Raw genomic sequence first — 143,416 nt, 5'->3', positions numbered from 1 at the left:
CACACACACACACACACACACGCTGCCTCATCCAGGACTGTGTGATGGAAAAAAAAGTGCCTGCAGTCCACCTTCAAAGTCATCTTCCACTGTCACTGAAGAAAGGAAGCCAGAGAGAAACACAGTGTGGGTCCCTGGAAGGAGCTCTGGGCCTCTTGATGGACAGTGCCTTCTGGGTAGGACACTTGGCATATGTACACCAGTGCGAGTGACTAGATGATATGGAGGTTGTTGTCTGGTTTCTTGTTTCCACCCCACTGTGGTAAGCCAAGAGCAAGCTGCTGGCTGCAGCATTGTTTAGTTAGCTATTGCATCTAATTTCTCACCCACCTAAGGTGTGAACTGCCACAGTGGCTGCGATCCACAGGTCCAAAGTTATCTTCCCTTTGTTCTGAGTGTAAGTTCTTCTGAGTGAGCTGAGGAAATTGGTGCCGGTGGATGCTGGCTGCAGACTGGGAGGCCAGTGTGAAACAGAGCAGACATGAGCTAGAGGCAGGGGCTCCAGCGATAAACCGGTCGCTCTGAAGGCATCTAGAAACAAGGACTATGGCTTCCTGCCTGCAGTCCTCTATTGTTCAGGAACAATAGATGCAGGGTCTTTCTCTGGCATCTAAAGACTGTGTGCAGGCCTGACCTGTGATTCCCACAGACACCTTAGAGCGGGGTCCAGCCCATGGTTGCTCTACCCAGGCAGAGCAATGTCCACAAGTAAGGAAGGCCCTGACCACCCAGTGCTAACCAAAGTGGAGGACAGAAAGGCTCTGCTGACTGGAGCACTCTGGTGAATTCTGGTCCCTCATTCTTGTGACTATACCGACCAGGACCATCTACTGGGCCATGGGTGGCCTCTTCCTGGTACAAATAGGCATCTGCCCTTCTGTGTTCTATTTGCTGAGGACTTGTAGCATTGTCAAGCTTCTTAGTGTGTCTATCTTGCCATTCGACCCTGAAGAACATAGCAGTCCATGTGCCCTCTGGACTCAGGACAGTCACAGGACAGCCAAACTCCTGGTGGCTTTTCCATCTATCTGAACTCCTCTTAGAGTTGGGGCTCCCTAGTCCTCTCCAAGTGGGCTTTCAGAGTAGCACACAGTGGGAGCAAAAGCAGTTTTACTGCTCCCTCTTGGAGATTCCTCCAAGGCTCAGATATATGGGAGTGTTTGGGTTTTGTAACTGAACTTGTGGGGGGAAATGGAAAAATAAGTAGTCAGGAGCAGACAGCAGCACCAGAGTCCCCTGAATGGGACTCTGCAAAGCACAATGCCAAGACTGCTTTCATCCTGCTCCATGGCCTCTGCCCTGATGACCTGGGAGTCTCTATGAGCAGAGCTCATCTACTTAGGGAACAAGTGCCTACCTGCATACACTGTAGGGCTCAGAACGTAGGCCAGGCCCAGTCCTTAGGGATCAGTGGTCACTCTCTCTTCTGGGACAAGGCTTTGTCTGAAAGTGCGGCAGGTAGAGAATGAATCCCAAGAGAAGCTTTCAGGAACAAGAGAAATGAAAAAGCCACCACAAGTGAGCAGCCAGGAACCAAAGACTAGAGCAAAAGGCCAGAAGGAACCAAAATGTGTTGACTTGCTTCCATGACATCTCTGTAGGATGCTCACCTCTTCTCTAGGATGCTCACCTCTTCTCCCTGAGAGGAGGAAGTAAGCCAAGCAGCCAGTGGGAAAGCCCAGAGCACTGAGGAACCATGATTGTAGGGAGGGGCTGGGATCCTGGTTCCTCTTTCCTTCAAGGCTCCCAGGGAAGGACCTGGTTTCCAGCAGACAAGGGGTGTGGTTTCCTTGAAGGGGTGTGGTTTCCTTGGAGGCAGCTGAGGTGGCGCACAGGAACCTCATGAGGTTGATGCTAAGTCCTGTGCGTGTTCCCTGCCAGGATTTCACAAGGCCTGTATGTCAGGGAGGATGCTGAGCAATCTGCAGGTCGCTGTGGTGTCCTAGTGAGGGGACATGCTCTGCTGAGGGAGGGGCTGTATACAGCCTGAAGCATGAAGAAGCATGGAAGTTGGCTCTGCCTACAAGGTGAAAAGGTGATGTGATTCAGAACAGATAAAGAGACCAAGCAGAATGCTCTGGCAACCAGTGTACCCAGAGGACAGAAAGACCTGGTTGAGGACACTCTCTAACCATGTGTATGGACCAAGCAGAATGCTCTGGCAACCAGTGTACCCAGAGGACAGAAAGACCTGGTTGAGGACACTCTCTAACCATGTGCATGGACCTCCCTGCTGCATGGGAGTTCTGGGCATGGGATGGACGGGATCAAGTTTTCGGCTAGACCTGACTGCCTTCACAGGAGGGTCTGGAAAGATCTCCCCTATCCCACCCTTTGCCAGAAGAGGCCACATAGCCTTACCCAGAGGGGCCTCAACTATAGCTCACAGTCTCTTCAACCCACAGCAGAGCAACAAGACCCATCATCCTCTGTGCACCCTGGTCTCATCACAACCCTGAGAAGATAGGTCAGTCAGATGACATCTGCTATGGCGTGGAGCCGGAAACTGTCCAAGGGAGCAAAGAGTGATCCTTACATCTGACCTAGCGCAGGACAGATGGGAAAGGAGCTATACATGAAAGTCTGATTTCTGGAGGTCTGACCAGAACATCAAATACCATGATGCTCACCCCAGAAGCACATCTATATGGCTCCTCCCGACTCGGGTGACCCTGGAGGGCCCACAGTAGTATCCTTGTCCTCACATTGACATAGGGAGGAGGAGCCATGCTCTGTATCCTCTCCAGGAGCATCTGATGTCTGAGGAGGTCCCAGAAATGGCCATTTCCTGACAGAAACCCTAAGCAAGGCCCAGAGAGTATGACAGCTCATCGCCCCAATGTTGCTTCTTTCTGCAGAGCTTCGGGGAAGGAGTTCCCTAGTCCATCTCTGCAGTGGTGTCCTGGGCCTGCAGCCCTCTCTTATTCTCCATCAGATTCCCAGGAACAGAACCTCCAGCCTGGTGACCCTGGGACAAGTGCTCTCCCACTCCGGTAGGGACCTCAGGAGCTACAGTCACTTTACAGAAGCTGCTGGACTTCTGTGTGTCTCCCTGGCCTACTCAAGGACCCTGCATGCCCAAGGGATGTGTAGTGCCCCCAATTAGCATTAGAGAAAATAGGCGTCCGTGAGTACAGCTGGCACATGGCCCAGCAACGCGCCTCCTGCTGTCTGGGAAGCTGCTTCTGCAGTAACGGGTGAGTTCCCAGGGTCTGAAAGACAAAGGCAAATTCTTCTTCAGGAGATGGGACTGCTGTAGAGATAAGGGGCCATGGCCTCCTCTTTACCTCTCTGCAGGAAGCCCTAGGCTGATGGCATGGAGGGCAAGAAGAGGCTCTGCCTCCTCGGGACTGAACGAGACAATCTCTCCCAACAGTTCACATGCAGTGTCTCCCTCACAGCTGCGGTCCCCAGCCCCTCATGTGGCCTTTGCAGCTTTTCCTTTCATCCCCACTGTACACATCTTCCAGGAGTGTTTGCTCTCTCTCTGTCTCTCTGTCTCTCTGTCTCTGTCTCTGTCTCTCTCTCTCTCTGTCTCTCTCTCTCTCTCTCTCTCACACACACACACACACACACACACACACACACACGTAAAGGTCACAGCAAGCCCCAGGGCCCTCCTGTCTCCATGTCAACGCTGGCCTTACGAGAGTGTGCTACCTCAGTCAGCTTTTTTATGGATTCTGGGGATCCAACTCAAGTCCTTGTGCTTGTGAGACTTACCTACTGAGCTCTCTCACCAGTCCCCGGGATGTACTCTCTGCACACAGCAAACAAAGGTTGGCCATTTCCTTTTTCTGCTGACATGTCAAATGTAGTACAGAAAAAACCCTAAACTTAATGTCATAGGAACACCTATGACAGTGAGAGCTGGGGTGAGTGTGAAGGTCAAGAAGGATGCTCAGAAAGGGAACTCTTATATGGGGTTCTGAAGGATGATGAGGAGTTTCCAGGAAGGAAGGAAGGGCATTCCAGGGCAGGAGACACAAAAGCACAAAGGGGTATGGGAGGGTATGATTAAAAGCACGTGGTGGCATGTGAGGCACCAACTGGAGTGACATCTCCTGAGTCCACTGGATGGAAGTTGGGGTCAGTGGGAGGTGAGGAGAGAGGAAGAAAGGGAGAGAGGAGGGAAGAGAAGGGAGGAGAGATGGGGAGGGAGGCATGGAAAGAAGAAGTTAAAGGCTGAGATCGGAATAATGTGTCCATAATCCAAAGAACACTGAGGACTGCCACAATTGCCAGGGTCTGGGACAGGGCCTGGGACTGGTTCCACTCAAACCTTAGAGGCTTTGGCTACTGACAGAGAGACCAGGGGCTGCTGGTGTTTTAAGCTCCTTAGCTATGGTTCATGGCTGCTGCAGCCCCCAGACACTCATGAGGGTAGGAAGGTACAGTGCAGGACCAATGAGCCCCAGTGGAGCCCGGCTTCCAGACCCTGAAAACACCACCTAGTGGGGGCTGCTGACCCTGGACAACCCTCAGCCTGGGTGTGCTCTAAACCACCCCGACTCATGAATCCTACTGCAGTACTGGGCCACAGAGGCATAGGACCATTAGGATGGTGATCCAGGGCCCGGCTGAGGAGGCCACTTCTCATGAAGCCATGAGGACTCGAAGTCTTGGATCTTTACAGTTGGTCTCCTTAGACAGCATGAGAGACCAGGAAGGAACTTGGTGGACTGCGTGGGAGGCAGCCTGGTAGACCCCCTTTAACAGGTCCACCTCTACACAGATGGGACATCCCAGGCCCAGAATAAGCCAAGACATCTGAAACGGATGAAGACACAAGCCTGAGAACTCTGGATATGGGGTCTAAACTCACAACACTATGGGAATTTTATTTTATAGATTCATTTCTTGAACAGTGTATATTTAAGGGATTGGTTCCCTCAACTGTGTTTCTTCCTGGTGTTTCAACCTTCACGAAGGGGATTGCATGCGTTCCGGATGCATTTTTACACTGTTGAGTATGTTTATTTATTATTTTTATTGTATTTTATTTTCAGTTCTGGGGAAGCACTCTACCACTGAGTTACAAGCCTGGTGTCAAGGGCATACATTTCTTTGGGACCATCTCCATGTTGGTCAATATCATCTCAGGACACCAAAAAGCTCATCTGAGATGGGAAACAAGATAAGGGGGTGCATTTTCTGCCTCTACATGGTGTTGACTGACTTCCTTCCTATGTTGTTCAGTTCTTCTCAGTGCTGCCAGAGGTGAAAGTCTCCTACCTACTGGGCTACCAGGGATGTGTGTGGGTATCTATGAGTTGGTGTGTGCATTCTAGGTTTATAGTGGTATATATGCATGTGTATGTATGCTTTTGAGTTTCCGGTTGAAATGAGTGTGCATATGTACACAGCATGTGGATGTGACTATGCATGAACCACTATCCATAAGAGAAGGAAGAAATTTTAAAACCAGCCATGTCTTTTTTGGCACAGCCACTGCTCTGAGAAGCTGGACTTCAGCTAAAAGGCCTCAGGCTTGCCTTGAAGCCACAGAACAGTTAGGGGTTGCTACTGACCATGCAGCTCATCCTCTGTCCATTCAACCTATAGGTCCCAACGATGATGGCCAGGCACAGGAGACAGATGCACATACTGGGTTGGGTCAGCCTAGGTTAAACCACAGAGAGCTGACCCTGATCCACAGGCCCACACCCACAAGGAAGGCCGGCTTCTTGGGAGCATACAATCATCCACACAATATAGAAATACCAGTTCAGAAATGTACAGAGATCTCGTGACGACTCAGAGGATCCATGTGTCTCCAGGGCTGGTAAGTTCTGGGTTAGTGCTGCCCAGCGACAGGCTTTCCAGAAACATTAGAGCTCAGAGCCAAGCAGGCTCCCAGAATGTCACGATTTAGAGTTGAACCAGATTTTCAACAAAAAGGAACTCTTTTAGCTTATGAAGTGCACACTAACTATAGCAGATTGGAAGAGGAGAAACGGAGTTTTTCTACTCTTCTCTCCAGGTGTCCCACATGTTCAGAGTTGAGGCTGCGTAATTTCTCTTGCAAGTTCCAAACAGTATATGCTGAAGATTTGTCCATCACAAAAGTTCTACAAAAGCACAAATTTTTAATAGTATTTTTATTTTATAATTAACTTAATTTCACATATCAGCCATGGATTCCCCCATCCTCCCTCCTCCCACCAACCAGCCCTCCCCCCCCCAATCCACCCCCTATTCCCACCTCCTCCAAGGCAAGGTCTCCCCTGGTAGACTCAGCTGAGGCAGGTCCAGTCCCCTCTTCCCTACACCAAGGCTGAGCAAAGTGTCCCAGCATAGGCCCCAGGCTCCAAAAAGCCAGCCCACACACCAAGGAAGGACAGGTCCTGACTCCACTGCCTGGGGGCCTCCCAAACAGTTCAAGCTAATCAACCATCACACTTATCCAGAGGGCCTGGTCCAGTTCCATGGGGGTTCCTCTGGCATTGGTTCACAGTTCATGTGTTTCCACTAGTTTGGCTATTTGTCCCTGTGCTTTTTCCAATCATAGTCTCAATATCTCTTGCTCATTCAATCCCTCCTCTCACTAATTGGACTCCCAGAGCTCCACCTGAGGTCAGCCATGGCTCTCTGCATTTGCTTCCATCAGACACTGGGTGAGAGTTCTATCATGACAGCCAGGGTGTTCGGCCATCCAATCACCAGAGCAGGTCAGCTCAGGCACTCTCTTGACCATTGCCAGTAGTCTACAGTGGAGGTATCTTTGTGGATTTCTGGGGACCTCTCTAGCTCTCTGCTTCTTCCTATTCCCATGGTGTCTTCATTCATCATGGTATCTCTTTCCTTGTCCTCCCTCTCTGTTCCTGATCCAGCTGGGACCTCCCACTCCCCTAAGCTCTCTTTTCCCTGACCCTTGCCCTTCATTACCCCACCCCACCCCCAGTTTGCTCATGTAGATCTCATCCATTTCTCTGTCATTGGGCGATTCCTGTGTCTTTCTTAGGGTCCTCTTTACTAGGTAGCCTCCCTGGGGTTGTGAGTTGCAGTCTGGTTATCCTTTGCAAAAGCACAAATTTAATGACATTCTGTCATATTGGGCTTTTTTTCTCCACTTCACACCCCACTTTGCTCACCCTCAGTATAGGGTTCTGCTGCTCAGTCTGTCCCTGTTCTTTCCTCATTATCCTTCAGCCTCAGCACCAGCCTATCCTAAGGAAGCCTCTACCAGAAGGACTAGAGCCCAGGCGGCTTCTTGAAAAGAGAATGCTGGGGAAACTCAAGGGATGAGGGCAGGAGAAGGAGCAGAGCATCAGACTGTCTCCTGGTGGTGGGGACAGTGTTCGAGTGTGAACTGCACCAACTGTAGCCAGCTGATCTACCCAGCAGCAGCAATTCCTGGCTTGGGGGGTTGGGACTCCTATTCTGCCCACAGGGATCTCTTAGGAAAACTTCTTTGCAAGCAGTCAGCATCAGAGATATGGGTCTGGGCCTGGTGGTCATCAACTTCCTCCAGAAGCCCTCAGTACAGACAGGAACCCACCCAGGATTTCCTGGCCACAGATGTCCATGAATGGGTGATTGTCTGGCTTACCAGGTATGGGATACATTGAGGGGCTGTGACAGGAATGTTCTTAGATCCTCAGAGTTAATGTGGACAATGGCAGAGGACAAATGTTCCTGTGTGTCTCAGACTTAGCCTGTCCCATCCCATGGCAGCCAGTTATGGCAGCAAGTGGACACATCCTGCTGGGGATTTTTGGCCAGGAACACTGTTCTCTTCCCAAAGCTTGTTCTGGAAATGCATAACTCCAAGGCCTGGTAAGGGCAGGAAGTTGAGGCTGGGGCAGGAAGCGGGCCATAGAGGTCAGGGACTTTTGTCAACTTCTAGCTCCTTCCAACTTGAGGCTCTTCTCTATAGAAGGGAGAGGATGGTCCTATGCAGCCTGGAGAACATGGGTCCTTAAGGCCATGAGAAGCAGACTGCACTTTCTGCCCTGGGCTCTGATGTGATGTAGACCCACCCAACTACACACACACATACATACACACACACACACACACACACACACACACACACACACACACACACACACAACTGAAAAGCTTTCAACAGTCCCTTTGAACAAGCAAGTCCTGAATTGGGCAACTGTGAGGAAATGAGTAAGAACTGAAGAAGTGTACTTAGCATGATAAGATCTTAGGAAAGCCTAAAGTGTTTCTGGAAGCTTCTGATGTTTACAAAGGATAAACAGGAGAGGGTCACCTTTTGTCCACAATACTCAAGAGGTTTCCAGAAGAAATCTGAATCTCGATGGCTTCCCAGATCTCAGTCTTTGAGCACCCAGTGTAGACACATGCTCTAAGAGATGTGGTACTTGGACAGACACCAAATCAAAGGCAGTTCCCAGGCAACCATCCCCCATGGGCACAGCCTGCCTTGCTCCCAGAACAACACCAACCTCACATCCTCTGGAGACAGGCTTGACCATCCACTGGACAGCTCAGAGCTTCCCCTTGGGCTACCCATGATGTACTGAGCATTATAATGGAATCGTCCTCTGATATGGGGAGCCCAGGATGTTTCTCCCCTGCCCTCACCAGAGAAAATTCAGAAGGCAGACCAGGTTCCATACAGCCTCCCCGAACACAACAGGGAAGGCAGCTGTACCTAGCATGATTAAATTCTTTTTTTTTTTTTTTTTTTTTTTTGGTTTTTTGAGACAGGGTTTCTCTGTGTAGCTTTGCACCTTTCCTGGAACTCACTTGGTAGTCCAGGCTGGCCTTGAACTCACAGAGATCCGCCTGGCTCTGCCTCCCGAGTGCTGGGATTAAAGGCGTGTGCCACCACCGCCCGGCTGCATGATTAAATTCTTAAGGGCGCATGCAGCTAAAAAAAAAAAAAAAAAAAAAAAGTGATTGGGTTGTGGCTCAATTCTAACCTTGTGTATTCAAGGTTCTGGGTTCCCAAAATAAGAAAACAAAAACAGCAGAACTTTAAAATTAAAGCATTATCAGTGTAAGAATAAATAATCTTCATTTCAATAAAGATGTCCATTTTCATATTATATTCTGAGTGGGCCATCTTTATACATAGAAGCATTTTAGAATGACGACACCTCATAACCACTACCCTGTGGTGGGGGGAGCTAACAGACACCAGCTTTGCTGATCCTCCTCTTCCTATCCTCACAGCCCTTCTGGCTATATTTCTGACTTGTAGCCTTATGAACAGTAGCTGAAACTCACCTACATTGAGTCAGGAGACCAAATCACTCTAGATACAGAGACATAACTGAGATGCTGGGAACCTGAGATTTTTACCAAGGACCTGACATGATGACCCGGACCAAAACAGGTACCTGTGCATCTGTGTATACAGTATGCATAGATGAACCTACTTATATGACTTTACTCAGACATGCCCCTCCAGAAGACCAACAATGTCTACTTAAAAATCTATCCATATTGGCTGGAGAAATGGCTGTCATTGAAGTACCTTTTGTGCAGTCACGAGGACCTGAGTTTGGATTCCCAGCACCCACACAAAAGCTGAGTGTGACCCTTTTCCTCCTAGTGGGTTGCCTCATCCAGCCTTAATATGAGGGGAGGTGCCTACTTTTATTGCAATTTGATATGCCTTGTTGGTTGATAACCCTGGGAAGCCTGCCCTTTTCTGAAGGGAAAAGAGGAGGAGTGGATTGGACATGGAGAGGTGGGGGAAATGGATTGGGAGGGGAGAGGGAGGGAAAATTGTGGTCAGGATAAATTAAAAAAAAGAAAAGCTGAGTGTGATAGTGACCCCAGCTTGAGGCAAAAGGCGTGAAGGCAGGCCTGTCCCAGGCTTGCTGGCCAGCCAGTCTAGATCAACCAGTGAGCTCCAGGATCAGTGAAAGACCAGGTTTCAAAATGCAAGCAGCTGAAGAAGATGCCTAAGGTCAATGTGCACACGCCTGCATGAACACATTTGTACACACCCAGCATATATTTTAGTTAGGGTTTTATTGCTGTGAAGAGACACCATGATCACAGCAACTCTCATAAAGGAAAACATTTAACTGGGGATGGCTTACAGTTCAGAGGTTTAGTCCACTATCATAATGGTGGGAAGCATGGTTGTACACAGGCAGACATGGTGCTAGAGAGGTAGCTGAGATTTTCTACATCTGAATCTGCAGGCAGCAGGAGGAGACAGTGAGCCATTAAGCCTGGCCTGAGCTCCTGAGACCTCAAAGCCCACCCGCAGTGACACACTTCCTCCAACAAGGGCATATCTGCTCCAACAATGTCACACCTCCTAATAGTGCCACTACCTATGGGCCTGTGGGGGGCATTTTTATTCAAACCACAATACACATATATACAACACATACAAATCTGTCTACCCATAAGACATCTGAAACCATAAGGGATTCCACAGCACCAGGCAAATGGCCTTGGATATGCACACATGTCCCGCAATCTCCCTAGGCCCCAGGGTTGTCTTTCAAAAGCCCAGAGCTGTATTAGTTCCCTCTCTTCAGAATCAGTCAGTCACCAGATCATCTACATTGGTCCTGGCCTTCAGTCCTTTCTCCTCTGCCTAAAAAAGAATCACTATTGAGAAAACAATCATCCTTGATCCAGAGATGAGAGCAGGGGTCAATATGAGAAAAGGTGTGAGGGACCTGGACCACCACACTGTACCTTGCATCTCCTGGGTCAGATACTACAGGCCTCTCTAGTGCACATTGCAGACCACAGGGTTGAAAATCTGAACTGCCCTCAAAGCTGTGGTTTGAGACAAAGGCTCAGGGCCAGCAGGGGGAAGGATCCCCAAATGACCTACCAGCTTTACCTGCATCCTGGTCTCTATTCTGTAGCCTGAGCCAAGATCACTTGATGATGATGTCCCAGAAGGAAGTGAAGGAAATGTCCGCCACCTCCTTTCCCATAACTAACTTCCAAATGTGAAGCCAGGGTGAAGTCTACCATGTTGACATGAAGGCTTAGTATCACCTGAAGTATGCTCAAGTGTAGCAGTCCAACAATAAGACACACGAGGAAGGTCACTCCAGCCCAGAAGACCCTGCACTCTATCAGGTCACTGAACCTCACTGGATGGGGAAGACTCCTGCTCACTACCCACAGCTAGCTAGGAGACTTGGCTCATCCCTAACCAGGAGCTTCCTGTTCTATATAGGTCAAAGGCCCCAGAGGAAAAAAGAGTTCCACCCTGTGTTGTCCTGTCAGGGGACCAGCAGATATCGCCACCTAGTCTCCAATACCCCGAAGCCCACAGAATTATCTAAACAGGCCTATTCCAAGACCAAGGCTCACCCACTGCACGCATCTGAAGCCTCCAACCCTACTCCACTCCAGGTGAAGATCTGTGTGGCTCTGCATGAAGATGTACCTGTGTCACCTGTCCCGAATTGCACGCTCAGCTGTCTTGCGACGTAAGGGCAACACTGAGGTAAAGAGGTGGCCAACAAGCAGCCTGTCGGGTCCAGTAGACCCAGCCTTCAGGTCAGCCAGAGCCTTGCTGCACCCCTCCCCCACACCACTGCCCTGGGCTTCAGGGAACCTCCTTGCATTCTCACTGGTTTTCCTGCCAGGGAACTGTCCAAACAGCTCAGGTTCGTAGCCAAGTAAAACACGGTCTGGAACCGCAAAGGACAACCCCACAGATGGAGCATTCATGTCAAACTTAGGAGTGGTGGGGGGCCCCTCTAGCCTCAATGGCAGAGGGGTGTGACTTGAGCCAATATTTGCTTGAGAAAAAGAACTGGCTGGGCACACACACTTCAGGAGACAAAGGAGAGAGGTTTCCCAAAGAGGCAGGGAGGACTATCAGGGTCCAGCAAATTTCAGGTCCTCAGATTCAGGGGTGTCCTCCTGACCTGCTGAGCTAAAAGTAGGGTACATACTGCCCAGCAGACTGACCTAATTAAGGCACTTTCTCCCCAGGCACCCGTCTGTGAGTCCAATCACCCACAGGCCATGGAGGGGGGCAGGAATCTCCCTGTCCGAAGCTGGTCAGGCCAGGGACAGAGGGCTTTTTGTTATGCTGAGATTTCCAGAGGAAAGCTGGCTCTGAGTCTGAGTGATTTTGCTCCATAGGCGAGAGGTTTGGCCAGTGCCCAGCTGGGGATAGAAGGATCTGTGTGTTCTGCTGGGGCCACATCATTGCCCAGCCGTGGTGGGAAAGCAGGCCGGCTGTTCATGAAGCTCTGACTTGTTGAATGAAGTCTGATTTTCCAGAATCACTCTGACATCAGGCTGTGCTGACTGAGATGTCTGCCCAGAGATTATATTCAGATTATAAATGAAAATACGAGAACCTAAGGCTTGCCCCCACCCCCCACACTCACACACACAAAGCTGAATGGAGTAATTAAGATAAAATCCCACTCTTCAAAAAAGAAAAAAAAAAAAAAAAAGCTTTTAGCTAGGAAACTCAGTGCCAAGCCTTAGTCAGAAATCAGCCTTTGCTGACATTATCAGCCCCACAAAAATCCGCCTGTCACGGAGGTGCTGACACCACCAGACACCCAGGCCACACGGAGATGCCAAATCCCGTCCTCTTTGTTCTGAAAGGAGAAAGCTTGGCCATGAGCTGCAGTCCCAACAGAACGAACGTGAAAATGCTGTTGCCTAGAGGGTTTTATTAGGACAGCAGACTGACAGCCAAGTGTAGAGTAGAATTGAAAAGGTTGATATTAAAATATGAAACCATTGCTTATTAAACACTTGTAAACCACTCCCTTTTTATTTATTTTTTGAGGATTTCATTCATACACACAGATATCTCATATCTGTCCAACCATGTGAACCCTGGCCCTCAGAATAAGTCTGACACTCCACCAACTGGGCTATTCAATCTCTTAAATACTTGCGCATTTTCGTGGTCTCACAGCTGCCACATACCCCAATCCAGCCCCCAGGTCCCATTGTTCTTGGCCAGGCATTTTCCCATCAATAAGAACCAGTTCAAGTCCCCTGTCTGGAAAGGAAAAAGCAAGCTATGGCTGAGGAGAGGAAGGAGGGAGAGAAACAGAGTGAGACCATGGGGATGGGAGAGATTGGAAACAGCACATGGTTCTGACTGCAACACAGGTTTGGACTTTGTAATTATGCAGAATGAGGAAACAACCAGCCTCATGAGGCAGAAAGAGGCCCCACCACCCCCACCACCCCCACCACCACCACCATCACCACCATCATCACACTGCTGCTCTGATCTCAAGTGGTTATGCTGGATGGCACCAGTGTCCCTGCCTGGGCTGACCCATAGGGTCCCCACACCTGGGATGGAAGAAGTCCAGGACACAGCTTGTCTCCACAGGCTCACACAATGAGGGTTTGTTGGTGTTGGTAGCTTAGGGAAGGGCCTAGAGCAACACTACTCACATCGTCTAGGGAATGTGTTGCCCTGGAGGTTGGCACCTGACATGACCTCTAATGCCCCTGTCTCAGCCTCTGAGTCCTACAAAGCAGGTCCTAGGTTCCCACTGACAGCAGCAGATAGTTCAATATGGACTGTTCTCCTTGGGGTGTGCAGGGCCCGTGAGGCAGGTGAGCACAGGCCCTCTAGAGCTGTCTGAAGGGGAGAAAGGCACCAACAGGCTGGAGTAGCACCAGATTTCCTGTGTCCTGAGTGAAGGGAAGCCTGCTTTATGAAGGCCACAAGCCTCAGACTCCTGGGGTCTTGGGTGAGGAACATCTTTCCAACAAAATCAATAGAGAGCTTTCCAAATAGGAAGCCCCCTCCAGAGCCTTTGATAAGTCAAGTCAGTGGTTAAAGTCTCTCTGGAAGGTGAAGTGAGGACCCCTTTGCTGGCTGCAGATTGTAGTAAAAAGCCAAGAGCACTTCAAAATACCCCCTCTAACAAGGAGAGTCTCTTGGGAGACCTCAGCCAGAGGAAGGACAGACCCTCTCCCAGCTAACCCAAGTTAACTATCCAAGAGGCAGAATGAGGATTTGAGTCTCAGGAATCAATTCTGACTGTCATTTGTAATATTCTCATGGCATAAATAGTTCAGGAACATGGACTTCTGGGACCTCATTCCTGGTGCTGGTGACCTCTGACCTCAGGCTGCTGGGGTCTCTGCCTATTCACTACTCTGCTTTGTGAGGCTTCTGGGGCTTATTCAGTGTGTGGCCTCAGCAGGCCCACAGGGCCACAAGCTCTGAGTGTGTCCATACCTTCTGAGTATTCCCTTGAAAGTGGCTCCCCAAGAGGATGGCTACTTGGACCTGCTAGCACCCTGTTGTGGGTCCTTGACACCTCATTTCCAGCCTTCTTTCTCCCCTTTCTCTCTGGGTTACCTCAGCCTTGTTTCACCCACACTCCAGGGCAGAGCCAGCACCTCGGCATTTCTCTTGCGTGTTTCTTCCTTGTGCATGTGAGGATCTGATAGGACACTCTGGAGAAACAAGATGGTTTGTTCTCTGGAAATAATAAGACGTTATTTCAGAGTAAGTGAAAATCCAAATACACAGGAAAGTGGATCCCAAGACATATATGATATTGATGGTCAGTTTATGTTGCCCATCAAATTACAACAGGCTCCCAGAGGTTATTTTCTGCAAAACAATTTACTACTAAGAACTGTGTTACTTGGGTTAGAGAGATGGTTCAGTGGTCAAGAGCACTGGCTGCTCTTCAGAGGACCCCGGTTTTGTTTCTAGCACCCACATAGTGGCTTGAAACCATCTGTAGAATTCCAGGAGATCCAACACCCTTTTCTGGTCTTTGCGAGCACTACACATGCCATGTGGTGAACATACAAACACACAGGCAAACACACACATAAAAATAATCTTTAGGGGGGGCTCCCCCCCCTTCCCCGCGGCAAGCCTGGTGGATCTCTGTGAGTTCGAGGCCAGCCTGGGCTACCAAGTGAGTTCCAGGAAAGGCGCAAAGCTATGCAGAGAAATCCTGTCTCGAAAAAACAAAAAAACAAAACAAAACAAAAAAAAATCTTTAAAACCTTTATAACTGGGCCAGGCGGTGGTGGCACACGCCTTTAATCCCAGCACTCAGGAGGCAGATCCAGGCAGATCTCTATGAGTTCAAGGCCAACCTGGGCTACAGAGTGAGTTCCAGGAAAGGCGCAAAGCTACACAGAGAAACCCTGTCTCAAAAAAACAAACGAAACCAAAACAAAACAAAACCTTTATAACTGAATTTAAGAAAAACAAAAGGGAAGAGAAATCAAAGAAGACAATTAAGTCAGCACCTGAGAAACAGCTTGAATGACAAAGCAAAAAGTTTGCAAGGATGTTACAATGTAAACATGCTAGCTGGCTTTGCTTGTGGCTATTGCTCGAGTTCAATAGTCTGAAAGCTGATGAATTCATTCCTAGGCGTAGCTCTCAGGAAATTTTTTTATGTTTCAGCTTCCTCAGCTTCCACAGTGTATCTTTACCTGCAGGTCCCTGCTGTTTAACAAACCTGCAACAGCTTTCTCTGACTCAGCAAAACACCGGAGATACGCCTATAAAGAGAAATGAATTATTTTGTATCCACTTTGGCCCAGGTTTGGCTGGCCTGTTGCTTTGGGGTAATGTTGAGGAGGCACACCACAGTGGGAGCCCAGAGCACAAGTTAGAGGAAGAGTGTTGAGATCTGACTCTGCTCTGTTCTTAGCCACTCCATGTTGCATAAAACCATGAATTTTTCAGGCTGTGCTTTCCTTGAGAGACTCCATTTCACAAGGAGCCTTCACGTTTTGAGGATGGGGGATAATTGCTCTCCCATGTCAACAAGGAAACAATACCATCTTTACAGCACCACCCATGCAGCGCAGTCTCATAAAGGACTTATTCCTGGCTGTGAAGAGGGTGCCATCCTATGAATTTATGAAGGGGAATTGAGACAATAGGATCACATGGGCATCTCAAAATCCTATCAGGGAAACCAAACCTTATCAGATTTATGAGACACACCAGACCAAGGAAAGGGTATAACTTCCTCACACCTGGGCCTCATAAAGTGATATACATTTAACACTGCGGTTGCCACCCACCAACCTAGCATCTGATATCTCATGTGTGCGTGAAGGACCCACAGGACTGTCCCTGGGGCTTCAGCTCAACTCTGTCCCCCAATGTTAATGCGTCCTACTCAATGGCAGCCTGCCTGTCTCCCTGCTCTTCTTGCACATTTGGACACGAACCCACAATTTCATGCTCCAACATGGTTCTGCACTCTCATCTCTTCAGCTGACCACATCTTTGATCTCAACCCTGACTCCCCTTCAGACTGATTTCTAACAGCAATAGCTTCTTAGCAATAGACTCTACCTCTTACATTCTTCTATAGATTCTTTAACTAGTAATCATTCTACAAGCCACATATGTACATTTAGCTATATAGATATATTTACTTTGTGCTATGTGATATCAGAGTTAATATCAGTAATTAAAAAATTGAAATAAAAGAATCTGAGGAAGATGAATGCTCACACTTTTAATCCCAGCTCCTAGGAGGCAGAGGTAAGTGAGTCTCCTTAAGTCTGAGACCAACCTGGTCTACACAATGACTTCCAAACCAGCCAGGCAACCAAAGCTACAAAGGAAGACACTGTCTCAAAAGGAAGAATAAAAACCTACATTTGCTCCTTTAGATTTTTATGGTAGGTGGGATTATTTGGAAAATTGCTGCCCTTAAAACTGTTGCACCCTGTGAATTTGTTGTTATTCAATAAATTCTGGCATGCTGACAAGCCACAGACATGTTTGTCTCTGTTTCTGTCAATAATGCACTCACCATGAAAATCATTCACTTTGAGGTCAGGAAACAAAACAAGGAAGAGGAAGCAGCTGAGGCCCTACTGTCCCCTCAAGGGGACAGCCCAACAACTTAGAGTCCCAGTGGGCCCTTAATGAGTTCACTGCCTCCCACAGCACTGCCCCCAGGACCTTTGGAGGGTACTTAGCCCAGGCCTGAGGCCTCACTCCAACAGGTGTAGTACTCAGGATTTCAAGAACACTGATCCAGTCAGCCAAGAAGCCCCCTCCTGGTTCCCAATGCCCTCTGTGCTGAGCCTGACCCCCAACGCCGTTACCTGAGACAGGCTAATGTGTATTTGTTGCTGGAATTCTTTCCCAGGGGGAGATGAAATCAATGTCCACCCCTCCCCCTTAGGGCCTAATGACAAGCTGAAGCAAAGTTCTTTCTGGGGAACCAATGAGTTTATCAGGCTTCCTTACAGAGTAGAGGTGGGACTTTACTTACAGGGGTGTGGGTGCTCCCCCTTCAACAGAACACACCTGAAAAGCCTTTACCCAGCGGGGATGAGGGCTTCCCCGGTGCCTGCATAGACAAAGCCCCCCCACCCCCAGTCTGGCCTTCCTCGGCCACATGCAATTAAGGCAGAGTTGTATTAGAAAAAGTCAAACCTAGAGTCTGATGAAGGCACACTAAATGTACAGAGCTTGCTTCTTGGGGGGAATTTATGGGACAGCTGGTGAGGCCCAGCTTTTCCATGTAACACTGAAGAAAGCATGGCTGGTTCCATAGCCTCATAATCCCTGCCCAAGCACAAGTGTTGTAGACTATGATTTTAAGGTGTGTTACTTTTGTTTATGTTGCATCTGTTTAACTCTGTGAAGCTGTGTTGCTGTGTCTGTGTAAAACACCTGATGGTCTAATAAAGAACTGAAAGGCCAATAACGAGGCACGAGAAAGGATAGGCAGACAGAGAGAATATATAGAAGGAGAAATCTGGGAGGAGAAAAAGAAGTAGCCAGAGAAAAAGGAAGACTCTAGGAGCCAGCCACTCAGCTACACAGCAAGCCACAGAGTAAGAGTAAGATTTACAGAAGTAAAAGGAAAAGCCCAGAGATAAAAGACAGATGGGATCACTTAAGTTAAGAAAAGCTGGCAAGAAACAAGCCAAGCCAAGGTTGGGAATTTGTAAATAATGTTAAGTCTCTGTGTGTGATTTATTTGGGAGCTGGGTGGCAGGGCCCCCAAAAGAGTAAAAACAAATAACAACCCACAAGTCCCACGCATGAAGAACTCAGAGATTGCTCTTGCCACCCCTAAACTTTCCTTGAGAAGATTAACGACTCTGGTAGGCAGACAAGAAGCATAGAGTATGATGGCCAGTTCTGTTCTGGACACCAGCACTCACTCTCACTTTAAGAAAGCCCTTGGAGGAAGTTCCAGCTGCCCTATAACAGCAAAGGGCAGGGAGGCAGAGAAGGATGACCACTGAAAGATCCAGGGGCTGCCAGAGGGCAATGGTTACGCTGTGGCCTGACCCTAGTGTAGGCGGCACTCAGGTGATGAGGTGAGCTGTGGCTGTACCCAGCACCCCAGCTTGGGAAACAAGAGTGGGTTCCCAATGGGTGTCTGAGCCAATCCATTCATTCTAAATACAGCAAAGGAAAGTGACCGGGAACAACATGTAGCCTTGGGGAATGTTTGTCTAAAGCATAACTGAGCACTACAGTGTGCTCAAAGATGCTTGAGCTCAGAGTGTGCAAGCAAACACTCATTTCAACTGGAAAAGCATCTGCCAAAACACACATCTATTCTGGGTCACCAATGCATGTTTAATAGAGATATTAATAAGAAAATTCACCAGAGAAGTGAAACATTTGCCCTTCAGCTCTGATTGCATAAGAGGTCTAAGAAGGGAGGGCACATCCCATGTGTCACAGAATGGGGCTCAAGCATCCTTCCCCAAACCCCCAGATGCCTTGCTCAGTGTCTGATGGCTATGCCCCCATGATGTCTTTTTAAAGCCGAGTGGCATGAGAAGACTGTGATCTTCAGAGACTCTGGGCCTGGTCCACTCAGCCTGAAACTATGTACAAGGGTTCTATTTAGACAAATACCACCACGGTGAAGAGCCACACAGGCGCCCTCAGTGCGTTATCAGACCACGTGCATCTGCTCAAGACCTCTGCTTGCAAGAGCTCAAGTGTGTAGTACAAACAAACCTGTGGGCCACCAGACACGCACATCAGCATGTATGCAGGATGCAAATGTGTACAGGTGTGAGCGGATATAGGTGTGCCTAGTTGGCTCAGGAGTGATTACAGCCTCCTGATCATCTTCATATGGTCCCTAGGGGTCACAGGGAGCTCACACACACACACACACACACACACCATCAGGTCCTACTTAGGACAGAGGGAGGGGCGGGAGGGAGAGGGGGTGAATCCCATACATTCCACACACTTCCTAGTGATATGACAGCGTGGTACAGATCTGGCAGGCCTGCCCTGGAATGTCACAGGGCCAGCTGCTCCAGCTTTGATGATCCATCACCCTGAGGCCCCCTGGACCCTCTCCCAGCCCTTCCCAAAATGCCCTGTGGGGACCCTCCTTGACTGCTAGGAATAAATCCTTCTCTCTCCCCAAGGCTCTGGGTTCATGTGGATGATGGGGCATTAGTTTTCAGAGGGGGCCATTCTGAGCCTCAAGACTCTGCTCTGTGTGAGCTGATGCAAAAACAGTTAAGTATTAATGAAAGTGAAGACATGTGTAGGTAAATCCTTCTAAAGTTTTTTTTCCCTCTCCAAATGAATTTTTTTTCTCAGACAGTGACTACTACATGACCTAATGTCCTGATGGTTTAGAACCAAAAGGCACATCATGGAGAATCATCTGCTAATCCCTAGAGCATGTCAGGCAAGTCTAACCTGCACCCTGCAGGCTACATGTGACTAAAGAGAGCCAGGAATGCAACCCAAAGCTTACAAAATTGAAAATTTAACTTAAAACATTATGAGATTTATTTTGTAATTTTTTTGTAACCTGATTCCACCCCTGTTAACAAGCTTTGTTCCAGGTACTTTAGATCATGGACAGCTGAGCAGCTGGAGCTTCCAAGGTGGTGGACCACCAAGGTGACAGGGGCTGATGAAGGGGGGCAGGAGGGCTGAGGCATGGAGCAACTTTGAGGGCCAGAAAAAGCAGAGCACAAGGGAAAGGCAAAGGGACAGACATACAGGTGTCAGACCTGGGAGACTGGACCACCAGAGCCTCCAGGCACCCCTGCGGGTGGGGGCAGTGCATGGAAAGGGATCAGGAGGCCAGGCAGAAAGGTCTTTACAGTGGGGCTGGGATGTGCTACAAACCAGAGTTTCCGGAGGAGTTGAATGATTGTCTGAATCTGTTTGGCCTGTAAAGACAAGTTCCATGGCCATAGGCTTTGATTTCTTTTTTTTTTTTTTGGTTTTTCGAGACAGGGTTTCTCTGTGTAGCTTTGCGCCTTTCCTGGAACTCACTTGGTAGCCCAGGCTGGCCTTGAACTCACAGAGATCCGCCTGCCTCTGCCTCCCCAGTGCTGGGATTAAAGGCGTGCGCCACCACCGCCCGGCAGGCTTTGATTTCTTATCCCCAGCATTCCCAATGACCTCAAGATTCTTTAGCAAGTAGCAAAAAAAACCCGAAACAATAGCAATCCTAGTTAAATTGTTACTTCTTCCTCATGTTTATAAAGGGTAGAGGCATCCAGCCTAGGGCTCGCAGGCCCTCCCTCAGGCCCAACCCTTTGTTGTTGCTCTACTGGCAAAGAGAGCTTGCGTAAGTAAATCACTATAGTCCACCTTCAGTGTGAGGTGCGTTTAGAGATCATCGGTAAATCACAGATAAGCAGGAGGCACCGGATCCCGGTCTTCCCTAGTCAGTGCCCGGCACCTGCTTACTGAAACACTTTATCTTATAGTTAAAAAATTACAGACAGTCTGCTATGTGACTGAATGCACATATCAGAAACAGAAGGGATCTTGAGCCCCAGGAAGATGGGGAATTTGGGGTGCAAGATCAGCTGTAAATCTGTACTTCCCTGAAGACTTCCACCAGTGAGGAATTCAGGAGCAGGGAAATGCAGTAAGGAATATGAATACCATTGTTCTGTGCCAAACTGGTGTGCCAGCCCTTCCTGCCTTTTCTCATTACACGATTGAAAAGTAAACTGCCCAGCTTTTGCTACTGAGTCTTCAGTACCCTTATAATGAAGGGAGGATCATTGTTTCTCACAGGTTGTCTTTCCCATGATTGTGCCATAGCCAGGCACAAATGCTGTACCTTCAGCCACATCTTCTACCTTCCAGCCTGCATGGAGATATTCTCCTTTTAAAGGCACTTTCCAAAACTCGATGAGTCTTGGGCTTAAGTCTCACTTGCTACCAGAACCTAGTCACATGACCACACCCCCAAGGCAGGTAGGCTAAAAAATGTAGTCTACCCTGAGTGTGCCAAATAGTTTTATGTCAACTTGGCACAAACTAAAGCCATCTGAGAGGAGGTACTCTCAATTAAGAAAGTGCCACCATAAGATTGTAGGCAGGTTGCAGGCAGGCCTGTGAGGTATTTTTTCTTAGTGATTGGGGGCAGGGGGAGCAGTCTATTCTGGGTGGTACCACCCCTGGGCTGGTGGTCCTAGATTCTATAAGAAATCAGGCTGAGCAAGCCATGGGGAGCAAACCAGTAAGCAGCCCCCTCCATGACCTCTGCATCAGCTCCTGCCTGCAGGTTCCTGCCCTGCTAGAGTTCCTGTCTTGACTTTCTTCAATGATAAACAGTGATATGGCAGTGTAAGTCAAATAAACCCTTTCTTCCTCCTTGCCTGCCCTGGTGTGGACCCATGCACTGGTGATGGGTTCAAAGAGGACTCAGGGGTTCAGAAGTGAATGGTAGTGGTAGGCGTGCGATGCAGATTGGGCCTTGCTGCAGACAGAGTTGTTTCCCCAAATGCATGGGCTAAAACTGTACCACTGGGAAACAGGAACAGACTGAGGAACTAGAGAGTGGGGGAGGTACTCAGAGAATGGAAACTAAAGACAGGTCCAGAGAGCTGCCTTACTCCTTCTACCACACTAGAGAGGACACTGGAGAAGGTGTCATCTCTAAACCGGAAACCAGGCCTTCACCAGACACTATAACCCACTGGCACCTTTACCTCAACTTCCAGGAGAGTGAGAAGCAAATGCCTGGGCTTTCGGCTGCATGATCTGTGGTGTTCTGTGACTAAGACAGACCACAAGCCAGTAGGTGAGATCATCACTGGGTATGTGGTTCTGATCTTGGCTCCAGAAGGAGGTCATACCCCGGACAGTATTTGATGATTGATGAGAAGGCAATCTAGCCAGAACAGTGGGGCAGAAGAGTCTGGGCGTGGGGGCTCAGAGGGTACCCCAAGAACACTATGTTTACAGGATGAGGCAAGAGGGCACAGAAGGAGGCAGGCTTTCAGGACAGCTAGCTGTGAGGTCCTATGACATCCAGATAACAGTAAGCAAGGGCCTGGGGTTCAGCAGTGGCTATGGAGATTAGAGCCAGATTCTGGGGGCAAGAAGGGCATCTACAGTTTCCAGATTGACACGAACACAGGGCTGTTGCCTGGCTCTCACCACAGCAGCTCCTCTTACGGTCTTTACTTGCCATCTGCTATGGTGGATATAACCAAGGCCAGCAAACAAGCATGAGACCAAGCAGATGCCTGTAGCCGAGACACTGTGACCTCAATATTCTTCCCTCTGCAGAACTGAGAACTCCATGAACCAGCTCTGTGGTATCGTCCTACTGACCAAGCCACACCAGCTCCTCAGACAAAAAGTATCTGGCACAGTCTGTTTACATACACTGACACACTCAGGGACATGGAAATGTGGGTTCTGCCCAGGGCCATGAGGAAGTGCTGAGACATCAGATTACATTGACTTTAAGGAATGGTATTTTCTTTGGATTTCTTTATTTGGTTATGTACCTACTAAAGGGAGTAGACAGAAATGGCTAGAATGCACTAGAGAAAATCTGCTAAATGCCATTTTTGCATCTTATAACTTCCACCTGGTTAACATTTATTGACCTCAAGCTCTGACAGGTTGAAGTCATCCAGCGGTTGTTACTTTATTTTTCCCTGGAATTCCCCTGTAATTCCACGACGGCCTTGAACTTAACTATGCAATGCAGACTGGCTTTGAATTCACAGTGTAGACCAGTCTGTCCTAGAACTCAAAACAGTCCCCCTGAATCAGCCTACCAACTGTAGGGATTACAGATGTGAGCCACTATGCCCAGTTTGGGCATAAGTCTCAGGTGGAAGAGAACACAAAATGGAGTGTGCTGCATGCTACTGTGTTGCTTTTCCCTTAGAAACACAACCTTTCGAAGTGGACCAGGAAGGGCAGTCTAGGTCCACATGGCTAGAACCTCCGTATCTGAGTCACCCCATTGCCCCTACAGTCCCAACTCTGCTTGCCAGGGCTCTGCTGTTGTGGTGTGACTGACTGAATACACAGAGAGACAGCCCAGAGCATCATCACCTCAAAGTCTCCTGAGCCTTCAGTGTAGAAAGGAGCCAGAAACCCAAAGAATCCACAGAAAGCTGAGGTCTTGGGCACTGAAAGGCCAGATTTAAACTAATTATCTTCATAGAGGGGATTTTATATGGTAAGGACAGTGGAGGGCTCACATGAATAAGCTGCCTTGAAGGGAAGGTGCTGTTTTGAAGGTCATGTGAGAATGCAGTTATTCTCCAAACCATCAGCCACAGAGCTAGAGGTCAGCCAACCTGCTTTCTTAACATGGCATTTGTCTCAGCCTCATCAGAGAACCACACAACCATTTCTCCTGTGGGGAAAGCACCACTAGGTTCAAGGCCATCGTAAACCCAGCATGGTCTCATCCTAAGGTCTCACACTGCTGGAGGGCATCCCAGGCCACAACCTCAATGTGCTGAAGTGTAGGCAGCAAAGGGCCACACAGAGATGCAGGGACTATACTTTATCCTCAGGATCTGTCCATGGCTTTAACTTGGACCTTGATTTGGAATGTGCTCCTCCCAAAGATGCCCAAACCCGGACTCTGTGAATGAGGCCACTAGGAAAGGATCTTCGCAGGTGTGATGAAGAAGGGTCTCAGGATGAGACCTTGCTGAGTTTATGCTGACCTTATGTTTAGTGCCTAATGCCCTCCAGGAGAAAGGAAGTGTGATGGGGAAGCACAGATGCAGTAAAGAAGGCCACAGGGCAGGGAGGCAGAGGGTGGTGTGATGCATCTGCAAGCTGAGGATCATGGTGGACAGAGGCAGAAGCCCAGCTTAGACAAACTCCCTCAGCGTCTCTGTTGGAACCTCTGGAGTATTAACCGCACATAAGCCTAGTGGGCACGTCCCGCTCAACCTCCTGAAGGACATTCTCAAACACAGAACATGTGCTGGTTCACCTTCATTATCAACTTGATTGGATTTAGATCAGCTGGCAGACACATACCCCTCTGAGTGTGTCTGTGAGGGTGTTTGCAGAGATTCCTGAGGAGGAAACACCATCCTGCATGTGGTTGATCACTGAGATGTCATCCTGGACTGAATAAAAGGGAAGAAAGGAGAAAGCAAGCTGAGCGACAATCCCATTTTCCCAGTGACCAGCCACATCACACCTTCCCCGCCAAGATGGACTGGTTCCCCTCAGCCCATTACCCAAAATAAACCCTGCTTTCTTTAAGTTTTTCCTGCTAAGTATTTTGTCACAGTGAGAAGAGTAATTAATACAAATGTCCATAAACTTGAAGATTTAGGTCACACTAAATACATACATTCTCTGACTACTATGGAATTAGCAGTCAGTAACAGATCTGGAATATTCCTGAATATTTAGAAAGCAAAGCTCACTCTTTTGTGTTTGGGAAGTTTTATATGAGCATGTGTGCACACGTCAGTGTGGGTACACTTGCCCATGAATGTGCCTGTGGCAGCCAGAGGTCAATGCTGAGGGTCTTTCTCAACCACTCCCAACCTTATTTTTTGAGACAGTTTCTCGGTGACCTGGGGCTTCCCTCTAGGCAAGTGGTTCTCAACCTGTGGATCAAGACCCCTTTGTGGCATTGAATGACCCTTTCACAGGGGTCATACATCAGATATCCTGCATGACAGATATTTATATTATGATTCGTAACAGTCACAAAATTACAATTATGAATTAGCAACAAAATAATTTTATAGTTGGGGTCACCACAACTTGGGGAACTGTATGAAAGGGATGAAGCATTAGGATGGTTAAGAACCACTGCGTTAGGCTAAGTGGCGGGCCAGTGAGCCCGTATCCACCTCCCCAGCAGTGGGAGTCCAGATGTATTATACTATGACCAGCTTTTACGTGGGTACTAGGGATCTGAACTAGTCCTCGTACTTACAAGACAAGCATTTAACCCACTAAAACATCTCCTCAGTCCCCCAAAATCCTGTCTTCTAAACAATTTATGGGCCAAACAACATGCCAACGCAGAATCTAGAAAGTATATTAAACTCAATAAAGCAGTGGTACAGGACCCAACACTCCACTGCCTGGGCTTCAGCTGAATCCCCAGAGAACATTTACATTGTTGCTTATCTGTATCACAAAATGAAGAATGTCAAATGCCTTGGCTTTCACTTTAAGGAACCAGAGGAGGAAGAAGAACAAATTAAAATAGAGAAACTCCCAGAGCCCAGATTAAAGGCTGGTGACAAATAAGAGAGAGGAAGTTGGCTCAGTTGGTAAAAATGCTCGGCCTGCAAGCTCGGGAACCTGAGTTAGATTCCCAGAACCCACGTAAAAATCTGAGCATAGTGGGCCAGGTGTGGTGGTGAACACCTTTAATCCCAGCACTCGGGAGGTAAAGGCAGGTGATCTCTTTGAGTCTGAGGCCAACTTGATTTACAAAGAGAGTTCCAGGACAGCCAGGGCTGTTACACAGAGAAACCCTGTCTCGAAAAAACAAAGAAGAAAGAAAAAGAAAGGAGGAAGGAAAGAAGGAAAGAAGGAAAGAAGGAAGGAAGGAAGGAAGGAAGGAAGGAAGGAAGGAAGGAAGGAAGGAAGGAAGGAAGGAAGGGAAGGAAAAATGGACAAAGTGATGTGCATTTGTAACCTCAGAACTAGGAAAACAGAGACAGGCAGAACCCTAGAACTTGATGACCAGCCTGCCCAGCCTAGTTGGTAAGCTTCAGGTTCCAGTGAGAGATCCTTCCTTAAAAAAAAGACAAGGGGGAGTTCGAGGCCAGCCTGGACTACCAAGTGAGTCCCAGGAAAGGCGCAAAGCTACACAGAGAAACCCTGTCTCGAAAAACCAAAAAAAAAAAAAAAAAAAAAAAAAAAAAAAAAAAAAAAAGACAAGGGGTTGGGGAGATGGCTGGTTGGTTAAATACGTGCTATGCAAGTATGAAGACTGGAGTTCAGGTCCTCAGCACCTGTGTAAATAGCAGGTGAGTGTAGTGGCCTGTATGTAGTCCCAGCACTTGAGAAGCAGAGATAGGGGAGTCCAGCAGCAAGATAGCTAGCTAAACAAGTGGGATCAGCAAGTTCTTGAGTCAAGTGGGAAACCCTGCTTCAATATATAAAGTGGAGAGCAACAAGGAAGACATCTTGATCAACCTCTTGCTTCCTTATGCACCTGCATACACATATACACACACACACACACACACACACACACACACACCCCAAAATCAAACAACAAAAACAAGGTAGATAGTTTCTGTTGACCTCAGGCCTCTACACATGCACAAATACCTATGCACGAGCACTCCCACACATGTGCACCCATACAAACATGCACACACACACACACACACACACACACACACACACACACACACACACACATCAAAGGAAATAACACAAGATCTCAGAGAAACCAGAGACTTCTCTAAGATCAACAAAGTCAGGGAACATCTGACCTGACCAGTCGGGGACCAAAGAATGTAAGAACTATCAGGAGTAACTAACCATAGTGAAAGGACATGGGACTATCACAGGTGAGCACTGTAAGAACACAGGAGTCACCATGAAGGGTAAGCATGGTGAGAGAACATGGAAACCACAGGCAGGAATGGGCACAGCAACATCACCGTGTCCTGTAGATATTCTGTAAGTTAATATTATAAGAGTGTGTCAGCCAGGCAGTAGAGGCACATGCCTTTTTTTGTTTTGTTTTGTTTTGTTTTTTCGAGACAGGGTTTCTCTGTGTAGCTTTGCGCCTTTCCTGGAACTTACTTTGTAGATCAGGCTGGCCTCGAACTCTCAGAGATCCGCCTGCCTCTGCCTCCCAAGTACTGGGATTAAAGGCGTGCGCCACCACTGCCCGGCTGGCACATGCCTTTAATCCCAGCACTCAGGAAGCAGAGGCAGGGGAAATCTCTGTAAGTTTAAGGCCAGCCTGGTCTACAGAGCGAGTTTGAAGACAGTCAGGGCTACACAAAGAAACCCTGTCTCAATAAATAAATGAATACATACATACATACATACATACATAAATAGTAAAAAACAACAAAACAAGAATATGTCAATATGATAGTGCATCTCTCAACTTAGATGAGATGGACAGATTCCTAGAAAGATAATACACATCAAAGCTTACACATCTGTTTACAAGCAGAATGGCCCTATTTCTATGGAGTTATTTGGATCTTAGATCAACGATAACCTCACTGAGAACTTCTACCAACATTTATAGAAAAATTAATAGCATTCTGCACAAGTTGTTTGAGAAATCCAGAGGGGACAGAACAGGAGTAAACTTGTCCACGTGGCCAACATTGTTCGGATAACAAACAAGGCATAGACAATATGAGAAAAGCCTTCACTGGGCAGTCTTCATGGACATAGATGCAAATATCCTTGAGCTTGTTTGCAACCCACACTGAAAGGAAAGGCAAGGGTGAGCACTCCTCATGTCCATCAATTTGACCAGGTGTTCTAACCAGTAAAACCCAGCAAGAAAAAGAAAGCTAGATGAGAAAAGAGGGAGCATATTGATACAAATTGAAGGTTATTTTTGTTATACTGTATACATATTTCTACTTCTGTTTAAGATATTTTTGTATATTGACACAAATTTAAGTTTATTTTTGTTATATTGTATATACGTTTATAATTCTGTTTAAAATATTTTTATATATTGATACAAATGTAAAATTATATTTGTCATACTGTATGTACATTCTACTTCTGTTTAGGATATTTTGTATATTGATACAAATTAAGCATTTTTTTGTCATATTGCACTATACATTTCTACCTCTGATTAAGATATTTTTGTATATTGTCACACATTTGAGGTCATTATCCTTATACTGCATAATCTGTTTACAGACTGTTTATTTTTATAATGTTGAAGCATTAGTCTTTAAGCTATATAGGTTGATAAGAATTGCAGGTTAATAGTCACCCATGTTTGTCAAACTTATAGTCATGTTAGTTAGGTTTTCTAGATATACAGAGATATTTTAGATAGATAGGTCATCTTCAAACATTTCAAAGACCTAGAGAATATGGCATTTAAATGTTTTAATAACTTAGAATTTCATTGATGTGAGACACAATTGCTCCTGGCAGCACCCATCTACTCCTGAGAGGATAATGGGCATCAAAGACACTCCATATGGAATTTGTCTTCTTGGCAAAACTGGCCTATTGGGCAAAGAACTACCCTTGCCTTGACTGCTGACAGTAAGCACACTGTCCAATCCAGACAAGCAAGACATAAGGAAAAGCGACTGCTGAACCTTGCCAAGCCAGGGTAGGGACAGTCTTTCAAAATTTCCTGCTTCTGAAAATGGTCTGTCAGATATTCTAGGCCTGTAGCCTAGAATAAGTGGATGCCCAACACTGCAGAGACAATGGGTGAGTGTCCAGGCAGCCAGCTGTCTCTGTCATCTCTTGCATTTTCAGAAGTTGCTTGCTTGCACTTCCTGCTTACTCAGGTATACTTTCCTTCTCCTGTCTTTGATGGGGTCGAAGACTAGATAGTTACAGTTACAATCCTGGGTAGAAGACTAGATAGTTACAGTTACAATCCTCTCATGTCTTAGCTAAGAGCATAGCAGGTACAAGACTTAGATTCTTCAGGATAGGACAGCTATTGGAGTAATGTCTGTAATTTGCCAATTACCTATGGTTTGGACATTAAGTATGTGTTTCTTGCTTGATGTTGTTCTTGTTGGTTGTAGTTTCACTTTTGTTTATGTTAGTATCTTTTCTTTCTTCTGGACAATATTTGATAATTGTTATTATATAATCTTTGTGTTCTTTCTTTTTAACAATTTAAACAAAGAAAGAGGAAGTGTTATGGGAATTATTTCCATTCAACCAATGGCTTTGGGGTAGAAAGCTCTAGAGTGTGGCCCTGCTTGCATACAGGACTGCTTAAGAGCAGAGGAATAGGGGTCCGTGTGCTCTCTAGGGTGGTTGGAGCAGAAGCAAGACTTGCTGTTGGTCCCCATTGCCCTTGGGCAGAACAACAGGACAGCGGCAGCTGGAGCCACAGGATCAGCAGCGGCATCTCCCTTGTTCTGTATTAGTGAGTCTGCATTTCCACTGCACCCCTTAATAAATTATTAAATAGACTTGTATGGGTTCATACTTCAGGAGAAGATTGTCTTTGTATGGATTCACACTTCAGGAGCACACAGAAAACATGATTCTGTGCCTAGTAAATCCAGAAACAATGAAAAAGCTACCAGAACTCACAAGAAACTCTGATGAGACTCAAAGATACTAGTTTTTGTATGCTGGCAATAAACAGTCAAACATTAAAAGTATCATTTATGGTAGTTCAAAACTACCACACATGGCAGAGGTGAACTGTGCACACACGTCAAGCCACAAAACTTTGTTGAGTGAGATGATCAAAACTATACAAATTGTGTTTTGTCTACTGGGCAAATGAGTCAAAGGCCCAACACTGTTAAGAGCCTATTTCTCTCAAGATTCCCATGTGACTGCTAGGTGTGGTGGCTCAGGCCCACAGTGCCAGTTGCTCTGGAGGCTGAGACTAAAGAATCACTGAATTCTGTGAATTCGGGGTCAGCATGGACAACACAGTGAGATGCTGATGTTATTTAAAAAAAAGTCCTGTTCAAAGAGTGTGAAGACTCCAAGCTAGAGGATGTTAGAATGTATTTCCAAGTCACAGAAGCTATAAGGAAATGAATTCAGAATATATCAAACCTCACAGGGTGTCTGTTGTAATCCTAGCACACAGTAGGCTAAGATATAAGAATAATTGGGTTTCAGGCCACCCTGAGCTATATAGCCAGACTCAGAAATAACCAGTCTCAACAGATCCACTACAAAAAATGCAAACTATCTGGACAGATAGTCCACTGAAGGTGAGTCACAGATGTCAAGCACATGTACAGATGTTCTTCCACTGAAGATCCCGCCCAGTCAGGAACCACAGCATGGATGCTGGTCTAGGTACTGAGTACTGGTACATGGAAGTACTCAGGCATAAAACACAGACTAGCTGCAGCAGAATTTTACAGTCATCAGAACAAATGTAGAAAACTATGAGTGAACAGCTCTACACTTCAAAATATTTATTAGAATTTCCTCCGGAGGGAGCAAAACAACACAAGAAGAAAAATTCAGATCTGTACAGGGCAATGAATGAGCTTAAAGGCAGCCATTGGCACAGAACAAAAGTCTTTTCGAAAGTCTCTATAATCTCTTGAAAAGATAATTGACTGTTCAAAGCAAAAATAATAATAGTGTGCTGGGGAGGTTCAGCATATATAAAATTAAAATACACAAGAGCAGTGTCAGGAAGGGGCGGGATATTGTGAAGTCTCCCATGTAAAGCGGCATCATCCTATTTGAAATGCCATCAGAGAATACATGTTAAGCCCTAAAACAGATAACAAAACGTTAAAGTAAAGATGTTTAGCGGATGAGCCAATGGTAGAGATAAGATGGAAACCCCGCTAAATTGGTCCGGAAGAGAAAAGAACAAAGCAAGGCCAGAGAAGATAATCAGAAAGCAAACAGCAGGACTGAATGTTTCAACCTGAGTCTGCTGTATCAGCCTCAGATACAGGAGATCTAAACTCTGCTGTCTTGGTTTGTTTTTGAGGGTGTGTTGTTTTGGTTTTGAAACAAGAGTCTTAGCCTGGCTTTGAACTCACAGAGATCCTCCTGTCTCAGCCTCTCAAGTGCTAGAACTATTGGATAAATCACCAAGCCCATTTTTCTAAACACTGCTGCAAAAAGACTAGATTTAGAGGTTGGTTAAAAAGTGAAATGCATAGCAAGATGGAGAAACATGCCAATAAGCAGTAGACAACAATAAGGATGGGTCAGAGACTCCATCATCATAAAGAGGTTGATTAGTTGAGGAACAATCCCTCTGAGTATGTACATACCTAAAGACATTGCAACAAAATACAGAAGACAGGAGCTAAAAATATTGAAAAGTAAAATAGAAAAGTGCCCAATAAAGTTGGCCTCGGTAATTAACAGAACAAGTCACACAAGTGTAGGAAGATGTGGGACCCGCACATGCACAAAACTAGGCATCGATGTAACCCACCAGCATTCACAGAACACTCCACCCCAAATGCATAATTACAGGCCATAAATGCCATGAGCTCACAGGGCCTGGCTTGTGACCACAAAGGAGTTATTAAAATTAATGACAGAAATGTGTCTGGCACCTTTCCAAACATTTGGACATTACTATGCAGCTAACTAAACAATACATGAGTCAAAAAGACCACCAGGGAAAATAGAAAGTAAATTAAAAATCAAAGGAAAGTGGGGAACCAGCAGGCCAGTGGCTGTGGGATGCAGACAAAGCTGTGCTTATAAGAAAATGGACAGTGTTAAATAAGAAAGGCCTGCAACTAGCAATCCGCACTCCTACCTTACAAAGGCAGTGAAAGAATAGCAGATTTAATGTGAAAGAGAGGAAAGGAAATCTCTGCCACTACAGCTATAAAAGAGCTTGCAGTTTCCACTCTGCCTCTCTCCTGCTACATGAGGACTTGGAGTCCCCTCTGGGGGACACCGTGCTCAAGTGGCATCTTGGATGCAGAGATTGTTTCATCATCAGATTTCAATTCTGCTGGCTCCTGTTTCGGGCTTGGAGGTGTAAGAAAGCATTTTTCCTGTGTCTATAAACCACCGGTGCTTGGGTGTTTTGTTACAGCGGTACAAAGAGATAAGACAGAGGACTTCCCACCTAGCCCTCTGATGTTTGTTGATCTCTGAGCAGGACTGTCTTCCTTTGACACTCACTTTCTTGCCTTTATGTCTCCTCAAAACCTGATCTAAACAAATCCTTTCCTTCCCCCAGACTCCTCTAAACATGTTTCATTGGCTCAAGGATCCACTGTGGGTTTCCACAAGGCCATGATTCTCACAGGGCTTCCACAAAGGCAGAGAGGGCAGGTAGCTAAGGCAAGCCCTCTCCTGGGACTCGAACACTGATCCTGCCTGGCCTAGTCACTCTGCTCAGACTGTGGGGCTGGGACAGGGTGCCCCTCTCACCCCAATCCTTTCAGGGATTTACACTGAACTGTGAACTTCCTGGGGGTGTGAACAAATGACTACAAACTGGGAAGAAGAAACAGCTGTGTCTTCTCACAGCCCAGAAAGACAGAAGTTCAAGGTCCAGGTCGAGACAGCTCTCCCTGATGACCCTCCCAGCTCTCTCCAGCTTTGGGTGGTTGAGTAGGTTGAGTAGCCTGTAACAGCACAACTCTGGTCTTACCTGCATATCCCCCACCCCCACCCCCGCACTTGTCTCCTTGCTCAAAACTTCCATTTATAAGGACATCAGTACTTATATACTGGATGATTCATCTTGCTCATATGCAAAAGCATTTCTTTCCACATATGGTCACCTCCACAGGTACTGCAGTAGGACTTAGGGGAATATGACTCAGTCCACAACATACTCTAACAGGTCCCCAAGCCAAAAGCTTTAACTGGACTTCTGCTCATCTCAGTAGGCATTTCTCACTTACATATTGCCAAGCACAAATATAGTGTGTGTGTGTGTGTGTGTGTGTTGGTATTTTACTTTATGAGACAGGGTCTTCTTATTTAATCCAGGCTGGTCTGGAATTTGTAACCCTCGGCTCAGCCTCCTCACTTTGCAATTATAATGATGTACCAGCACACCAGGCTTATGGATATCAAGTGTATGTGACTCCATCCTGTCCCCTGTGACTGGAGGACCTGGGCTAACACACCTACACAAGATGTCTACAACTCTCTGAGACCTGGCTTTGAGGCTACAGAAACCCTGGCCCAGGATACCCCCAGGTCTCTGCCTGTAGAATTCAGGTGGCACCTGGGCAAGCTGTCTTCCTTGGGGTAAAGGTCTGTATGCAAACAGGCCTTTGTGTCCTAGGGTTTTCTTGACAAGGAGCTGCAGATCCTTGGATGCTGCACTCTTGTGTCTAAGACTAGAGTAAGTGGGAATTAAAAGCTAGAATCAGTGGAATGCTCATGGCTAGGCCACAGGGCAACACAACAGAGCATTAAGGCTGTTCATAGTCCTTAAGGACCTCCACAGCCTTCTTAGCCCAGAGGAAAAGCTGTGTGTGTTGGTTGCTGCTGCGAGGCTCATCTTACAGAGGGAACAAAGATGGTCTCAAGGTGAAGTCAGGTGTGGAATACAAGATGAAGCTTTGAAGTGACAGGACCTGCAAGTGTATTTTCCTTCTAGCCAACTTCTCAAAACACAGAACAGGGCTCAAAATGGTCACAACTGTCGGCAGTTATCAGAGGCTCTGGTCACCCCACGAATAGGAAAGGATGTAGTGGGGTGTCTCAGAGCTCTGGTGTCCACGGGAACACAGGGCTTTGGGGAAGGCGAGACAGGAAGCCAAGGGGGTCCGGAATTCTGCAGAACTTGGTTCCTTCTTCCAGTCTGGTGACTGAGGCTGGACACTCAGCCTCCCACCACCTGCCTGTTGAGGGTTCTATGATATACAAATAAATACACCCGGCGTTGCAACAAAAGACATTTGTGAGTGTTTCAAAGGTGTATATTTTGACCGGAAAGCTACTTTGTGTCCTAGTTAAAAAAGTGATACAAACTACAGAAGGCATTCAGTGAGTCAAATGTATACATTTTAACAGGAAGGCTATTTTGAGCACTCGTTAATAGCATAACACAAATTAAGGTCCGCTAACGCACCCCCTTCACCCACGATGGCGACTGATGGATTACAATGGTTAGGGGAAGGAAGCTGCCTGCGAGGACAGTGCTGTGCGGGGAAGCGGGCCTGGCACAGTCCCAGGTCACTCCAAGAACCTCTTCCCAGGGTCACAGGTGCGGGCGCAGGCCGGCTCTGCTGCGTCAGTGGGGTCCCCAGCGGCCGCTGCGCCCACAAGCCTCGTTTCTGCCGCCCAAACCTTAGGGTCTTCCCACTCAGGGGAAATCGCAGGTTTCCCCCGGGTTCTAGGAAAGTCCATGAGCCCCGAGCTGCGCAGGCGCAATCATGGCCCAGCGCTGTCGGGGCGGGGCATCCCGTTGGCCCCACCCACGTCACGCCGCCCCTCCCGCGCCTGCGCCTCCGGGCGGCCGCGCATCCTCGGCCCTCTCCCGCGCGCTCTGCTACCTCTGCCGCCTTCTGCTCGTCTGCGCTCGGCTCTGCTCCGCTCCGCTGAGCTCCGTCGGTTGTGCTCCATCTGCACCGCTCGGTGCTCAGGCGCGGACCGCCATGAGGCTGCGGGGCCGCGGGCCGCGGGCCGCCCCCTCCTCCAGCTCTGGGGCAGGCGACGCGAGGCGGCTAGCGCCCCCGGGAAGGAACCCCTTCGTGCACGAACTGCGGCTGAGCGCCCTGCAGAAGGCCCAGGTGGGTTCTCCGCAGCGCTGCTGTGCTCTGCCCAGGATGTGCCGGGGATGCAGTGGGGAGGGGCTGGGCGCCGCCCGGTCCTTGGAGAGCCGCGCCCCTCCCCTGCAGCACCCTTCGAGCCCGCGCCAGGGTCCAGCTTCCCGCCGCCTGCGCGCATGCTGACTTACACCCTCTTTGGTTTCGGCACCGGACCCTGCACTCCATCCCTTGGGCCCCACAACCTCATCCCGGGCCTGGCGCGGGTTCCCGCCAGCAGGAGGCCTGGTGGTGGGCGGCGGAGGGGGCGGGAGGGGGGTCCTTCGCATCAAGCAGCCCCTTTCGAGCGCCTCCGCTCAGCTAGACCGACTATGTGGTGGCCTAGTGCCGGAACCTGGATGGTCATCTGGAGTAGCAGCGGACGTGCGAACCCCCTGGCATAACCCGGCGGGAGGATTTCCACATCCATGTTTGCAGATTGTTTCCTGTGTCGAGTACACTATTTCGGCTGTTAGCGACGCTCCCTGGGGTGGCTGTGCCGGCAATCAACTTTATACAACCTAGTTCCCACGTGAGAGGGAACCGGTGTGCTGCGGTTGGTTGGTGGGAACCTGGATCCAGGCACAGTTACCATCTGTTCCAGCGGCTCTCACTGTGAGACCTGGCACACGGAACCTCTTCTGCTCAGGGACCAGGTCTGTGGTGCTGTGGTCACTTCGGGGACCTTTCTGTATGTAATGAGTAGAGTTCACAGTTTCAGACTTCTGTGGCTCTGTGGTTTATGGGCAGAGTAGTATTTCCAACTATGAGGAACCAGCTCTGAGAGGAGATGGTGTTTTTAAGGTGAAGTTTGTGAAGTCCGTTGAGGTTGTCACTTTCCCAGGCACAGGTTTCTTCTTAAAGTTTCTAATGGGGTTGGTGAGACCATGAGAACATGATGGTCAACTGAGTTGAAAACCGAGAGGGGGAAGGCAACGTTGCTTCATGTCAGGCCCCAGGTCTTATCCCCTTCCTTGCTTGTATCTGCAGCCAGACAAGGCAGCTGCCTGTGGGGCTCTGCCTGGGGCCTCTGCTGCTGTCAGTGGCCCCTACTTCCTGGGGCTGTGCCCAGAAAGGAGACCTTAGGGTGCAGCCATCTCTGAGCCTAATTATCCCTCTATTTCATTCCACAACCTCCTACCCTACAACTCTCTCCGGGGTCACTTGTGCAACCAGTGGGTCTTTCGTCCTCCTCCTGGATCTGCTGCTTGGAAGCCTTCCTGAGATATGCCTCCAAGGGAGCCCCGACCCCTCCTGTGGATTTGGGGGCTCCTCCCTAGCCAAGTCCATTCTGGTTCACCCTACCCCATTCCAAACTGGTCACCCTGCTGCCGCCCCACTTTGGTCACCTTAAACAGCACATCCCTTATTGTTCTTTCCAGTCCTTGCCTTATTAGCCTGCCTCTACCCGATCCTAATCTGAACTTCCTCACCCTGTCATGTTGCTTCCACCTCATACTTTATGTTCCTGCCCCTCCCCTCGCTACTCAGTCTGGATGAATTACCTTCCTCTCAGAAAGCTCGCTCCCCACTACTTATACATCCATCCTTGCCACAGTCTTAACCCATTTAGTCTGATGCTGGGACCAGCTCTTTGTTGCCCAAAAGCATGTGCCCATGAGGCCCTGCTCAGAACCTTGGTGTGTGTAACTGCTTGTCTACAGTCTGTGGCTAAAGAACGTGCTTGTAAATGCCCTCAGAATTCTCTGTTATACATTCCCCAAAGCTGTGGTTTGCAGAGCCTTTGTCTTTATGGAAGGCTTTACTGAAAAGTTTTCTAGAGGGCAGATGGATGAGCTGTCAAGCAAAAGAATCCTGCTTCCCCTTAAGGAGGAGGTCCCTTAAGTCTGAAGCTCAGAAACTTCCTACTCCAAGTGGCTCTGAACTGCCCTGGGAGAGGTTACTGTGTAGCTTTGGATTAAGGACACACAGGCCACCTCAGCCCCTAGCAGCCCATCTGTCACTTAGCTACAGATTTAGCAAGCAGCTTAAGCATTTAGTGGACAGAAAATAACAGGCTAAGATCTGTCTGCACACTGGGGTCTGAAGACTCGCTGCTTCCTGTTACAGCGAGGAGACAGATGAAGGGCAGGCCTCAGAAGGTCTTGGGCTGTCAGCTAAAATTCTTCTCAGTTTGTTATTTTTGAAGTCCTAACGTGGTTTTCTGTCACAGGGTTTTGGGGGTACTCCCCCATGGACTCTGTGGTACAAGCATTTCCCGTCCCGGCTCTGATGGGTTTTCCCGATTTTGAAATTTGACTAGATTGGAGTTGACTTCCTGGACAGCAGAGCCACCTTCTCCTGGGGCCAGTCCTGCTTGAGTGCAGGTTCAGAGGCAGCTGGAAGCCCACCCCAGAGAAGGCGATAGTGAGGTCAGGTAGCTGACAAGTTCTGCCCTAACTTCAGAGCCCCGAGTAGAATTTGCCTAAATACTAGAAGTCTCTTCTGGCAGGCTTTTTCTTCTAGTGTCTGGGTTAAGGCAGAGCACAGCTGGGCTGTCACCGTGGCCCGACTCCAGTGAGAAGGGTGATGCCAGAGCAAAGTCCCGACAGCACTCGAGATCCTACCACTCCCGCTGTCTCCAGGCCCCGGGCATATGGGCACAAGGAGGGCAATGGCTTGCTGCTCATTGGGGTCACCTGGACACTGCAGGAGACTTAGTGAGGGGTACTCTGTATTTAAAAGATCCTGTTGCCCCCCACCATGCTGTGTGGAGGTGCAGGTGTTCCACAGACGTACGGAGGAGAGGTGAGACGCTGGAGTAGCTGGCTGGCTGCAAGTACTTGGCCCTTCCCAGAATGCCTGGAGCCCCGGTCAGCCTTAGAATGCATTCTAGCAGCATGGCATCTGATGGCCCACCTCTGTTGGTGCCTGTGTGTCTCAGGAAGACCCAAGGTTGTTTCCCTGTGCCTAGCTTTTGGTCACTGTTAACTACAGCCCCTAGACTCTAAGCCTTAGAGGCGGGCGGAAGGCCAGCCTGAGTTCCTCTGTCACAGATGAGGACTGAACTGTCCCTGTCTCACACCAGTGTGCTGCCTTCCTGTAGCCATCTACCTGCCCTTCTAGGGAGTCTTCATGTAGAGCCCACCTGTAGTCTTTCTGAGGTTCTAGAAAGTAGTAACTGAACAGTGGGAAGGAATAGTCCGGGGAAAGACCTGACTTTCGCTTTTACAGCCTTTTAGAATTTGGACTTTTGGCAGCCTGGGTGTTTCTTTATAAGTATACACTTTAATGCATAAACGTACAACTGGAAAGCACAGGTCTGTGCAGTCGCTAATGTGCGGAGCCTGTTTTAACCCAGTGTCATTAGAAGAACCCATCTGAATGTCCTTGTGCTCATGTCAGATTATAAGGGACGGTGGATAACTTTGTTGTTGTCCTCGCTGATTTGGTGCTGGTGTGCGTGCGTGTGTGTGTGTGTGTGTGTGTGTGTGTGTGTGTGTGTGTGTGTGTGTGTGTGATGCCATGATGCCAGAGGTTGACATTTGAGTGCTTTTATCAATCCTCACCTTGCATTTGGAGACACGGTCTCTTACTGAAGTTGGTTTTCACCAGTTCAGCTAGAGTGGCTGAAGAGCCGCAGAGATTGTCCTTCCACCTCCCCAGCACTGGGATGACGGCACCCACTGCCACCACTGGCTTTCGTGTGGGTGCTGGGGTTGAACGCAAGTCTTTGTGTCTGTGCAGTGAGCACTCTACTAGCTGGACCATCTGCCCGACCCCAGTCCTGCTTCTTGTTTTACGTTTTAAATCTTCAGGTTTCCCTTCTGCGGCCCTTAGTGTTAGCAGTGACAGCTGGCTTTTGTCTGGCTGTAGACCGTGCTCTGCACTTTTCTGTGCGCACAGCCTGGTCCCCACATAAGGCCTAGGTAGAGTGTCACCTTCCACAGCACAGATGGGAGCTGACACTAGAGAGCCTCCTCTTACTCTGGCCCTGGTCACAGCTCCCAGCAGAGTCCAGCAGAGCCCACACCTTTTGAAGATGTAAATATAATTCTGGCCTCTTGCCTGGGGCTGGCCTCGAGATTGTTGTGATGTCAAGACCCACCCTGTCTGCACAGTGTCCGGGGCCTGGGTCCCAGCTGGTGTCACAGTTTCCTCTGCAATTGCTTGGGTGCTAGTGTGCCAGGAGGACGCTGGCGTGCGTCTTACACTGTGTTCTTTTTCAGCTGTAACTCTAGCCCTAAGCTTTTTATTATTATTATTATTTAAATCGAATGTAATCCTTTCCATCTACAAGTGGTAAATGAGTTAGATGACTGACCTTTGGTCATCACCATTCATACAAGTAGCAGTGACCTATATCTAACCTGTGGAATGGGCTTAAGAGTATGCAGCTTAAAGAAAGTTATGATTCCTGGGAACCCCAGGTCAACCACCAACCCTCTAGGCCTGTGCCAGTTTCATGCAAGCAGGCACCATTGGTGACTTGCGTAGGCTGATGCACGTGGCAGCCTGAAACTTGCAGGATGGACATGGAGCCTGAGGCTGTTTCCAGGCTGTTCCTGGAGCAGCTCTCCCATACATACCTCCTTGTGGCAACCTCAGTCTTCATTGCCAGCATCGATGCACTCTGTTTGTGTGCAACTGAATGACTTGTTTCTCATTTCTTTCTTTTTTCCATTTTTCATGTCTGTAGGCATGTTGACTTGTGTCGGGTGTGAGCAGGTGGGGGCACATGCATGTGGAGGCCCAAGGATGATCCTGGGAATCATTTTCAGTGGTTCTTCCATCTCGTTCAATGAAGCATGGTCTCTTAATCACATGCAGAGCTCAGTAGTAGAGTCAGTTTGGCTAGTCAGCTTGCTCTGGGGATCCCATCTCTGCCTTATGAGGCTAGAGTTACAGGTGAGCTGCTACACTCACTGGGGATTTTCTTGGATTCAGGGAATCCCAAACTCTGTTTTTCACACTTGAGTGGCAAGCACTTAATCAGTGAGCTATCTCCCTAGCCAATATCTCTTGTTTTTTAAAGATCGGGAACTTTGTGCCTTAAATAGTGGCTGGCCATCAAGACCCAGTGGCAGACCCCAGGCATGGGACCCACCTGCTGGCCTTATCAGTCACTTGTGTCTGATGCTTCCATTTCCCCTAAATAGCAGAATGCCCACAAGTCCAATTACCTACTCCCCCACAGTGTTTGAGAGGGTTCCCCAGACTTCCTTTCCCAGGTCTTTTATCAAATCCCGTCTCTCGAAGCCACATTCCAGAAGGCCTGACCCAAAGATCCAGGAGGACTTACCTAACATAGGGCCCCTCCATGTCTAGTTTCATTGGACATAACCTAGGGCAGGTGCAGCCAGCCCAGATGACCAGGGCCACAGTTGCTCAGCACGCAGTCCATGTGGGTCTGCTGCAGTATGTTAGAGTATCCTTACTACTCCTGGCTGGAATTCCTGATGTCTCTTTTGTTCCTCAGATCTGTAGTCTAGACGTGAATGACTGTGGAAATGACCCCAGAGGGAAGAACCCAGTGTTGGGGAGGTGGGTGCGTGTGGGGGCCATTAGTGCCATGCTTTATTGTGATGGCAGCCCGTTTTCTAATGAGTTAAAGCTAACCCATGTGTTCCTGAGCTCTTTCCATGTGGTAGCCCTTCAGCACGCTGCATGGACCGTGGGTGGAGGTACTAGCTGTGGCTTAACCTGGGACATGCCACTGGGGTCGGCTGTGCCTGGTGGGGATGGTTCCTTTCCTGAGCCAGCACATTACTGTTCTGTTGTATCTGCTGTACAGTCAGAAGAGTGACTTATTATCCCTAAGAACTTATTTGTCATCTACAGGCATTTTTTAAAAAACAATTTAACTGCCCAAGTAGACATAGAGCTGGACTGACCTAAAGTCTGGGAGGGCAAGGGCTGGCTCTTGGCCATGTGGTAGAGAGGAGAGCCTGTGCGTAGAGATAGATAGATGCCTGTAAGCTGGGCTCACGCTCAGTTAAGTAGCAAGGGCCACACTTTAGGAGTCTCTTAGGGTCTTTTTGCCTGCCGAGTTAGCCTGTAAGGGGACAACTGCTATGAACAGATCAAACCCCAGGTCCACCTATCCCACAGGAAGTCTCACCTACAGGAAAGAGTTCTTGGTTACTTTGTAGTCTGTCCTGCCAGGTGTTCTTTGACTTTCTCACATGGCCTCAGAAGTTCCCAAAAGCTCAGCCCCCTCCCAAACTGACTTCATCCTTTCCTACTCTTCACAAGTCTCTTATTCCAGCCAGCACCCTGAGACTGTGTAGCTCCTGTGGTCAGTGAGGTGGGAACCTTCCCTCTAGAGGCATGTGATCAAGTCAACTCCATCCTTCAGAGGAACAACCAGTCTCAGGGACACAGTCCCTGTGGTAGTTTGAATAGGAATGACCCCCATAGACTCATGTGTTTGAATGCTTGGCCCACAGGAAGTGGCACTATTAGGAGGTGTGGCTTTGTTGGAGGAAATGTGTCACTGTGGAGGTGGGCTTTGAGGTCTTATATGCTCAAGCTATGCCCAGTGAGATACACAGTCTCCCTCTGTTGCCTGTGGGTCAAGATGTAGAATTCTCAGCTCCTTCTCCAGCTCTGTGTCTGCCTGCATGCTGCCATGCTTTCTGCCCTGACAATAATAGACTAAACCTCTGAACCTGTAAGCTAGCCCCAATTAAATGTTTTCCTTTGTAAGAGTTTCTGTGGTCATGGTGTCTCTTCACGGCAATAGAAACCCAAAGACAGTCCCAATACACCTCCTTCCCCAACCGGCTAAAACAAGTAAGCTGCCCATGTGGTGTGGAGTTGGTAGTATTTGGGGTCTTCTCCATCAGGGAGCTCAGGGTGTGCTAGAGGTGGGGGGTTCTCACCCACAGAGCTTGTATAAGCTGCAACAGAGCATGTCTGTAGATGTAACCGTCTTATTAAATAAGAAACAGAGCCAAATGCAGGGTTAAAAGAAGTCAGAGCAGTAGCTAAGAGCTGAGACTTAAAACCGCCTTCTTACCCTTCCTGCCGCTGCTGTCCTTCTCCTCAGCAAGAGACCTACTTCCTGTGTGTCTGTCTTTTTATTGACTCTCTGTTCTGTCTTCTCATTGGTTGTAAACCCAACCACATGACCTCCCCATCACTGCCTGTCTATACAGACCTCCAGGTCTTCTGTGGTTGGTATTAAAGATTAAAGGCGTGTGTCTCCATGCTGGCTGTATCCTTGAACACACAGAGATCTGCCTGTCATGTGATCGGGATTAAAGGCGTGTGCCACCACCGCCTGGCTTCTGCTATGGCTTGCTATGAGCTCTGACCCCCAGGCAACTTTATTTATTAACATACAAATAAAATCACATTTCAGGACAAATAAAATATCACCATACATACATGTTATTTCCAAATAGCCTTCCTGCTGAACAGTGAAAGCAGCTGGAATGCTCTGGGGCTTGAATCTTGTGATTTTCTTGCTCAGCCCAAGCAGTGAGTCTTGGAGATAGCCACAAATTGGGGTGGGTCTTTTCTCCTGGACTCAGCTGACTCCTGGTTCCCCAGGGAAGATGGGACCAAAGTGAGTCCCTACACACGTCTGAGACCTGTCTGTCCCACTGCATGGTGGACCTCCACTGTTGATGCTGTCCCAGGGGTCCCCTCCCTGTATTGTCGGATATTCATGGGTTCCAGCCACCGTGACCACTGGCCTAGCGGACACATACCTGCAGAGTTCCCCCTACGTCTCAACATTAGAGTTAGAGTGTGAAATAGTACTTGGGTTGGGGAGAACATGGTTCATCCTGAGCCCTCTCTGGCTGGTATCCCTCAGCAGGGCTATGTCCTGAACACTTCCAGGAAAGACCTGATGAAGGAACAGCGTGTTAACATGCAGGCACTTCTCTGCCAACTGATACTTGAAGTACCTCTTCTTGGAGCTGCTGCCCTCAGCAGGCAGGGGCAGGGGCAGGGTGTGTGGGAGCCAGGAGAAACAGGTCCTTTATAACTCAGGTCCTCTCTGGCCTCCTGAGACTGGACTGTTCACCTGTTGGAAGCTGGAGCCTCCTCTGGAGTCACAGGCCCTGGGAAGCTGCTGGCAGGGTTCCCATCTCAGTTCCACCTGTTCCTGGTAGCCTTCGGCTGTTTGTACACGTGGTGCTGAGATGAGTGCCTGGAAAGATCCCTTTTGGAGGACTGTAATTATGGGGAGTCCTGCCCCCCGGTGCTCCCTCAAGTAGGTCAACTGCCACTGAGTCCCTGCAGCTCTGGAGAGGGATTTAGGACCAGTTTCTATTTTTGAGTCCCATTCTTAGAAGGTAGTGCGTACAGCCCCCAGATGTTTGTCTCCAAGACTTTCTGTTTTGGAAGAGCCCTTGGGTGGCAGACCGCCCCACAGGACCCCGGCTGCCGGCTGTCATGTTGCAGTGTTTTACCTCTCAGGGTATAAGACTGTGAGAGCAGAACTAAGGGGACCAGAGGGACAGTGCCATACCGCACGCGAGCGTGCACACACATACACACACACACACACACACACACACACACACACACACACATACACACACACGCGCGCGCGCGCGAGTGCGCGCCTGTCAGGATAGTCCTGAGTCAGAGAATGAGCATTGTTCTGGGTACCCATGTCTGCTGCTCAGCCCGGTCCTTCCCACCAGAGAACTTTGCACTTACTGCCCCTTGTGGAGAACACTGTCTTCTGCCCATTTTCCTTGGTCCTTCTGGGGTACTGAAGTCACTGCAGAGGCCTTTCAGAGCACATACCCCCTGTACAACCTTAGCCTCCTGCCACACCCTCCTTCACACAGTGTGTGCAGTTCTTGGTCATATCAAGTAGACTTCAACATCACAGGTGTTGAGATGTGTCTGTTGAGTGACAAGTCCACCTTCCATCATATGCCTCTCCATACCGCACGTGAGCGCGTGCGCACACATACACACACACACACACACACACACCAAGTAGACTTCAACATCACAGGTGCTGAGATGTGTCTGTTGAGTGACAAGTCCACCTTCCATTATATGCCTCTCCATTTAATCACTTCACCCATGTGTTGGTACAGGGATCTGCCAGCAATGTGTTTTGTGCTAGTCTTTTAGGAAGCCTACTGTCCAGACAGCATGTGGCTGGTTAAGTGACTAGTCCACAAGCTCCAGCTGGGAGAAGACCATACAATCTGGTGAGAGGGAGGGGTATTTAGGTGTCTGTATCTACAAGCCACGGGGGGCTCATGGCAGCTCAGCCTTTCTAAGGACTGGGCATGTCCTTGACCTTGAGCACAGGGCTATATGTTGTGTTCTGACAAATAAAGCTTGCCTGGAGATCAGAGAAGCAGAGCATCCAGCCACCAGAAACTTTTCATCTCTACAAAATCTCAGACTGAGTAGAGTGACCCTGTCTCTACAAATCCTCTAAAAGACTGAAAGGGCCTCCGAGATCCTGTCTCCACCTCCCTAGTACTGGGATTAAAGGCGTGAGCTGCCGCCGCCGCCGCCGCCGCCGCCGCCGCCGCCACCACCACCGCCACCACCACTACCACCTGGCTCTGTTTCTCTTCTAGACTGATTCAATCTCATATAGTCCAGGGTGGCCTCGAACTCCTAATCTTCCTGCTTTCTCCCAAGTGCTGGGATTAAAGGTGTGTGCCACCACTGCCTGACCTCTATGGTTAACTAGTGGCTAGCTCCACCCTCTGATCTCCAGGCAAGCTTTATTTGTCAGAACACAAACAAAAATATCCTACAACAGCTATAGGGCTCTCAAAGCCCAGAGGCTGACCTAATGAGGCTGAAGAGTCGAGTTAGAAAGGTCTTGTCTAGCTGAGGCCTGTCCAGAACCCTCTGGGCTCTTAGTCTATTTTACTCTCTGGCCTCAGGGGAATCCTCCCCTACCCCCTGCCATGAGGGAGGGTAACTGCTTCCTGTGCGGTGATTTCTGAATCTTAGAGTGAGATGGCTGCAGCCTGGGTGTTGCTTAGGGTATTACTTCTGAACTTATCTGGAACTAATGTATTTTCTGACACTGTAGTGTCTCTGATAGAGCATTTCCTGGGGGTTCCCAGGCTGCAGTTACACACACACACACACACACACACACACACACACACACACACACACACACACACACACCGTGTCAGTGCCCTGCTGCTTTTTTTTCTGCCAAAGGCTGCACTGGGTGATCATGTAGCCTTTCCTCTGACTGCACAGATGTTAGGCCAGGCCTGGGCCCTCCCTGCTAAGATAGACAGCTGCACAGCCTAGGCTGCTGTGTGTGGGGCTTGCACAGGGTGGCAGTTCCCTGACACCCCACCTATCACACATATAAGGAGACATGTGCTGTGGGACCTGCTGAACTGGGTGTATGAGCCGTTGCTCAGTGGCCACCAAGTCCCAGCACCTGCCCCTAGGAGCACAGCTGTGATCAGTGAATGGCCAGGTGCTACTGCTGCCTATGAAATGGCATGTGGAGATCTGAGCAGGGAACCAGGGTGACTTCCCAGGTCCTTGTTTGTTAAGTTTTGGGGTTCCAGAGCCATCTCGGGGCCTGAGGTTGTCTTGACTCAACCTTTCGCATGCTCATAGGGCTCTCCAGCAAGAGATGTGTTTCCAGCCTGTGTTGTAGTTTACAAAGAGGTGTGGTTAGCCATGGGGAAACAGGATTGTACCCGAGACAAGGAGATGATCCCTCTCGTATCCACGTGCAGTGTGCCCTTCTGTGGTCTGTCTTAGCCTGCAGCCTTCCATAGTCACACACCAGTGTCACCGGGATCTAGGGCAAATGCCAGGGTGTTCCGGCACCACCCCAAGGATGCTCTCCCCAACAGTGCCTCTGTGTCAGTGAGGCACAGGCCTGAACTAGGGGGATCCAGCTGACAAAAGTTTCTGGGATCTTCCCACCAGACCCACAACAGTTGATGAAAGCCATGTGCCCAAGCGTTCCTCAGTTCCACACTGTGTGCCGAGACTGATGATTCTGTAAGACCAGAGTGGCCGTGAAGGCTGTATAGCAATGGTGTGTGGCAGGGACAGCCCTCTGGGAAGATCACTCCTAACTGCCCATGTGGTTCTTAAGGTGATTCTTTAATTTTTTAGTGTTTCCCCAAAGAAAGGGTCACATCAATCTGCACCAAGAATGGTCTGGATTGGTCTGATAGGCTGAGACTTCACTGGACAGCCCTTGGGTGGACCTGGCGTAGACCTGGGGAGTTGGAACTGAAGGTTGAAAAGAAAAAAATAGCTCCATCTTAGAAAAGCTATATTTAATTTTAGATGTGAGTGGGAGAACTAAGAAGGGCTTATAAATAGCCATAGTGCAGCCTCTGAGGAGAGTTCTGGTGGAGACGTGGACGCTAGCTGTGCATGAACATCCGAATACTCCAGCCCAGTATACAACTGGGATCTAAGGCCGTCACGACAGGGACATTAACGTGTTAGTGAGAAATGGACGGATGGATGCAATGTAAATATGGCAAAAGACTTAAATAAATGGGCGATCACAGGAGAAGTACAAACATCCAGCAGACAATATAACACTGCTGATGCTGTTCTTCAGATGGCCCCGTGCCCTGTATCCAGACTCATCTTGGGCCTCTGGCTGTAGAGGATTCTGAGCAGTGGGCGGGTGCTGTGGGATTGGCCTTGGACAGTGGCTAGGGTCAGATGAGCCTGTTTGATAGAGCTGTTAGTGAAAAGGTAAAACTGCCTGTCTTCAGCAGCGTGCGATGTGTTCTCTTCTACTTTCTGTGCGGCCACGAGCTTTGGTTCCGAACGTGACTGTTGAAAGCTCCCTGCCTCAGAGCCGTGTTCGGCCAGAGCAGAGTCACCCTGGACCTAATTAAAGTATTGAGGCGACATAAGGCAGAGGGGATGCTGGTTGGCTGGTCTGCTTATTTGCTCCTGTATGGTCTGGATCTAGTTGGAGTCCACTGGGGCTCTGGGTGGCTGTGTGGTGTTAAGCCCTGGGCTGTGGGCTTCAGCAAATGTGCCTTGGGGTTCCAGCTGAGGGATGTGTGTGGGATTTGTAGTGATTTTTAAAGCCTGCGTGTACTCTAAAAGGAAAGTGTAAGTTAAACTGCATGTGTCTTCCTTGTCTGGTTTGGGGCAGTGGCTGTTATGATAGGCTTCATGTTCACATTGATGCAGACATTGGTCATTAGTTCCTGGTTTGTGGGGTATTCACCCACGGTTGACCCAAGGGCTAATTTCCCCAGGTGTCTCAATTTCCTGGAGGCATCCCTGTAGTTTTTAACCTCTCATCTCTAACCCATTTGGGAAGTCCATTGCCTTATCTTCAGAGCCTTGTTGCCACCAGCCTACCAGGATAGCTTTTTGGAATACACAGGAACCATATCTGCCTTCCTTTCTAGACTTGAGTTAGTCCTTTCAGGGACAGCTTTGCTTACATCAGGGCTCTGGCCTAGACTCCTGCTTCTTGGTACTGAATCTTTCACCCATTACTTCTCATCCTGGGGTCATACAGACCTGGGACATGTGACATTTGCAGCCTACCCCTCCTTGGCCATCATAGCCGTCCCAAAACCAAGAGCCAGAGGCCCATCTTGGGCTGCATTCTGAATTTGTTTTACAGGAGAAATCAAAAGGAACTGCTAAGAGAGAAAGACTGCTGTGGCTGTTTGTCCCTCAGGTCGGACCTGTGGGGCAGGACAGCTGCACCCTAGAGAGGAGAAGCTGGGAGGAGCAGCCTCGGCTACCATGCTGGTGACTGTTAGTTACTCGGCCGTCTACGGGTGTCAGGAAGGTCAGGTTGGTGGCATTGTGGTGGTCCCGCCCCTGAGTTAGAGCCAGCGTGTGTCAGAGATGTGTGCATCCTGAGAAGCGCAGGGGCTCCAGGCCCTGATGCCTGTTACATCCCAAGTGGTTTCTCCCGTCGCTCACGGAACCTTGGCCTTGGGCTCTGGTCAGTTGCTGCCTTGTTCTACTCTGGCCAGCTTCCCCTCATTTTTCCCCCTTAGGTTTGAAGTACAACCCCGCCTCCCTGGTAAGATTTTTCTTTGTCCTCTGTGAGCAGGCAGGCTGGCTCTGTGGCTTGAGGGTACATAGCCAGCTGCCCCATCTCTGTTTCCTACTCAGGGTGGCCCACCAGAGTTTCTCATTCCCTCTGGGGTGGGTGAGGGTTTAGGGCAGTTCTTTGTGTATTGTGCTCAGGCTGTTCCTTGTGGCCCCAGCAGCCCTTCATTTTGCCTACCATCCCATCCAATCCCTAGCTCCTGCCCTGAGTTTCTGGATGAGGAAGTGATATGTGGGCCTCTGGCTTCTGGTCCATCCCCTCAGGAGCTGGTAGCAGGTCTCTGGCACCAGGTGCTCTGGTGACTGCTCTGAGTGTGATGGTCAGAGCCCTGCTGGTTTATTTTACAGCTCTGCATGCTCTGGCTTGGACTGAGCATACATGGATGTTGGTTCATTGCTCTGGTCTCAGCTAAGTTGCTGACTGCTGTAGCACAGTGTCTCGGGGTCCTCCAGACAGCTGCACCTGTCAGGGACTCCTCCAGTTGGCCATCTCTGTGACCCTTGAGCTGTGACCCAAGTGCTGAAGTTATCCAGGCAGCTGGAGAGAGACCCATCTCGGTTTCATGTCCCTATGCTCGTTGCCTCGGATCTGTCCTTGGTGCGGTGTGTCTCTTGAAGCTCCACCCTCAGCTGTCCCACGGAGAACCTAGACTCACCTGTCCCCCAGTGGTGCCCCTGGGTGGCATCCAGCTCTGCTGCCACCACCAACAGTAAAGTTGGCAGACTCTCTCCACGATCGATGGAGGAGTATAGCTCCCCAGGGTAGAGCTTACCCGCGTTCCCACTGAGCATACAAGGCCTGCATCACCTTCTGCATGGCACTGTGTAGCATAAAGTACTGGGTGCTCACTTGTCCTAGAACCTTTTCTTCACGGGTCACAGAAATTGCCCTGCCAGGTGGGATGGTGACCCCTTAATAGACCCTGGTAGGCAGAGAGAGACCCTCAAGTGTGGGGATGGCCGAAGCTGCGGGACTGTGGAGACTGAAAGTGTGGAAAGGGCTTTGCCCAAAGACTGGACAGTGAGGCAGAGAGAATGACCATCACCAGCGTTCAGGGATACCCTCTGCCAGTGGCTCTGGGTCATTGTGGTACCAGTCTAGGGCAGGGGAGAATGGGACCTTGGCCATCAACCTGGATTGGCCAATATCTGAGTCCTAGACAAAACTGTGAGTCTCTAGCAGCCTCTCAGGAAGGACTGCTCATGAGAGTGTCTGACTGTGACCCTTGGTTGATTTTCTAAGGAGCCAGAATGAGGGCCAGATTTTTAGTACTATAGTTGTGTGTGTGTGTGTGTGTGTGTGTGTGTGTGTGTGTGTGTGTGTGTGTTATATAGCATGTGTGGGGAGGGCAACTTGAAGGATTCAGTTCTCTTCTTTCACAGTGTAGGCCCTAGGGATCAAATTCAGGTTGTAAAGCTTGGGCCTCTTTACCATTGAGACATTCTGTTGGCTTTTAAAGATTATCTGGCCGCTGATCTGTGCCCTGTTGGTCCTCAGGGCCCAATCCTCCTGGTCTCACTCTTGTCTAGCATCCTCCTTGGAGGCTAGGCTTACTCTGTCACTCTCCAGGCTGAGCCTTGCTAACTGCCCCTCCATTCCACTCCACGCACCCTATTGCCCTCTGCTTTGCCCCGTTTTCTCTCTCCACTTCTGACATCTGACAGGGCTCGACCTGTCAACTCCCTGGGGAGGATGTGGGCAGGGTGAGCAGTCAGTATAAGGTGTCACAATCTTGAACACATCTGAGTCCATCTGCCATAGCTTTTGGGCAGACTGACCACAGGTGAGGCTGGATGTCCCTGGGCATCTTTGTGAAGTGCTTCTAAAACGAGGTAGAAGCATTGACCCTAACACAAGTCTGGAAGAGGTCACAGCTGTCCCTATCCCTTAGGGAGCCTAAGCCACACCCACAGCCAGCCATTCCTCAGACACCTTCTTGGAGCCCCGCTTTGTAAAACATCTAGAGGAAGTCAGGGCTCCAGAGGTCCTCAACAGGAAGGCAAGTGAGAGCCACCCGATGGCCCGCAGATTGTGACGGGGCTTGTTGGGCACCTGATCACGGGGTCCAGGCATGGTACTGATTTCAGGGTCCAGGCAGGGTCCTGATTTCAGGGTCCAGGCAGGGTCCTAATTTCGGGGTCCAGGCAGGGTCCTGACCATGGGGTCCAGGCAGGAGACTGATTGCAGAGTCGAGGCAGGGTCCTGATCTCGGGGTCCAGGCAGGGTCCTAATTGCAGGGTCCAGACAGGGTCCTGATCATGGGGTCCAGGCAAGGTCCTGATTGCAGAGTCCAGGCAGGGTCCTGATCGCGGGGTCCAGGCAGGACACTTTCTGGGTGTGTTCACCACTTGGCCACTTCACTCAGACCTATTGATTCATGGTGCCCCGATCTGTATCACTCCCAGAACCTCCAGCAATCCAGTGGCCACGGAGCCCCTCAGATCTGACATCCCAGTATCCCACACTCACTTTGCCATTCTTAACTTGGTGCCCTGCAGAGATGGCTTGGCTTGGGGTGCACTGTACCCCACCAGGTAGCTTTCTGCTTCTTCCTGCTGACTGTTAGACACTCTTTGAGAGGAGAGCAGCTGAGGGTGTGTACACGGCACCCATGCCACCGTCATCCATGTGGAGGATGTCGTGTGTTTGCAGGTGTCCTCAGGAGTCGTGTTAGTTTCCCCTACAGTGAACACACTGGTGTTGGCGTGTACTTTGAGGAGAGTTGTCTGTGTCAGCTGTCCCTGCCAGGCTGACTCAGGGTGGCTGCGTGCGGTGGTACTCCATGCTGTAGCACTTTATTCTTAGACACACTCAGCGTTACAGGCCAGTGCATCAGGACGGCCCCATTTACATACAGAATAAGAATCCTCGCCGGGCGGTGGTGGTGGCACACGCCTTTAACCCCAGCATTCAGGAGGGAGGCAGAGGCAGGTGGATCTCTGTGAGTTTGAGGCCAGCCTGCTCTACACAGTGAGTTCAGGACAGCCAGGACTGTTACACAGAGAAACCCTGTCTCAGAAAACCGGGGAAAAAAAAAAAAAAAAAAAACAGAAAAGAATCCCCAGTTGGCTGCCCTGGCCACCAGGACAAAGCATCGTGGCCGGCCTGACGCTGTCTCATATTCAGGTGCTGCAGGGCCGGCTCCTCTTGAGGAGAGATGTGTCCTTCTGGGTTCACTTTCTCCTCCATCTTGCCAGCAGCTGTAGAAGGCTCAAACCCCAGGGAACAGTTCCGTGACCAGGGCAGGGGCACCCATCTCCACCCCGAGTCCCTGTAGGCTTACGGAGCACACCTTCCCCACAGCGTCCTTGCTCTTGGGTGAGGCAGGGAGTTCCTGAGCTTTTATCTCCCCAGAGCACTGATCGCAGAGAGTCTCTGGGTGGCCACACTGCCTCCTACGTGGGCCCCAGAGCCTGCTTATCTTTCTTTGTCCAGGCCCCCGTTTACAGGAGACTTCCCGGACGGAGGACAGTCCTCACAGGAGGGGTGCCCAAGGTCTCAGTGTCCCAACTGTGACCAGCTTCATATATAAGAGCTGGTTTGGAGGTATCTACCAGGGGTCATGGAGAGAGTGAAGTGTGTCTGTGTATCCATGTGTTCAGTGTGTGAGAGAATGTATATCCATGTTATGTGTATTGATATATGTGTGTGTATCAGTGTGTTCATGTGTGACCATGCATGAGTGTGTGTTCAGTGTGTATGTGTGAGTGTGTGGTCATTGTATGTAAATATATGTCTATGTGTTAATGTGTGTGTTCAGTGTATCTATGAACGTGTCCACATTGTGTGTGTGTACATGTGTGCTGTGTATATGTGTTCAATGTTTGAATGCTTGTCTACATTGACTATATTGGTATATATATGTATCATTATGTACATGAATATCTATGTGTATATATATTTGTTCAGTGTCCACATTGTGTGTGTGTACATGTGTGCTGTGTATATGTGTTCAGTGTTTGAATGTTTGTCCATATTGTCTATATTGGTATATATGTATATCATTGTGTACATGAATATCTGTGTGTATATATATTTGTTCAGTATGTGTGAATATGTTCACATTGTGTGTATATGTGTTCAGTGTTTGAATGTTTGTCTATATTGGTATATATGTGTATCATTGTGTACATGAATATCTATGTGTATATTTATTCAGTGTATGTGAATGTGTCCACATTGTGTGCATTGGTATATGTATATACACATATACCTAATGTGTATGTGTTCAGTGTGTATATGAATTGGAATATGTTTGTACATGTATATCTATATGTATGTGTGCATTGGTATATATATATACATATATACCTAATGTGTATGTGTTCAGTGTGTATATGAATTGGAATATGTTTGTACATGTATATTTATATGTATGTGTTCAGTATGTATATGAATGTGTCCATGTATATACTGGGGTATATGTGCATGTGTGTTTGTATCCCTCTTTTCCAGTGGGTGTGTGAATGTGTGTTCTGTGTGTGTCTGTGTGCTATAGACAGATGTCCTTGAGTACATCATGCCCCAGGCCTTGGTCTTCATTGATGCTTCTAAGCTGTGTCCTGACCTGTGGGCTCCTGAGTTCTGCCACTTCTCACTGCTCCCATGTTTTGCTGCAGTAGATACTGGGGTTCAGTCCTCACTTCCTGTCCTTATCCAGACCCAGCCTTACACAAAGAGACTGGGGCTGATGGGACTGATATGGAGTGGCTGCTGTTGAGGCCCTCAAAATGTAGTTCAGACTGTCTCCTGTGATGCTGTGATGGATTGTGTGTGTGTACCAATTTCATCTAGACTATATCAACCTTCAGAGGGTAACTGAGGTTAACACAGCCCCAGGCCACTGTAATTCCTTACTGAACTGTGGTACAGTTACTCACTTCTGGCTCACGGACAAGATAACCACATAGTCTGTTTGGCCTGGCACCTTTGAGAGTGATGTGGCTCCTTAGCGTGAAGTCGGGTCTCCACTCTCCACAGCTGGACTTAGGAAGTGGGGCTCTGGGTCCCAGCATCAGGGGCCCTACACCTCTGTGTCTACGGAATTTTCATGGAGTTGCAGCCTTGAGTAGTCATCTGGGAGCGTAGCTGAATCCTTTACTCCATGTCTCTCCCCTCATTCATACTCAGCCAGCTCTGCCCTGTCCAGTTCCTGGACAGGGCATCCAATCTGCCACGTGCTACCTCAGTTCCTCAGGTGGACAGCCATACTGCGTGTAGTTTTGATAAAATGGGCTCTGGAGACCTGCCCGTACATGTTATAAGTTGGCATCAGCGTGGCACTGGGCGTCCTGGGTGTGGAGAGTGGACTCCTCTCTCCCTCCCAGCGGCTCCCTAGCCTAGCACCCTATACTCCTGATGTGGACAGAGCTCTTGATTTCATAAGCTACAGCAAGAAAAGGTGCCTCGAGGCTTTGGTAAAGAGTCAGGCCCTGCCCAGGCAGCGTCCACCCACACAGGGTGTCTGGAAAGTCGTCAGACGCTCGGTTGCTCTTCAGCCTGGCCTGGTTTTCTAAGAATGATTCTCGGGGCTGCCAGAGCTTTGCTTCTCCCCACACCACCGCCACCACCACCAGATTCAGCTACTCTGGTGTCATAGCCTCCTGGCTACCTGCTTCCTTTGTAGTGGCTCAGAAACATGGGCCTCTCCTGTGTCTGTGGTCCCCTAGTCTGTTCAGACGAGTTTGCACCAGGGTGGGCCTCCTGAAGTAGGGACTGGTGGCTAGGCTAAGTCTGTGTGAAGACGATAGCCTGTGGAGATGTCAGGAGATGTGGGCAGAAGCGACAGCAGTAGGTTCTAGAAGGACTGTGGCAGGCCCCTTCAGTCCTGCCCTGCTCACCTGGGGGAAGGTTCCCTGCTCCCTGGGATACAGACAAAAGCTGGAAAGCCAGCACTGAGTGAAGCTGGAGGCAGAGTACAGAGGAAGCTGGCCCTGATCCTTGAGGCCTCTGGACCCTCCCCAATACGCTGTACAACAGCAAGCTGCCTCCCCAACTTCATGCATCCCCAGACTGCACTGCAGTGCTGCAGAGGGCTGTCTGTTCCCCTCTCCCATGCAGCACACCGATGCAAAGGGCTTCCTCCCTAGCTCACACCCACCCTGCATGCTGAACAAGGCTGCAGAGGCTCCCTTCTCAACTCTCAAGTTTGGCATTGTTAGGAAGCCTGCTAACGGCTTCTAGGAAAACTCCTCGTGGAGAGTAAACCAGATTAACCTAGGGAGAAAAACGGAGTTTGCAAAGTTGGGATCCGAGAGACTTGGAAGCTGCAGCCAGCTAGCCAGAGAAGTGGCAGTGAGAAGCAGCAGTTAAAACAGCACAGGTCAGTGGGGGTTATAGGTGTCTCCCCTGAAGTCAGTGAAGAGTTGATCCAGGTCAGTTACCAGCAAGCCCAGCACCCCTAACATAAGCCCTGACAGACAGGTAGCCTCCCAGCACCCCTAACACTACCCCTGACGGACAGGTAGCCTCCCAGCACCTCTAACACTAGCCCTGACGGACAGATAGCCTCCCGGCACCTCTAACACTAGCCCTGACGGACAGGTAGCCTCCTGGCACCTCTAACACAAGCCTCAGCACGTTACTCCCTAGCGTTGCAAGCAAGAATCTGACATCGGAGGAACCCTGGCCACAGCACTTTATCGTGTTGCACAAGAATAAGTGTTATGTCCCAATAGAGGCAGGGAAGTGGTTGATGATGTTACCTCCAAAGACATCTGCTGACAGCCCACACAGGCTGCTGTGGGACAGGGAAGGTCATCACTATGAGATGTCATATGTAATCATTGTCCCAGTGAATGAACTAAGTGTTGGAGGTCCTGCCCTCAGGCCTCAACTGACTGTTGGGCCTTTAAAAGGTGTGTGAATTCATTCTCAGTGTCAAGTCCACCCTGATTTCTAAGGCTGTGAAAATGCCTTCCATGAACGCAGCATTTGGCTTCTGCCCCCACGGAGCCGAACTGCCCCCACATGTCTTCCAAACTCGGAGCCACAGGCAGCCACCTGGTCCTGTAGCCTCCTGCTGCCCTGAGGTGAGCACTGGTTAGTGAGCCATGCCTCCCTTGGGCTCTGGCCTTCCGCCCAACCTCGCCTTGGCTGGAGAGCTGCCCTGATTCCTCTGTTCTCTTGTCCAAGGTTGGTCTTGCGGCTCCACTCAGCTCCCTCACAGCCTCACCAATGTTTGGGACTACATCTACTATCTCTGTGCATGTCAACAATTTGTGTGTGTGTGCACATGTGCATGTCGAATCCAGAGGTCAGCCTCAGATGTGGTTCCTTAGACACCATCTGCCTTGTTTTGAGACAGGGTTTCTTAACTGGTCTGGAACTCACCAAGTAGGCAAGGCTGGCTGGCCAGTGAGCCCCAGCGTCCTAGCAATCCCCAGTGTTATGATTTCACTTTTGTACTGCCACACCTAGCTTTTTTTTTTTTTTTAACTTGTGTTCTGGGGTTGAACTCAGGTCCTCAGCTCTTCACAGAAAGCACTTTACAGACTGACGTATCTTCCCCAGCCCCAGCTTAATGATTTTAGGGAGAGGTAGGAAGGTATGATGATGTGTTGAGCAAGGCATGGAAGCTTGGCTCCAGCTTTGGGGTGTCAGGTCAGAATAGAGCTGAACGCGCCAATCAGGCTCTGCCGTGCTGCTCCCAAGACATCCTGAGTGTCTTTAGTCAGGAGCGGGAGGATGGGTGCCACAGTGACGGCAGCGCGTTGGCTAGCTGTGACCTGGCTCTGCAGGACCCCAGGGTGCAGGCAGACTCCAACATGTTCTCAAACAGGAGTGCTTAAAAAAAAACAACACCTGTCTTCCCAGGTGGCTTTCATGACGTTGACGCTGTTCCCCATCCGGCTCCTGTTCGCTGCTTTCATGATGCTGCTGGCCTGGCCCTTTGCACTTGTGGCCTCCCTGGGACCACCTGACAAGGAGCCAGAGCAGCCCCTGGCCTTATGGAGGAGGTAAGTAGCTCTTCTGGCTGACGGTGTGTGTGTGTGTGTGTGTGTGTGTGTGTGTGTGTGTGAGAGAGAGAGAGGGAGGGAGGGAGGGAGGGAGGGAGGGAGGGAGGGAGGGAGAGAGAGAGAGAGAGAGATGTTCATTGTCACAGTATTGCTGCTCAGTCCATGTGGACCTGTCTCTCCTTTCTAAGCCTGCTTTATTGGGACCTGTTCCCCAAGGACCAGTGCTACCTTCCTGCTGCTTCCTTTGAATCTCGCATGTCCCTGCCTGTCTCTCTCTGATCTTTAGACTTCATCCTCAGGGCTCTACGGGTCATGAGGCTGCCGTACCCATGTCCCAGAGCACAGAGATTACCCCACCACCATGGCCTCCTGTGTTCCAGAACCTGTTCTGTCTCTTGATGGCCTGAAGATTAAAACCAGAGCTCCCAGGCCATCCTCACCCAGCTCTGGGTCTGCTGGTGGGAATTGGGAAATGTACTCTTAGTGACCAGCTCTTGGGCTGAGTTGGCCCAGCACCACAGTGACAGGGTCCCTGCTCACCCTTCACAGTGTGGGTGCTGGGCTGGGGGGAGGGGGGGGCGAACACCTTTTGAGTGACAGGTCAGGTCACAGTTGACACATTTGCCCACCTGGGGTCACTGGAAGTAGACAAGCCTGCACTCTTTCTTAAGTCGAGTGATTTGAAACCAAATCTCACTTTCTTACCAAACTTGACAAAGCCGAAGCTCTGGCTAACAGTAGGCTGGAGCCAGACAGTCCTGCCCTCGTGGGAACCCTGGGCCAGTCCAGGCCTCCTGAGTGTTAGACACTGTCACTACAGGCTGGGTCTCTCTTAGATACAAACTGGCCCTTTCCTTTAAGTGTTAGATATGAACGAACCTCGGCTGTCTGAAGATAGAAGTGTTGGGAACAGAGTCAAACTGGGCGCTCACCGTTAAACCACATCTCATTGTCAAAGATGCTTACACTAAGTGGTGTGTGTGTGTGTGTGTGTGTGTGTGTGTGTGTGTGTGTGTGTGTGTGTGTGTGTCTTTCCACCTGTCACAGGTGCCTTAGCCAACGCTCTAAGAATGCTCTGCTGTTGTATCTAGAGGCCCCTTCACCAGCTCAGAAAGGCAAACAAATCATTGCTGGAGAGGCAGGCAGAAAGACTTACAGACCACCAGATCGGCTGCTGTGCAAATAACCTTTTCCTGGAACATGGCCACCCCCGGGGCTACGTTCACAGGGAGCTGAGTTGTGGGGGCTGTATGGCCCCAAAGCCTAAAAGTCACTGCTTTGTGAGCTGAGTGTTCACCCAAACCTCCCAGCCTTTCTTTTCTTGTGAGGGCCCGATGCACCGGATGTTTGTTCAGGAGAGAGGCAAAAGGGGATCTCATTTTCTAGACTTCAATCCTCTGAGTGTCAGATCACTATCAGATGATGGTGAGCACCCGGTGTGGGCATTGAGTGAGGCTGGTCATCAGATGATGGTGAGCACCCGGTGTGGACATTGAGTGAGGCTGGTCATCAGATGATGGTGAGCACCACCCCGTGCGGGTGTTGAGTGAGGCTGGTCATCAGATGATGGTGAGCACCCGGTGTGGGCATTGAGTGAGGCTGGTCATCAGATGATGGTGATCACCACCCCATGTGGGTGTTAAGTGAGGCTGGTCATTTGTGAAGTTGTTGCTTACTCTCAGCTCTTCATTTGTCTGAGATTTTCTAATCCTAATCCTCTTTGAACAGCATGCTTTACTGTGACATCCGTTAAAAGGGTAAAAAAAAAAAAAACATAACTTATGAATCTAGTATGAGACAAAACCAAACACATCAAATCTAGGCCAAACCAGGTCCTGACTTTGATCTTTCTGCTGGGAAGCAGACTCGGGTGGATTTAAAGGTACTGGGTGACAGGCGTCAGCTCTTGGTGACAAGGTGGCTCTACATGCTGCCTGCCTGGCATCACACGGGCCTGGTCACCCCTTTCTTTCTTCCCTACCCCAGCTCAGAGTCTGAGCAGCAGGACCGTCTTCAAAGTGGGTGTCTTGGGCTGTGTTCCTGGCCTCCGTGCTTCCTGGGGACTCTCCTGTGGGCACTCAATGGGCTTCAGCAAGCTACAAAGGGCCCCAGCACACTGTCCAGTGGCTCTGTCCCTGTGGTTCCCAGTCACAGGGTCTGTTCACAGCATCTTCCTTCACTGCACCAATGTGATGCCAGTCTGTTTCACGTGCAGTGAGTGAGAGGCTGAGATTTCTTATGGCCACAGGTTCCCTCGAGCTTTGTACATCTTTGTCAGCTCAGGGTACATGTCATTCTGTGTGAGACAGAAGAATGTGTTTATGCCTGGGTATATATGTGTATAATGGTGCATGTGCATGTATGTATGTGAGTGTGTGTGTATGAAGGATGTACATACTTGAACGTACACATGTGAGAATATGCATGTGTGTGCCTGTTGGAGTATGCATTAGATTAGACTGTGGATATATGTATAGGTACTGCATTATGTTTGGTGTGCGTGTGTGTGTGTGTGTGTGTGTGTGTGTGTGTGTGTGTGTGTGTATATATGCGTGTACACAGGTGAAAGTATGTGTGTGGTATGTGTGTGTGCACCTGTTGGAGTACACGTGTGTGAAGATGAGGATATGCGTGTAGGTGTTGGAGTATGTGTGTGTAGGTATGTGTGTTGGAGTGTGAACATATATGAATGTGCCTGTTGTACTATACATGTATGTGTAGATAAGAGCATGCAAGTATGCACATGTTGAAATGTGCATATGTGTAGGGTGCATACCTGTGTTGGAGTGTGCATGTATGTGCATGTTGGTGAGTATATGTATAGGAGTGTGCATGCGCACATATATGTATACACAGATGAGATTGTATGATTCTATGTATAGGTTGGAGTCTATGTAGATGAACGTGTGTATATATGTTGAGAGTGTCATATGTACAGTATACACGTGTAAACTGGACCTGCATGTATCGTGTTATGCCTCATGAAGCCCTAGACATCTCCATTCAGTATCTGTTCGAACTCTGGATTGTGGCCCTGGGTCCTCATGGGTTCTCCTGACTGAGTGGCACAGAATTAGGAAAAAGTGGGGTTTAAAATAGCTGGCTGCAGAGTCGTCGAAGTTCTGAGTTGCAGCAGCAGATTCATTGAGACTCAGACCACGTTACGTCTGCACAGCAAAGCTGTTGTGAACAGATTGATGTTAAAGACGACTTTTTTTTTCTGGGAGAAGTTGGTTGCATTCAGACATTCTTAAAAAGCTCAGGCTTTCGGTGAATGACACAGTTTTGCAAGAGACGCTTATTGTAAGTGACTTTCAAAGTACAGTGTCATAAAAATCATACTGCTGCCTCTTGGTAGTACTGACCCCTACACTGGTTCTTTTATCCACCAGAGCAGGTCCAGGGTTGGCCAGGCAGGGAGCAGTCAGGTCCTCCAGCTGCTGGTCCTCAGCCAAAAGGCAGCTTGAGAAGGGCTTGTTCCTGAGAGCACCTCTGGACTCAGTTCCTGGGTTGATAGGTTAACCATGAGAGTGGAGGACTGAGTATCTTACCCCCACCCTCAGAGAAGAGTCACCACATCCTGGGTATAAATATGATTTCCTCTGTCAGCAGAAGCACAACCACATCCTATGATTTACAGTTTTTTAAATTACACACGTGCTTTGCTTTGCATGTGGACGGTAGCCTTTGGTTTTTGTTTTGTTTTGTTTTTCTCTTGCAGTTTCAAAATCTCTTTTTCTTTCCTGTGGCAGAAAGAATGTCAAAACCTCCAATTCAACCTCAGTTCTCCAAGCCCAGACCACACTGTGGGGTAGTGCTTGCCTTCTGGTGCATCCAGATCATCCCCTGTCTGGTTTTTGTTGTTGTTGTTGTTGTTGTTGTTTTTGTTTGAAGACTTTCTGGAGTGTCAGGTTCTCTTCCCAGAAAGAGGATTTGCAAGAGGAACTCAGACTTGATTAACCACTGACAAACAGCTTGTTCTCCCTGGCTTTCTGGCTGGCTGAAGCATAGCGTGCATGTTCCCCTGGAGGGTGCGGGTCTACTGTCTTGGGGCTCATGCACCTGTGTGTGGAGGCAAATTGTTTCTCCTCAGAATCTTCTCTTCATCAGCACTGAACAGCTTTAGCTCATGTTCCACCCCCTTCTTCATGTTCCTGTAGCTTTCTTTCTGGGCCTTTACTTGACCTCCGACCTTGCCCAGAGCTCACTGTCCTCCTTGCCTCTGTGACAGTACCAGCAGGGTGAGGGTCTTCACCTTCACTGGGCCCACAAGGTCTGCCTCCATTCACACACCATCAGCCTGGGCACCGAGCCCTGAGCGTAAGCTTGTGGGGAAGCCATTTATTGGGCTCAGCTCTTTACCCAGCCCCTCCCCATGCTCCCCCCGCCCGCTGTCTCATCTTTCCCCGTGAGGGCAGAAGGGCACTGCTGTCAGCAGGTCCGGGTTGATGGTGCTGACTTTCTCCCCTCGTCCCCTTGCCTTCCCAGGACCAGCTCCTGTTCCAGGGAAGCCTTCCCACAGCTTCCCTTCCCCATCCTCGGCAGCCACTTCCTTATCAGTTGCTGTGCATTTTATTGCTGTACACTTTTATTGTGAGTCCATCTATAAGTGTCCGGCTGACGTGGAGAAGTACACACCCATGTGTCACACCATCCCTAGAAATAGAACCTTGAGTCTGCTCCCCGGTGTCTCATGGTAACTACAGCAACTGCTGATTCTCCAAGTAAGCAAAGGTCTTTCCAAGGTGACTCCTCCAGGGGCTCTGTACCCAACAGTGATTGGCCACTACTTAGATCTGCTGGGGCTCCTCTCACAGAGCCTCCAGGGGAGTTAGCGCTTTGGGGAAATCAAGGAACAGGGCTTTGGCCTCTTTTTTTTTTTTCTCCCCCCTGTGGTTTTTGGTCACCTGGTTAGCCCACAGCCAGTGAGATCTGATGCATTCTGCAGCAAGCCTCCTCTGGGGACCAGGCTCCACTCAGGCCTTCCCATACTACATGTCACTGCAGGGGTGTCCTGAGAGGTGTCTGCATGGTGACAGGTTTGTTGAGGGTGAATAGAAAGGAAGATACCAGGGTTGAGCGCCTGAGTTCTCATGTGTTTAAAAAGGACATCATAGGAAACCAAGATGGATGGCTTAGGCCAGTTTTCTTTCGTCTACATTCATGTCCATCTAGGTCCTTCCAGAACCTTACTGATTCATGTGGTTGGCCTCCAAGGCAGGGCGACCTATGGAAAGGAGGTCTAGCAGGCTCAACAGGGCATTGCCCTTGCTCTCAACTGATTAGCATGCAGCTTCTGATGGGTGTTTGACATGCTTTGATGGCTTGTCTACTCATGCGTGGCTGAGAGCTAACATGGACTGCTGATATCTAAAGTCTGGGTGTCGTTGACCTTGTGTGATCTGCTGTCAATGCTGTGTTCACTTGCAGGATGCTGTGTGGTGGAAAGAGCCCTTCAGTTGTCTGTCAGAGGAAGTGGGAGACATTGGCTATGGGTGCCCCGGAGTCAAGCACTCCAGTCCTCCTCTCAGGGAAATGCTGAAGCAGCCTTCAGCGCCCTGCCCTGTTGCCCAGGCCCCAGCGTCTCTTTTCCCGTGGCCCCCTCCATGCCTGCGTCATGGCAGGAACCTGACGTTGCCTCTCTCTCGCAGGGTCGTGGACTTCCTGCTCAAGGCCATCATGCGCGCCATGTGGTTTGCGGGCGGCTTCCACCGCGTGGCTGTGAAGGGGCGGCAGGCCCTGCCCGCCGAGGCTGCTATCCTCACACTGGCACCACATTCTTCCTACTTCGACGCCATCCCTGTCACTATGACCATGTCCTCCATTGTGATGAAGGCAGAGAGCAGAGACATCCCGATCTGGGGAAGTGAGTGAACACTTGAGAGTGCATGAGCCCCTGGGAATGGGTGAGACTGTGGAAGTGGGTGAACCCCCTGAGAGCAGGTAAGACTTCAGGGATGGGTGAAGACACACACACACACGCACACATACATACTCACACATGCTTGCGTGCACACACACACACACACACACACAGACACATACATACACACACACACATACACGCATACACACGCACACGCACACACACCCGCAATGAGCGAGTGAGACCCTGGGAGTGGGTAAGACACCTCCCCACCCACCAACAGGCCCCTTCAGGCTATCTGCCGTCACACCACACGCCCTGGCTGTGCTCTGTTTTCTTCCTTGTGTCCCCAATAGCATGAGCTTTTCTGGATTTTTTTTTTATCAGCACCTACATGTCCTCCAGTACCGTCAAGTGCAGAGATGCGTGTCCGAGGTCTGTCTTGTAAGCATGCATTTCCTGTGTCACAGAGCAGTTCAGGGTCTCTTGAGCTTCTGGGCAGCCTGCTCCTGAGGACCAGTGATTCCCACAGACCAGGAACAACAGTGTCTCGGAGCTACTGATCGGGTCACAAATCCTGGGTGCCTTGATGCAGTACAAGGTCTTTCTGTCTCATTCTAGGAACCAGTCCAAGGCCATAGTGTGTGTGAGGGGGATCTCTTCAGAGCCTCCACAGGAGGCTGTCCTGCCTGCCTGGTCACATGGCCATCTTTCCTCTGCCCCTAATCTGTGTATGTCTTAGCTAAGAGCGATGCCAGTAGATAATCCATGATAGCCTCGTTTTAAGATCCACAGTGTCATCTACATAGACTTTTTGTCTGAAAAAGGCCATGTTCACGGGGTCTATCTAGGGTTAAGACATGGAGAGAACACAGCATTGACATCCAGTTGCTTTTCACACCCTGACTGGCTTTCTTCATGGTTCCCAGGCATCTCAGTATATGATGTGGGGCTCCGGAGGGGGTGTGGGGGTGAAGGGGTGGTTACTGGGTACTGTGGTGGCTGTGGTGTCCTTGATTTCAGCCTGACACCTGTGATAGAAGAGCCACGGCTCTGAACCCACATGATGGCGAATGAATATCCCCAAGGAAGAAGAGACACAGATTGGCAGAAAGACTCTATGTTCTGAAGCCTTGCTCAGGTGTCTGGGCACTCTGCCTGTGAGCCAGTGTTCTAGAGTACCTCTGTGGCTCTCTGGGTCTCATGAATATGGCCACTCAGCAGGCTCACCTATACTACAGGGTATAGTTTTGTATCTCCCAGACTTGTGGGCCCTGGCAGTGTGATCTGAAAACAGGTGCCTCCTGGGGTCTTAGTTAAGGTTGTCCTGGCTGTGATGAAACACTATGACCAAAAGCAGCTTGGAGAGGAAAGGCTTTATTTCAGCTTACAGTTAAACATCACAACCTATCGCTGAAGGAAGCCAGGACAGGAACTCAAGTCAAGGCAGAGAACTGAAACAGAGACCATGAAGGAGTGCTGCTTACTGGCTAGATCTTCATGCCTTGCTTAGCCTGATTTTTTTTTTTTTTTTTTTTTACATCACAGAATCGCCTGCCTGAGGGTGACCCCACTTAAAATGTATTGGGCCCTCCCACACCAGCCATTAATTAAATACACCATAGGTTTGTGCAGAGGCCAGTCTGGTGGTGGCATTTTCTCGTTGAGGTTCCCTCTCCACAAATGGCTTGTGTCAGGTTGTCATAAAACTAGCCAGTATAGCTGGCATCCCAGTCTCTCTGTACACATAAGACTTCTGCTCTGTGAAAGACCTCCAACATCTTGGGGTCTCAAGGACGTAGCCATCACCCTGGACTGTCCAGCACTGACCCTTCTGATCTGGCCCTGACCCAGATGTCTCTCCCAGGCTAAAGCATAGAAACAGCCTGCTGACACTTAGCCAGGTTATGAGGAATGTTTGTCACAACTGCCTCAGGGCACTAGAACGTTGGGGTATGTCTGCACAAGGCCTTTCTGTCCTCACTTCATCCTCTTCTCCCTTTGCCGGTGAGCAGGCATCCCCCCATTGCATTGCATATGGAAACATTAAGGAACTGGCTCTTGGCCATGGGGAAGCAGGTGATCAAGGAGGCTAGAACCTAGGTGTGGTGGCAGATGGCAGCAAGGTCCCCAGCCCAGATCAAACCCTCCCCTCAGCACACACCTATGACTTTTCAGACTAAGCCCACTGCAAACATGGCCTCCACAGCCCACATGCTTCCGACCTGAGAGGTGCGGTCATTCCCTTCCAAGGAATGAGTCTTCACCGTGGGTTCAGGCGACACTGTGGTCAGTATCCTGAGCAAAGTGTTCCAAGGTTTATGGACCCTGCATGAATTCCCTTCATCCACAGGATGCTGGTACAGAGTTGGCTCATATGGAGGTGAAGAGACTAGGTTGGGGCTCGGCTAGTGGTTTACTGTTGGTACAGAGTGCTGGATGAGAGAGTCACACTTGTCTCAGTCCCCTGACTGAGATAGCCAGGACCTTGCAGAGGTGCCAAGCAGGAAGGCAGAAAGCGGGACTGTGTGTAGCCCTGCACCTGTGAATGGTACAACAGATCCTGTAGACGGAAATGAGCTGGCCAGTGCAAGGACCTTGGTTATGAAAGAACACTGAGCAAGCATGGTCACTCTCTTCTTGACCAGGCTCCTGGAAGGAAGCTGAATTATTTGGATCATAAGCTGTAGATTTATCAGCCTGATAACAAATAAAGGATGATACTCCACGTGCCTGGAAAGTTGGGTTGCATTCCAAGAATTTTTTGGAAGCTAAGTGAGGTCGTAATTGGCAGGTGTGCAGCCCACCTTGATAACCCTGAAAGGTGTCACAAGCCCTGAATGTCACTGCATGTGGCCCCTGGCAAGGCACCAGGAAGCTGTTGGGTTTTATAGAGATGTTATCACTGTGTACAGAGGTTTTTTCCTGGAGCTTGTGCATTTCCTGGTCATTTATAGATAGTCCACAAAGTGAATGGTAGTGGCAAGTTTATCAGAAATGTTCCTTATCAAGGTATGTCTATAGTCCCAGCATTCAGGAAGCTGAGGCAGGAGGATCACTTGAACCCTAGCTAGAGCATCAAGACCCTGTCTCTAGAGGGAGAGGAATATTGATTAGGTTCCGAATGTAGCTCAGCCCAGTTGGTTCCTTACCCAGCTACCTTTGAAGGGAACGTGCCAGATTAGGTACTGTCCTGGGCATGCAGGACATGTTCTGGTTCCTGTCTCAGAACAGGCTTAGGTAGGCAACGGCTTGTCCCAACTTCCAGCCCCTCCTTTGGGCCTTGTGATGGACAGCTCCTAACTCTGTTGAAGAGAAGAATGTTGAAAATACCACAAGTGTTTTCATCTTTAGGTCTGTGAGTACCAGGAGTGTGACCAACCTCATACCTTTTTCTGTCTACATTATCAGTCTATGAGTCAACTTTATGTGTCTATCTTAGTTAGGGTTAGGGGTTTTTTGCTGTGATAAAAACCCCATGACCAAAAGGAACCTGGGGAGGAAAGGCTTTATTTCAGCTTGCGCTCCAGGCAACACTGAGGGGAGTCAGCAGGGCAGGAATCTGGAGGCAGAAGCCATGGAGGAGTGATGCTTACTGGCTTGCTCCCCATGGTTTGCTCAGCCTGCTTTCTTATACAGCCCAGGGGTTGTATATCACTCCAACAGTGTGCTGGGCCCTCACACATCAATCATTAATCAAGAAAATGTCTACATGCCCCACAGATTCCCTTCAGAACAATTTTTTTCCCAAGACAGGGTTTCTCTGTGTAGTCCTGGTTGTCCTGGAACTCATTCTATAGACTAGGTTGTCCTTGAACTCGAATCCACCTGCTTCTGCTTCCTGAGTGCTGGGATTAAAGGTGGGCACCATCACCACCTGCCTCGGACAGGGCAACCTTAGTGCAGGTTGACAAAAACCAACCAGCCAGTACTCATTCATTCACTGAACTGGTCAAGTGATGTTTGGAAGTAAAATGCTAAGGGAATGACATCACAGACCTGGAACTTCTGGCATGGTTATATCGACCATTTGTACAACATGGGACTGTTGGCAGGGGGCTTCGGACTTTCCCTTCCTGCCTTTAGGAGCACCTTGTCCATCAAGGTCCAGAATCATTTGTCTGATGGAAGGAGGTGTACCCAGGAACCCTCAAAGATAACGTCCTGGGTGCCCGGATGATCACTGTTACCTTGTCCCATCCTTGGAGCCCTTCTTGCCTCCCTGTGTCCATCCTCAGATTCACTGAAGGACGGGAAGGCATCTTCCATGATCCGAGTCAGTTTTCTTATCCTAGACGTCATCGACACAGAAAGCTTCTGTACTCAGCCCCGTGAAACACGCTAGACAGCAAGACCAGGGGAACCCCAGCGCCTCTAGGAAAGATGATGGCATTTTACAGAAAAGCAGACAAGGTCAGGGTTGTGATGTCACCCTCACAGCATCCTGAGCAGATTCTATCATTCCTCTGCCTTTTTACTCTAAGTCATTTTAGCAGCATCAGGAAGCTGACAGAAAAGGATGAAACAATTAATTGCCAAAATGACAAAACAGCTAAATGATTCAAGACCTGGAAAGAAATGATCAGTGTCCCCTGGGTATTTGGCTCTTCATATGAATTATGAAGACACAGTATATTATTACTGCATCAAAGGGATTTTCTCTTTTTTTCTTCCTTCCTTTTTTTTTTTTAATTGTTTTCTATGCTTTTTGGAAAACCTCCTAGAAAGAATCATGAAGTAGTCTTTTCAAGTCTCAAAGTGATTTACAAAAAGAACCTACAGCTAAAACGGTCCGGGGAGATGAGCTGTAGTCCCCCTGGACCCTGTTTCTATTTTTCTCAGAACCTGGACTTACCTGAGGGTAGTTCCTATTAAAATTTCTTCAGAGTATTTTGAGCACCTTCCTGTCTTTTCATGATCTTACTTTGGTGGTCCCCAACATTTCGGTCAGTTGAGCACTGCCCTCTGATGCAGTGATTGCCCCTGAGCTGTGTGTGATCTCTAGGGTTCTTACAGCAAAGAAGCCGCTGTAAGAACAAGAGTTTGTTCTTGCCATTCTGGAAGCTAGAAGTCCAAGAGGAGGGCCCTGGCCACCAAGCAGAGGGTGGCAGCTGGCCGTCCTCGGTCCTCTCTGGCTTGCAGGCACATCACATCCCACCTTGTCATGCAGCCTTCTCTCCCCCTACCTCTGTTCCCTTAGAAGGACATTGGTCATTGATCAGGACTACCCTAGCTAGGGTGATATCATCCAAACTTGATTGTCTGCAAACATCTTATCCCCAATTAGAGTCACATTCCCAGATGCCAGGAGTTAGGGCTTCATCCCTGACTTTCAGGAATGTAAGTTCAGCCCACAGTGGGGTCCAGGAGTACTTGAATCTCTTGTTCTGCTAACAGAGTGACAGCAGGTTGTCTCTGTTTTGGTAGTGTTAGGTTACCATTTTGTCCTGTGTGTCCTGGCTGATGGTCCTGTGTTGCTCCTCCGGGGCACACGGGTTGTGGGGGTTCACTGGAAGGTTCCTCACCCTCCAGGCATGGCCCAGGGAGGTCTCTGTTCCAACTCTGTGGTTGCTGACACCCTGTCTCCATTCCCACAGCTCTGATACGGTACATCCGGCCCGTGTTCGTGTCCCGGTCTGACCAGGACTCTCGGAGGAAAACCGTAGAGGAGATCAAGCGACGGGCACAGTCGGATGGAAAGTGGCCTCAGGTAGAACCATCCTGCTTTTATGGGCTCTTCCAAAACTGTGCACTTTGAGAATGGGAGAGGAAAGAGAGGAAACCACAAAGCCTGCCATGTCCATCTCCGGTGCTGAAGTTCACATTGTTCTGTGTGTCTTTGGGAGGGGGGGGGGGGTGCATCTAAGAGTGTGCTTGGTGTTGGGCACTTTGGGTTTCCGTGTCTGGGCGTGAGAACGGGCTCTCTGGAGTGTCCTTTTTGTCGTCGTATGTGGTGGTGCCTTGCTGTTTGCCCTGGGTATGGCCTGCTAACTGTGAGCCTGCGGAATTCAACCGTTCCAGATCCCAGACTGAAGCTCTTTGGCTCCTACCTCTGTGTCCATGAGACTAGCCTTTGCCCGTGGCCCCGTCAGCCTGAGATGCCTTGGTGTCACTCAGGTTCAGTTCTTTTCTCTCCACTTGAGCCAACAGGTAGCGGCTGGAGGCTTTGCAGGATCCCGTCTGTGGTACTGAAAAGCACTACAGATCTGGTGTTTAGGCACCTGTGCCCACAGGCAGCCTCTGTGGAGGCTTCTGGCTTATAAGGTGTGGCAGGTGTTCATCCCCCCCACCCCCAAACACACACAGAGACACACATACATACATACATACATACATACATACATACATACATACATACACACATACACACAGAGACACACATACATACATACATACACACACACATATGCATACACACACAGAGACACACATATACATATACACACACACACACACACACACACACACACACACACACAGTTGCTCCCTCTTCTCCAAGGAGCTTACCTGTGCTCTTCAGGCATGCCCACTGAGCCCACCCAGCCTCCTCAATGGATCACCTTCCCATCAGGGCTCAGATTTTAAAGCTCTTTGAGCTGTGCCTTCCATCATGGGGAGTTGGAGTTTGTTATATGCTGACATTGACGTGTCTGAGGGGACAGGAGTTTCTTCACTCTGTGGTTGTGCCCAGTGGCTGCACAGTTTCCAGCCTGTTCCCAACATCCCCGTTCCTCATGGTGTGGCTCCTCATCAGTGCCTCCACTCTTGGCCCCTGTTCTGTCCTGGGATGTGTGTGACTGAGAACCATGGTGTCCTGTACTGCTGTGGCCCCTGTTCTGTCCTGGGATGTGTGTGACTGAGAACCATGGTGTCCTGCACTGCTGTGGCCCCTGTTCTGTCCTGGGATGTGTGTGACTGAGAACCATGGTGTCCTTCACTGCTGTGGCCCATGTTCTGTCCTGGGATGTTTGTGTGACTGAGAACCATGGTGTCCTTCACTGCTGTGGCCCCTGTTCTGTCCTGGGATGTGTGTGACTGAGAACCATGGTGTCCTTCACTGCTGTGGCCCCTGTTCTGTCCTGGGATGTGTGTGACTGAGAACCATGGTGTCCTTCACTGCTGTGGCCCCTGTTCTGTCCTGGGATGTTTGTGTGACTGAGAACCATGGTGTCCTGCACTGCTGTGGCCTCTGTTCTGTCCTGGGATGTGTGTGTGACTGAGAACCATGGTATCCTGCACTGTTGATTACTTTGTGGTTATAGTGTGTTTCATTTTATTCCTATGCCCCCAGTCCTGAGGGGGGCCCCATGAGGACCCTCCTCTTTCTGGGAGCCATAGTCTAAAGTTATGTCAGTAACAGAAAAAGCACATTGGCAGTGGGGCTCCTGTGGACTCTGGATTAAACTTTGGTTTAATGCTATCTTTTTCCCATTTTAAGATAATGATTTTTCCAGAAGGAACATGCACGAATAGGACCTGCCTCATTACCTTCAAACCTGGTATGTAGTTTTTTGTTTGTTTTGTTTTTATCTGTGTCAAAAAGAGGAAACCAGCCATGACTTTTAAAGTAATGTCATCTGTTGATAATGGAAGTCTTTGTTGTCTCTTATGACAAGTTCTAAGAAGCATTCCTAGAAGTCACAGGAAAGTCTCAGTGTTTGAGCCAAGAACTGGAGTGTTTGCAGGAGGATGAGGAGACCATGAAGGCAGTGGCTATCATGAGGTGATAACGTTTACCTGAGCTCTGAGGTCCTGACCAGTGAGGCCCTGATGTGCTGAGATCTCCTTGCTCTCTGGGCCCTGGCAGATCCCACTGACTATAGAGGACTTCCAGCCTGTAGCTTGCTCTTCTGTTGCAAAGCCTTGAAGGCTGGTTTTAGAGCCACATGAGAACAGGGCTCTTTCTCCATGGGTGTGAACAGTGACACATCATCTTGGACATCCTCTCATGGTACTCCCAAGCCCAGCATTGGGATAGAGCCCCTGGCTTTAGCAGAATTGTGACGATGGAGGTACAAAGTCTACACCTGACTGCCTGGTTAAAGTTTTGTATACCCTGGGAGGTGTAACAGGTTTACCCCTTGATCCCGTCACAGCCGTTAGTGCCATTAAGAGGTAGGTGGGACTCATAAATTCTCTTTGCATGGGGTATGTACACCATCTCCCACAGACTAGGTTAGACTAGGTACAACTGTCAATATTCTGCTCTGGGCTGCATCATACTGCCCTGTCTTTGAGGTTTTCCAGCTTCATGGTCTTTCCATTCTTTTTAGTGCTGGATGGTAAATTCAGAGTCTTCTACCTCCCAAGACTGCCCTTTTTTTCTGTTCATGTGCACACATGGCTGAGCCCTCCCTTTTTTGACACAGATAGCGGCAGCAACTTTGATAGGCAGAGATATAGCACAAGAAAGGAAACTTACTCTCAATGTGTCCTGGGTTGCTCTTTTTAAAACAGGCTTAGCAGCTAAGGAAGCATGTGGTGACCAGGACAGGCCTAGCTGCAGGAGAAAGTCCATGGCCCACCCTAGCTGGACTCCCCACCCTGGGTATGGTCCATACAGGCCCCCAACCATTTTCTTTGAAACCTCAGTAGTGACACCAGGCCATGTCCCCAAGGCAATGGGCAGAGAATAAATGAACTGTGAGGGAGTTGGGGATCTCAACCATGATAGGGAACCGTTCCTCTTCCATAGTGATGAGATTACCTATCCTTGAAGAGAGGACCAGAGGACTGCCTGCCAGCCTCACTTCACAGGGGAAGCCATGCTGCCTCTGTGAGGTTGAAGGAATGTAGATACAAAGAGGGCCTGAGGAGAGCCTCCCCAAGGGCAACACACATGGGGCGGGGGGTGAATGCCACAGTTCCCAACCAGGACTAACTGTGCTGTCCAGATAAGGTTCATACCCCAGATCCTTACTCAGCACTTGACCCGTGTCCAGCCCCATACTCCACAGCACACATGAAACCTCTGTGTGGTCTGAACTGCTTCCTGCGTTCTGGAGTCTGGGAAGAGCCATCATCTCCTGTGGTATCCCTGCTGCTAGGTGCCGCTTCGGTGCCTGATGGCAGCCCAGCACCGGTTTCTCTCACGTTGTACTTGCCTTCATGGCCATGCATATTCAGATGTATCCATGCACCCAGGTTCCAAGATGGGAGGGTTTTGTGTGCAAATTTTTCCAGGGGTGCACAGAAATCCTGAACCAGGACCATCACCACGGCCCTGAACTAAAGAATAGAGAGGTGTCTGAAACAAGAGAACTTCCCTCTAGGACCCTCCCCTCCCTGAATGGGTACACGCCACTGAGGAACACTGATTTCCGTGAGACTGCACTGGTCCAGAAGAACACAGGGCCCCTCAGCCAGCAATGGTGGCTTCCTCGGGTATCCGTTCCTCAGTGTCTGGGTGCTCCTGACTCCTTTGTTTTCAGAGGTGTGGGCCTTCAAACAGCCTTTTTAAATAAAGTAGAACTTCATAAACCGGGCTTGTCAACTCATCAAGGAATGCATAGCCAGTATATAGATAGTAGAGGAGACTGGCAGGGCAGTCCTGGGGCCTCTCAGGTGATAATTCTCCAGTGCTCAGGCTAGTCATACATGGGGAACAGGGCTCTCTCCCCGGTGAGACCAGATGTGCCTTATTCTGCTTAGTGACTACCCCAGATACAGGTCATGGGCAGTGAGTAGAAACCAAGGTTGACAGTAGACCTATGGAGAAGAGAGCCTGAGGTATAGACACACTGGACACCCTCACCTCCCATCAATGTCTGTTCATATTGTTGCTGATACACAGCAACTCCTCTTTTCATGGACATGCAGGGGTACAGGAAATAATCCAGGACCCCAAAGAGTGTCTTCACTGACCTGGAAGGCTGGCACAGAAAAGCTCAGTTAACTGAGGTCAGCAAAAGTACCTCAGCTAGGTCCCAGCTTCCCACACTTCCTGTTGCCAGCATTGAGACCCTGCACTTTTCTTGGTAGGTGCATTCATTCCTGGAGTTCCTGTCCAACCTGTGGTGCTACGTTACCCAAACAAACTGGTAAGTCACGTTCTCCTGGGACGTGTGTGAGGGGGGTTCAGGAGGAAGGAGAGCTGGTGTTTTGGTTGTATCTGGATTGCCGTGTCTGTGTCCTTTGTCCATGCACAGTAGTTAAGAGAGCAGTTGGCACCATCCCACAGCCTCAGCCCAGCGAGGGAGGAGCAGGCTTCGCAGGTAGAGTCCCAAGTGTCAGCTAGCTCCCTGGTGTATTCATGACAGTTCTAGAATAGTCTCAGCACTGGCACACAGAGTTCCACCTGTCACAGGCCCAGAAGCAGTGCCCTGCTCCATTCCAGCATTCAGTGAGACCCCACACAGACAGTCCTCAGAAACTCCCAGAGCCTGGCTTACGCTGGGCAGTTTTAAAATCCAGGGCTGCTTACGTTCTAGAAGACAGAGCAGTAGGTAAGGAATCGGGTAACTTTGTTGTGTTCCCTCTGCTCCAGTTGGAAGTATTGTTTTAAAGAAACAAGGTAAGACAGGGCAGTTGGGCCCAGAGCTCCTGGGTGACCTGGAAGGACCCCAGCTCAGAAGAGGGAGGAGGGGAGGCCTCAGAGCAGGTTCTGCTGGGTTTTGCCACTGCGCCTTTCTCCCAAGAGTCCTTAATACCCCCCAACCCCTGGGGGGAGGTGTCAGCACCAGCCTGCTGCACAAATGCCAGCTGGAGCCTCCCTTCTGCTGTGACTCTTGGAGCAGGTGTTTTCTGCCTTGATGGCTCCCGCAGTTAGAAGTGGCCGGTCTATGAATGTAAGCCCCGGGGCCCTGAGTTGGTACGGAGCATACATGGCATTTCTTAGTGGAGTAAGCTTCTGGTGGAAATGGTAAGGTGGGGGTGCTTGCCGCAGTGAGCTCTCCCTGTCTCCAGCCGTCAGTCACCATGACAGCAGAGGACAAGATGGAAGGGAACCTCTCCACTCCCAACCTAGTGGTAGCAATGTAGGCAGCTCATGGACACAGGGGCCTGCCTGCCCGAGCATGGGGTCACGGAGGCCGTCTGGACCATCAGTTACTAACACCAGCAGATTAGATGGCTCTGTCGTGTATCGCTGAACCACGGAAGAGTCCGTTTCCTGTCGCTTTCCTGAGGAAGGCCCTGCCCTCTGCTGAGAGCCAGCACACCCAGGAATAGAGTAGCCTGCCAGCCTATTTGTGGGAGTGAGGTTTCCATTCTGAGTTGGGTGATTCAGGGCCCTGGAACCCAGGGCACAAGCTGTTTTACTCTGCCTGTATTAATGTGGGAGGAGAATAGCTGTGAATTTCTGGGCTAGCCGAGGATGGCCCTCCTGTGGTCTGGCTCTACTTTTGACTCATCTGCTTTCTCACTCCCAGGACACCATCACATGGACGTGGCAAGGCCCCGGAGCGTAAGTTGGGCACCGTGTCCTCCTGTCTGTCCTCTCACTCTGTGGACGCACAGGCCACTGATGGTTCCCTGTGCTTTCCTTACTTTTGCAAATGTGGAAACCACTCTTAACAGCAGTTAGGGTCGGCCCATTGTGAAAAAGCTAAGTGTTCCCGAGTGGCTATGTAACTCTCCTGGATTCTGGGGACGTAAGTTCCTCAACGCCAGCGCCCACGGGAAGGTAACTGAGCCCTTCCCTTACCCGCCTAGCACACCTGGTACTGTCCACCTGGCCGCACCTGGTGTTTGGGGATGGGGTCTTTTGTCCAGGCAGTGGGATTCAGATGGTGCCAGGTGGGGGAGGCCCTCTAGAGTTGATATTCCAATCTTCCCAGGACAGACATAGGGAGTCAGTTGTACTGTGATTATCAACCCCATGGAATAACAGAAATAAAAACTGCAGCAGCCAAGCTTGGGACACCAGGCTGTTAAAGCCATCCATAATACTAGAGCTGCCATTTGTGTGCAGGGAGGAGGAGCCAGCCAGGGACAAGACAGCCTCAGTGGCTTCAGACAGGAAGTGAAATCAGATACCAGCCCCTCCCAAGCCTTTCAAGGTATTTGTGTCATGTGCTGGGGAAATGCCCCTGCGGTGATGTCAGACCACCACTTCTGAGGTAGGAACGGGTGGACTGGGAGGATTACTTGGAACTCTGTTCCGGTGTCTTGTTCTATGCTCAAACTGGCATGTTGGGGCAGAAAAAGATTGGCTCAGAATTAGGGGGTGACTGACTGCCAGGGAGATAAAGAGAATGTGGCCTCCAGGATGGGAACTCCAGGTAACTCGGTAATTCCATTCAGTCTAACAAGTAGTGGCAATATCACTGAAGATCCAGGACCCCGGAAATTAGGTGAACAAGCCAGGACATGACTTAAACCTAAAAGTCTGCCCTGCCTACATAGGGAGCTGGGCATCCTGAGTCAAAGCTGTCAAAGCAGGAGGGCAAATGAAGCATTATGGCTCTCTAGAATAACCAAAGACCAAAGCAAATATTTAACCAGGAAAGTGAAATCTCTAGTTAATAAAATTATCTTATTACTTACACTGCTTTTTATTTTATTTTATTTTTTTAACCTTTCAACTTTGGAAGGCTCCCCTCCTTCCAGGTTCACTGCCCAGAAAGTACCTCCTAGAGGCTCTGGGCAAAATTTGGAGTCATTCAGCTATAAGAATTAGTAGCCTTACTTTTTAACCATGTTGTAAAATTATTTAATGCTGTTTTTAAGGTTGAAAATCCTGTGGCTTACTCTGTGCCAGTTTCAAAACCAAGTGGAAATCGAGGTGAGTAGACAGTGTTATGAAGTATGGGCAGTATGCAGTATGGGTGGAGTCAGGGTGGTATCTGGCCAGGGGCCAGTTCTTTTGCGGTTTGTGAGATACAGGATTCCATTGGGGCCTGAAATGATGCAGAGTTAGAATTGAGGCTGTGTGATACAGTGTCACAACGTTACATTGGGGTCTGTATGGATACAGTGTGCTACACTATGGATACAATGTGCTACGCTGGGATCTGTGTTACAACAGTGTTAACACCAGTCATGTGGTTACAGTGTTACACTGGAGTCTTCAAGAATATAGTGTTGCAACAATGTTAATCCAGAATGGAGACAATTTCACATAATGTTACATAGGGTTTCTTGTTGGCAGAGTGTCATACAATGCTACAGTGGAACTGGCTTGATACATTGTTAAAATACTATTAAACCAAGAGCTGTATATACAGTATCTAACCTGTTCAGATAATGTTACATATCTGTCCTTGAGTGTCTTCATTTGTCTAGGTCCTAGAGGAACTTCCTAGTCACTTTTCCTCTGTGGCTTTTTGTCCTTTGTGTGATTTAAATACATTTGCATAGGATTTTTTTTTAAAGATTTGTTCATTTCTATTTTGTGTGTATGGGTATTTTACCTGCATGTACATCTGTGTACCAGGTGTGTATATATTGCCTACAGAGGCCAGAGAGGTCATATCTCTAGAACTGGAGTTACAGATGGTTCTTAGCTGCCATATGGATATTAGGTACAGAACCCCAGATCCTCTGCAAGAGCAGCAAGTGCTCTAAACTGCTGAATCATCTCTTTAACCCTTGGATACTGTGGGATGTCCTGTATGCTGTGAATATATGTTGCTATGATTGATTGATAAATAAAACGCTGATTGGCCAGTAGCCAGGCAAGAAGGATAGTGTAGGCAGGACAAGGAGAGAGGAGAATGCTGGGAAGTGGAAGGCTGAGACAGAGAGATGCTGCCAGCCCGCCATGATGAGAAGCAACTTATAGATTAATAGAAATGGGTTAATTTAAGATATAAGAACAGCTAGCAAGAAGCCTGAGCTATTAGGTCATACGATTTATAAATAATATAAGTCTCTGTGTGTTTACTTGTGTCTGAGGGCCGCAGGAGCTGGGCAGGAACAGGATAACTTCAGCTACACTTGAACAGGGTTTTTAAAAATTAAAAGGAAACTATACCTATCATCATTATTCAGGTGACTGCTACCCAGAATAAATAAAACTGACACATACACATTTTCTTTTTACTGGCCAGGCACTGGTGGCACACACCTTTAATCCCAGCACTCAGAAGGCAGAGGCAGGTGGATCTTTGAGTTAGAGGCCAGCCTAATCTACAGAGTGAGTTCTAGGATAGCCAGGGCTACACAGAGAAATCTTGTCTCGAAAAACAAACAAAGAAGAAGACAGACATTTTCTTTTTGCCTTCATTACTACCTGATACCAATACAGCTAAATTTAAATAGCTAAATTCATTCTGTCATCATCCTGTTTAACACTGGTCTTGGAGTATATTGCTAAATTCAACAAACACAGTTATATATGTGTAGTCTGTAGAACTTTCTCTGAGTGGAGGGAGTGGTGGGTTTTGGTTTTTTGATTTGTTTGTTTGTTTGTCTCAAAAAAAAAAAAAGAATTCTGATGGGCCTGCATCTGAAATCAGAAATGAGTCATATGCACCTTTGTATTCGGTGAAACAGTCTGCTCATTGCCATAAGTTCTGCAGAGCCAAACAAAATGGAAAGGTGGGCTACTGTGACTTCTACAAAGAGCCTAGCCTAGAGAGTATTGGTTCTGCTGCTCTGGATGTTTTGGTAGCTCTCTGTTGGCTGCCAGGAGAGAGCAGGACCAGGCCTCAGAAGGATCATGGTCTTGTCATGGCTGAGACCCCTGTAGTTTTGAGCAGGCCTATTTCAGACTTGGTCTCTCATTTTAAGGAAGACTGAGAAAGGTCCTGCAGTTTGCTTTACATGTCTTTTTTCACATTGCTGGCATAGGGTACCTGTGTTAATGTGAGAAGACCATTGTAATTTTAGGAATTTCTAAAATGTAACTGTGAAAGCTTATATGCATATAGTGGGAATTGATAGGCTGCTCAGGATGCTCTTATATTCTTAAGTACCTTTATTTAAGAACAGGAATCAGGGATGGTCTTTTGCCCTTTCATGATGGTAGAATTGGCATCTGCGTGGGGCACTAAGTCATTTAAAATGCTGCACTTTTAGGCTGACTTATCACAGAGATGTAGTTGATATTAGCTGCCAGGAAGGCTTCAGATATAGAAACTGCAGAAGTACTGTTCTGTGTAATCCTCAACACAAAATTGAGATATGCTTGCGATTAGGAGCTGGATATTGTGGCCTGGGACAGTGGGTACTCCTGGTTAGTAGTGCTGGGTTGTAAAAATTACAGGGGTGTGTGTGTGTGTGTGTGTGTGTGTGTGTGTGTGTGTGTGTGTGTGTGTGTACTCGTGCACATACAGGTCTAGATATGTGTAAGTGCAGTATGAACACTTGAGTTTGCAGGCATGTATGGGTGTGGTTAAACTATCCAGAGGAAGGGCTCTGCCAGTCCTAATGTTACCAAACAGTTACCATTCATGATGACTGGTGGGATCCGTGTCTTGTTTTAACAGAGATGACATGATTTTTTGTCCACAGTTCCTGCCCGTGTATTGCCCTTCTGAGGAGGAGAAGAGGAATCCTGCCCTATATGCCAGCAATGTGCGACGCGTCATGGCCAAGTGAGTGAGCAGCTGCCAATGGTGCTGGGGAAATGGGTTTGTTCAAGAGTGAACAAGCAGGTCCTGTGTATGCAAGCCATGGCGTGTGCTCAGCCTTAGGTTTGTGTCTCCTACTTTTATCTGATGATGTTTTGACTTGCTTAACACTTAAAAGATGGTTAATCTTTGCCTCATTTCGCAAGTTTCAAACCTGCCATAGTCATCAGTGATGCTGGTGTATTTTCTGGGGCTTGCACTGACCTGGGCAGGGGTCAGCCTCGGGTTACAGCCTCCTAAGCCTGTGAGCTGTTGGCTGACACTCTCACTCCCCCTGCTGGAGGAATCGTAGTGTCTGTATGTTTAATCTCCTAGGGTGACCTGCGCTGCCTCCCGACTCTTGTGCACAGTTGAAAACTTTAGCATTTTCACTTTCTGGTTCCTGCTAGTCTGAACAACAATCATGTCACCCAGGTGCCCTCCCTCTGACTTTCTTCCACCTTCTGGGCCCCGTCTCCCATACACGTACTTAAAACTAGACCCCAGCCCTCCTCATACACACCAGACGGTGATTGCGCCGCCCCCACCCCCACCCCACTGCAGCCTCAAGTGGACGGCCTTGTTGCTTCCCCTGAAGGGGCTGTGTACAGTGGAGCTAAACTCTAGCCTCTGCCAATGGCAGGTCCAGGAAGCTTTGAGGTTCCTCTCCCGGGGAGTGGGGGGCAGTCCTACCCCCAGTTCAGACCTCTAATCACTGTGCAGAGCTGGTTCTTGTCTACTTCTCCCTCATTGCTCTTGAAGGGCACATGCTAACTAAGGGGATGCGCAAGCCAGGCCAAGGTCCTGCATTCCAATCCTTCATTGTGATGTGATCTGCTTTGGGGGTGGAAGGAAGAGATTGGATCTTTTAGAACTCAGCAAGTGATCACCACCATACACCATACACCAATCACTGTCAGATTATAACACCTGCTTAAATCAGACTTAGAGGGATTTTAAGGAGTTAATGCAGAAAACACAGTATTCTCTTAAAGTCGCTTCCCATCCACCTAGATCTTGAGTGTTGTGTCCCATCCCCACGCCCTGCTCCAGCCTCTTCTATGGAAGTCTGCAGCCTACATCCTGACCCCAGGTGATCGTGTACTTCATGGTTGCCTCCTTACACAGCATCACTGGGGCAGCACCAGACTTTTACTATCAGGATCCATTTTCTGTTTTTCCTCCTCCTCCTCCTCCTCCTCCTCCTCCTCCTCCTCCTCCTCCTCCTTCTTCAGAGAAAAAGAACATAAAGTTGGGTGGGTAGGGAGGATCTGGGAGGGGTTGGGGGAAGGGAGGGAAAACTTGATCAAAATATATTATATGAAAATTTTTTTCAATAAAATAAATTTTTGAGATTATGATATACTTAATCACTTCTCCCTTCCCTTTCCTCCTTCCAAACCCTCCCATGTGCCCTCTTTCAAACATGAGCCTTTTTTTCTTTAATTGGTGTGTGTGTGTGTGTGTGTGTGTGTGTGTGTGTGTGTGTGTGTGTGTTGCTAAACACATACATACCACCTGCTTAGTCTGTATGATGTTACTCGTATGTATGTTTTCAGGGCACACCAACTGGTGCTGGTTAACCCATCGGTGTGTCTTCCCTGGGAAAACTATTTCTCCCACTCGGCATTCTTTAGTTTCCAGTTGTTCTTTGCATGGGGTTGAGGCCTCCTGAGCTCCCCATCCGTGCTGACGTATCTGTTGTTGTCATCCTTCTTCAGGTCATGTTTAGGCAGCTAGGCTGATGAGGTTTCCTGGGTTTAGCTTCTCCAGTATTTCTAAGAGCAAACCCTTACAGCAAACTCCCTGCTCCACTGGCTTTTACCATCCTTCGCCCCCTCTTCCCGATGATTCCTGAGCCTTAGGGGAAGGGGCTGTGTTGTGGATGTGGCACCTGACCCTGGGCTCCATCATTCTGTATTTCGATTGGTTGTAATTTTCTATAATAGTCTGAATTTCAAAGAGACGTTTCTTTGATGAGTAGGGGTGAGGACAAATATTTAGGGTGTCGATGGGGTTATGTTGGTGTGGTAAAGTGGCAGTTGTAAGTTTTCCTTCAAGATCCATGACTGCAGTAGCCCTGGGTAGCTGGCTAGGTTTCCGGTACCGGCATGATTCCCCTCTTGTTGAGCAGGTCTTAAGTAAACTTAGAGAGCTGGTTACCGCGAAGGTACGCGTCCCACTGCTGCCCCCTTGGGTGCCCCTCACCGTGCCGTGCCAGTGGTGCTGTGGTCCATAGGCCTCATGGCTGAGCAGGACTGATGGTTACATCCCTCCCTTTGCAAGACACTTTCTGGTACCAGGAAAGCTAATTTTCAGGAAGGGAGCTTTAAGGTCCGATCCAGCACCTGGGCATCTGGACCCTGTGTGCAAAGTATCTGGTGTCTTACTTTCTACTTTTGGGGACAACCAAGAGTAGTAGCAGTAGCCCAGGTGTTTTGGAAGTCTCTTGGGCAACCCTGGACAATAACCCAAAAGAGTGGAAAGCCCATTTTTCTTAAGGAGGTTCCTAGAGGAGTTTTGAGGAGTTTTCTTCCATAATGCACTTACTGAATTTTCCTCCATAAATGTGTTTAATACGGGGGGAAATTTGTTTTTATTTTTGTTTTGTGTTTTTTTTTTTTTTTTTTTTTTTTTTCGTGAAATCTGACATAACCTTTGTAGACAATTCAATTCTTAGGACAGGACCTGCAAGAGGCCCTGTGGGGTGATTCTGTATAGCTCCTCTGCATTCATTAGGTCTGAGGGCCTGTGCTACACTAATCACATGCAGGACATGCACACATTGCAGTTGTGCAGACCACAGACATGCATGGTATTAGTGGGATGGGTAGCAGGAACAGGCAGCTGCAGATCTGGACAGCCTGTGTGTCAAGAAAGGGAAGTTTGAGATAGCCATCACGCACACATGTTCAATGCAAATTTCGGACTGTAACTAGAGGGCTCCTGTGGGACTGAGCATTCTGCATAGCCACCCCTGGGGACTCAGCACTCAGCACTGCTTCCCTTGGGGACTCAGCACTTAGCATTGCCACCCAGGGCTTCAGTCAAGGCTTTGGCTGCCCACAGCCTATTTGCTCTTTCCCAGGGCTCATGTAAAAAGTTTCATCCTGGCTGGCTCTGGGGAGCATTCCAGCTGCAGGGGTGTCAGTTCCTGTTTGGGGCTTTTTTTTGCGTTTCCGTCACCCGTTCCCTCCAAGTTCCCGTTGACAGACTATGGGAGGGACCTGCTTCCTGGAGAGAACAGTGGCTTTTCCTTCTTGTCTATATCTAGCTCAGTAACATGGTGGTAGAGCTGTCCACATCCTTAGACCCAGAGGCGTAAGCCTGGGATCCAGGCCCTGACCTGGCCAAGCTCCTCTCTTCAAGCTCGCTCCAGGTTTCCTGAGACACCATGGGAAAACATGCCATATTACCACACCCCTGAGCTTCTGCTGGATGCCTGATCTTGCCAATGGTGTGCACCCAAAGAGGGGTCTGATGGGCTTACAGGAATGATGAACCTGGGGGCCAGAGTTGAGAGGGTTTCCTGCTAACCTGAGTGCTTGGTGTGTATACTTCTGCAGTGGTTTTGCAGGGGTCCCATTGGTTGTCGGAGCATTGCCAGCCATTGTGCTCACGGCATGTGTGGTGCAGCAGAATTCCATTGTTTTCGGATGTCCTGGGCAGGGCACATTCTTAGAAAGTGATAGTCACTCTTGTTTTGGCTTCTGTCTGGGTTCGTAGGAATTTCCTTTCTTAATATATAAGTTAAAATAATGTTTCATGTGGCTACAGTAGTAGCACACTGAGACATCAGTGAAGGAAGGCCTGGTCTACACACGGGTAAAACATCTCCTGTCTAGATCCCAGGAGGAGGATGCACCCATTGCGGTCTCAGACAGGGGTATGTGATGATGCTCAGCAGCTTCCCCCGAGGGGAGGCCCACATTAACCTGGTACCTGAGGACTGGGTGTCCCAGAACTTTCAGTGCCCCTGGTGACCTCTGGGCTTCCCTCCTGGCCGGTCTGTTAGAGTGATTGCTCCCCTGAAGGCCATCAGGAGCTGTCTGTCCTCCCTGGTTGCCCTCTGACACCCAGTTTCCTCGCAGCTGTTGTGGTTACTGCTCCTGGTCGGTGAGGCCAGTGGCCCGGCGTGATGAAAGGATCTCTCTCTCTCTCTCTCGTAGGGCCCTGGGTGTCTCCGTAACTGACTACACATTTGAGGATTGCCAGTTGGCTTTGGCAGATGGACAGCTCCGCTTGCCTGCTGACACCTGCCTGCTGGAGTTTGCCAGGCTGGTGAGGGGCCTCGGGTGAGTTTCCTGGGGCTCTCGAGCACTCATTAGCACCGGGTGCTGCCGAGGTGGCAAGGGACCTGTAACAGAATTCTTTCTCTGCTTACGTTGGGTCTCAGATGTCATCAGCAGTCCGCATAGAAGGACTTTAAAAATCTTGCTGGATACCAGCTGTGCGTATGGGTGCTGCCCCTGTACACCATACTGGGAACACACCCAACAGACAGACAGACAGACAGACACAGAGACAAAACCTGGCATCTTGTAAACTGTGAGGATGTGCCAGGCTCAGAAACTAACTTGCTGCTTGTTAAGAAATTTTAAAGATGTTTTGATGAGTCTCCTAGCTTCACAGTAAGTCTCCTGTTTTAGTTTCTGTGATATGATTTTGTCAATAAATCGTCTCATTTTTTATTTAGGCTGAAACCAGAAAATCTTGAGAAAGACCTAGACAAGTACTCAGAGAGTGCAAGGATGAAGAGAGGAGAGAAGATTGGACTTCCAGAGTTTGCAGCCTACTTGGAAGTTCCTGTCTCAGATGCGCTGGAGGACATGTTCTCACTGTTTGACGAGGTGGGTTCACTGGGGAACCTATGACTTGTCAATGTGGAACGGTCCTCAGTGGAGCCAGTCCCACGAAGATACTGGCTAGCCTATTCTCTAAGTGCAGCCAGGCCCTGGTTTGCCTCCTGGCGAAGCTTCATGTTGGAGGATTGACTGGGGTTCTAGCAAGCATGCCTGGGAGTCATCTTCCAAAGCATGCTTCCCACACATGTGGGTATTACCAAGTCAGACTGGGGTGAACCAGTTAGCTAGCAGGTCCCTTGTGACATATAGGCAAACAAGCCGTCATCTGAACGTGTTTCTGTTTTGCAGAGCGGTGGTGGTGAGATAGACCTTCGAGAGTATGTGGTCGCCTTGTCCGTGGTGTGCAGGCCCTCCCAGACCCTGGCCACCATCCAGCTGGCATTCAAGGCAAGTAGATTCCTTGAGTGGAATTTGTGCTTCTGTTAGTTATTCCTCTTCTTACTGTGGCAGATTCCTGGCAAGAAGCATGGTATATGAGGAGAGGTTCATTTGGGGCCATGGTTCGAGGAGAGACAGTCATGAAGGCTGGGCTGTGAAGTGGTTGGTTGTGTTGCATTTGGAGTTAGGAAGCAGGAGGTGAATGTTGACGTTCAGCTCGTTTCTGGCTTTTCCCGTTATCCAACCTGGAACCCCAGCCTATGGGATGCCACCCTGTCATTCAAGGTGCATCTCCCTCCTCAGTTAACCCTGTTAGAGGCATGCCCAGAAGTACCTCCAGCCTGCGTCTCCACACTTGAAAGTCTCCCCCTTTAAAGTTCCAAAGGCCTAAGAACTGTCACCAATTTTCTGTATTCACCACCTCTGTCATTACTGTAACCAAATACCTAACAAGAAGCCACTTGAGGGACTGTAGAGATGTCTCACTTGCTACTCTTACGCCGGACCTGAGTTCAGTTCCCAACACCCACGTCACATGGCTCACAACCACACCATGATTCCTTCTGGTCTCTGTGCGTGTGGGAGCCCATTTTCAGGTTTCCTAGTGGCTTTACCCAGCCAATCTGCATAGAGAGGATGATTGGACCACGGGCCTGAGTGCAGGTATCTGAGATGGTCTGCACTTGGCTGTGCTGGGGGGAGGTCTTTTGCTCCACCCCTTGGCATTTCTATAAATACCCTAGGGCAGAGACAGTGGGGGCCCGATGGAATAGGCTCCAGGCCCTCTCAAGGCTGTTCTGTATTTTCTATCTGTTTATCTCCACACTCTAAGTCTTTCTGTCTAATGTTTCCTGCTGATCCTACTCAAGAGCACTCTAGGGAGATGTGGGGGTGGTGGGTAGTCCCCCCCCCCCACACACACACACATGTGAGTACCTGCATGTTCATGGTGTGTAAACATACATTCAGGTACACAGACACATAAATAATGAAATAAATCTGGAGCCGCTTAAGGGAGGAAGTATTTGTTTGGGTTTGTTATTTGAAGGATGCCATCCAGCATGGCAGAGAAAACATGGCAACTGGAGTGTGAGGCAGCTGCCTGCCTTGTGGTGACTGACAGCCAGAAAACCGAGCCAGGGGAATGCTGGTGCTCAGCTCACGGCAGCTGGTGGGATGGTGCCACCCACATTCATAGCGGTTCTTTGCCTATTAGTGGGATTCCCTGGCGGTACCTTCACAGATGTGCTCAGAGGTAGCAGGGACCCCTCATCTCTCATGGCCTCCCAAAGCTCCTTTCCATACTGATCTGGTGTACCACTCCAGAGTAGTGCCGAGACGTGTCCCCAGTTGCCACTCCAGGAGAGTTAACTGTGTGGTGTCAGCACTGCTGGCTGTCTAGAAAAGCCTGGCCCTCCCATACTTACACTGTGTTCTCTTCCAATGGCTCAGCCCCACTTGGTCTCCGATGTCCTCGGGTAGAATCTGTCGTAGGTGATGGCGGCAAGCAGCACTCAGTCCAGGCCTCTCACAGCTGCCTGACAGGGCAAGTGTGGCAGGCATCCGAGCATCCTGGCGGTCAGGCTGTGGCCGCATCCCCACCGCGATAGGCTAGCGGGCACCTCTCAGGCTTCCCCCGTACCCCAGCTGCACCCATCCTTGTCTGCTGTCCGCAGATATAACGGCCCTGGGGACACGGGACAGTGTCGACAGTGACAAGGTGTCAGGGGGTGTCCTAGCAGGGCTCAGTGTTCATGGGAAGATAGAAATACCTTTCCACCCAGTCGAAGAGCACAGCCAGACCAATGAAAGATTCCAGCAGAGCCCAGCTTTGCCAAGTGAGTGAGTTCCTTAGCTTCCCTGTGCAGCGCTGCAGCACCCTGGGATGGGGTGTAATAATACAGTGCTCCCTCACACCACAGTTAGGGCCAGATATCAAGGTGTGGAACAGCTCTGTGGCCGTAAGACCCAAGAGACACAAGAGACACGTATACTCCTAGATACTCGGTGAAATCAAATACATACGCCCGCCCCTTTGGGGGTCCCTTCTTGTTTCCTGTGGTAGTGTCACTCCTGTAGAAAAACTTTCACGTAGGGGTCTTGGGGACACCTAATAGTCCATTTTCCCATTCGGTGAAGTTTTCTGATTAGAAATGTATGTAAACTTTTAGTCCTTGCCTTCTTCAAAACCGCAGCCTCACAACCTCGGTATGTTGTCCCCTTGACCACCCAAAGATGCTGCAGTTTATCCTTTGGCCACTAGGTGGCATGGGAGGCACACTGTTCTGCTTGCCCGGTTCTTGCTGCAAGAGCCTGAGAGCCCCAGCTTTGCCCTGGCACGCTGAGCCCTTCTGCTGCTCTCTGCTGAGCCGAGTCTCCGCTCCATCTCCCTCTGCGTGTTTCTTTGCTCCCACAGTTATTACAGCATCCAAGTCCCAACATGGTTGTGCAGTGTCCATGAGGGACCTGCAGAGGCCAGTAGAGACAGAGGCATGGCTCTGCCCTGTACCTGACCATGTACTTGTAGGCACCACCCCCTCAAGGGTGCCAGCTGTTTTTTACAAGCTGGGATCAGGACCACTGGGGGAAATGTACCATGCCTGGCAAACACCAGAAGGGGGGTCCCTATGGTAACTCCACTGCCCCTTGCAGATGTATGGATCGCCTGAGGATGGCAGCATAGAGGAGGCCGACCTGTCCTGCATCCTCAAGACTGCACTGGGTGTGTCAGAATTAACAGTGACTGACCTGTTCCGGGCTATTGACCAAGAGGAGAAGGGAAGAATCACATTTGGTAAGTGGAGCAGGGTGGTGTCACCCCAAGCAGGGGTAGGACGTAGTGGGCACTGCAGCCCAGATGTGCGGGGAGGCTTAGCCTCAGGAGGCCCGGGGACATGAGTGGAGCCCCACCCCATCTCCACACACCAAGCTACCCCCTCTCTTCAAATTTTCTCCCTAAAGAATGTTCCCCCCAAAAAATACGATGGTCAGGGGTTTCAGTTTCTCCCTGTCATTTAGAAGCAAGCTTAAAGCTTAGAGCCCACACGAGGCAGAAGCTGCTCTCCTGGAGGATTCCGCTGTGCCACCAACACCCACACAGCCATTATCTCGAGCCTCTGCCGTGCCCTGCTCTTAGTCCCTGGCCTGAGGAATTTCCGGTCATCGGCAATTGGTCTTACAAAATTCACCTTTCTGGGGGCTCTCTCAGTCCTAATAATCAGCGTCCTTGTTTTGCAGATGACTTCTGTGGGTTTGCAGAAATGTACCCTGACTTCGCGGAGGACTATTTGTACCCCGATCAGACACATTTTGACAGCTGTGCACAGACACCCCCAGCACCAACTCCCAATGGCTTCTGCATTGACTTCAGCCCTGAAAACTCAGACTTTGGGAGAAAGAATTTTTGTAAGAAGGTGGACTAGAATGGGAGGTTGCGGAGGGACGAGGCCCCTCCTGCATCACCGCCTGCCTCCAGTGGCCTGGAGCCTGCTTGAGTGTTCGCCGTCTGCATTTCCCTGTCTTCTCACGCCGTCTCTGTAGGTCTGCAGACCTGAGGTCCAAAGGACTTGTGACGTGTTTGTTTTCTGTCTCAGGGCCCAGCTGGGCATTTGCAGGGAAGCTGTGTGTGTCCCCACCTGCCCATTGCAGGCGGGCAGGCAGGTAGGCAGGTGGGTGCTCGGGCCTCCCTGTGGGGCGGGACTCCACAGGCTGAGTGGGCACAGGGATGATGGTGTGCTCACCTGGAACACGCTGGTCTTGAGTTTGTGTCAGTCTCTCCCCTCGTCGTCGTCTGTGTGGTGTGCACAGGGCAGGGCCTCTGCACACACGCTGCACACGCCTCTCCTGGAACAGCCACCCTGTCCTGATTCAGTGCCCCTGCCGTCTCTGGCTCACGGTGTGACGGGGCGTCATCCGATTATAATGTTTCTGTGTTTGTGCAGGAGCTCGTGACTATTTTATAAACCTCACTTAGGTACTTTGGAAAACATTCAACATTTTTTTAAAAGAAAAGAAAGAAAATTGGTTTTCTACTTCATTTTTCGTGTTAACATACGGATATTTATTTCCAGGCTTGTTTTTGATAGACTCTGAGACTGTTTCCGGTGGCCACAGTTTAAAGGGCCTCTCTGCCCTCCTCCCGTTTAGGACCATGGGACATTTAGCCACAAAGACTGGCCCTGGGACCTACTTTCCCCATCTCTTTTTATAAACGTTGCCAGTTTGGTATTTCTGTTTCAATGTAACAAAATCTACTTCATGTAACTGGTGAAAGCATTGACTGAATCAGGCAGAGGGAAAGGACTGGAAGGGTCCCCTGTCTTTATGATGTCACTCTAGCTCTGGAGCAGGCATACTGAGGTGGGCCAGGAGGTCCTGTCCAACCCCCACGACCCTCTCCTCTGCACCAGTTGCCATGGTGACTTAGGAAGAGCAGCCACCCTCTGAGCACAGGTGGCCTTCTTCTGTGGGGGTGACAGCTGCAGGAGACAGACCACACAGTTTGCTGTGCTTGGCCCCCCATGAAGTCAGGAAGGAACAGGGTCCAGGCCGTCACCTTCGGCATTACCTGGTTTCATCCTTTTTTATGGCAAACTCATCCTTAAAGCACAACAGTGACCATAGGTTTAGTTTGTTTCATAAGCAATGGTTGCTTTGGAATTTTGTTTTTTACTCCTGAATTAGGTTTTACATTCAGGGTGTTGCTATAGAAAGTGACTACCAGGCTAGTAAGTGCAGGAACAGGTGTTGACTAACTTTCTCAGAGTGTTAGTGTGTGCTTCCCCCAAGAGAAATACATAAACAGAACCCTCAACCTCAGTCACACAGCGCCACACTGCCGCAGGATGGGCAGGGAGCTTGATTTCTGGGCTCTTAGCTTGTTAGGTATGAATGAAATGTGAACACAGCCTTCGTAGCCAACTGGTTGGTTTTTATAACTATAGAGTACAAATTTTCAGAAGAGAAAAGCCACTAAAAGGCCAATGAAGGAGAAAATGAACTAAGATGTCCCGAGGCTGGGGCTCTGCCCCACCACCTGCAAGTGAAGGATTCCTGTGGAATGCCTCTGGGCATGTCGAGGAAATCCTGAGCAGACCTGGGACGGATGTTCAATCTCCTGATTACTCTTGCTAGTAACCTCAGTCCGCGTCAGAACTGTGAATGTACATAGTGGGCAGGGCCAGGGGCAGCGCCCACCCTGCCTGCGGGCTCCTCTGGGGTGCGGTCTTCAGGTTTCCCGTGGAATAAACACAACACAATGTAAAGTTGTACACGCTTGAGTGTGTTTTGTTAAACGCCTCTCAGTAGAAAGACAGCAGACATTTCTTAGCCTGGTAGGAAAGCCCATCAAGGTGAGCTCATCTTTTAGGCCTGGAAAGTGCCAACAGCTGTGTGTGGAAGCTTTCCTGGCAGTGTCGGAACCAGAAGCTGTCGTTCATGTGATGCGTACATCTCTTTGCATCTACTAGGCCGATTCTGTAGTTTTTCTGTGTGAGGTGTGTGTGAAGCACATATGTCAGCAGATCCATCTTATGAAACCAGTATAAAAAAATGGAGAAATAGAAGTACAACAACAGCTAAAGAATTACACCCTCAAAGAGGTTTGGTGAAGACTGGAGAGAACTCAGTAGCTAAAAGCTTGCTGCAGAAGCTTAAGAACCTCAGTCAGTCTCCAGGATAAATGACTGGTGTTTGCCAGGGTGGTGGGTCACCAGGGCGTGTGGTTGGGCCCCATGGAGTGAGAAATTGTGGTCTAACCTGATACTGTCTAACAAGTGTCACTTATGCCCTGTGTTTTAAGATTTATTTTTGTTATCAGTTTTAATTATGTCTATGTGCACATGAATGCAAATGCCCGCACAGGTCAGAGCAAAGGTGTCAGATACCCTACAGCTGAAGTTACAGGTGGCTGTGAGCTGCCATGTGGGTGCTGGGAATCGAACCCAGGGCTTCCAGGAGAACAGCAAGTGTTCGTTAAGGTGGAGACATCTTTCCAGCCCTCTCCTTTGTGCTTCTTGATGAACTCATCATTTTTTTAATGACCATCGACTCTGACACTAAGTGTGGTTAAGATTTTTTAAATTTGTTTTGAATTATTTTTTGAGACAGGGTCTTCACCAGCTCTGACTGCCCTAGAACTCACTATGTAGACTAAGCTAACCTTAAACTCACAGAGATCCACCTGCCTCTGCCTTCAGGTGCTGAGATTAAAGGCGTGCACCACCATGTCTGGTTTACTTACAATTTTTTAAAGATTCAAACCAAGACACGAGCTGCATGCTCTCCATGCAGAGTTGGTTTGGGAATCAACTGTAATCATTTTGCTCAAGGTGACAGGAGATACTGTAGCTCCAAGCACAAACTAGCCACACACATGCAGGACAGCAACCAGGCAAACAACATGGAGAAATGTTGGGGCCCTGCGCTTGTCAGACAGGATCTGTCTCTGCTGCTCTCATTGTCCAGTTCTGCCATGCGGAAGGTGGAACTCACCTGCAACAAGCATCGCACAGGAATCAGAGCCACTCCAGGTCTTTTTAAGAAAGCTGCCTGCCCTACAGATTCCATATGAAGCCAGGGTGAGGTGAGCCAGCATCTTCCACTTGTACCCCACACCACCACCGCCCCCAGCTTTGCAGACTGTCGGTTCCATTCCTGTGCATCTTCTAGCATGGTGCTAAGAGTCATGCCTATAAACAGGAGGTTATATCTTCTCCGAGGAAGATGAATTCCAGCAGCCTCTTCTCCACCTTTGAATGAGCTGAGTTTGGTTAAGAGCCAGTCTAAACATCTTCTGATGGAAAAACTGAGTTTCAAAGTTCACTGCTAACCACTCCTGATGTTCTCTGTATAAAATGATAGGGGTTCCCAAGAAGTGGAAAGAATGAGTAACCAGTTAACAAACTGATGTGCTAGTTCACGCCCAAGCATGCACACAAGCACAGCAAGTTCACACACAAGCATGTACACAAGCACACATGCACACAAGTATGCACATGGCCAGTCAGGCAAGTGCACAGTCTCATGACTGACCCATCCTCATTCCTATGTCTCACTGTATGACAGCACCTGTTTACAGATTCTCCCAGTACCTGTTTGTGCTCCACTAGCCCCAGATTTGGTAGCACCCTCGTCCCAGTCGTCATGACAATGCCAAGAGGCACATGGAGAGCCACTTGGCTCCAAAGGCAGTGACGGTGCGCCTCTGTGCCCATCCTGTTCTGTCTCATGACAGTGACCCTTTCTCATACATCTTTGGGACCAACCTTCCCATCTGATCCATTCATATTTCTCTTGTGCCTTGAATCAGGAAAGAGGCAGACCCAGGGCTGACAGCTGTTTACCTTGGTGCAGCACATGTCCTGTGCCCCCAGGTAGAAACCTCTGGTCTTGGGGATGGAGGGTCTTAGAGCAAAGTATTCCAGCATGAAAGGAGAAGGATAATCTCAGGAAGGGCCTGTGGATTGGCCCGGGGCCAGGTTACACAGTAACTGATAAGGGCCACAGAGAGTCAAGGTCAGCAAAGTAGAGCGTTTCTCACACAGGACAGGGCAGCTCTGCCCACTGTTTTGTTTGATTTTGAGATTGTAATTTAGTTACATTGTTTCTCCTTTCCCTTTCTTCCCTCAAAATCCTCCCACATAGCCCTGCCCACTGTTCTGCCACTGTCCCAGGCTGACAGGCCAGCCCCTCCAGAGACTGCCTGCCACATGGTAGGGAGGAGAGGGCTGTGTGTTGGCATCTGTCAGTCATCTCCGGCCTCACTGGGCAGAATGGTCCCTGGCCATACCCAAGACCATAGGCAAGAGTAGTCGGGTGGAGAAGGACCTTGAGGGGGCGGGGGGAGCGTTTAAAACAGCGGCCCAGCCACCAAGGCATCACCAGATATAGCTGAACCATTGCTAATTCCTCAGCTACAGATGCTTTTCCGGCCATGGTTAGCAACGTGCACTAGTCCTCAGTTAAGGCGCCATCCTATCCGGGAAAGCAACCCAAAATCGCAGGTCTACCTCCAATGTCAGAGCCCAGCCCTGTGTCCTGCAAGGCTGCTTTGGCTGTGTAGTGAGTTCTGTAGCCGTGGGTGAGAGATGGACAGTCAGGAATAGGCCCTCACTGCACTCCAGGCCATGTGTGCAGGAAAACCTAGACGCTGAATCTGTGTCTGGAGTTTGTGTCAATCAAGAAGCCTCTCCAGTTATAATGGAAAGGTCCAGAGCAATTAGCCTGCCTAGGGGAGCTGGAAGATCCAAGAGCGATGCCAGCTTGGGTCTGGGACTTCCAGGACAACTTCAACCAGGCTAGGTAGTTATTGACCAGCTCTGCTGCTGGTGCACATTTGGTCCCCACCCCTTTTTTCCAGCCACCTGGAAAAGATCCTATGAGATGAGCACTGGGTTTGTGGGAAGAGACAAACTCATACCATGTCATACCTGAGAAAACCCTAGTGGGTGATGCTCTGAGGGAGACACAAGAACCTGGAGGTTAGCAATGTGCAGTCCCAGCGAGCATGGGCAGGAAATACACAGAAAGGAAATGAGTAGCCCAAAAAACATGCTCAGATAACCTTTCAGGGACAGAAAAAAAATTGACAAAATAATAGCCATAATTTCCCCAAATCTATAAAGGCAGACATAAAAGAGGCAGCTCAGTGAGCACGAAATCGAACAAATACCAAGCAAGTCAGGCCTGGGGAAAGGTGCTTGCCACTAAGCCTGATGACCTGAGTGTGACCCCTAGGACCCAGATGGTAGAAAGAGAGAAAAACTCCCACAAGTCCTCTGATCTCCACATGTGTGCCTGGCACAGGTACACACATAAAACACACACACACACACACACACACACACACACACACACACACACACACCACACAATGTAAAAAAAATTTTTTTTAAAGGAAAAAGCAAAGGCATCCAGAAGAAATGTGTGTGCTCCCAAGGAACAAAGCCTGCCCAAGTGACTGTGCTGAGTGCCCACTGGTTAGTGACCGACAGCTGTCTTCTCAGGATCAGCCAACTCCTCAATGAATGACAGCTGACTTCTCAGTGGTAGTCCACTTCTCAATGAGAACCAAAATCTCAGTGACTAACAGCCAAGTTTTCTGTGACTGGCAGATGACTTCTCAATGACAGCCAAACTCTCAGTGACAACCAGCTTCTCAATGATCAGAGCCGCCGTAGTGACTGCCAACCTCTCAGTTGCAGCCAAGTTCTCAGTGACTGCTGATTTCTTGGTGACTGACAGCTGTTGACTCCTTGATGGCCACCAACTACTCATTGGCCTCTGACTATGCTAGCTAGAAGGCTGGTGACATCCTCAAAATTAAAGACAAAATAACTGCCAGCCTGGAATTCTGTGTTTAAAAATATCTTTCTAAAATAAAGACCTTCTTAGTAAGCAAAAGCTGAGCCAATTCATCATTGCCAACAGCGTCAATAATAATCACAAAAATATAAGGAGCTGAGCACAACTGCTAGGTATTATCTGAAGGCACACTGTTGAAAAGTATATCACAGCCAGGAGTGGCGGCACATGCCTTTAATCCAAGCACTTGGGAGGCATAGGCAGGTGGGTCTCTGAGTTCAAGGCCCACCTGTTCTACAGCGTGAGTTACAGGATAGGCAGGGCTATACAAAAAGAAATATATAGCAAATCTAAAGGAAACAAGTTTGTAAACATGAGTCTTATCCAAACTAGGCAGGACAGTAAGAGTGCAAAGGAAGATAAAACAAATATAAAATAGCCAGGTGCTAAATTTAAACCTCATCATGTCAGTATTTCCATTAAACTCAGACTAAAACTCCCAATGGGAATTGTTAGGCTGAATGAAAATAAAATATCTAGGTATATGCAGGGTAAGAGATAGATAGATAGATAGATAGATAGATAGATAGATAGATAGATAGATAGATAGATAGATAGATAGAAAGTAAAAGGATAGAAATGTAGTACCATAGGCTAATGTGGCCAAAAGTGGGGCAGCTTGTAAGGGTTCATTGTGCTAGTGAACTCTGAGACAAGGAGAACTTTCAGGTCAAAGACATTTCATGAGAAGGAAGGCTCCTTCCACAAGATACCAGAGTCCTCAGGAACGTGCACCTGATAACTCAGAGTCAGTCAAGCAGCATCAAGACGTCTAAAGGCAATAGATTGGTGAGCATGGTTGAAGACAAGTTTTCAGAAATTGATCCCATCAGGGGAAGGGAATGTAACTATGTAAAAATTTAAATGACCCTCTCTGTGGAACTAGCGAAGCAGCACAGACCATGCCTGGTACTAAAGTTGACCTTTTGGAACTAAGAAAGTCCTAAAGTGGTTGGATCAGGATGAGTATGTCTCTCATCTACGTGAAGCTGCCCACAGACAGAACTGAACTGTGAAACCCGCTCAGCAGCAAGGGATGCAAGCTGTGTGCTAAGAGATAATAACAAGAGCCTTAGAGTGGTGAGCAGGGCCAACCTGTCCAGTTCTGTGAGAGCTGGCTGGGTGCTGGCTCACTGCTAAGCTGCAAAAAGTTGCTTCAGGTCAGAAGGAACAGGGGTTGAACGTGCCTCTCCAGAAGGAAGCCCAGGTCATAAGGGTCTCGGGTGAATCTACAGTGTCTGCTGTCAAATCCCGCAGTCAGGCAGGAAACTAACCTGCAAACAACAGAAACTGGCCCACAAGTTGCTCAGACAGTCAAAGCAACAGATTCCTTGACAGTCATCACAACTGCATTCTATCACACAGAGAGCAGGCTGGAGGGAGATTGAAATTTATATCATACAGAGAGCAGGCTGGAGGGAGATTGAATTTGCTTGGGAGATGCATGGAAGATATAAAAGACACAAATTTAGGTCCTAAGATTCAAAATATGCTGCTTAGGATTGAGAGCAGATTAATATCTCGAAAGAAGAGAAATATTAGAAATGAAGTCAAGAAAAAAGCCCCCAAAACAAAACAGACAAACAAAACAGGATTATCTATCTGTGATATTCGAGCCATTGAACTTACATGCCAGCAGGTTCCCAGAGAAGAGGAAAGGAAAAAAAGGTCGAGAAATTTGTCGTCCCAATTGGATACAAACTCTAAACTGTCATATGAAAAGGAAAGGAGAGCCATGAAGGAAACTCCCCCAGGCCACAGCAATGCTCAACATCAACGCCAAAGGGATTGTACAGAAAATTCAACCAGAAGACCCTCTTCTGAGGTGCAGACAAGAGCTACGGATCAAGTGACCATCTGCAAAGCATGGGCTCCAAAGAAGCCGCCGAATGGTCAGGCTCTGCCCAGCAAAAACAGCTTACAACACAGAGAAACAGGACTTCCAGACACAGGGCACTAAGAGAACAACACATCACCAGTAGCCCCTCAACTTAGAAGCAAATCCTTCAATCACAAGCTAAATGAGAGCATTTGGAAATCTGTGTTCACACCAGGGAAGACGAAAAGGTAGAGACGAAAATAATAGAAGAACTTTTCTTCACTGTCTAAAACCCTCTTGAAGGATGGTCATCTAATCTCAAGTTGGCAATGCATTCTCCAGTTCATAATGTGCACAGCAAGATATTTGGGGTGGACAGACCAAAAGCCCAAAGGGAGTGCCCTCTAGCCAAGTGTTCCTGCTACACGTTAGGCTAACGCTATCTGTGACGGCAGATATAGTGAGAGGATGCACACAGCACACAATGAAGCAGCAGACAGAACAGAGCAGCAATGAGACTGCAGAGGAGGAGCAGAATGAAACAAAAGCTACTCGATCTGAAAAAGGACTGAGACCATGGGGAGGAGGGTAGAAAACCAAGGACCTTGAATCCACTTCCTGCTGCATTGACTTGAAACGGATGATATAAACAAATGTACAGTCTATGATATAAAGGTTTTCTGAGAAAAACTTAGGTGGAAACCTTTGTGATCTTGGGATTGGTAAAAAAAAAATGTCTTAACACTAAAATCAGGATTCAAAAAAAATTGGATAAACTGAACTTCATCAAATAACTTCCACTCTTTGAGAAGACCCTACTAAGATAATGGAAACAATTCAAAATCAGGATAAATATTTGCAATACACTGCTCTATTAAAGAACCTGTAACCTGCCTGAGACTGAACTCGGGTTCTATGCTCAGCACCACAAAAAATAAATGAATAAACAGACATGTATGTCTCCAGAGGATGGAGAGGACTGTACAAATTCAACCACGGGGTAAAAACTCAAATGTGAAAAGGGGCTTGAACACACACCTGACAAGAAGTTACACTGGTGACCAAGATAAGAACTGTCAAAGCATCTTAGTCATTAGAGAAATGCAAATTCAAACCAAAATGAGCTATCACTACAAATGTATCAGAACATCCGTGATGAAAAAGACTCATGGTGCTAGAAATGCCCATGGCATAACAAATAAGGAGGATTGAAATGAGTTTAAATGTCTTACTGCATGTATAGCTCTGAGTAATATATGCTGTTTTGTGTCTGTAATCTTGCTTGCCTACTGCATCAGCGACCCTGTCCCCACAGTTAGAAACAGACATGAAATAACTGTTATACTCCCCTTGTCTCTGCTCCTGTAAACGTGATTGTTCATTGACCTTAATGATGTAGGCTAAAACTCAAACCCCTTTCATCAATGGTTCTTAGTCATATAGGCTAACCCCACCAATAACAGCAAGACAAAGGTGATGCCATGCAGCCTATACATGTAATAAAACGTGGTTCAGGGTTCCTCAAAGCATAAGCTTGGCTGGGCCTGCCAGCATAATCAAAGATGAGCTTTCCAACAATTAGTGCTGTTTGGTTTCTTGAAGATCAGATTTCTGCAACATGAGAACTTTGCAAAAGCAGTTAACTGTTTTTAAAAACACTCACATGCCCACCATATGACCAGAGGTCACCCAAAAGAAGTGGCAGCGGACATCTGCACACAGACCTGTGGGCTCTGTCATAATAAACAGCTGTCTATCTGTAGCTATGGGAAAATTACAATGCATCCATACAATGAAATACTCCCAAGCAAAGAAAAGCCACAGAGGTAGCAATAGCTGGGATTCACCTTAAATATGCTAAGTGGGAGAATAGACATGAAACAGTATTTGCTACAGAACTGCTTTATAAAAATCTGAGAAAAGTTGATCCGTAGCCATGGCAAATGAACCAGCAGTTGCCTGGGTATGGCAGGGTAGGAGAACAGGAAGGGACTGAGGAACGCTCCAGCTTGACTTCCATGTCCCACAATCGAGTCTTGTGTTTTCAGCAATAAGGTCTTACTGGCTAGCTATGGTGAGCAACCAAGGGAAATTACAATAGCTGGTCTTGTTCAGGAGCCTGGGGGCCTCCCTGACCAGTGCCTCATAGAGAAGCATCCCATACCTTGCCCTGAGATTTTCATTTAATATACATGTCTTGTGGGGGAAGCACTGTCCATGCAAATAGAGTAGCTGCATTCTAACTCCTTGTTTTAATTATATTTTTAATTAGTTCACAACATAGTGGATTTCTATAAGGCTTTATCTTTTTGAAGTTTGTTTTAGGATCCTTGTATTCCCGATACATTTCATAACCAACTTGTCAACTTCTTAAAAAAAAGTTAGACTTCTGACTGGGATTGAGTTGTATCTATAGATCAGTGGAAGAAGAACCCACATTTGGTAGTCTTGATCCTGAGCTGCTAATGAATTGCCTTATTATCTCGGGCTGTTATTTTGATTTCTTGGGATTTTCCACATCAGTGTGTTACTTGCCATGGCTGTGATAAAACACCATGACCAAGGCAACTTATAGAACAAAGCGTTTGTTTGGGCTTATGATTCCAGGGGGCTAGTTTACAGTGGCAAGGCGGAGGCAGCAGACAGGTATGGAAGCTGGAGCAGGATTCAGAGTTCACATTCTGGACAGCAGGCAGAAGCAGAGAGAAGAGGAACTGAAACTTTAAACTCTCAGTGCCTGCCTCCAGTTACATATTTCCTCCAACAATGCCATACCTCATAGACTTCCTCAAACAGTGCTACCAACTGAGCATTAAATATAAAGGCCCACTTAAATATGTGGGCCTTAAAAATATGGACACGTTTCCTTTTAAACAAACAAAAGAAATCATGAAACTTTCCCAGGAAATACTTCTTACCCATGTCTCAATTTTCTCTGTGTTCTCGGCATGTGGAGCCGTTCAATAGCCAATGCCTGAGGACCACTCAGACCAATGAGCTGATCTTCTCGCCTCAGTCCAGAAACATGATGCACAGCAAAGCTTCAGCCCCTTGGGTGAAGTCACAGTCCTGCAGTCTGCTTGAGTATCCTCCTGCCTCTGAGAGTATCTTTCTAGTGTGGAAACATCAAATGTCAGCTCTGTTTTATTTAATTTCATACGTTCTACCCAATAATGTCAATGTTGTATACTCTCTCTGGTGATTGCAATGCCATATACTCTTTCTGGTAATTACAACTAACCTTTTGTGCCAAACTTTATGGTATTGTGGGCTGCTTGGGTGACACTGTGACTTGGAACTCCCTGAGTTTCAACTATACCACAGCAGCACACTTACTCAGGAGAAAAGTGTGCCCAGAAGAATATTTAGCTATTACCTCAAACTCCAGGTATGTGCACTGTGTCACTTGTAGTGGCAGCATCTGAGGCAACCTCTCAGGCACCACTGTGTGCTAGATGACTGCACCTCACAGCAGAGAAACACTGGTCACCTGCTGAGTATGCATCTCAAAGCCACCTGGCCACCTGTGCTTCACATGAAGATCAAAATTTATCCAGGAGAACCCCACGTGCTCTAAGTTCGAAAGCTTCTAAAGGTCGTCACATGACCTCTTACACAGATGCTTGCACTTCCAGAATCCATCTTGCTCTGGTCTGTTCAAAACTGAACAGTTAGTGAAAGTCATGGTAAATGGATGGGAGGCATTTCCATTCTTGTTCCATGTTGTTTCAAAAAATCCAGACTTCCCACAGACCTTCGGAATGTAGGTCCACCAGGTACAGAGTGGTACCTTTTTAATGAATGACTTAACCAATCCCAGACCCACCAGCACACTGAAACTCCACCAAGGGGCAAACATTGCTTATCTTTTCTTTCCAACCTTCTGCAAGTATGTGTCTTACCAAATATTGTGAGACCAGACTCAACACAGTCATTTCTGTCTTAACCAGATCAACTGTGATTACCCACAGGAGACCCTTGGCAGATTGGGTTTGTTAATTGTAGTTTGTTTTTAAACTCTTTTGACTCTTGGCTCTTTGGGGGCGCCTGCCACCCAGCTCCCAAATAAATACATTGAGTCTTATTCTTACTTATGAATGCCCGGCTATAGCTTGGCTTCTTTCTAGCCAGCTTTTCTTAAATTATCCCATCTGTCTTTTGCCTCCGGGCTTTATCTTTCTCTATTTTATATGCCTTTCTTTACTTCTTTCTCCATGGCTTGCTATGTAGCTGGATGGCTGGCCCCTCCCCTGGAGTCCTCCTCCTTATCCTGCTCCTCCATCTTTTTTTACCCAGATTTCTCCTCCTATTTATTCTCTCTGCCTGCCAGCCCCACCTATCCTTTCTCCTGCCTTGCTATTGGCTGTTTAGCTCTTTATTAGACCAGTCAGGTGTTTTAGACAGGCAAAGTAACACAGCTTCACAGAGTTAAACAAATACAACATAAAAGAATGCGACACATCTTTACATCACTAAACAAATAATCCACAGCATAAACAAATGTAACACATCTTTAATATTCTATACCAGTTGATGATCTATCAGGAAAGGGGGGGGGGTCATTAAACCCTCACCTGGGATTCCAGCCACTCCTTGCTCTGCCCTGCTGCCCCAGCCAGATGGAATTCTGGGCTGGTATATAGAGAGGGAGGACTCCATCTATGCAGCTCCCAGGAGGCTGTCACCCAAGTTGGAGTGGGATTTTCTGAGAATGCAGCTATTTGAGGTGACTCGCACTTTTTCAGAGTAACCCCTCACCCATGCTTCTAAATAAGCCCAATGTACACACTGGCTCACCAAACTGGACTAGGGTGGAATCATCTCTGTGATCTGTTGTCAGCGCCCTGTCTGGGAGAAGTCACACAGCACCCAGGTGTCCTGACAGAATGGACTGGCAAAAAAAAAAAAAAAAAAGGCTGCTTCTCTCCTGGCAGCCGAGAAATGGAGATGATGCCTCCACGAGGCTCTGTGTTTCCTCCTTTATCCTGCCCTACGGCATGCTGCCTTGCACATTTGAGGCAGCTTTCCCCTCTCTTAGTGATCCTGCTGTAAATGTCCTCACAGACACACCCAAAGATTCATCTTACTGATCTCGAACTCACAGAGATCCGCCTGGCTCTTCCTCCCAAGTGCTGGGATTAAAGGTGTGTGCCGCCACTGCCCGGCCCTTACATCTGGATCTTATGGAAGCATTTTCTCAATTGAGGTTCCTTCCTTTCAGGTAACTCTGGCGTGTTTCAAATTGAAATAAGACTACCCAGCACTGTTGGTTATTCCCGCAAACTTTGTGCCATCATTGCCCTAGCATATCTTGCAGGTGGTACACCATTGCAGATAAAGGGTTTGTGCCTGGCTTGGTGCTTACATTTCTCTTTTGGTAGCATGTGGGGTACCTTCTTGTAACAAAGATGCTGGGACACAGGGGTGAAGGCTCCATGTAGACGCCAGCTCAACACCTCCATGTTCAATGAGTTGTGTATGTGTTGTCTTCAGCAATGGGGACTTGCTGCCAGTTTGTGGAGAGCAACCTATATAGTCTTGGCAAAAGCCTAGGTCATTTGGGGATTCCCGTGGGACCCCTTTGGCCAACAACTCAGATGTGACCCAAACCTGCTACTGGAAACTTTGTTTGGTGACAAGAGATGGCCAGTTGGGTCTCTGTCTCCCATTATTTGTTGATTTTATTTAGATCACCTTCATATATGTTTATGTTTTAGGAGGTTTCTACTGCATTAGGTTTCCATACTACCCCTAAAATGCCTCTTAATTTTTAGCTGCCTCTCCCTTATATCACTACCCTCTCTCCCACTTCCATTCCCACATGATCCTCCCATTCCATGCACACCCCCAGCACCAACCGTTTTCATCCAGTGCTCTGAGCCTACAGCCTCCGCAACAACTATGAGGAACTGAGCTCTGCATTTAGCCAACGTTCCAGCTTGCAAAGAGTGGCTGTTCAATCCGATGTGATCAACTCAGAGTCAGCCACATTGCATCTGCTTGTATAAACCCAGAAAGTGAGGTGGAGATACCAGCATTCTTAGCTCTCTGCCATTTGTGGTGCGACTAAAGGCCCAGCCCCCTTGGCTCTTTTCTCTGAGAACATGAAAAGTCCCATTGTCCCAGCTGCATGGTTAGGTGTGGCAGAGAGGGCTCCTGGCTATGAGATGTTGACCCAGTATAGGTGACATGTGATCACTCCCCATCACTGAGTTTCACACTTCTGACTGGTGTGTTTTGTGTGTGCCACCTCACCCTATGGTGTTTTCTTCCTCATACCATGGGCATTCTAGAGGTCCCCTTGCCCCACAGTATTTACTTCCTCACACCCTGGGTAGTGCAAACCATTCTTTTCTATTCTCGGTGTTCAAATTTTCTTTCTTCTTGGCTTTTGTTTCTGTTTTATGGGTTGTATGAACCTAAGTTCTCCTCTGTGTCTATCCTTAAATGACCTCTTCAGTTATTCCCACAATTTCTTCCTTACTCAGCCACTTGTTTTCTTGATGGCTTCAGCTGGGCCAATGGTAGACTCCTCTCAACATCAGAATTACTACTGGGCAGTGTGTTGGTAAAATGCACTAAAGAGAACTTCAGAGTCATCGGTCTTTGGTGTCACATTAAGGAATGAAAATTCAATACTTCCCCTTGGATTGGTTTCACTGATTAGTGAATTCAAGTTTGAATCCTCCACTTCTCCCCCTGTGTCTTCTGTCTGTTCCTAACAAGAGGCTTTGCTCTGTATTTATTGAACAGAACAGAAAGCATGGCATGGAAAATGAGAGATTCCTTACAGAACTCTTCAAGAGAGTTTTGCAAAGTATTAAATTAGTGATTCTAATTGACCTTGAAATACTTAGTACTACAAAGATACTTTATCGCCGCACGCCTTTAATCCCAGCACTCGGGAGGCAGAGCCAGGCGGATCTCTGTGAGTTCAAGGCCAGCCTGGACTACCAAGTGAGTCCCAGGAAAAGCACAAAGCTACACAGAGAAACCCTGTCTCAAAAAACAAACAAACAAACAAAAAAAAAGATACTTTATCAAACTACATCCACAGGTTGCTTCCAATGATTGTGATGGATATTTACTATACAAGGTTGCTTCCACGCTGTTGGCTACTTTCAGAAAATGATTACCACAGCACACATACACACATTCATTACTCTGGATCAGAGTCATGGAAGTCTATAACTTAAGATTAAAGTATGTATTCACATAGGTTGTGAGAGCACATTACATGGGAAACTGAGGCAAGGAAGGTTAGTTGTTACATTGTTCTCTTTCAGGCAAGTTAAACTTCAACATGATGGTTACAAAGTAGGAAGGCAGGTCATGTCTTCAGTGATCGCAAAGTGTATTATTAACTGGGTTGTGAGGTCCAGAAAATGCCAGTCTCTTTGAATGTAAGAGATGTTTGCATAAAATTGTATTGCTACAGAACAGAGGCAGAGTTGGCCCTTGGTGCATCAGAGAAGAGAGGTGGCACCGTCATCTCCTGAAGTCCCTGTTACTAGATTGTTGTTTTCCTTAAATTCAGTGGCTGCCCCCTAAGCAACTGCTGTCCTAATTGGCAATTGCAGCTCCACAGCTACCAACAGCGGATTAGCCAGCCAGACGGGAATTCTGTTCCCTCAGGGACCAGCTCTCTCATAACTGCTAGAGCAAACTTTATCCAGATCTCTATCCCTTTATAGAATCCAGGATTCAAAGGCTGAGGTGAAATTCTGCTTGCTCAGAGAGGTTGAATAGCAAGTAGCTAACCTTTTCTCCTAGCTCGTGCCTCCCCCAAAACAGCTCTTCTTCTGCCCCGCTCCACTTAAGAACCCTAGCTACGCATGGTTCCTCCCTACCACTTCCTGTCAGCTAGTTGCTGACTCAGCCTCCTGACCCCAGGTTTAATTTCATTTAATCAAACAAATGTAACACGTCTTTGCATCATTAAACAAATATTCCACAGCATAAACGAATGTAACACATCTTAAATTAATGCTCCACAACACCAGATAAAGTGACAAGGACTGAAACCACTCTGCTACCCTCATCTACATGTAGAAATCATACTCTTTCACGTCAGATGGTATTCAGAATCAGGTCTTGGGAGGTGATCAGGTTTCAAAGGCTCTACTTCAGAAATGTTATTTGTGCCTTATAAAATGGTCGTGGAGAGCTTTGTTCACTCCTGCCCTAGAGAGACCCTAGAGAACTTAGCATTTGTGATCTGGGAGCAGCTCTCCCCAGACACCTGTGGCCCTGGGGATCTGAGACTTCCAAGACTTGACAGAAATCAATGTTACAGCAGCTCCTGTTGACCACAATAGCCATAGCAGTCTGCCATCCCCATTCTAATCCACACGGAAGAACATCTCTGGGGAGTTCCTGCCTGGCATCATCCCCATGTTTGGGGGGCGGGGGCTGAAGGAAAGTGATGAGGCCACAGAACATAGGCACAGAGCAGTAAACAGTGAGGAGCCTGACCATTTAGGGGTTCCAAGTGAAAATAGACACTGCTAGGAACTCGGTTCAGTGGGGCCTGCAGGTGAGACACCCCCTCCAGGGCCCCCATGCTCTGGGCAAAGCCCTCAGCTACTCTCAGGGAAAGCAGAAATGGAAAGGAAGAGTGAAAGGAACAGAGAAGTGCAGAGAAGGTGTGAGAGGCTAAGAGTGCAGGGAAGGGAGGGGTAGAGAGGAAGCTTGGACTTGGGTTCTGAGAAAGGGCTGCTGCTGACCCTAGGGTGTCCTAGACCTCCCTAGGTGTCCGCATATCACATATTTGGGCAGGAGAACTCCAGCTTCATGTCCTTCAGGCCCTGAAGCAGGATACTGACCACATAGGGTATATTATATTATAGGCCCCTCCAGGGAAACCAGTTTCTGAAGCCGACTGACTGGAGAGAATCAGACGACCTGGATCCCTGTAAAAATATGTTCCGGCGAGGCTCCGGGAACCAAGCTAGAGCGCTGAGGTGGGGTGGGAAGAGGCACACACTACAAACACGCACTTGTGACCATGGTACCTGAGAACGGTGGTAGAGGAGAATCAGGACGGGTTGGAAAATATTAGTACTTTGCACCCTAAGGTCAGAGCTCGCGGAATGAGGAGGAAGAGTCCCTGAGCAAACTGGCCAGAGCAGGGGGGAAGACACGCTGTGACCTGGCTAGGAACCTAAGTGGGGCACCACCACAGGACTGCGAGGCGCGTCCCACTTGCTTTGCCCCCGCGGAGCTGGAGTTGGAGAATCTTGTCAGCAGGTTGTTCAAGACCACGGGAGCAGGATGGGGTAGTTGTACACCATCGAAGGGAGAAGTGGGGAGACCCGGGTGAGCCTTAGGAGCTCCGCGCAGGTCCCCGCGCTTCGGCTACTTCGCTCTCTTCCGCGGGGAGCGGGATCAGCTCCTCTGCTTCTTGCAGCCTTGTTGGACCCAGTTGCCTGGGAACCCCTTGCAGGCGCTGGCGGGACAACCCCCAGGAGCGCAAGCACGGTCGAGAGACCTGGACTGCTCCCTCCTGGAAACCAACCGTCCGTCTGGTCTGCAACGAGTCCAACCTATATACCTTGCTCCCACGTGGCCGAAGCTTTCGGACCGCACAAGACACCGACCAGGCTCAGGCTCAGTAATCCCTGAGTCCTCACAGCCATCCGAGTACCCAAGAGATTCAGGAGCGCTGCCTAGCCTGTCCTCCGCCCACCCAGGGCGGGACAGAGGCGGAGCCAGTGCCAGCGGGCGCCCCCGACGGCGGGCGGGGCTAGGCGGACCGACCCCGCGACTGGATAAGAGCTTGAGGCTGATACCCGCCAGAGCTGTTAGGTGGGACTGAAGGCTTACAAGGACCTCAGAGCAGGAGGCAGGTAAGGACCAGGGTCGCTCCTTGCGCATCCTTGGAGGTGGCATCTCCATTACCCCTGACCCACTCTGGCCCTGGATGGCTAGGCGGTGGGGCGACAGGCAGGAACCCCGCTCTGGCCCTAGACGGCCGTGCCGCGGTGTGAAGTGCAGGAACCATAGCCATCCAGGTTCTGGGTCCAAGTCGCCAACAGCCAGGGCTTTGGAGAGCAGCTCCTTCCACACAGAACTAAGGGGTGTGTGCTCAGCGCCTGTCCTCAGAGTGTAGGATTTCACAGAACCCAGGCTCAAGACCTTCTTCACAGGAGGTTGCTGTTACTTCCCAGGGGGCATGGCTGTCTATGGCTGAGGCTGGGCATCCCCGATCCTCCGGTGGTGGGCTGATGCCACTTGAGTGGCTGGGATCTGAAGGAAGCACACCCCTAGGGGTTATTTTCACAACATGCCAAAAGCTCCATCTCCCTTCTCCCTCCCTCTACCTTCTCTCTTGTCTTTTCTGTTAGCCAGGGCTGAACTCAGGTTGAGGGGAAAGACAAGGAACCTTGGCTCATGAGCCACCTGTTTCCTGATCCAGCTGGTGAAGAACGATGTTTTCCCAGGGACCATTTTGCTATCTGTGCCCAAACCTCGCCTCTGAGCCATGAGTTGAGGAGTGTAGGGTGTGGCAGACAGGTGCCCCTGTACCTGTGTGCCTCTAACAGAGCAGGGAGCAGAGCCCGGGACCAGGTCCTTTGCTATGCTCCTTGCCCTCTCACAACCAACCTACTCTGGCAGCCCTACCTGCTCCCTGGCAGCTGCAAACCCGTTAGCCCATTTTTGACACGTGTGAGGAATTTGCATTTGGGTTTGTCACCAGGGTAAAGAGGCCACAGAGAAGTGGTGCATAAAATAACTTCTGTCAGGAGTTTTTGTTTAGGGATGCAGAGGAAAGTCACCCCATTAGAGCAGCCACCCAGATGCCGGGCTTCCATCAGTGTGCTTGTCTGAGATCAGTGGAAACAGGCTGTCACTGGATGTGAGTGCTGTTGCCTCCCTTATGTGCCATGGCCCTGGTTCTGCAGAAGCATAGGAGAGGCGTTCTCTGGGAGTGCTGCTAGTGTAGCTCTGTAGTGTGGACTGACTCCTGGTGACCCGCTGTCAGCTCAAAGACCTGCGAAGCCATGGTCATGGGCAGGGTGGTTTGTACATATGCTCCTTGGAGATACTGATGACCATTTGTTTTAAACTTTCAGTTGCTGTAGCTGACTTTAGTTATCTCCATTTTGCTTTGTATTGTATTACTAAGTATAAAGAAAGCTGCACACCCTCAACAAAGACCGCAGTGAGTGGAATGCTATTGGCAAGGTGTAAAATTGCCCCCTGGGAATTCGGATAAGTCGTGCAGGCAACACCTGGGACTGTTATTAGGAAGCAAATTGGAAACCACGCAAGCCTGCACTAATGGGAACGACGGCTTTGGTGGGAAAGGAGCCGCAGGGGTGTGTGTGGTGTGGTGTCTATTTCTGGTCTCTCCCATCCCCGTGAACATCCCCCAGCTATCCTTCATCCTGGCCATGGCATCTCAGGTGCTTGGACAACCTCAGGTCTCTGTGCTCAACCCAGGTACCCTGTAGACATGGCTGCTGAATCTGTGTGTTGCTGTGTGTTTCTTTATGTTGACTGAAGGCCAAGAAGAAGGAGGCAGAGTTCCTTGGGTTCCAGGCTACTCATGAGTAAGAACAAATGCTCGGTGGGACCGATGTCCTCTGTGGTGGCCCCGGCTAAAGAGCCCAATGCCATGGGTCCCAGAGAGGTGGAGCTCATCCTGGTCAAAGAGCAGAATGGAGTGCAGCTGACCAACTCCACCCTCATCAATCCACCACAGACACCAGTGGAGGCTCAAGAGCGGGAGACCTGGAGCAAGAAAATTGATTTCCTGCTCTCAGTCATTGGCTTTGCTGTGGACCTGGCCAATGTCTGGCGGTTTCCCTACCTGTGCTACAAAAATGGTGGAGGTGAGTGGTGCTTGCTAAGGGTGGGGCCATGTGAGGGTGGGGAGTTCGGGGGAGGCTATAGAAGCCATGGTACCGTGGGGGCTGTGCTCTCAAGAAATGCTCACAGGGAAGGCTGAGGAGATAACTAAGTCAGTAAAGAGCCTCCTGTGCAAGCATGAAGACCTGAGTTTGATCTCCAGAATCCAAATAAAAAAGCAGGGCATGACAGCAAGCATCTGTAATGCTAGTTAGCACTAGGGAGGTGGAGACAGGTAGAACCTTGGAGACTGATAGCTAACTAGTCTCAGTCTAGCCTACCCAGAGAGCACCAGGCCAATGACAGACACTGTCTCACAAATCAAGGTGGGCAGCTCCTGAGGAATGGCACCCAAGGAGGATGCCTAGCTTCACAGGTGCACACATGCTCCTGCATACACAGGAACATGCACACCACAGGAAATGCTGTCAGGGAGACAACCCTGTCCTCCTGCGGGATGGTCAGGCTGCTTCACCACCAGCAGCACTGTTCAGTCTTCCCAAGCTGGAGAGCTCAGAGAAAATCCGACAGCCAAGGGATGCGGAACCCAGAAAGCAGAAAGGAGAAGGGAGTAGTGGAGGGTTAGGGTCCCGACTTCTACTTCCACTAGTATTTTCACCTTTGGGAGAAAATTCTAAAGGACCAAAAAAACGTGTTTTAAGACTTCAGCAGTATTTATTGAGTTGTTGGACTTTCTAAAATTCAAAGTTAAACTTAGAAGGGCAGAAGATGCCCCTGAACTGAAATATACCTATCTCCTCTACCTCCTCTCTGTCTCTGTCTGTCTCTCTCTGTCTCTGTCTGTCTCTCTCTGTCTCTGTCTCTCTGTCTCTCTGTCTGTCTGTCTGTCTGTCTCTCTCTCTCTCTCTATATATATATATATATATATATATATATATATATATATATATATATATTTATATCATATGTGTATCTTCCTTCCTTATTTTTTTAAATACAATTATGGGAATTGAACCCAGAGCCTTTTGTATGCCGTTTGCACTCTACCACTGAGTCGCATCCATAGCCCTCTTGATTTTTTTTTTTTTTTTAGTTTGAGTCAGGATTTCACTGCTTCCTAGGCAGTTATTGAACTCACTCTGTAGATCAGGCAGGCCTTGAACATATGGCCTTCCTGCCTTTAGCCATTGGAGTACCTGGGATTATGGGTCAATGCCACCAAGCCTGGCTCATAAGAAAGCCCACTTTTAATCTCAGTGGTAGAGCCACAGATAGCTATGCGGTGGAACTAAAAAGACCAGAGAGATTCGAGTTGAGCCCAGAGGCCTCTGTTTCCATGATGTGGTCTTCCTGACTGGCTGCAGGATACAGAGAATTGCTTTGGGAAGAAAGGGCTCAAGCAAATCCATGAGCACAATCGCTCAATCATATGCTCTTGAAGGTGAGAGGCCCAAGGCCTTTGCAGCTCCAGTAACCAACTCAAAGACAGGTGAGGAGACTCCCACCTTCCTCATCAAGACCTGAGGAGAAGGCTGTGGCCAAGCTCAGCCTCATTGTCGGATTGGGGGGAGCAAGGGGACTCCAGGGGTGTGCAGCCTTTGTGGAGTAGAATGTGCAGTTTAAGCAGATCAAGACCTGCATTCTGGCTCCAGGAAACTCCTGGCAGCAGAAACTCAGCTCTGGTCTCCAGAGGAGCAGACTCTAAATGCCAGGATTAGGTCACAGATCCCAGGACCACAACTCTCAAGGGGCAAAAGTGCAGCTGGGCATGAAGAGTCCGACAGTCTAAGAATAATTCTGAGAAGTGGCTCCGGGCCTGAACTGCTTCCTGCTGAGCTCAGGACTTGGGGTGGGTGGACAATCAGAGGCATTGAAGGGAACATGCCCAACACTGACAGCAGCTGGGACAGGCAAGGAGGCCTGGTTTACCACCCATTCAGGATATCCCCTTGGGTGGTAGCTGTGCAGGAAGCCTCCCACTCTAGACAGGAAGCTGGGTGACAAGATCATACTTAAAGGTACAACATCAAGGCTCACGTGCAGATAATGAAAGCAACCCCTTTCTGTGGCCCCAAGCTGAAGCTGCTGTCCTGTGCACAGGTGCCTTCCTGGTGCCCTACCTGCTCTTCATGGTTATTGCCGGGATGCCCCTCTTCTACATGGAGCTGGCTCTTGGGCAGTTCAACAGAGAAGGAGCTGCTGGAGTCTGGAAGATCTGCCCTGTCCTAAAAGGTAATGTGCAGGAACATGGCTCCCCAGGAGGCATGGCCACGCCTCTGGGGCTTCAGAACAAGATGATGACATTATGTACAAATTCTGCTTTCCTAAACTGTATGGACATATGCACATGCTCTTCTAATAGGAGTCCTTCCTTAAAGACCATAATGACCAGGAATCTTCTAGAGCATTCCCTTGCTCCCAGACCAGGCTGCCCTGCAGCTAAGTGGTGGTAAATTTGTCAGGGTATTAAAATGGTAAGATTTAAAAAAAAAACCTATCTGTCATCTTTCCATCAGGCATCTACTTACCTCTCTATGGTCCATCCAGCAAGCACCTTTTTCATCTATCACCTGTCTATTCATTTATCAATCATATATCTGTGTGACCATCATCTACCACCTATCTCCATTCATCCCTCATTTATCTATTTATCATCTATACACGTATCTATCTGTTCACCTATCAATAATCTATTATTCATCTATCACTCTACCTACCCATCATGCATTTATCAATCACGTATCTATCAATTATCTATATAGTTCAGTGAGAGCCAAGAGTGTTTATACAAGGCTTCGACACTATGAGGCAGGTGTACTTTACCCTGAGCCAGGTGGCCTGCCCAGTGGTTGACACTCCCGATGTCACCTTCCTTGATCCCAGGTAGAGAATACTGTGCCTTCTGCATGGGAGATACTGACAGTGAGAAGACTAAGGACTTCTCCATGTGTTAAAAGCAAATCCTGGGTCCACCCCAGCCCTGTTTACCACCAGCCAGCTTTAGACCACCCTTGTTCTGACCCAATGCCATCCCAAGGAGATGGAGTTCCAGGAGACTTCAAGGCTCTTCTTGGAAGAGACCTGGTGAGGTTCCCCAAGTTGGCATTTGCCAAGAAAACGACTCTTGAAAGACCAGCATTGGATTTTCTCAGAAGTATTTGAGCAGTGGCTGCATGGAAGAAAGCAGAGCCCCAGTTCCCAGTGCAGTGTCTGTGGGCCAGTGTTTTACACCCAGGACCAGAAACTGCTGCTCTGGGTAGGAGCAGCAAAGGGCTTCTCACAGCTGTTCGGGCCATGCTCTTCGAGGATATGCTGCTCTTGTGCAGTGGAAATGTGAAATGCAGAAGCTGCTGGGTTTCGGATTTACATCTTATAAGTGTTGGATAGCATTTTTTCCCTAGGCTAAAATGATTCCCTGGATTACACTGAAATGAAACTGTGTAAAGAGGGACCTCACCAAAATCTACCTCCATGCACAACTTTAGAGACAGCCAGACCCTTTGGGGACACATATTGTCACTGGTGTTCCCCATTGCAATTAAAATGTAGGAGTCAGCACTTGGATGAACTGCACAGGACTGTCTGATACCATCGTTGAATCCTAATGGAAGACCATTGGGGCACCTGGGAACCCTGGGACTCGAGGAGATAATTCTTGTGTTAAAGTGGAGTTTCACTGTCCACTTACTAGACAGACTTTATTGGGTCAAGGTCAGCGGACTCAATCTAAGAGCTATAGATGAAAATGAATGACTCATATCATGTTCTCCTAGACTCTATCTAGCAGTGTTAATGTGACCCAGGGAGTAGTCACGACGTCTGAGGCTGTGGTGGTAGCCGGCATGAGCTTCAACCAAATATGTCATTGAGGTGGCAGTTGATAACTGAATTGGAGACTCAGCCTGCCTATCCTGTATAGAGGGCAGCTCAAGGGTTTGTGGCCACATGTGGCCATGCAGACTGCAGTGACGCCAGAATTTGATCTGCTGGTTTTTGTTTTTGTTTTGTTTTGTTTTGTTTTTGTTTTTTGTTTTTGTTTGTTTGGGTTTGTTTGTTTGTTTTAGGCTCATGCCCCTTGGTTGTGAAGAAGGTCTAAGTCTTCTACAGGATACAGCCAATCCTGTGCCTCAGTCCTCACTGGGAGTCACAGGGTTGAAAGGCCAACAGGAAACCAAGAAAGAGGGCAGATTCAGTGCCCAGGACTGTGGCCAGCAGAGGAAAGCTAGTTAGCTCACACAGGGACCTACTCACAGCACAAAGTTCCTCATCAGTCTCTGGGTTTTAGTAATGGTATACTGCAACAATGGTTTTACTGAGGAGCTTGAGACAGCCTCAATCTCCTCAATGCTAGGATTTCAGATATATCCCACTCTACTCAGCTATAAGAATATTCTGTGGCAAACAAAAAAAAAAGGTATGTGTGGTTTCTAAAGGCTGTGTCCTATGGGACATAAAGGAGGAAGCCAGGAGTGTTGTCAGGTTGGTGATGGGCTACACTTGAGCAGCTGGGGCTCTGTATTCTCAAAGAGCAGAGCTCAGAGTGGCCAACTGAAAAGTCAACTCCTGCACCTGCCTACCTAAGGAGACAGTTTTCATTTCCCAGCAGTTGGAACAGCTGAACTTGGGGGCAGGGGGTACTCTCTTGCAAGCTCATGTGCCCTGGGAGCCACATCAGTTGGTGGCAGAGTTTACTCCATTGTGAAGGAAGGTGCTCTTGTCACTGTCCTGTGAAACCAGATGGAACACTCCTACCATACACAACAGCAGTCCCCAAAGGACGAGAGGCATGGTCAGCTCCATCTTTAGATATTGTACTTATATTCTAATGTAGTACATAATCAAAGGGTTTTGTTGTTGTTGTTGTTTTTTTGTTTTGTTTTGTTCTTGAGTTCCTAAAGTCTCAAGATAAGGACTTCAGATACCAAGTTTTAACCTTAAAAAGTTTCAAATGGGGCGTCATTAGTCACTTTTCAGGGAAAACTTTCAGCTGTGCAATTTGGGAAAATGTGGATTCTGACAACATGGCTTCTTGGCAACATGGCTGACCAACAGCATGGCTTCCCAAAATGGCTGCCTGATGAGTTCACTGTAAATCAAAACCTTCCTCCTAAGGAGCTTGGTGCATGGAATTGCAGTGTGGGGTTGTTTGATCTTGATTAATTCTATATAGGAGAAGGCTTTCTGAGGGAAACAGTTTGGATTTTACTATTTCTACTTAATTATTCTGTTTGGCTATGGGTAACGCTGGATGGTCTAGTGCATCTATGGCTGACCCTCAGGGCTACCTGAATGTTTATAGGGTAGTCTCAGATACTCTTTGATGGCCTTTGATGACCCCTCTGGCTCTCTATGTCTCTCTGAGACATATTGATATCTCTGGAAGAGACAGATGATTTTAAAAAGTGGCGATTCCGTCTCTAATCACAGAGTGAGGTCTGGTACCCACCCTTCCTGTGTGTTTTAAGGTGTTGTGGCTGCAAAGGATGTCTGTGCACCAACTCAGAGTGAGTAGATGATGGGAAGGGACATCGTGCTGATGGCTACTCTGCTGTCATCACCAGGTGTGGGCTTCACCGTCATCCTCATTTCTTTCTACGTGGGCTTCTTCTACAATGTCATCATCGCCTGGGCACTGCACTACTTCTTCTCCTCCTTCACCATGGACCTCCCTTGGATCCACTGCAACAACACCTGGAACAGCCCCAACTGCTCCGATGCCCATGCCAGCAACTCTAGTGATGGCCTGGGCCTCAATGACACCTTCGGGACCACGCCTGCCGCTGAGTACTTTGAGTAAGTGAGTTGTCAGTTCATCCTGTCAGCCTGGAGAATGGAGGGTTGGCTGGTCTTGGAACTCAGGGGCAGCACTGAGGACACCCCACACACACCTTGTTGTTCTCAAAACCATGCTGAACCAGTCCCTTCCCTTGTCCAGAGCTGCTGAGTCTTGTTCCGTATGCAGTATATTTCTGAATTGCAAGGGATGGTCTTAAACATCCTTATCCAGCCTCTATTGATGGGGGCCTTAGGAGGGATGGACCCTGAACTGTTGCCCACTTGTTCCATTCTGCATCTATAGTGAGGTGGGAGGAAACTGCCCAAGACACTGCATCACTGCTTAGAAGGAAGGGGAGCTCCGGCTTTGGGCTTCCAGGGCACAGGGCATAGAACAACCAAGTTCTCTGTTAGCTCCAGAAAGGGCCTCTGTGAGCATCACTGCCTGGGTGCCTCAGCTTCATAGGCAAGCTGCTGACAGGATGCAAGGGCTGTCCCCTTGCCATGATGTTTTCACTTTTATAAAATGTCTACTTACTTCACTGTATCCCTTTTCCATGCATGGTGCTAGCCTTCCTTCCCCAACCCTGGGACACTCTCATCTCCAGCAAGCCTTCCTGGTTTTCTGTCTCCTTGCCAGACCATCTCCTTGCTAGGCCTTTCATAGTCTACCTGTAGTCTATCTAGTACCCCTCCTGGAGTTTTTCCTGAGTCTTTCTGTCTCCCAGTAGCTCTTCTATATGCTTTATCACTAGGTTGCCTAGCCTGGAAGGGCTGTGACACCCACCCCATAGTCCCACTATTGACCTTCCTTGAAGTCTAGGCATGTGTAAGTTGCCTCATACGTGTATGCACATCTCTGCACATCTGTGCTTATGTGTATATGTATGCACACATATGTGTCTATGTATGAATGTGAATGCTCACCATAAAGAGCCACACTGTTGTAGACAATGTTTTTCCCTGTATGATTTTCAAGATGGCAGCTATGAAGATGTAAATCTACAGATGTGAGGAGGAGTCTGACTCTAGGGTTGCCCTGCCTCTCTTGGGACACTGCTGGTGCTGGCTGGCCCACTCTGACTGAAGCAGGGTCTGCTGAAGTGTGGCTTCTGTGACAGACATAAACAAAGGGCATTAGAAACAATCGCTGTCGAGGTCAGGGTTTTCCCATGGACACTGGTGTTCTTTGTAGGGCTGAACTCTCACTGGCCTGTTTGAACATGACTTACTACTCATGTTTAAATGTAGAAGAGCTCACTTAACACTTAACAAAAGCAGTAGCTGAGCCAGTGTCTGTAACTTAACACTCAACCAGCTGAGGCAGGAGGATTGCGAGTTTAAAGCCTGGACTACAGAGGAGAATCAAAAGCTTAGCCGAAGGGGCTTTGGCCAATAGGAATGAAATCATTTCTGCTCCAACTGCAAGCAGGTTCATTTGCGAAACGAAGTGCTCCACCTTTAAAGTTTTAAAATTGGTGCTCACTAGAGCCACCGAGACTCTGAGGTGAAGGAATGAAGCACTGCCCTGAATGTTTAGATAGGTTTTTTTCCCTAGGGCAAGCAAACAAGATATGGCATTGATCAAAGAATGCTTCCACCATCTGTCAAAGCCGATTTTGGTGCATTCTAAGACCCGTCCACTACCACAGCTCCCTGACTGAGTACTCCAAGGGGAAAAAGCCCCCAACCTTACAAACACTTATTATGTGTTCCCATCCATGGGACAAGTGTCAAACCAAAGCAGAGGGACCAGCAGGGATGTGAGAGAACCAGTGCCTGAGGACACCAGCTGCAGAGTTATACTTTGGGGATCCATCAATTGCACTAAAGGAAGTTAAGAGCCAAGCTCAAGCTTGAGTCCGGGTTAGCTTATCACACAAAGAAAAGAGTGACTATGTCTGTGAGTTCATGTGTCTGTCACAACTGCCAGATGGATTGCAATGTGGTTTAGAACACTTGGAAAGAGCAGAGATGTCAGAGTGGGTGAGGGGCCTTGGAAGATGTGGGAAGCACTGGTTCCTCTGTGTGATTTTCAGATAAGAAAATCAGAGGGCATGTGTATATTAGTCTAGGGATTTTGACAAGGAATGATGGAGGAAAGAATGTTAACTTTTTAAAATCAACTGTGGAAGTCTGGAAAGAGAGGCCACAGAGCAAAAGTGTTCAACCCTGTGCTCTGTGAAGACCTGTAGCCCTGGCCAGACACTGAGCTGTTACTAAAGGTGACTAGGACAGAGATAGGGACAAGAAGAGAATTACATTGCCCTATGAAGTGTGTAAAGACCAAGCTAATGGTTGACAGGAAAGCTCTGTCCTCTAACACAGGCCTGAGTAGCAGTGCCAACCTTCTTGTATGTGTGTGATGCCACATCATGGATTTGACAGCTAAGATGGCAGCAGGATCAGGTGTGCAAAAGAGTAGTATCAAGCTTGTCTGCTGTATCCTTGGAGAGTAGCAGCCTGGCCTTGGTGGGACACCAAAAACTGGTCATGTCACCCCCAGGCTCTGACTCCACAGGGATAGCACAGCTATCTGGGCACGAGGTATGCTCCCCAGACATGGCCACACGAGGTATGCTCCCCAGACATGGCCAGTCTTGTATGCAGAACTGGTTCCTGTGCCTGCAGCCAGCTTGGTCATCCCATGTCCACCACAGCCAACAATGAAAGGGATGCCATGGAAACTGACCACAGAAGATCCCATGTCCCAGTCATCCATCTCTTCCAGCAGCTTCCCTCTTGGGAAGCTGCCACTAGGTAAAAATGATAGAAACTACTCCTGGAGGAAGGTGACAGGAAGTGTTCTCGATGGGAATGTGGAGTCTAGAGAGTGTCAACTGGCTAACTCAATGTCACTTTTATTTTAGTGACACTTGAATCCATTTATCTCTTTTTTTTTAAGGTTCTGGGTCTTGAACTTGGACATGCTAGACAAGGAATCTACCACAAAGTTACATTCTGTGCTATATAGTTTTACGTCAACTTGATGCAAGCTAAGGTCATCTGAAAGAAGGAAACCTCAATTAAGAAAATGCTTCCATAAGATGGGGCTGTAAACAAGCCTGTAGGACATTTTCTTAAGATTGATGGGGGAGACAAAGCCCATAGTGATGGTGCCATATCTAGGCTGGTGGTCCTGGGTTCTATAAGAAAGCAGGCTGAGCAAGCCAGCAAGCATCACCCCTCCATCAGCTCCTGTCTCTAGGTTCCTTCCTTGCTTGAGTTCTGGTCCTGACGTCCTTCAGTGATGAACAGTAATGTGGAAGAGTAAACCGAATAAACCTTTCCTCCTCAAACTTGCTGTGGTCATGGTATTTCATCACAGCAATAGAAACCCTAACTAAGACACACCCTTTTTATTGTTTATTTAAAATCAGGGTCTTACTATGCAGCCCATACATACTACCTGATCCTTCTGCTTCTACCTCCTAGTGCTGGGATTATGGGAGTGAGCCCTTTACAGGACTACACATTTCTCCCTGCATGTCTGTTCCCTTATTCCTTCTGTCCTGCCGTTTCTCCAATGTCCATTCTTAATAGACATGTGTAAAGAACTGGCTCCTGGCAGACCCTGTAAGTTTGGTACTGTCATGCTCATGGTTGTGATAAGAAATTATGAATATACTCAATAGATATGAAGCATAGGCCAGGGAAATGCATATGATCTCCCAACAAGCCCATGTGACTGTAGCCACTTACGACTTCCTGACTTCCATAAATGCTCAGTACCACTTCCACCTATCTTCTAATACAGATTATCAAAAAGTTACATTTAAAGCCAGAAATGTGCCTCTAATGGACTGCTGGAGCTGCATCTCACTGTTTGATGTTTTAATTTTAGTTAAGTTTAGAGTGCACCACAATCTCTGTGGTAATTTCTACTTTTAAAATGGGACATTTTAAAAAGATACTTGTTTTTTAACTTTGAAATACTTGGGTTGTCTAGATATGTTTTATCAGTTTCTAATTTAATTGTCTTGACAGCATGTTTCATAAGTTTTGCTTATAAGAATTTAGTGTTAATACATACTGAAATGTGCCTTGCAGCCTATGATATGGTAGTCTCTGTCAGTAAATGTTCTGCATGCATTCCAGCCAGACTGCATGGTACATGCTTGTGGTCAGAACTTGGGGGTCTAAGGTGGTAAGGTTACTTGAGCCCAAGAGTTTGAGGCTAGTCTAGGCGACATCGAGCATTGCATGTTGTTCATGTTAAGATTGTTGTCTGAGTCTTAATTTATTTAGTGATTTTTCTGTCTACTTGCTGAATCAGTTACTGAGAATAGAATTTGATATCACAATTATAATTGTGATTTTGTCTGTCATTATATGATAAATGGTTATTGCTTCATCTGAAGCTCTGGTCTTTGTTTTAGTACATTTGTGTGTGTGTGTGTGTGTGTGTGTGTGTGTGTGTGTGTGTGTGCTTGAGTATACACTTGAGACTGTTTACAACAGTGTGGTCTACATGTGGAGGTCAAAGGACAACTTGCAGGAGTCAGTTCTCTCCTTGGTGATATGAATCTTTACTCACTGAGCTCTCTCACTGGAACTGGTGATTGGGTGTCTTGAAGTACACATGTTCCCAAATATTAAGCCTTCGTTATGCCCCTTTACCATCAGGAAATGTCCCTTTGGTCATATGCCTCCTTGTGAAGTTCACTGTGTCTAGTTATAAATATGTCTGCCCCTTTTTACAATTAGTCTGATACATCTCTTTTATCCTTTTGAGTTTGACTTCAATGTGTCACATTTGAAGTGAGTTGACTGGGAGGCAGCATCAAGTTGGTTCTTTCATTTGTCTCCAATGTAGCGATCTGTCTTTTAACCAGAATTTTTGTTCAATAGTTGTCAGTATGGGTGAGTTCAAGGCCTTTCTCTTGGTGTTTTCTCTATTTGTCTCACTTCTTTATTGTTTTCCCTCTCCTCTTTTCATTATCTGACTCCATCTTAGGTTTATTTGAGCTATTGGGTGATAAAATGTAGGTATTCCACCTTTAGTGGATAACATTAACACCATGGGCCTTGACTTACCTCCTCCCAGGGGCTTCACCCCACTTCCTACACCCTTCAGAGCCCACTGTATTCCCCTCACCTTCCCCACATCTTTGGTGTGATGTCAACACAGGTCTTCCAAGTTGTAGCCAACACAATGCATTGCATTTGCTTTAAATAATTATGCTTAAATGAATTTAAAAGCCAGAGACGTGAGATTTACTTTCTTCCTGCCTCACCAGCCTTCCTGGCGTCTCCAGGGCTTCACAAAGAAGTTCCCATTTGGTTTCCTTTTCCTTTTGTCTGAAGAATCACCTTTAAGAGTTCTGACAGTGTAGATTTTCTGGCAAGTAATTCTCCCACTCTGGGCTTTTCTATATTTGTGGGTAGAGTTGTTATAGTAAACTATACATGACTAACCACTTTTAACATACAGTTCCACAGCAAAAACACCTGTAACTCCATCCTCCCTCAAGTCACCCACCTTTCTACTTCCTGTCTCCTTAAATCTGACTCCTCTAGGGACCTTTCCTGAGTGTAAATTGAATCTGGTTTAGTTTACTTAGCATGTGCTTTTTAAGGCCATCATCACTAGAATTCCACTCCCTTGTGATGGAAGCCATAGTTTGCTTCTCTGCTCTTCTGATGATGCACACACTTCCTGGCTATTGTAAACAGTGATGCTGTGAACATGGGTGTACTTACAGACTGTGAGTCCATGTCCCTTTCTTTTTTTTTTTTTTTAAGATTTATTTATTTAGTATGTATACAGAAGAGGGTGCCAGATCTCTTTGCAGATGGTTGTGAGCCACCATGTGGGTGCTGGGAATTGAACTCAGGACCTCTGGAAGAATGTTCAGTGCTCTTAACCTCTGAGCCATCTCTCCAGCCCCCATGTCCCTTTCAAATCCTTTTAAAATTTTTGCTCCTTCTTATTAATATTAATTATATAAAGTGATGGGTTTCATTATAACATTTGCATACACATCTATAATGTATTTTGGTCATATTCACCCCTCTGTTATCTTATCCCCATTTTCTTTGATGCATGAAAGTTTTTAAACTTGATGACATCAAATTTGTATAGTTTTTTTATGTCATATCAAAGAATCCACTGACTTACCCCAGGTTTCTTCCCAGGTTTGAGTTTCAGTTTTGACTTTAGCTCTTTTATCCATTCTGAGCTAACTTTTTTATGGTGTGGAGTTTTCAGCTGTTTTTTTTTTTTCTCATGGTGTTTTCTCCTTCATGAGCCACATTAATAGTGAAAAACAGAAAAAAATCAATGTTGCCACATTGAGAAGAGGGACAAAGCATTTCGGCTACATCCCCACCAAGTCCACCTTTGGGGATCCCAGTATGAGGATAAGGTTTAAGTAGGAGCCAGACTTAAATGTATAACTAAGCAGTTAGTCATGGTGTGGCCCTACCAACACTAACCCATCATCGTCTCTTCTGTAAGGTGGTCTAGCAAGTTGTAAATCTCTCTTCAGAGAGAAGTGTCCCCTCTTCTGGGCTTCCTCTTCTACCAGCATGACATTCATGAAGGACTCTGGTTTCTTGGGGGTCCATTGTTTCAATAATCTAATGGCCAAAGGAGAGGGACACAAGTGTCTTTAGATCATCTTCATTCCTTCCAGGCCAGCTACATATTTCCACTTTCAGTCTTAATGATTCAGTATAAAGTAGACTACCTGTGTCTGTTAAACAAATATAAACTAAGAACCAAGGTCAGAACACACTGAGTTAATGTCCGGATGCTGTCCTGAAGAACCACATTTCTGTGACTGTTGGCTTTACACAGCTCTTGGAAAAACTAGCACAGACAACTCTGTCTTGTTGGCTTGTGACAACCACGAAGGCTACTTTCACCCAAAACTCATGGTTCTCCTACTGCAGCTTCCCGAGTACTGGGATTACAGGGACTAGGAGGTCTTGCCCTGCAGCAAGGAGACCAACCACTTTTGTTAGGTAGTTGACTTGGTGGGTTTTATGCCATGATAGTATTTGGCGTTTGTCTTCCTTTAGGAACATGAGATCTGCTCTGGAAAGTCAGGTGGGTGGGTGCAATGTGGTCTTTCTGCAGCTTCAAGCTTTGTGATTGTGGCTCTGGGAGTTTCCCTTGAAGGATAGTTTATCCTCTGTGCTCTGGTGGCTTTGTGAGACCACTAAGTCCTCCCCTCTGGCTAGTGAACGACCCTTAGCCCTGAGCGAGCTGTGATAATGTCAGCTCTCACTCCAGTGGATGCTCCTCCTGGTCTCAGTTTCCTGCAGGCTGCACCCTGGTGTTCAGTATGAACTTCATGTCCTTGCAGGCAGCTTTGTGGAGATCCTTCTTAGAAAGGCCCTTCTTTCCAAGACTCTGCCCTGCAGTGTGCAGTTTCTTGGGGTCTCTGAGCTCCAGACCATTCCTTGTACTCAGTGAGACTCAGAACTGATCTCAGAACCCTGTCCCACCCTCTAGGGGTGAGGACTACTGCAGGTAGAAGTGGGCACTGGCTGGATTCATCCCCATGTGCCCTTCCCCCAAGTCACAGTCCTAGATTACCTCCAGTCCAGTGTCTGGGCCCCTTCAAGGAGGCTAGGGTCCAGGCTATCCACATGGCCTCACTCCTCCATTTAGCACACTCCTGTGGGTGATACTGAAGTCTTGCCTCATCCATCCACTGTAACATGCTCCCGTGGGCAGAGCTGGGGGCTGGAGGTAGGAATCTGGGTCCAGACCCCAGATCTGCGACTTGTTGGCAGAGTTTCACAGGGCTTCTCTGTGCCTTGGTTCTTCTATCTATAAAATGGAGAAAAGAGGCAGGAAGTCAGGGAGACTGTGTACTTCACAGCCTCAGTACAGATTCCTGTTGAGGCGAAAGACTCACAGCTGTGAGCTCAGCTTCAAGGGGAACACAACATAATGCATTGTGAAACCCTTCTCCATGCAGGTGAGGATGCCAGGCTAACCATGTCTGTCCCTCCACACCACACAGCTCCAGAGATCTCTGCACATCTGCCCCAGTCACCTAACTTGTTGACTGCAGGCCTCACTGTCAGGAGCATTGTGCCCGCTGTGCAGTGTGGGGCTTCCTGTGGCCACTGGTGCAGCTGGTTCCCACACTGTGGCTGGTGCATGGTATGGGGGCGCTGGACTTTCCTCTAAATAGTTCATGAGATCTTGTGTGTGTGTGTGTGTGTGTGTGTGCGCATGCGTGCGTGAGCGCACGCCATGAATTTGTGTGCAAAGTGTATGTGCATGTTTGTGTGGGTGTATACACATGTACTTTGTAGGTGCATATGCACGTGTGTGTTTATGTGGATATGAACATGTGCTCAATGTAGATGTGCATGCATGTGTGAATACATGCAACATTCATGTATGTGTATGTCTATGTTGAGGACAAAAGTCAATTCTGGCTGTCTTCTCTAATCACTTTCCAACTTATTGGATGTGCCTATGTGTTGTATGTACATATTCATGTGGTTGCATGTACATGTGTGTGTGTGCATACATGTCTGGAGTTCAGAGACTGACATCAGGTATCTTCCTCAGTCACTCTCCACTTTATAATTTCTGAGACAGGGTCTCTCACTGAACCTGGAGCTCATCGATTTGACTTAGCTAGCAGCCAATGAGCTCCAGGGATTCTCCAGTCCCCTGCACCCCACCCTATGTGGTTATAGCTCTGCACCAGCAGACCTGGGGGTTCAAACTCAGTTCCTAATGCTTGCACAGTTACAGGTACATTGCCTACTTCCCATCTCCCCAGCTTCCAGACTGTGGGATCTTAAACGTTCTGGAGCAACGAGGACTGTTATTACAGAATGAAACCAAAGCAGTGTAGTCCAACTTATGTCAATAATGACTTAGCAGGTGACTGGTAAAGCCATATGGCCATAATTTTCCTGAGTGCCACCTCCTTCCTTTGGGAGGAGATGCACAGTTGTGGCATGTAGGGCTGTGTGCCCACCCTCACCCCCCATCCCTTGCCCCTGGCTCTGTACATCGCCCTCCAGGCAAAGAGAGTAAATGGTCACCTTCCTAAGATTTGGCTAAGACCTGTGCTGTGAGACACAAGACTCTGGGGTGAAATTGAGCTATGGAGAAGGACACAATAAACTTTATGGATCTAAGACTTGGTAGTGTTATCCTGAAATTTTTCTCTTGTTGGTAGGAAGCTCTAAGAAATGAGGTCCCACTGGGACAGCAAAGCAAGGAGCATTGGACAGCAGCCCAGGGCAAGGGCAGGGGCCTTAACAATCCTCGCTGCCAAGATAAGGCCAGTAACTCTACCAGAAGGTGCATTGGCCTGTCTCATAGTGTCTCATTAGCTTAGGTGATTCACACTGCATACCCACATGCTAAGAGCTTGCACAGTATCTATGGCAGACAGGATCCTAAGCAAGCCACTTGTACTCTATAAGAAGAGAATGTTGGTATTCTGACCACACTGGGATCCCTGTCTGGGGACCCAGGCCCTAACTACTACTAGAGTTTGAAGGGAGAGCTGAGATGGATTTTCAGTGCTGTACTGTCCCTGCTGACAACAGCTAGCAGCATCCCAGTTGTGGTTTCTAGACTATGAGGATCAGAGTTCTCCAACTTGGTACCATGATTCCTGCTTTTGGTGGGTTGTGTTGCATTGTAAGGCTGGGCGTTAACTGCCTGAGAAACCTCATCTGACCCACAAACTGGGCTGTGGTGGCTCCTTTCATGACACCTTCCTCCACTTTTTCTGGCAGAAGCACCATCAGGACAGGCTGGGCTCAGAGCCCTGTCTGTGAAGGTGATACAGCCACTTCCATATTGCCAAGTTCATTGGGTGCAAGTGTACCTTCCACATATTCTCTTTAGGATGCTTCCCTCAAAGAGGAGCACAGCCATGCATGGCACCCCATCAGATCATTTCTCAGGGAACCTCCTTAAAGTGGCAGGAACTGTGTGAGCAAGGATGAGAGAAGTCGATACAGAGTGCCCAGGAACCTGCATGTGCAGCTTTACTGCTCAGAACTCTCCTGGTTTTACCCCTGAAAAGGATTCTGGGACTGTTGCAAGGTAGCAGTGCATGGTGGCTTCATTCAATACCTTCTCCTGGTTTCTAGGTCTCCATTTCCCTGTACGCCCAAACTTCTCATTCCCTCCCAACTCCAAAAATCTTATCTGTTGGCAGAGAAGGGTGTGTTGACCTCCTGCAGGTTTCCTGGCAAGACATCCAGCTTCTCTCTCTGTCCATCTTAAGGCAGTTCTGTGACTCAGACGACAGGCTTGGGTCTTTCATAGCAGGAAGGGGTATTTCTAGTCAGATTATACCAGGTACTTTCCATATGACAAAGATGAGGAAAATTAAGACTAACTCAGCTGTCCCACTCCAGTCCTGGGAGACAATTGCTCCCTCCAGAATCATCTGTTGCCTCTCCTCCAGGCGTGGCGTGCTGCACCTCCACCAGAGCCGTGGTATTGATGACCTGGGCCCTCCACGGTGGCAGCTCACAGCCTGCCTGGTGCTGGTCATTGTCTTGCTCTACTTCAGCCTGTGGAAGGGAGTAAAGACCTCAGGAAAGGTGAGATGGTAGCCAACAGGACCTGAGAACACATGGTGATGGGTGGGGGAGGGGAGGAGGGGGTAAACATACGGCCATGGTTTGTGAGCAGATATGTGGTCACAGTTAGACACATGGCCATGTGGCTATGGTTGCACACTTGGCCATGGTTGGTAAGTGGCCATGTTGAGTAGGTTAACATATGACCATGGTTAGTGAGTGGCATATGGCTGTGGTTGGTGGATGGACATGTAATGGTGGGTGGGTGAACATATGTGGCCATGGTCAGTGGATGATATGTGGCCATGATTGGTGGTTGGGCATGTGACCATTATTGGATGAGTGATCATGAGACCAAGGTCAGCATGTGACCTTGGCTGGTTATATAGACCTGAGGCTAGGATTAAGAAGGTAAACATGTGTGGTGGGTGGGAACATGAGTATGGTTGAGTAGGAAGTAGATACGTGGTTATGGTTGAGTTGAGAGTAGACAAGTAGCCATGGCTTGTTTGGCCATGGACACACAGCCGTGTTTAGATAAGGAGGAGATGTGTGGCCAAGGTTGGATGAGAGTGGACCATGTGACCATGATTTGGTGGGAGCAGTGGACACATGATCATGGTGGATGAGGACAGACATTGTTCTTGAAACAGGGCATTGAGAAAAACATCACAATAGTGTGTACAGTGTGAACTTATTTTATTTCTAACTGATGAAAATACTTGGCAGTTATATGATTATGGGTACCCATGGCAATTTGACCAAAATGACCCTGACGCTTGTGATAATACATGTGCCAACACATGGAACCCTCCAATCTCCTTCCCTGCCCTCATGCCTCAAATCCACTCCTTTCCACATACTACCCTAAATTCATCAGTGTAAGCTCCCACAAAGGCCCCACTGCATGTGACTTCAGCCCCTTGGAGACACTGTCTTCTCTTCCAGGTGGTGTGGATCACAGCTACCATGCCCTACGTGGTCCTCACCGCCCTGCTACTGCGTGGAGTCACCCTCCCTGGAGCCATAGATGGCATCAAAGCATACCTCAGTGTGGACTTCTACCGGCTCTGTGAGGCATCTGTGAGTGCAGACCCCATCATGGGTAGCAGTCCTTTAAGCCAGTGGGGCTGTGACAGGGCTCCTGCATATGGTTCAGAGGCCCAACCTGTGGCTCAGCAGCAATTCCTTCCTATCCTGTGAGGTCAGCAGATGCAGGCTGGCCTGTTCACCTGTATACCTGTCTCCTTCATAGGCAGGGTTAGTGGAGGAGGGGTCACAAGACACTTAAGGGAGCTGAGATGGAGAGAAAGGAGACAGGGGAATGGCCATCTCTGCCTCTCCACAGGGGGAAGGTGTGCCAGTCAGAGCACCCTGAACACTCTTCATCTTCATCTGTGATACTACTGGTCCCAGGAGTTGTGTGTGTGTGTGTGTGTGTGTGTGTGTGTGTGTGTGTGTGTGTGTGTGTAAGTTGTTATCAAGAGCACAACACAGTCTGTGGCTCTGTATTAATTTTCCTCAGGGCTGAGCTGCCTTAGGGCCCCATGAATCAGGGTCCATCTTTGGGAGTCTGAATTCCTGACCCCACTGAAGGTTTCTTAATCTTAAGTAAAGGAAGGAATTATTCTAGGTTAGAAAATTTGGAGGCCTCAAGGCCATCAAGAGATGGGCTCTTCCAGGCTATAGGAGATGTTCCTGAGAAGGGAAAAGGGCAGCTCCATCTTCAGAGAGCAATGAAAGCAGCCATCTTTGAGATGCACTTGTGACAGAATTCCATGAGGGGTTGTTGGAAGTCATGTGATCTGGGTCGGGACAGGTGATAAACCCCAAAGACAACAGGGAAGCTCAGACACTGGTAGTCCTGCTAGAAGGGTGTAGATTTCTGCTGGGACCAGGGGTAGGACAGGAGGTTCGTGGGTCTCCAATGGGGTCAGGCAGGAGGGCTGGAAGGCTGAAGGGTGGCAGATCCATACTGCGTCTGAGTCACGAGGCCCTTCGGGAGTTTGCTGCCTGATACAAACCTGAGGCAGAAGCAGGCAAGAATGGGCTGAGATGATCAGGGTAAGGAAGACTCAGGGGGAGTGACTGTGTCACCATAAGTCTGTGTTTGAGAATTCAAGAAAGAAAAAAAGTGAAGGTCACTAGAGTCTCAGCAAGCGGACATGCACCCCACAGAAGAAAGCAGAGAGACTGCATGTGAGGTGCTGAGGGAAAAAAGGCAAGTCACAAAGGTAAGAGGTTGTGAGAAATTAAGATGACGGCAAGACTGGATGAATGGAAGGTCGGGAGACAATAGATAGATAGATAGATGCTAGGTAAATATTGAGATATTTGATTGCTAATAGATGATTGAATGATACATGATAGAAATAAGTACCTAGATAATCAAATATATAAACAGAAAGAACCAACGAAGGAAAAAGAAGAAAGGAAGTTGTCTCTAGTACCCTGTGGGAAAGTGCTCCAAGTAAGGTCAGCCAGGCTTCTGAGCAGGGCTCAGGGAGGCACTGAGTGGGGTGGGACAGAGGCCCAAGGTGTGCATGTTGAGAACCTGATGAATGGCACACCAAAATCTCTGGGAGGATAAACTGGGTGAACACTGGGAATAAGTGAGAAACAAGAACGTCTTGGTGATATTGTTCCTACCTGAACCACCTCGAAGGGTGAGCTTTCTGTAACAGAGGGGCCACACAGGACAGCTAGGCAGGACCCCTCTACTGACTGACCACCTACTCAACCACTCTGGACTTGACCTCTCCACCATGCTGAGGACCCAGTTGTCTCTGCAACCTTGACCTTCTGGATAGCCTCAGACACGTAGTCCCCAACACTGGGATAGCCCAAAGCTCTGGACATTGCTACCCAAAGGAGAGAGATGCCAGATCCTTTGTTGCCTGGGCTCCCACAGTACAGGGTTCCTCAGCAGCATCAGGTCCTCTGCTCCATGAGCTCAGGACAGCCACTTCAGACATCCTCAACTTGTCCACTGCAGATTCTGATATTCTTGTCTCAGTACCAAGGCCCCTGAGTTACCGTGGGCTACATGATGCTCAGAAACAACTCCTGGTACTGTCCAGCTCCCAAATAATGCAGGGTGGTAGATCCCTGGGAGAAGGCTTCTGAGTTCTTTCTTAACCTTCCCACCAAGGCTATGCAGTAGCTACTCGGCCCAGCTCCCTACATCTGAGCATGATCCTAACCCAAGCAGGTTATACCTGACTTTATCATTTTGGTATAACTATCAGCTCTTGTACCTTTCTTTTCACGATTAGAAAAATGGACCTGCTATTGCTGGACATCTATGTCTGGCCTCAGGTGGCCTGGGGCTCTGTGCATGTGCCCCCTGAAACCACAAGTTGATACACAAACACACAGCCTCCCTTTCTCCATGCCCTTTCAGGCCAGGGATGTAGGAAGGCTCATTTCCTAAGACAGCAGGTGCCTACCACCACCAAGCATGTACATCCCATTTGCTGAGAACTTTTGATGCCTCAGCTGGAGGTGAACGTGGAGTGTCACTGGGAAGCCTGTTCTGTCATTTGGGAGATTGCCTGGTGACAGCTCCCACTATCCCCTCTGGTAGAACTCACATCCCACAATTCTCTCTAATCATGTCTCATGCTCTCCTGTCTCTGGCTATGACAGGTGTGGATTGATGCTGCCACCCAGGTGTGCTTCTCCCTGGGCATCGGTTTTGGGGTGCTGATTGCCTTCTCCAGTTACAATAAGTTCACCAACAACTGCTATAGGTAAGCCTCAAGCTACCATTGCTGGGAGATGGTCTGCAAAACCTAGTCAGTGTCATTGATCCCAGGGTCTGCCTCTTGGAAATGAAGCATCCCTGGAGGAAAAATCACATACCATCTTCCAACAAAATCTTGCGTCTCGCTTAAAGAAGATATTGAGACATGAGGTGACGTGTGTCACCTTCAGGGAAGAGTCAGATCCCCAGGACAAGGTGGAAGGCCAGCCCTTCCTCTGCAGATACACCTTCATCTCTTTCTCCCTTTTGCTATTCTCCATCCTCACTCTCCCAGCCCCCCACCCCCCATGGATTTCCTCTCCTCTGCTCAGGGTCCAGATTTACCTAAGACCTTCCCCTAGGGCACTTAACTGTAACCCTCATAGCCTAAACTGAGGGATCCTGGGCCTGGGAGGATGTCCCTGGTGCTGAGAAGCTTAGTCTGAGTCACCTGCAACTATATGCTGGAACCCCACCAGAAAGTTCTACATCTAAAATGCAGCATTTCCTCCTAAAAACAGAATCAGTCGATCCTGAGATTTGCCCTCTTTGAGCTTAGTGGGCACTGAAAGTACAGAATAAACACAGGAAAATGGTTCCAAGTCACCAAAAGAGGTTGCATGGAGGGAAATAAAGTGGAGGGTGGGTGTGGACCACAGTCCCGAGGCAGGTTCTACCTGGACCCCAGGTGTGTGCCTAGGTGGGCACTCCACAGTGAAATGAGTGGGTCCTCCAGTGTAGACTGGCCACAGTGGGGGACCCTGACTTTCCCAGTGGTCTCCAGGCTTGGCTCCATCCCTGATTGTCAATGCTTAGAGTAGATTCACCTGACCAGCCACTTTAGTGCCCCCGTGTGCAGGAAAATTTTCTTTTACCTCCCCCTCCCCCAAACCTGTGCATGCCCAGGCTCCAGGACTCTTGGTGAGGTGGCCCAGTGCCGTGATGGCTGGGTGAGCGGGACACAGAGTGGTTATCTTTCCACTGTCCTGAGCCCTGACAGAACCCAGGAGTACCAGACAGGTTCTCCCAGTTGTAGGTCCTTTGATAGTGCTCCTCTCAGAAGCTGCCCTCCGAGCCTGCCCATCCCCTTCCCTAGATGCTGAAAATGGGTAATAACAGCTGGCTTCCCAGAGCCGCAGCTTAACTGGTACCAGGACAGTCTGTCTTGTTCCTACAGGGATGCAATCATCACCACATCTATTAACTCCCTGACAAGCTTCTCCTCTGGCTTCGTCGTCTTCTCCTTCCTGGGGTACATGGCACAGAAGCACAACGTGCCCATCGGGGATGTGGCCACAGACGGTGAGCCCCGACCCCACCACATCTCACTCTCCCTCTGGAGTGAGGCCAGAGGGACATGGCCCAGACCCAAAGGATGTTGGGTATAAGAACTGCTGAGCCAAATGAGAGCCACCATGGCCAGCCTGTGTTCTTGTGGCTTACCAGCCCCAGCCCAACGCCCAGGTTCTTCCTGCCCTGCTTCCTCCATACTGTCTGTGCTGGGCTCACACGAAACCAAGTGGTTCAGCCAACACCTCAGTCCCTCAGCCTGTTCCTGTAGATAGTGTGTGGAGGTCGGGGTGGACATTGTCAGACATTGTCATTTGGGTCCCCTGGGAGTTCATGCCATGATGGAGTAGGTAAAGCTCAGGGGAGGGGAAGACTGAGCTTTTCCAGTCACATAGTGTCAGGACAGGAAGGCACTAGGCTTCAACTTGGCTTGCCAAAATGAAGCAGCTTGTTTCTGACATCAGCTATTAGTGTTTCCTAGTAAGTGTCCAGACATCATGGCAGATTTGGATGAGATTTGGGTCTAATCAGGAAAGTCCTTGAGTCTTTGGCGAATGACCTCCCCTTCCTTCTCATTTGCCTGACTTTTGGACACTGTTTTGGACACCAAATATCTCTCCACACCCAGAAGTTGTGACCAAGAGTAGGAAAGGAGGGGAGGACTCAGTGTGGCCAGGTGACGTGGTGTTTTCATCCATTTTTCTATAACAAAATGTCCGAAGCTGGATGCCTTTACAAAGGTTAATTTAGTTCACAGAGGTCTAAGAGCACACAACCGTGAGTGTGTCCTTGGTGAGGGCCTCCAGGTGGAAGAGAGAAGGAAGAAGCCCAGTGCAGATGGGCTAAACACATAGCCTTGCTTTGTAAGTGCCCACTCTCTGCAATTAGTTATACTCATCAGCCTTCCATCACTGTGATAAAATACATAAGAGAATCAGTTTGAAAAAAGAGAAGGCTTGTTTGGGCTCAGTTTCAGAGTTCTGAGCCCAGGATCCCTTGGTCATCACTTTGGGCATGTGGCAAGACAGAACTTCATGATGGGGTCAGCACAGTAAAACAAGCTCCTGATGGCTAAGAAACCAAGGAGAGGACACCGCACATGACCTACTTCCCCCACCTAGGTTCCCCCCCAAGAGCCCATTCAGTATGAATTCATCCACCAATGGTGTTGATTTCCCCAAAATCCAACCACCTTCAACACACCAGCAACTGTGGACTAGGTCTTCAATACACGAGTCATCAGAAAGTTCTGTATCCAAAATGAAACATCAATCCAGTCCCAAGAGACCCACTTCCGAGAGACCTAACTCACTCCCTATAGATAAACAACCTCTTCGTGAGGGAGGTGCCCCCTTAACCCGGTACCTCTTAAAGGCCCTGCTACCTCATTATCAATCTATCTTCAATTAAATTTCAACATGGAGAACTGGGAAAATGGCTCAGTCAATTAAGTGCTTGTCACAAGAGCATGAGGGCCCGAGTTCAATCTCCAGACTTTACAGTGGGGTGTGTGTGTGTGTGTGTGTGTGTGTGTGTGTGTGTGTGTGTGTGTGTGTGTGTGTGTCTGTCTGTCTGTCTGTCTGTCTGTGTCTGTGTGTGTCTGTGTCTGTGTGTGTCTGTGTCTGTGTGAGTGTTAGTGCATGTGTGGGGCATGCTTGATCTGTGCAGGAAAGCTAACTGGAAAGGCATCTGGGACTGTCTGAGGCAGAAGTATCTGCCGATCCTTTTCTCTGATCCATGTTTTTATTTTACTCCTCCCATTCCTCGGACATACGTGGGTTGGGGACAATGGTGCAAACTGTGGCTGGGCAGATCTCTCAGATGACTGTCTACCACGTGCTCTTGGGGCACTCCAGCCAGTGTCTGCTACATTCTCAGGAAGTAGGACTCCTGAGGAGAAACAGGAAAGCAGTAAGGGAGAGTCCCAAGCGATCTGAGCACTGCCCACATTGGCTGGCTAAGCGGCCTTTCAGGGAGGTGGGGCAGCAGCAAGCAAACTGTGACAAGTAGGGAATCGGGAGGCAAACTGTGTCCGTGGTGAGCTCCTGGTGTGACAAGTGGGGAAGCAAGGAGCAAGCTTGTGGCAGTGATGAGGGTTTCTGCCTGTAGGACCTGGGCTGATCTTCATCATCTACCCTGAGGCAATTGCCACGCTCCCACTGTCCTCGGCCTGGGCTGCTGTCTTCTTCCTCATGCTGCTCACTCTGGGTATCGACAGTGCTGTGAGTAATGCTACCCCAAGGCTCCACAGCTGTGCCTCATTGTTGGCCTGTTCCCGGGGATAATGCCGTATGGGGCAAAGCTTGACCCCAAACAGTCCCCCAAACCTCATGTGCTTAGCACAGAGCCTGCATGTCAGGTTCAAACATCCCCATGATCACTGGAGACCCTCTCTGGACCTGAGTGGTAGTGGTTGAGTTGTAACTTACTCTTTTCTTCCCAAATCCAGTATTGGGGTCTGAACACACACACAGCAGAGCCCCAGTAGTCAAAAGGTTGGCCCATAAAGGCAGAGTGACTGGCCACCCCTGCACAGCAAGGCATTCCCTGACCTCTGGACCCCCTTATGATGGACAGAGGCTGGCTGTAGTGCAGGCTGGGCCTTGGAAACTCTTTGCAGCCCCCCGGTGTACAACCTCAAAGGGGCTGGGCCACTGAGCATTCTTAGACTCCTTCAGCCCCATCAACTGCTCAAGACCATTTACTAAGTCCTAATATCAGAATTGGCTGGTATCAGCTTTGGGCTGCCCCATGCAATTTACCCACCCTGACTGAGCTCAGCAATTGTATGCTTCCTGGAAATCCTGCACCAGGAACCCCTCTTCCCAAGAGCATGGATCGTGTACCACAGCCCCACCTCCATCATACACCCAGCTGGTAGCCCATGAGTTTCTTGTCTTGTATCCAAGATGGCACATCTCATGAGCACTGCTTGCAGACCCCAGGCCCTACCTGGCCAACCCCATTGTAGTTCAACTTGGGGACATATCCAATGCCCAGCCTGGGGCTGTGCTTGAGGGAGGGAGAGTTTCCTTTAGTCATGCATTTACCCTATCACTCTCATAAGACTTTCAGCCACTTGGCACTTAGTAGGCCCAGTGACGTGAAGGTGACTGTGGCTGCCATCCATAGAGTCTCTCTGGGGCCTGTGTCAGCCAGGGAGCCTCATCAGGGCTCTTCTTGTCTTACCCCAAGTCTGCTGTGCATTCCCTTCACAGTCACCCCTAGCATATACTCACTAAATGAAAAATCAAGCACTGGGAGGGTAGTGCCAACCACCATTCTCTGTCTCCTGCAGATGGGGGGCATGGAGTCTGTGATCACTGGGCTTGTTGACGAGTTCCAGCTACTACATCGGCACCGAGAGCTCTTCACTCTTGGCATTGTCCTGGCCACCTTCCTGCTGTCTCTCTTCTGTGTCACTAACGTATGTAGTTGCCTGCTCCTGTCATGTCTGCCCTGGGGCCTGGCAGCACAGCTGGTGGCCATGGGAACAGATACCACGCTGCATCATTTCTAGGCAGCTTCATCCTCTCCCTCAAGTAAACCCACTTCCCTGTAGTCACAGGCAGGGCAAACGCGGGTCTGGAAGCTGGTTCCAGAGAGAGTTCAGCACTTAAACAACATCCAGAATGCAACTTCTACTGAAGCTGCCTTCCTGGGGGTGGAGAGGGGCTGGAAAGTGGCGGAGACCTGTCTGTGGTGTCTTGACCACTTCTACCAAGGTGACACCACCAAGCTTGGAATTTGAGTGTCTCTGTTGCTTATTATCTGGAGCCTGGGAAAGGAAAGCACAGGAGAAGTGGTTTCTATTTTATATATTTCAGATGTTTCTCTAAGAAGCTATGTGTGAATCCATGATGCATATCAAACTTTATGGGGGTGAACAGGATATATCTCCAGAGTGAACCCACAGGATGGGTTACCTTTTAGGAAATTTTTTTGATAGACAGCTGCTACAGCTGTCCCCAAGTTCATTGGGAGCTCCTTCTCTTCCAGGGTGGCATTTATGTCTTCACACTGTTGGACCATTTTGCAGCTGGCACATCCATCCTCTTTGGTGTGCTCATTGAAGCGATTGGGGTGGCCTGGTTCTATGGTAAGTCTTGGTCAGACCAGCACTGTGGCACCAGTGTGTCAGCTGGGCTAATGTCTTCTGGCTTGATTTCTGTCAAACCACTTTGAAAAGAGGCATTTGGACTCCACTGGACTCTAGAAGTTTAAGTCACGGCTCTCATGGTATCACAGGGTATGTGGCCAGGGCCTGTCTATTGGATCAAGAAGGACAGCCAAGTGCCTACCTTGGAAGCCATGTCATGGTTAGAGATGCTCAGAGAGGGTGTGTTGTGTGGGAGAGTAAGGATTATTGAATGCTGGACCCTTTACAACAAACTGGCAAAAGGTAAATACCCCATCCAGCTAGCCAGGACCCTACCAACAAGCACAGAATAGCTTCAGCTCCATCTGGGCAGAGTGTGGTCTCCCTGTCATTGCAGGGACCTTGGTCATATAATTCATTTGATCTGTGAGAGGGATGTCAAACCATGGCCACTTCCCACAGGTGCATCTCACATGTACCTACTGGACAGGACCCTTGACCAGCTGAGTTGCTTGAGCATAAGTCAGAACCATAGGTCCTCCTCTGTTAGCCCATCAGCCGTTTATGTGCTAAGTGTCCCTTGGGGTCTAGAGCTGCTCACAGGCCTCCTAAGAGCTGCAGGATCCCAGGGGCCTCAAGTGTTTGGCGGGGGTCCACTCTTTCCCACTCACCCCCAGGCTTCTTGTCACAGTGGGGTTCTAACGGTGTCCTGGAACGTGAATGGAGCTCTAAGCAGGAGACCTTGATCAGAGCTCTAGTCAGAGACTCTTTCTGATGAGACCATGACGTCTGCTGAGCTTTTCAAAGCTGGGCACCCCACTGTAGTCCCATGAGCCAGAGACCAGTCCAGAAGTGGGTAAAGAGAGTCACTGTTAAGATCTCCTTACCAATTCCTGAATAAGAAAAGCTGAAAAATATTGCTGAAGGATGTTTTTAAAGTGTACGGCTGGGAGAAATACTAGTTATTAAACATCTAGAGATAGCTTTAAAGTAAAAATCATTACATACATACACACACACACACTGGAATACTCAGCCTTTAAAAAGGAAGAGATTCTGGCACATGCTCCAACATGGATGAACCTCAGGGACACATGCTAACTGAAGCAAGCAAGTCCCCAAAAGACATATACTGTGGTGCCGCCACCTACATATGATCTCTCAAGGGACCAAGCCCCTAGAAACAGAGTGGAATGCTAAGTGTTGGTGTGGGATTTAGAGTTGAATGGACAGAGTCTCAGTTGGGGAAGATGAGAAAACTCTGAAGATGGAAGGTAGTGATGGCAGCCACTGAGCTGACCCTCAGAATAGTAAGTTTTGTGTTAGATGTGTTTTGCCACAGTGTTTGGCAGGTGGGAAATTTCTGTTTGCAGAAGGAGGTAGGGAGGCTGTGGGACCTGGAGAAGGAGCTCCAGCAGGGTAGGGATGGAGTATTGCTGGGTCCTCAACTCACCCAGCAGACCACAGGCCTCTTGGAAGCATCATCAGAGTCAATTAGCGCAGGCTGAGTATAATCAGGGTATGGGTTCTGAGGGGTGAGGCCCCTAGTGTCTAGAAGAACTTCTGCATGCCCAGTTTCATGACCAGTCCCATGGCTATCTCTTCCTCCTTAGGTGTCCAGCAATTCAGCGATGACATCAAGCAGATGACAGGGCAGAGACCCAACCTGTACTGGCGGCTGTGCTGGAAACTGGTCAGCCCCTGCTTCCTCCTGGTAAGGACCATGAGCCTAGATACTTCCTGCCTCTGCCCTTGAATCCATTCCAATGCCTTGAGATCACTGAGAAAGATGCCAGAGAGCTCACCTTGCTTCATGCAGCGATTAGCAGTGACATAGATCCAACTGATATATGTAGCTACACAAGCGAGCTCACAGCCCTCTGCAGCCTGAGGGAAACTCTTGCACCCACTCAGTTGGTCATAGGTAGGACACAGCCAGTGTCAATGGCCAGGGGGACCTGCCTGGGAACCCCCACAGCACTGGCTTCTTGTCTCTGACTGAAGCAGTTGATCTTTTTTTAACTATCCTATCTCCTGGTTGACAAGCTCCCTCCCCAACATGAAAGAGCTGACCTCGATCTTAGGAGACACAATGAAGTATTTGAGCTCCATTCTATATTGCTTCATGGTATTAGATAAAACCTATAAATTATGCTAAGCAGTTCATCCTACCAACTTCACGGAAGCATAATTTATGTAATTCTAAACTTAATTTTAAAACCCATTTCTTACAAAGTTATGATCTTAGCAGAAAATAAAATGTTACCATGTGTGTCTCTAAGTCACTGTGCTATCTCCTGGCCACAGCAGGCAGTGCACACTGAAGGCATGTTATTATGTGGCCTCTGCAGCAGATCACACTCCCCAACAAACTGACCAGATCGAAATCAACTTACACGTAAGAGTGTGGCTTTGTCAGACACAGTGCTTTCTAAGAAATGTGTCATCTGCTGGAACAAAAAAACAAGTATGAGATATGTGGGTCCAAATGTATTTTCCAAGATGGACAGTAAACTTTGCTGACCCTGAGAAATACACAAGTGAGGATTTGCACCCAAAAAAATGCATCCTAACATACATCCACTGGACTTCCTATGTTTGGGAAGGGCTGTTGTGCCCAGGCACAAAGACCATGTGTAACTATATAGTTCATGCCAATCATGTGTAGGTACAAAGTACAGGTGTAGTATGAAGCACATGTTTAAGTACACTGTACATGTGCAAGCACAGGGTATAAATACATAGTGCATGTATTGGGTGCAGTCTAGGCACAAGTAGTCTGGTAGGCACACATGTAAGCACACTTATATATAGGAATGAAGCACATATGTAGCTACACAGCAAGTGTGTAGGTATACCATTGGTGCCTCAGGAAGATGTCGTATTGCTTGGGCCAGGCCCAGGTAGCCTGGTGGGGGATGGCACTTGTGGCCTGTGTGGCTAGGAGACCTGTGGATCACTTGCTGATTTTGTACTCTATCCTCACACCTACCTGTGTGTCTGACCTCTGTGCCCATTTATTTCAGTATGTGGTCGTGGTCAGCATTGTGACCTTCAGACCCCCACACTATGGAGACTACATCTTCCCAGACTGGGCCAATGCACTGGGCTGGATCATTGCCACATCCTCAATGGCCATGGTGCCCATTTATGCAACCTATAAGTTCTGCAGCCTGCCAGGGTCCTTCCGAGAGGTGGGTGTTTTCAAGGGGGCTCCTCACCCTAATAGTTCAGGTGTCCCCATTCCTGGACTATCTCAGCCAGCAGGAGGCTGGAGGTGGGGCCATGATGGCAATAATGGGCTGGTGTAACAGAAAAGAGGGGTATGTATGTATATGCCATATTTGTATTTTGTGTGCTGGTGTGCCTACAATTGTGACCGTGTGTGTGTGTGTGTGTGTGTGTGTGTGTGTGTGTGTGTGTGTGTGCCTGTGCACATCACATCTATGACTGACTATACATACCTATTTGTGTTGTGTACACATGTGTGCCAGTGTATCTATATGATTTGCCTCTGTGCATCCATGTGTCTATGTGATACCAGTCTATGCCTACATGTCCTGTTTGACCCACCCTGGCTACTATTCCTGGAGGAATAACTTATATGATGGAATTGTGAGTGGACTAATAGTTCCCAGAGACCATTCACACTTGAGTTCCAGGGCCTCCTTAAAGCAGTTTCCCTGGATTGAGCAGCAAAACCCATTGTACCTGTGGGGCCCAAGGACTCCACCGTGGAGCCCCAGTGTCCCTTGGTGTTGGAATCTGCAGCAGGTCCCTCATCTCACAGGTTGGCACTCAGAGGTCCCTCTGTCAGTCTGGCCACACTGGGTCTAGAACAGAAGCAGAGTGTGTGGTCAGAGGACAGCCCTTCCGCTGCCAAACTTAGAAGGAATAGGGCTGCCACAGTGTCCAACTGAGAATCAAAGACAATCCTGGGACCTGAAGTCTATTCTGGGGGCCCAGGTGACATCTAGGCTCTAAGAACGGATGAGTAGAAGGAAGCAATACTTCCTGTGGGGGTAAGTAACAGACCCTGAGGGACCTGCATGAATCCACAGAGGGATAGAGATCTCAGCTAGCACAGCACTCACTGTGTATCAGAGCATCGTTGGTTTGCTCTCATTCAGCGTTAAGGACCTGAGGCTGTGGTCCCTGAGCCTGACTCCTTTTGTGGGAGTCCTCATTGTATAATGGGTGCTGGCTGGTCTGTGCCAACCTGGGCCCCATGCCATACCAACAACCCCCGTTCTCTCTTAGAAACTGGCCTATGCCATCACACCCGAGAAAGACCGCCAGCTAGTGGACAGAGGGGAGGTGCGCCAGTTCACGGTGAGTCTGACACCCTGTTCAACCCTCAGGGAGGGGGTTCAGAGAGACTTGACTAGTCTCCTCTAACTGCTCTAACACCCATAGGACTCACAGCTGCTCTAGCAGCCCCAGAAGGCCAGGAAGCTGTGTACAGAAAAGCACTTGCCACACCAGCAGATCTTTGATGCTATCTAGGGCCACCCAGAAGCCTGAGGTGGTGGACAGGGCAGCAGAAGTTGTTCATGGAGACGAGCAGCCAGGGTGACATTGGCAGGGATGCCTACATGAGGGGAAGAGCCCTGCGGGGACAAATGTGAGGGTCCCTGGGATCTATGCCCTCCATTCTTGGAGAGATGACAAGAAAAGGACCATGAGATAGAGGGCCTGAAGTAACTCAGGAAGCAGGGCCAGAAGGGCTGGGGCTCACAAGGAAAGGCTCATGAAAGCTTGGAGTTAGTCAGATGTCCATCAGGGTACCTGAGGGCAGGGAGGCTAAACTGAGTGAGAGAAGAGTCAGGCCTGGTCAGGTGTCCGTGGAGAAAGCAGGCAGGCCGGGGAGGCACCAATGAAAGAGAAGGATTCTCAGACCCCTGGGCTCACTTCTGCCCTCTCTGAGAGCCGGGTGAGTTCTTGTGTCCCACAGGCGGGTGATATGTACTGTGAGCTGCATGTGCAGAGGCTGTCCCCTCGCACAATGCTCTGATGGTGAGTCTAGCTGCACCTGGTATCTTTGGCTTTCATAAAACCATCCCTTTTGCTTCCTCAGTGGCCCGAAGACTTGGGTATCTTTTTCAACACTAACATAAGCCTCAAGTTTCATCCTGATGATCGGATGAGGTCGACTGAGCCACTCACATACAGGGGAGCTTCATCTTGATACCTTTAGTTGTTTGTTCTGTTTTTGTTTTTATTTCCCTCCTTGTTGCCTTCTTGGTTGAGCTTTTTGCTTTTTCTTACTCCGCTCATCTTTTTCCACTTGCTTGGAACCTGCATGTTTTAATTCTTTAAATAGTTATCTTTGAGGGTAGCACATAGTTCCCTCAAAGTCCAAAGTTAATATGTCAACTCACCCTTTGAATATCAATTCCAACAACTTAACCCTGCTACTGGTTACCAAGTCATTGTCTTAGGTTCCATGCCCATCATCCTTTTAGCCCACGAGTTAGACATTGTTGCTGTGGGTTTACTGTGTTACTGCTTTGTGAGAACCATAACCTGGGGTTCATGAGTTCTTGCTGTTTGTGACTTCACAGCATTTTCCGTGTGCATTTTTCCTTCCTGGATCATTTTATGGGTTCTCAAAAACAATCCTTGAGACATCTCCTTAATGAGCTCTCACAACCCACTCCCCACCTTCAGGTGTCTATGATCCTTTCACTTTGCCTGTGTCCCTGAAAGCTCACAGCCCCCAGTCCTAAGGGCCCTTCACAGCTGTGCTTTAAAACCCCCCTTTGCCCCTGGATTCTCGAGTATGTGCCTGGGTCATATTTGGATTTCAGGGGCGCAGTTGCACAGTGGCTCTGGTCACTGGTCTAGACATTATCTGCTCACTCCCTGCATTTTTCTCCGTACCCTTTGGATGCTTTCTGATGTATCTCCCTGCCCATGCTTCTGTGCCTACTGAATCACTGGGAACTTCCTTTGCCTTTATTGATCCATCCACTCGTTTTAAAATTAGTCGGTGTTTTTCTGGAATGTGTAATCTTATGTGAGCCTGTGCAGAAGGCCTACCCTCTTGCCTGTTACAGCTTCTTCTTTGAGGTTTGTTTGGGGTCCTTTTGTATCTTCCATGTCTCCTCTTAACTTTTTGAACAAACACAGTGAGATTATCTGAGATTTGAACTTTTCCGTCAGTTGGGGTCAGCGTCAGGCTTTGCTCACTAGAGCTTTTTTAAATTTTGCTTTTTGTTTCTGGTAAAGTTTAATCAGAGCCAAGGTGCGTGCCTTTTTCTTATTGCGTCCTGGATATTTTTTTTAACATCTGTGTGTGCATGTTGGGGTGGGAGTCAGTGCATGCATGTGTAGGTGTGCATGCCTGTGGAGGCTGGAAAAACACCCTAGGGTATTCTGGTGTCATCCTCAGGACCAAGCCTGACATTTCCCCAGATTCCTGGGGTGAACACAGGCCTTCGTGCCAGCAAAGCAAGCACTTACCAACTGAGCCCTCTCCCAGACCTCTATATATTGGATATTTTGTTTTGCTTTTGTTTTTATTTTATATAGAATTTTACTATGTAACTCTGGCTGGTCTGTAACTTGTTATACAGACCAGGCTGGTCTTGAATTCACAGAGATACACCTGCTTCAGCTTTCTGAGTGCTGGTATTAGAGGAATATGTCACCACACCTAACTGAATATTTTCAATACCTTTAAATATTCTTGGAGCTCCTTGGATCTTTGGAGGTGTGCGTTTTAAGACTTGTTGGGTGGGTCCCAAGAAGCATTGGCATAGATCTGTCTCTCAGCCATCTCGCAGGCTTGAGTAAGGGTCTCCAATACACTGCAGGGGCAGGCACTGATCCAGCCCCACAGGTTCCCATATCCTGTCACACTTGCTGCTCAGGACTCAGCCCATCTCTGCAGGTATTCTTTGCTGCTCTGTCCAGCAAACTCCAGCCACATAGGTCCTTCACATTCCAGGGAGTTTTCTGGGCTCTGACTGCACTCTGAAATCCAGAGACCCTCCAGGCAGCAAGCAGTCTGGGTGGCTGCCTCATTCATTCTTCCTGAGGTATCATTTAACCATGGCCATCAGATGTCCAGTGTCTTGCAACCCCCATGGATACCTGTGGTGTTCAGCTGAAGCTATTTCAGATGGTAAATTCAGTCTTGTCATTCCCCTTTGGTCAGAAATCTGAGTGTAGCTCTGGTCCATCCATCTTGCCTGCTCAGTAATATTCCATTATGTCAACAGCCCATAATTTAGCCCTGTCTCTCTAACCATATCCACTGCTCTAGTAGCTACCATTTGAGCCTCATTTGCTCCATCTCTGGATTCACACATGTCAGTCACTTTTTCTAGTATCTGGCACATAACCATTGTGCCAGCTGCAACATCTCCTGTCCTGGACCCTGAACTCTAGGCTCTAGGTTCTGGGTTCTAGTTCTTGATGATCCTTGTTCGGAGCTCAGTGTTCCTGGTTTTTAAAATATAAGTCACCCTGTGCCCTCCTTTCTCTGACTATCACCTAATTGCCTGCTTCTGTTGGTGACAGGGACAGAGGGGGTCGGGCTGTCCCCAGATCTGCTGCACTTGGGCAGAATTCTGGGTTCTGGCCCTTCTCTGTGTACCTCCAGCCAGAATTCTGTTTCTTTTCTGGGCCCCATGCCACAGTTGGCCAGTGCCTTTGTGGGCCTAACCTGCAGACTGCCTTAGGCTCTGCCCACCTCAGGCCATGCTGTGGCATGTTCAGACCAGAACTGAAGAGCCATTTGAGAGGAAACCAAAAGATTGTCATGTGGCAGCAATGGCCATGGCCTCTCTCCTATCTCTGGTTCAGTGTGTCAGACAACAGTCTTATGAGCCGTGTTGTGAAAACACTGAGCAGGACAGATCTCTGCAGTCAGTGAGTGTCCACAAATGGCTCATGATCAGAAACGGGATGAGCAGGCAGCAGAACAGGAGGCTTCTGTTCTCAGTCCCTGCATCATCCGCACCATCAGCACCATCCGCACCATCCGCACCAGCAGCACCATCCGCATCATCAGCACCAGCAGCATCATCAGCACCCTCAGCACCATCCACACCCTCAGCACCATCAGCACCATCCACGATGCCCCCTCCACTAGCACCTGGCCCATACCCAGCAAAACAGGCTTCAGAGTGCAGCACCCCCTGGAATGGACCCAACAGAGTTTCAGCGTGCAAGGGAGAAGGACACTACTGGGCCACTCCCAACTCAGTAGGAGGATAATATGGAGCCAGCCCTGGATATAAAGATGTCCTGCATATCTCACTTCAACTGCTGGTCACAAATATGCTGGCCAGTACTCTGGCCTTCTAAGCAACTGAGCTCCGCAGGCATGACTATTTATTGTTATGTTAGTTCTGTTTTATTTTGCTTTACTTTGCTTTTTTTTTTCTTTTGTTGAGACAGAATCTTACTGTAGCCCAGGCTAACCTCAAACTCATAACAATCCTCCTGCTTCAGCCTCCTGAGTATTGTGATTACAGACATTAGCAACTGCACCTAGTTTCCATGTCTCTTCTTCATCAAGCAATTCAGTATTTATAAGTTTACCAGGCCATTGGCTCTTGGTGCCCCTCAAGAGTGGCATCCACCAGTGGTAAGCTCCCCATAGGGTAGTGGTGCCACCTGTTGAGTTGAGTCCATCTTGATTTCGTCACAGGGCCACTGGCCCATAAGTGACAATTGTAAGGTCTGCTCCTCACTTCTGAATAAACGATGCTTTCTTTCCAGCTGCGCCACTGGCTGCTGGTGTAAAGTGGAAGGGGACAGCAGCCAAGTGGGACACCTCACAACAGCAGGACGGGGAGCCACCAAAGGAAACCCAGGCATCAAGAAAGGAGGGCCGCGTCCACCCTTCCCCTTTGCTGTGTGGAAAAACAATCAAAGCGCGGGCTTCAGTGTTTGACTGTTCACACCTAATCCATGATACAAAAGAAGAGGCCTCTGTGTGTATGCGGTTGTAAGAACACACATCTCCACACAGTGAGGTCAACTGTGTCCCTGTCCCTACTGGGTAGAAAATACTTGGCTGGTATCTGGTCCCTGCAAGGCTCACTCCCCCATCTGTGGTCACCCTGGAAGAACAGGTCTTACTGTCCCCTGCACTCTAGGAGAGGGACCTTGGTACCTGTATATACACTGTGCCAGAATCCTCGTGCTCACAGTAGCTGCCTAGACCCTTTCTTTTGCTCAAATTTACAATGTCAAGTATCCTGTTTTTTCTGCTGTGTAGAAGGTAGAAAAGACGGTTAACACATGCCAAGTGCTTTCCTGGTGCTTGGCTCTGAGCAGACACCGTGACCTTAGTTAGCATCCTGATCATACATTACACACACACACACACACACACACACACACACACACACACACACACACACACGGTCTGTTCTGAGCCACAGAAGACAAGGGACTTGGTACAAGTGGCCAGAGATTCTATGTTTTTTCCTTTATAGCTGAGATAAATAGACATGAAATAAGGTTGGGATACAACCCATACTCCTAGCCCCTGGGAGACCTGCTCAGCTGTGGTCACTTCAGTATGGAATTGAAGGCCACAGAAAAAGTGTGTTCCTCACAGTGTGTCCCAACCCCTGGACACCTGCTCTGCACAGGGTCCCAAAGAAAAAGATCATATCCTTGCCCTGGAGTCCTGCCTGATCTTTGGGGAAACACCCACTCTTGGGTTTGATTTCCCAGAGGCTCCCATCACATCAATGGACACTATCCATATTATAAATGGCTTTTTAAAATCATATGTATGTGTGAATCAAAATTATTCTCAAAATGCAAGGTTAGTTTGTTCAAATCTGTTTGCTGATGTCCCTGTTTTTGTTTACAAGAGTAATTAGCAATACCATAGGAAGAAGGTAGACCAAGAACCACCTTCCCACAGAGTGCTGGCTTTAGCCCCTGGAGTGAAAAGTGGATGTCATGATTTTCCTTTGAGTTAATAAATGAACTTTGGCCTGGCCTGTATCCCACAGAAATGGTACTACATGTCTGTCTGGGAGAGCCAAACGTAGGTGTTCTCTGCAAGCAGGCATTGGCATGAGGGATTTGAGTGTGCCACCAGGTGGAAATGCAAGGCTACTGGCTTCAGGACTGCAGTATGTCTGAGAAGGATCAGGCTTCCTCTCTGCCTGCTCTCTGCCTCCTCTCTGAGGAATGGCTCCATGTAGATATCCAGGTGTTGTCAGCATCTGCTTTTTGTCTTCATAGTACCTTGTATGGGTCCTTACAAACAATAAAAGAAATATATGTTGGAAACAGGCTCATCCTTGTTGCCATGTGTTTCTTGGCTGTTATCATGTACAGCATCCAGCTTACCTGCTCATACATGGGAAAGAGGGGTGGGTCCAGCTCCCCTAGAGAGAACTCTCCCATCTAAATACCCCTCAGCATGTCTCCTACCTCACTTTACATCTCCCATGCACCTCCGCACCTGCTTCTCCCAAACCTGGAGCAAGTTCATATGTGGGACTCTCTCACAGGTGTGCTAAGTGTAGTAATGACCCTGCTCCGGGTCCATACCCCTGCGATGTGTGTGGCACTCACCTGCTCATTTCTGTAGGACACACTGTCTACCTGCCCACCTTCCTCCAGTCTTTCTCCAATCAGCATCCTGTCAGCTCCCTCCACATCCAGATTCTATCCCCCGACCCAACCACAACAGCTGTCTGAGATCTCCTTTCAGAGACAAATCCTGGGATCTTCTGAGTGGGCCTCTAGGATCTATATCCTATTCTATGACTGGAGGGATTCCTTGGACATTGAGAGACCAAGACACACCTAAAGAAAATCTCCTTATGCTTGGTTTAGTGTGACTTGTAACAAGTTATGTAGTCATCAACACCATGACAATACAATAGTCTCCCTATAACCCATGATAGAACAAACACTTCCATCCACATGACCTATGCCAAACCACCGCCCCCCCCCCCAAAAAAAAAAAAAACCTCACTTCCTTCAGGTTTTGGTCCACTGAAAAGTTATTGGGGATCAACTACCTTGACCCCAGATCCACATAGTGAGCAAAAGCCTCACTGCTGGGGCCCACTGCCTGAATGCTGGCCATAGCAGCCTCAAGGGTGATAGATCAACTTCCTGTTTGATTGTGGTCACTGTTTATACTGCAAGCCACTCTGAAACTATACAAAGAGCTGTGCTTGCTGAGGGATTTGGGGAGGGGTGCACTAGCCAATGTCTGTGGCTCAGGACATACACAGGGCTGGAACTACTTCCCATCCCCCCCCCTTCCCAGCCTCCAGCTTTTGGCTGTTCACATTATGCCCTGCACAGCACAAGAGGAGAAGGCATGGGGGCTAAGTGGGAGCCAGAGCTCTCAGAGATGGGTGATATGGACAAGTACCTTGAGAAAACACAGGGAACCCTATGTAGACGATGCCTCAGGACTGGGGCATCCACTACACCAATCCCTGGAACCATTAGCTTCTCTGCAAAGCTTTACAGGTATCCAAACCTAGAAGGAGCTGTGAAGAACATCAGTGGCTGGAGATTGACTTGCCTAGTGCTCACTACAACACATGATTCAGAAAATGTCCTAAGGAGCAAGAGAGTGGAAGGTGTATGCTCTGAATATGTAAAGAGCTCTTACAAATCAATAAAATGGTGGTTCTTTGAGGAAAACAGACAAAAATCATGAAGGGATCCCGAGTGATTCATCTTTAGTACTGAAGCAAACACCCAAGAAAACCTGCTTATAAAGAGAAAGGGGTTGTTTTCGCTCACAGCTTTGGAGATTCCAGTCCATGACCGGTTGGTTGGCTCGGGGCAGCAGCAGCACAACCATCATGGCAACAATGAGTATCAAAATGGATCCATCATGGGATGGGACATGAAAGGGGGAAGAACAGGAGGTTAGAACAGGAACACTATCCCTTTCAAGAGCATTGCCTCTGACCTAACCCCCTCCACTAGCCTCTGCTTCCTAAAGGGTCAACCACTCTGGTGGTATTGTGTTCCCCAAAATATTGTGCACTCTAATAAATTTATCTGGGGTCAAAGAACAGAATAGCCACTAGATACAGAGGCTAGAAAATGGTGGCACTCACACCTTTAATCCTAGCATTCCAGAGGTAGAAATCCCTCTGGATCTCTGTGAGTTCAAGGCCACATCGGAAACAGCCAGGCATGGTGACACACGCCTTTAATCCCAAGAAGTGAGCCTTTAATCCCAGGGAGTGATGGCAGAAAGCAGAAAGATATATAAGGCGTGAAGACCAGGGACTAGAAGCATTTGGCCTGGTTAAGCTTTTAAGCCTTTGAGCAGCACAGTTCAGCTGAGAGGCATCCAATCTGAGGAAACAGGATCAGCTGAGAAGTTGGCCAGGTGAGGTAGCTGTGGCTTGTTCTGCTTCTCTGACCTTCCAGCGTTCAACCTAATACCTGGCTCCAGGTTTGTTTTTATTAATAAGAACCTTTAAGATTCATATTACAAACCACCTCCTAACAATGTGAAACTAGAAACCAAGCCTTTAGGACAGAGGTGCATTTGGGTACAATCCAGATCCTAACTTCAGCAGATTCACTCCAAAGGAGGGTGGCTAAGTAGTCAGAATCTAGTGAAAGGGCTCAGACTCACTCGTTATCAAAGAACCACAAGGAAATCCTCACAGTCCTGAAACAGCTAAACCCTAAAAAGTCTGACAGTGTGTGTAGGTGAGGACAGGGGCTAAGACCACTGGTGCATTCTGGGTGAAAACATGCATCGGTGTGATGGCTTGAGGAGGGTGTGGCATCATGCAGGAAAGTCGACTTTCTAGTTGTAGGTACTGTTGGAGCCTCTCCCCACGTGTGGGATTTCCTTCACCCATCAGCTGTGACACCCCACACACAGTGTGGTGATGCTTCACTAGCCGACACTGTGACCTGGCCCC

At 48.6% G+C, this 143,416-nt stretch overlaps 2 protein-coding genes across 3 annotated transcripts; both read left to right on the top strand.

Annotated features, from left to right (window-relative positions):
• The first annotated feature begins 34,236 nt into the window (after positions 1–34,236).
• Lpcat1 (lysophosphatidylcholine acyltransferase 1) lies at positions 34,237–87,349 on the top strand. Of its 2 annotated transcripts, none has more exons than XM_006990001.4 (14): positions 34,237–34,533; positions 55,340–55,482; positions 61,134–61,348; positions 66,946–67,058; positions 68,787–68,847; positions 71,330–71,388; positions 72,718–72,752; positions 74,018–74,072; positions 76,745–76,827; positions 81,012–81,137; positions 81,539–81,692; positions 81,996–82,094; positions 84,738–84,879; positions 85,323–87,349. In XM_006990001.4, exons 1-14 carry the CDS (start codon positions 34,399–34,401, stop codon positions 85,505–85,507), a joined length of 1,605 nt encoding a protein of 534 aa, XP_006990063.2. In that variant the 5' UTR covers positions 34,237–34,398; the 3' UTR covers positions 85,508–87,349. The 2 variants fall into 2 exon arrangements, with proteins under 2 accessions (XP_006990063.2, XP_076407777.1); XM_076551662.1 differs by lacking the exon at positions 34,237–34,533 and adding an exon at positions 35,186–35,204.
• Positions 87,350–102,427: 15,078 nt separating this feature from the next.
• On the top strand, positions 102,428–140,784 carry Slc6a3 (solute carrier family 6 member 3). Its single transcript, XM_006990002.4, has 15 exons — positions 102,428–103,115; positions 104,776–105,104; positions 107,182–107,313; positions 110,643–110,874; positions 121,266–121,404; positions 122,332–122,466; positions 125,032–125,135; positions 126,306–126,430; positions 128,528–128,640; positions 129,717–129,845; positions 130,418–130,517; positions 132,131–132,231; positions 133,544–133,711; positions 134,778–134,849; positions 139,251–140,784. Exons 2-15 carry the CDS (start codon positions 104,819–104,821, stop codon positions 139,272–139,274), a joined length of 1,860 nt encoding a protein of 619 aa, XP_006990064.1. The 5' UTR covers positions 102,428–103,115; positions 104,776–104,818; the 3' UTR covers positions 139,275–140,784.
• Positions 140,785–143,416: the final 2,632 nt, after the last annotated feature.

Source organism: Peromyscus maniculatus, chromosome 15 (genome assembly GCF_049852395.1).
Source record: "Peromyscus maniculatus bairdii isolate BWxNUB_F1_BW_parent chromosome 15, HU_Pman_BW_mat_3.1, whole genome shotgun sequence".
NCBI classification, from domain to species: Eukaryota; Metazoa; Chordata; class Mammalia; order Rodentia; family Cricetidae; genus Peromyscus; species Peromyscus maniculatus.
This window is presented reverse-complemented; position numbering and strand designations above follow the sequence as displayed.

Bases quoted from the DNA above. Each gene is read 5' to 3' on its own strand.
- Slc6a3 (XM_006990002.4), top strand. From the start codon at position 104,819: ATGAGTAAGAACAAATGCTCGGTGGGACCGATGTCCTCTGTGGTGGCC. The intron at 110,875-121,265 runs GTAAGTGAGTTG...CCTCTCCTCCAG, and splicing joins CCTGCCGCTGAGTACTTTGA to GCGTGGCGTGCTGCACCTCC. The intron at 134,850-139,250 runs GTGAGTCTGACA...CTTTCTTTCCAG, and splicing joins GGGAGGTGCGCCAGTTCACG to CTGCGCCACTGGCTGCTGGT.
- Lpcat1 (XM_006990001.4), top strand. From the start codon at position 34,399: ATGAGGCTGCGGGGCCGCGGGCCGCGGGCCGCCCCCTCCTCCAGCTCT. The intron at 72,753-74,017 runs GTAAGTTGGGCA...GCTGTTTTTAAG, and splicing joins ACGTGGCAAGGCCCCGGAGC to GTTGAAAATCCTGTGGCTTA. The intron at 82,095-84,737 runs GCAAGTAGATTC...TGCCCCTTGCAG, and splicing joins CCATCCAGCTGGCATTCAAG to ATGTATGGATCGCCTGAGGA.